Source organism: Hippocampus bargibanti, linkage group LG18 (assembly GCF_051943395.1).
Source record: "Hippocampus bargibanti isolate YZ-2025 linkage group LG18, ASM5194339v1, whole genome shotgun sequence".
Taxonomy (NCBI): domain Eukaryota; kingdom Metazoa; phylum Chordata; class Actinopteri; order Syngnathiformes; family Syngnathidae; genus Hippocampus; species Hippocampus bargibanti.
The window spans coordinates 8345129-8489307 of record NC_142751.1 but is presented as its reverse complement, the minus strand read 5'-3'; the positions used below and the strand labels follow the sequence as shown (position 1 = coordinate 8489307).

General features: G+C 41.5%; 7 protein-coding genes and 1 long non-coding RNA gene across 15 annotated transcripts; 3 read left to right on the top strand and 5 right to left on the bottom strand.

Annotated features, from left to right (window-relative positions):
* Positions 1–14980: 14980 nt before the first annotated feature.
* Positions 14981–25528, bottom strand: tmem38b (transmembrane protein 38B). 2 transcript variants are annotated; one of them, XM_089020730.1, is made up of 6 exons: positions 25107–25528; positions 20393–20549; positions 19108–19292; positions 18895–18982; positions 17413–17530; positions 14981–15677 (listed from the first exon to the last, which is right to left on the bottom strand). In XM_089020730.1, exons 1-6 carry the CDS (start codon positions 25213–25215, stop codon positions 15453–15455), a joined length of 882 nt encoding a protein of 293 aa, XP_088876856.1. In that variant the 5' UTR covers positions 25216–25528; the 3' UTR covers positions 14981–15452. The 2 variants fall into 2 exon arrangements, with proteins under 2 accessions (XP_088876856.1, XP_088876857.1); XM_089020731.1 differs by having other exon boundaries at positions 25097–25217.
* On the top strand, positions 23960–25763 carry LOC148884458 (uncharacterized). The gene is made up of 3 exons (XR_016118307.1): positions 23960–24174; positions 24343–24442; positions 25525–25763. It is a non-coding gene; the product is annotated as an uncharacterized LOC148884458 (long non-coding RNA).
* Positions 25764–50846: 25083 nt separating this feature from the next.
* prag1 (PEAK1 related, kinase-activating pseudokinase 1) lies at positions 50847–66029 on the top strand. 2 transcript variants are annotated; one of them, XM_089020631.1, is made up of 7 exons: positions 50847–51088; positions 54826–55175; positions 55257–56935; positions 61239–61369; positions 62290–63056; positions 63680–64363; positions 64624–66029. In XM_089020631.1, the coding sequence occupies exons 2-7, from the start codon at positions 54903–54905 to the stop codon at positions 65038–65040; spliced, it is 3951 nt and encodes a 1316-aa protein (XP_088876757.1). In that variant the 5' UTR covers positions 50847–51088; positions 54826–54902; the 3' UTR covers positions 65041–66029. The 2 variants fall into 2 exon arrangements, with proteins under 2 accessions (XP_088876757.1, XP_088876758.1); XM_089020632.1 differs by lacking the exon at positions 50847–51088 and having other exon boundaries at positions 55038–55175; positions 55417–56935.
* A 4739-nt stretch (positions 66030–70768) lies between these two features.
* edf1 (endothelial differentiation-related factor 1) lies at positions 70769–75238 on the bottom strand. The gene is made up of 8 exons (XM_089020862.1): positions 75083–75238; positions 73929–74084; positions 73747–73851; positions 72795–73321; positions 72001–72052; positions 71750–71910; positions 71575–71668; positions 70769–71252 (listed from the first exon to the last, which is right to left on the bottom strand). The coding sequence occupies exons 4-8, from the start codon at positions 72870–72872 to the stop codon at positions 71191–71193; spliced, it is 447 nt and encodes a 148-aa protein (XP_088876988.1). The 5' UTR covers positions 72873–73321; positions 73747–73851; positions 73929–74084; positions 75083–75238; the 3' UTR covers positions 70769–71190.
* A 521-nt stretch (positions 75239–75759) lies between these two features.
* On the bottom strand, positions 75760–95657 carry prrc2b (proline-rich coiled-coil 2B). 4 transcript variants are annotated; one of them, XM_089020301.1, is made up of 31 exons: positions 95467–95657; positions 93620–93798; positions 92783–92957; positions 92597–92699; positions 92004–92067; positions 91788–91931; positions 90647–90975; positions 90448–90572; positions 90213–90376; positions 89678–89765; positions 89408–89546; positions 88771–89110; positions 88515–88696; positions 87803–88004; positions 87519–87720; positions 85447–87414; positions 85192–85346; positions 84991–85106; positions 84773–84914; positions 83903–83979; positions 83543–83830; positions 83368–83454; positions 82600–82792; positions 82320–82417; positions 82109–82233; positions 81001–81241; positions 80745–80912; positions 80522–80601; positions 80345–80429; positions 78939–79148; positions 75760–78365 (listed from the first exon to the last, which is right to left on the bottom strand). In XM_089020301.1, exons 2-31 carry the CDS (start codon positions 93732–93734, stop codon positions 78198–78200), a joined length of 6573 nt encoding a protein of 2190 aa, XP_088876427.1. In that variant the 5' UTR covers positions 93735–93798; positions 95467–95657; the 3' UTR covers positions 75760–78197. The 4 variants fall into 4 exon arrangements, with proteins under 4 accessions (XP_088876427.1, XP_088876429.1, XP_088876430.1 ...); XM_089020303.1 differs by having other exon boundaries at positions 85192–85343; XM_089020304.1 differs by having other exon boundaries at positions 87803–87998.
* Positions 95658–96786: 1129 nt separating this feature from the next.
* On the bottom strand, positions 96787–104665 carry LOC148884454 (inactive phospholipid phosphatase 7-like). 2 transcript variants are annotated; one of them, XR_016118289.1, is made up of 3 exons: positions 103660–104665; positions 97923–98366; positions 96789–97177 (listed from the first exon to the last, which is right to left on the bottom strand). XR_016118289.1 is itself a non-coding variant. In XM_089020578.1 (2 exons), the coding sequence occupies exons 1-2, from the start codon at positions 104168–104170 to the stop codon at positions 97978–97980; spliced, it is 900 nt and encodes a 299-aa protein (XP_088876704.1). In that variant the 5' UTR covers positions 104171–104665; the 3' UTR covers positions 96787–97977. The 2 variants fall into 2 exon arrangements, 1 of the variants encoding a protein (XP_088876704.1); XM_089020578.1 differs by having other exon boundaries at positions 96787–98366.
* A 386-nt stretch (positions 104666–105051) lies between these two features.
* fam78ab (family with sequence similarity 78 member Ab) lies at positions 105052–113958 on the top strand. The gene is made up of 2 exons (XM_089020579.1): positions 105052–106062; positions 111321–113958. Exons 1-2 carry the CDS (start codon positions 105719–105721, stop codon positions 111844–111846), a joined length of 870 nt encoding a protein of 289 aa, XP_088876705.1. The 5' UTR covers positions 105052–105718; the 3' UTR covers positions 111847–113958.
* A 4647-nt stretch (positions 113959–118605) lies between these two features.
* Positions 118606–141367, bottom strand: nup214 (nucleoporin 214). 2 transcript variants are annotated; one of them, XM_089020693.1, is made up of 36 exons: positions 141184–141367; positions 140378–140573; positions 139616–139770; positions 138986–139184; positions 138834–138904; positions 138703–138766; positions 138517–138620; positions 137990–138096; positions 137851–137917; positions 137639–137762; positions 136468–136626; positions 135998–136388; positions 135497–135636; positions 135331–135419; positions 133039–133128; positions 132820–132969; positions 132589–132747; positions 132291–132394; positions 132044–132217; positions 131698–131786; positions 131539–131622; positions 131143–131460; positions 130852–131019; positions 130561–130672; positions 130385–130457; positions 130155–130227; positions 129765–129840; positions 129510–129562; positions 127873–129267; positions 126869–126933; positions 126594–126768; positions 126364–126516; positions 122275–122446; positions 119462–119610; positions 119247–119280; positions 118606–119031 (listed from the first exon to the last, which is right to left on the bottom strand). In XM_089020693.1, the coding sequence occupies exons 1-36, from the start codon at positions 141223–141225 to the stop codon at positions 118995–118997; spliced, it is 5811 nt and encodes a 1936-aa protein (XP_088876819.1). In that variant the 5' UTR covers positions 141226–141367; the 3' UTR covers positions 118606–118994. The 2 variants fall into 2 exon arrangements, with proteins under 2 accessions (XP_088876819.1, XP_088876820.1); XM_089020694.1 differs by having other exon boundaries at positions 130155–130224.
* Between the last annotated feature and the right edge of the window lie 2812 nt (positions 141368–144179).

The following is a 144179-nucleotide window of genomic DNA, read 5'->3' as shown; positions in this document are numbered from 1 at the left end:
CTCGTGGAAGGGAAAAATATTGCCAGAGGTCTGACCAGCGCTTTATTGGCACCCTCGCCGGAAAAACCAAAATCCCAACAAATACGGGAATGTTGCTCAATGTCATATTTTCAATAGCAGTTCCCGAATTTATGCGTGAATTGAAAAGCATGACGTGGAGCGCCATTCCCGAATTTGTTCGGTTTTGTATTTTCTTACGGGGGGTGCGAAACAGGCTCCAGTCAGACCTCTGGCAACGTATTTCCCTCCCACGAGGGGGCAGCATTTGCCTATTGTACAACCGCCCCATTTCAAGTTCAGATAACTCCAGACCCATGTAATTTAGCAATTCACTTTTTTTCTGATGAAAGAAGACTGTCTAATCTAAGGTTTCTTACGCTGCATTGAATGTTTATGTAATCCTAAAACTCAATCTTCTGTGGGTCCTGCAATTTGAGTGAAAATGACAAAAACCCTGGCACTACAGCGGACATATATTTGCACCTTGTCTGGCAGTGAATGAGTGAAGTTGTTTTTAAGAGTGTCTCATTGAGTTACTTCAACTTAAGAAGCCGATGCAGATATTTCACGGAAAGTTCTGTAGCAGCAAAATCTAAGATTAATAATCACCATCACATGAAGTTTTCTTTCTTCCTGCTTGCCACAACGCTGCTATGCGATCACTCCTCATCAGTGATCACACCGGACGGTAATGGTGATATGGAGGGATATAACGGCATCAAGGTAAAAAGAGCCATTATGGAGTTCCTGGTTGTTGATATTGTGCCCCTGATGGGTGATGACAAGGCTCATTAGCAAGGGAGAAGGTCAACGGTGTTAAGCTTTGTGCACTTCAACCGGGATGATGATTGATCACTGGACATAACGCAAACACCGTGTTTCCTCAAATACACTTGCCAGCTGCTTGCGGGTGACATATCAGGAGGAACCTGAAATGGACAGCAACCTTTACAGAGACACCTTATTTAACCGTGTCTAAACTTTTCAATGCACATGTCCAACTTTTCATGGATTCAGTATATTTTGCATTCATTAAAGGACAACCGACACCATTTTTTTGTTTCCTAACTGCCATCAGAAAAACGTTTTATAGCATCTAAAATACCCAAAACGCGCAGGCTGATATTTTTAGTCAAATGCAAAACACCAATAAAATTGACTTAAAGTGTCACAAAAGTATTTCAAAATGACCTCGGAAGTGGCAAGTTTCAGAAGGTCCCACCCCCTTGTTCGTGACGTCACGCCAGGACGTCTTGCCTTGCTCTAGAATCAAAACAATGGCTTCAGATTCGGAGAAGATGCTCTTACTCATCCAGTTATGAATATCATTATGTTGGAAATGGGCTGATTTGTCTGCTGTCTGCTTTGTGTCAACTAGTATCAAATAGTAGTCTTGGTGCAACACACAACAATTCACCATCGCGTTATTTATGTGTTTTCCTTCTAATTTTGCCATCAACACAGATCAACACAAAGTTTCAGACCAAACAAAGTACCCAAAATGCATTGTGTGTCGCTTTATTGGTCAGGGGCGTTCCAGACGTGATGTCACGTCAGGAATCGTCACCAACTCCAAAACAAGACTTCCTGAATATTCAGCGCCAGTCTTAACACGTAAAATAAAGCTATATGCGGTTGAATCTTTGTAAAATACTCTCAGTAGAAGTCATTTGAAGTGATTTTTACAAATTATGGTCACAACTTGTCTGGAGGCAACGGTTGTCCTTTAAGAGAGCAGCATAACACCATATCCTGTCCTCTCCGGTGGCTTCCTTTGTGTGCAATGCGTATTTCCTGCTCTGTGTACTTGGATCCTTAGTTTTCATCCATTTCCTTGCAGTCTTGCTTGCTTTCTAATGTATCTCAGCCCTCCACCTCACATTCCTTCCCCCCACCTTGGTGGCCTCCAGCCTGCCTTGCTCTTACGCTCGACAACAATGTAGAGGGAGGAGGCCACTATGCCTCATCCAAGCGCCAGTTTCTTTGGTTCTCCTCATGCTCTCTCTCTCTCTCTCTCTCTCTCTCTCTCTCTCTCTCTCTCTCTCTCTCTCTCTCTCTCTCTCTCTCTCTCTCTCTCTCTCTCTCTCTCTCTCTCTCTCTCTCTCTCTCTCTCTCTCTCTCTCTCTCTCTCTCTCTATTCCTCCCCTGCATTTTCTGTCTTTCTTTCTGCCTCCTCAGCCCTCTGGGTGAGGTCGTCCTAGCAAGCTGCCGTTGTATCTATCACTCTGACTGTCGGGAAAAGAGCACATTGAAGCAGGCCAGAACTGCAGATGGACAATATTGTTGTTCTACATTAGAAGAACAAGGAAAACATTATTATATCTTGGTCAGAGATGTAATTTGGTTCATGTAACATCTCGGTGACATTGGCCAACGAAGCTTAGCCTGATGAACGTTTGTGTCCTTGTTTTCTTTCCTTGGATGGGAAAGGGATAGCAGAAAATTAACCTTCAAGGACAACCAACATCACTTTTTTGTTTTTTAACTGACATCAGAAAAACGTTTTATAATTTTACAAATTATGGACACAACTTGTCCGGAGACGTCGGTTGTCCTTTAAGTGTCAGTCGTGGGCTCAAAGCATGACAAGGTTGTGCATCAAACCAATCCAATATGGTTCATTAGAAGATAAATGAAGCTTAAACAGGGCTTTAGTTTTGAATTATTTTCTTACAATGCCATTTTGCTGTCCAAAACATGCAATAAAAAAATGGAGTGAACTGGATTGAATTAATCATAAGCCGTTTCTGCACCCTCCTTGTTGCTCGAAGCAGTTCTAGATGAAAGAGGAGAGGATCAAAGCATCCTTTTCATCAGTGGATCAGGGACATCACTGTGAAATGTGCACGTCTCCTACAAGCTAAATATTGGAAGCAAACAAGAAGCTGTCGTATTTACTGACGAAAGACTGTCTCACATCTTCTGTCCCATCTGCTTTAATTCCAAGCCGCGACAGTTCCACATACACATCGTCGCTCTGTGCTGACGCTCTGTTTTTCTCATTGTGGGGTCCTCAAGCCATGCATCTATCCAGCCGCAGACTGTTTAACAGCACTGACCTTTCCGCTGAACAAAGCAAGGCTGTGAAAATGCTGACCGTTACAGGCGCAAAAAAAGCACAATTGCCCCAGAGCTGTCCAGCAATGACAGTCAAATGGCACCGACATTCCTCCCAAATCAAAAACAGTGCTGACATATTCGTGCTGCCGAAAAGACGCAACCGCTCAGCACAGTCTCCTCCTTGATGAATGTTGCCAAAAATGCTGAAAAACAATCCGTATCCAGTCCACACTACGCACAATAACACAAAGGGACAAAAGAAAACACAAAGACAACACAAAAACAACAACAACAAAAAAGCAAGACCCGTGAGAGCACTTGCCGATGGCTGCCGACTCGGGCGCCATCTTGGACTCCCTTCACTTATTTAGTACTGAACAATCTATCTATTTAAAAAAATCCAATGATCAGTTCGCTAAAATCAAAACAGCAGTTTTCTTATCATGACAACGAGGCACGGATAAATCAACAGTCGAAAATATTCCTTCATGTTCAATGTATGCATCCAAAACACCAAATTCAACAGCCAAGATTGTAGCCACTTTGGTTTGTCGAAACAAAACCACACACTGTAAGACATGTTTGATACAAGTAGTAGCATGATTCATGACACCGAGGTAAGGCTTTGACGGACACGTGTGTCAAATCGGCACATGGGCTTGTTTTCTTTTTTTTCCTTCCATAAAACAGGTGACCTTCAGCGATTCATCTCCGGCGACTCCGCAAACATCCTTGAACAAGCTACTGAAGCCTGCTGTAGCATCATCATCATCATCATCAGTATGTCATCACCGTGTGAGAAGAAACTGCTCGCTGTGGCAGCACCTCTCATTGAAGCATGACAGCAGAAAGCACTTTGAAGTTTAAGGCTCACCGGCATCCATTTTTGGTAGCCGGTGCTCTTAGCGCAGGGCTACGGTAGGAAGTCCATTTAATTCAAAGGTCATTCAGGAGTGAAGCTAATTCAATTGAACAAAGTTATTATGACCCGATGCTTTATACACCAGTACGCCTTATATGTGAAGCTATATTGAGCCACAACAGGTCTCACAACTACTGTTAGGAGCCACAGACTACGTTTCCCCCGTTGAAGAATAAGTACTCGGTCCATGCTGAGATACATAAACCATAACTGCAGCGCCATATAAGCCGGTGTAATATGTAGAGGAGATGAAACATTCTAATGGTTTCCCCAAATTCATAACGACCCTCGAGAGGAAACCTAACTAGCATGATTTGACACCCATGAAGTCGAGGGAAAGACCATGGCAGAAAGTTTGAAATCTATGCAAGGCAAAGAATGATAAACAAGCGCAATCACACACACACTCATGCACAAAAAAACACAAATAAAATACACACAAAAAAAACACAATATGTACGGAAATGAGACAGATGAGAGGTGCTTCTGGCAAAATCACTATGCTGGAATGCAAAGCGGGTAGAAGCCGTGGCGACAAGATCAGCCACTTCCTGCACTCCTGCGTCATGACGCTTAACACACTTAAGAGTACACTCGAGCCAAACACTCGTCATGTCAGGATATAAACTTTGCGATTGACTTCAAGCTCATTCGCCATCTGCTGTGTCAGCAGAGGAAGTCTTCATTAGGTGCTCCACCTCCATCGCTCTTATTGGACCCTGCCGACGGCCATGTTGAATGATTCATCAGGAAAAGGGCTGACTGGTGGATCCGTCACGGCCTCATATTTCCAAAACAGTGGTGCCTACAACAGATCCTGCACATTCAATAGCGCTTCATTTTCAGCAAAGGCAAAGGGGCAATCAAATGTTCACCTTTTCTATCTTTCATTCTATCTCTCCATCTTCTATCGCATTTCAGTTTCGTGGGTGAATTGGAGCTGATGCCAGCTGCCTTTAGAATTGGTCGCCAGCCAATTACAGGGAACATCTGGTCAAGCAACTATTCATTGTCATTTCCGGAGAGTCAGGGAAAGAAAGTCAATTTTTCAGAGTAAGCAGTAGAGACTACAGATGCCTTTTTCAAAGTTCATCTGGGCAACATCTCAGCTTTAGAGGCAGTCGCAGAGCCATAACATTGCTTGTGTGCAAAACCGCTTGTAACTCATTCATTCAGTGCCAGATATGTGCAAAAATGTGTCCACTCCAATGCCAGTGATTATGTCATTGTTACTTGAATTCCAAGTGTTGGAGCAATTCGCGATACGAACATCTTTAAACATCGTTTTGCATCGTTTTGTTTTTCTTGGACTTCCTGACACGTGATATCCTGCCCGCCTTTACATGATGTCACATCCTGTCCGTCTTTTATAAAGGCTCTCCCAACACGTCTATCTCTTCTCTCTCTGTCTCTCCTCAACCAACCTCACAACGTCCCTGCTGTCTACAAGATTAAAATAACTTGTTCTGTTCAACACCTGGCTTCCTGCTGATTTCACCATCCCACTTCTAACAACCTGAAGAGCGATGAACCAGGGACGAACGATCACTTTTAACCCATCACAGGTCCCACAGTATATTGAGTTTTAGGACTACATAAACATTCAATGCAGCGTCAGAAACCTTAGACTATTTTTTAATCAGAATATAATAGTTAATTCCTAAGTTATATTAGGTCTGGAGTTATCTGAGTTGCAAGTGGGGCAGCTGTGCAAAAGGCAAATGCTGCCACCGCGTGGGAGGGGAAGAACATTGGCAGAGGTCTGACCAGCGCTTTATCGACACCCCTCCATTTTAACTCCATGCCATATAATGCAATTTATTTTGAATCAAAGGTGATTATTTCATGGTACCTATTACCTTGCAGAGATAATCAGTGACAGTGAAGATTTTTAACTCATTCACTGTCAGATATGTGCAAAAATGTGTCCACTCCAGTGCCAGGGTTTTTATCATTACAGGACCGTCAGAATATTGAGTTTCAAGACTGGCTGCCGCTGCTCATGCGCAGAAAAAAAATATCCTGTGACTGTAAAGTGTCCTTGAGAGTTTTGAAAGGCGCTTATAAATGAAATGTATAATTATTACATAAACATTCAATGCGTCATAAGAAACCTTAGACTCTCTTCTTTCATCAGAAAAAAAGAGTTAATTCCTAAATTATATGGGTCTGGAGTTATATGAGCTTGAAATGAGGGTGGCTGTCCAAAATACAATGCAATACATACATATTGGTTTATTTAGCGCTTTAACAACAGCTGAAGCGCCAACAAAGCGCTAACATGGAAAAAAAGGGAAATGCTGTCCCTTTGTGGAAGGGAAAACATTGCTAGAGGTCTGGCCACCACTTTATAGGCACCCAAGCAAGAAAAAAAACAAATTCGAAAATGGCGCTCGACATTCTATTTTCAATTCCCAAATAAAATCATGAATGGCAGTGAATGAGTTAAAGTGCCTATGACAGCAATAATCTGCTTATTTTTCATTTTTGGGGCCACAAGCAACAGCATTATTTCACCTTTTTACTTTGTGACTGTTTTATATGAATGGTCCCGCACTAAACGGAGGAATCACCTGGCGATTTCCCATCTTCAGAGGTCTGACTGTGTTTTACATAGCCTATAAAAATCCTGCGTTTCCCCTTCAAGTGTGTCCACCAAAAAATACTTTGTGGCCTTCCTTTTTGATTCTTTCTCCCTTTCTTGTCTCACAATGACCCTGGTGTTGTTCTCATGGCAACACAATCTGCCACATCTGAAGGATTGGATTCTTCCAAGGCACCGGGAGCTCGGCTGCACTCCATCTTTTCGTCTCCGCCCCCCGATTCCTCCTGAGCAGCTTTTCTTGAAACGTATTTCCTTCTTTGCCTTATTTGTCATCGCCGTTGCACACATCAACAGCCTCTTCTTATTCCATCATCCAGATGGATTCCAAACACAGCTACTTTTTAAGACTTAGTCAATCAAAATGTCATTTTGTCTGCCGCATCTGACGAGTCATATTGACCTCCAGTGGACTTTCTTCCCCGTGTCAGTGGCACTGGTCACAAATTTTAACATATTGCAATAGAGTGGCCTGCTTTGTATGGATGACTGCATCGATTGTGATGAGTATCACTGTTGGAACATTTATAATTATCAATTTTGCATCTACGATAATTTTTTGGTTCGCTCCTCCATGGTGTTACAAACGATATTGTCAGCGCCTTAAAATAATGCCATGCATGGGTCATAATCAACCCCCCCCTCCTTTGAAAAACGCCTTTAACATTTCTCCAGGGTGCTAAAATGACCTCCACATAGATCATTTATTTGGATCACAGAAAATAAATCATCAAATTACATGTTTTTACTCACCCGCCCACACAGCACGCACACACACACACACACACACACACACACACACACACACACACACACGCACGCACACACACACACACACACACACACACATATATATATATATATATATATATATATATATATATATATATATATATATATATATATATATATATATATATATTCAGTGATACCTAAAAGGTAACTAAAAACGTTATTACACCGTACAGTTTATTTCTTTCATTAAAATACAATAACACATTTATTATACATAAAATAAGGTATATTTTGTGTATTTTTAAGGCTTATTTAGTAGAAAATCATGTTTTATGGGGACCTGGAAACCGATTATTCTCATTTTTAATGGTTTCCTATGGGAAATTAATGTTTGGATGACACACTTTTCGCCTTACACACAATTTTTGGGAACCAATTAACTTCGTAAGCTGAGGTTTCACTGCATATATATATTTGTGTATATATAGACACAGTATTCACTCCATTGGGTGAATGAAGCAGCAAAACATTGACATTCCACGCATGGAGACGAAAACAGCTTTTGACTGGCTGTTCATTTTAGTGACTGATGCAACCTTGACAGATTGCATGCAGGTGAAATCATCATTGAAAGTTGAATTTGACGTTTTTTCATCTCATGTAGGAAGGAAAAAAACTGCTTTGGGCTTTCTGGAACTGCGAAGACATTGATGGACAAATAAGACAGCAAGTCGGTTGCATTTTCGGTCACAGGAAGGACGCCCAGCTGTTCCTTGGCTTTACAAAGCCATCTGCCACACCAATTCCCCCAAAACCTCCAAATCAAATCCGAGCTGACTCTTTGTGTCTGCCGCTGCCATTTTTGCATCCACAAGGTGAACGAGAACGACTCCCCTCCCTCTCCCACCTCTGACGCCTTTGTAAACGGGACGAGTGCGGTTGCATCGCTGTATTACGGCGGGATAAAGTATCAGTGCTAGTAATCTTCCGTGGATTAATGGCTTCTTCTTTATCTGTGGTGGCGGCTGCTCCACTCAGATGTCTGGGTCTGGCCAGGAGCCTCCTGCTGGAATACTAATGATGGACAGCTCCTTGCACTCCTTTCACCCCCCCCCCCTCCCATCTGAATCTCCCGTTCTCTTCCTGTGTGTGCGTGTTTTATCACAAGCCCTTCCATGACCCCTGCGGCCTCCTTTGTGAGGAAGTCGCTTCTTATCCCAGCTGACACACTCTTTGCATTCAGGAGCTGGATGGGAAAGGTGGACCAGAGGAAGGGAAAGATGGAGCGGGTCTTGGAATCAAATGAAGCAGATTGATGGAAGGTAACAAAATGGGGATGGGGGTGGGGGTTCCGGTCCTCCCTGTCCACGAGGTCACGTTTACCCGCACATGTGGATCCTCTCGAATCAAAATATCTAGTTAGTGAGCTCTTTATGAAACACAAAAACACCATCTGTCTGCTTGGTAGAGGAAGAAAGCAGAAGAAAACGAGGAGGTGGGGGATGGAGAGTGAGGTGAAGGACACCATGTACCAACGACTGGCTATTCTGATGTGAACAAAAGAACACAGAGTATATCTTGTTGGGAAGGGAGAACGTTCAAGAAGCTCCACGGTTTTGAAGGATCTGCCTTATTTTTGCATAGGGTGATTGTTGGGTATGAGATCGGGGACACGCCGAACCGAATATATTCGTCCAGTTGGAAAGATTTTGTACTGGCTAGCGTTCAGCTGCAGTATCGAATTTAAAGTTGTACGACACCGAATGATCTCCCCCACAAGTCCGTCTCACCCTGCTGCAATATACTTGATCCAAATGATTAGCTCACCAGCAAGATCACTATGAGCTCAATCCTGATTATTTGAGTCCGGACTTTGACACTTGTGGTCTACACAATGTCCCTGAGGATATGAACCCTTTTATGAGCCACCCTGTAACCTGGTCACATGAGAAGCTGTCCACTATAGTAACCGCCGTCCCTGAAAGGGGGTGAAAGACATGCTCGTGGGATTATAATGGTCTTCCTAGTGTGGTCTACGGAATCATTTGGAGCTCAAGAGTTCAAAGCAAACAAACACGGTGAAGCATCATTTTGCTACACACAGAAATAAAGTTAGTGAATCCTTAAAAAACATGTGAGAATTTTATGGATACCAGGCAGACGGGGCATATTTTCCGGTGTATATGGCGCACCCAAAAACCTTGTTTTACTTCAAAGGATGACCGTGTGCCTTATATGCTGATGACCCTGTGCCTTATATGCAGTTGCACCTAATATGTGAAGTAATATTGAGCCACAACAGATCTCGCAACTCCTGTCAGCAGCCACCGACTCCATTTCCCCCTGTAGAAGAAGTAGTGCATAACCCCAGTCTCTTCTGTCGCGCATTATAATGTGGCGTGCCTTACATTTGGAAAACGTGTCGATTTCTATATTTGAAGGTACGGCTTATACTCGGTGCGACTTATATATGGAAACATTTTGAAAATACACTATTCATTGGGGGTGTGCCTTATACTCCGGTGCGCCTTATACAGTAAACCAGAAAATATGGTAGTCCAACCATTTCATTGTCATATTAGCACTTTTCATTGAAAAATGTATGTTTCTCTTTCATGTTATCGCAATCTTTATCTTCCAAAATTGTCACGACAGCTCTTAAACTGGACTTCAGCAGCATACTTCATGACGTGTCCACTTGGTGTAAATCTCCATGATAACCACATAAAATTCAACCAAACCAAATTTCAAAATTCAACCAAATCAATTTCTTCAGCCATTATGGGTTGACAAAATCGCAATTAAATCAACACTAAAATGTATTTTTTATGCAGCTAGCTACTGATACAGTGTGCTATCTCTGGCCAGTATGCGCTTATCACACGTGGCTAGTTACATTATGATTGGCTACTGACCAGCCAATCAGAGTGACTGGCCAATCAGAATTTGCCAGCGCCTTCGAGAAGGCCCTGGGTTGCCCACTCAAACTCTTGATTGGTTAAAGCAACAGTTTCATCGACATGTTTATGCTCCAGAGCCAGCAGAACTGATTGTGAAGGCATCGAGGTCGCTCTCTGACCCTGGTAACAAATGATGGCTGAAATGTGATTGGTTAAATGCTTAATTACGAAGACACATCTGGAAGCAGCACAACAGGGGAAAAGCAATGAAAGGAAACCGGAAGACAATTTGGAATTATTTAATAAGAATTCATGGACAAAATATAATTCACGTTAGTCTGTGATTCAGATATATTTAGGCCAGCAGTAAAGCCCTTGCACGCCCTGACAGCCCACCACTGGTTTTGGCTAGTAAACAGATTTCAAAGTAAATCCCTTGCAAGCATGGATATGTGAATAATTATTTAAAAAAATAAAGGTTGCAATTGTGTGTATTTGAGAGAGAGAATGAGGGACATGTCCTTTTTGCCCCTTGTGGCCACCACATTTTCCTCTCCTCCTTTGTTTTCTTATTGCCCTTTTCCTGCCTGCCAGAATGTTTTCCTGTGTGGTCCCAATCTCGCATTTTATCTCCGGCTTAATGTAATGATGACATCGATTGCATCAACACAAAAAAAAACAAAAATAAAAAAAATAATTCTCTGGATTAAGACAAGCTTTAATCGTCAGAAGTCTTGGCGTGAAAGAAAAAAACTAGCATGCCTACTCTATGGTGTGTTTGGATATGATCAGCTGATCGGCCATGTTTGTAAGACCCCACCAATGACCTGACAATTTGAATTGACCCAAAGTCTCGTCTACAAAAGAAAATAGACTTTCTGAATATTTTTGGGGTAACAATATAATAATAATACATTTAATTTCAAGCGACTTTCAAAACACCCAAAGACACTTTACAACAGAAACAATAAGACAAAGCACATAACAATAACACCATAAGTAAAATGATAAATAATAAAATAGCAGATTGAACTAGACATTGAAAGCAATTTTAAACAGATGGGTTTTGAGGTGGGACTTGAAAATAGGATGGATGTTGGGTGGAAGTGAATTCAGAGTTTGGGAGCAGAGCGGCTGAAAGCTCTGCATCCCATCGTGGTGAGACGGGCAGAGGGCTTTGAGAATTGTTTTGGAGTGTCTACTAATAATAAACCAATTAAATTTAATCTTCGCCAAACTCATGTTGGGGGCTGTACTATGAAAAAAGTACATGAAATACTGGATTGATCTTCATGAGAAATGAACAATACAGTTGCAGTAAAAAATACAGAAGTGGGATGGCAATTTGGGTATGGTTTTGGGAAAAGCTAAGAATACTAAAAACATAGAAAGGAAGCAATCATGAGGCCGTAGGTGTCAATGAGGTCGCATTGGACAACAAAAGCACACAATAGGACACAAGCGTCGTGTCCTATTCGGTGGATCTCCATTGATCCCCCGCCCTCCCGATATGGGACTGGAAAAAAAATGATTTAAACTCCTCAACACCACACCAAAATACATCCGCAGCGTTTTGAAGCCTGAATGATTGTTCCAAGTATGCTATTTGCTTGTCGCATCCAAATATTGTCACAAGACCAGAGATTTATCAATCTGTCCTCTCGAGCACAGAAAGCCAGCTTGTGTACACGAACACAAGCGCGCAGCTACCATTGGCTTGTCAACAACCCCCCCCCCCCCACTACCCCCACGCCCCATCCCAACACTCCTGGTTTGCAGCTGCTCGCCAGCCAGTCAATTCCCAAGCATCAATTGGCATCAGCGCACCAAGATGCCACCTAGTGGTCATCACCTGCACTGCATAGTGAAAAAAGTATGAACCCCCGTTTATCGCGCATTGGCGTGAAGGGTGCGTTCGTAAATGTATTTTTTTGCCCTTCTCAGTTGACATCGATTTTAAATCTTACACATGAAACAAATAAGGGTCAATTTTGCTCATTTCAATACAAAAATGCGCATCCAAAAAACATAATCTTCTCACTTTGCTGCTGTTAAAATGTAAATTTCTCCACTGTGAGACTAATAAAGGCAAATCAAATCCAATCCAATGCAAAGTCCATTCATGCTTAATGCTAACATATGTCAAATGTCAGCTAATGAAAGTAGCATAGGATGGTATGGTGTTGATAAACTTTAATAATAATAATAATAATAATAATACATTTCATTTATAAACACCTTTCAAAATTCTCAAGGACACTTTACAGTCACAGGAATACATTTAAGTGCTACTTTCACACAAGCAGAGCAACGCCATACACAGAGGATAGGGATATGACAAGATTTTTAAATAATAATTCATCACACATTTTGTAACACCACATTAAAGTGCTTTTAAATAGCTTTCAACTGATGTATATATTATTGTTCTATGACAAATAATAAGGAAATAATGGAATTTTTAATTTTCGAAATAGGAGGGGATTTTCTGCACAGTTAAAAAATGAAAATCTGTGACAGAGTTCTTTATTAGTTTAAACTATCAGAACTTTCTTAATTTTGGGTAGATCTTAATGAGTAAGGTACCATTGGAAATATGTTGAAATTCTAAAGATCAGAAAACAGCAGAAAAGATTCAAAATATTAATTAGCAAATATCAACGATCGAATGCAGGCAGATTTTCGTCAGAAATCAAAAATGGCTGTCACTGAATACCAGGGAAGAAAATTGCGAGCTCTCTCTCTCTCTCTCTCTCTCTCTCTCTCTCTCTCTCTCTCTCTCTCTCTCTCTCTCTCTCTCTCTCTCTCTCTCTCTCTCTCTCTCTCTCTCTCTCTCTCTCTCTCTCTCTCTCTCTCTCTCTCTCTATATATATATATATATATTGTATGCATGTATGCATATATGTATGCATGCTAATGCTTCTTTTTGCTTGAAACATGGCAGTTATGGAGAAACATATATATTTTACCACTTCTATGAGTTATAAAAACACAATTTATTCACCTTTATAAACTAGTGTTAGCATAAAGAGCGTAAACTTCAATGAATTTTTTCCCCCGTTTTTCGTCGTATTTGGAAATTTCAAGAACCAGCATGAAGGGAAACTGTGTAATACGTCATCATAAGCTGCATAGCTTGGAAAATCCCATGAAAAACGATGACATACTTCACAAAAATGCAATGATATACGACTGAGTACACACTGCGCTCGGTTCACTGGACAGAAAAAATCGCGGTGGAATATAAGTCAATGTAGCATACCTACAGAGGATCTACATGAGGCTGAGTTGGCAAAATGATGACTTCAAATCAAAACCCGAAACTTCCTGTGGCGAATCATCACATTTTGTCTTCATGTGCTACCAACTCACAACGACATATGTAGTTTGAAATGTACGGCAGGTGAATAATTTCAAACGTTTCATCATCTTTGCTTGTCTTCCTCTTTTTTTCATTTGGATTCAACGCAGTGATCCCACTGCGCCAGGTGCTGATGCTACACTGATGCAACGCTATATCCTATAGTGTTCACATGCGTATGCATCACGCTTGCATGTACTTCAGAAGGCCCCCGAGCCCTCCCGTGAGGCCCGTGAGTATGCATAGATACAATGTTTCAGCTAAAAGTAGACTTGCATAGCATTGACTGCAATCCCGAGATACACTAATAGGTACAAATGAACAGACCAATGAAATACATGACAAAACGTAGAAACTTTGAACAGACACAAAAATATGATTTTTACACGGCAATTGTAATCTGATGATTGTATCTTATTAGTCACACATACTAATTCTAATCGATTTATATCAGAATCACCAACACGGTGCCTGTAGGAAACTCCAGGACCGTATGAGCAGCCCGCAAGACTCTTCTAATAATATTTGGCCAATGATGTGATGTTTTAACTCATTCACTGTCGTTCACAAATGTATTTGGGAATTGAAAATATGACGTAGAGCGCCATACCCGAATTAATTTGGGTGTTGGTTTTTTTTCTTGCTTATGTGCTGATAAAACACAGGCCAGACCTCTGGCAACGTTTTTTGTCTTCCACAAAGGGGCAGCACTTCCCTTTTTCCATGTTAGAGCTTTGTTCCCGCTTCAGCTGTTGTTAAAGTGCAATATATATGTATTGCATTGCATTTTGGACAGACACATAACTCCAGACCCATATAACTTAGGAATTAACTTTTTTTTCTGATGAAAGAAGATAGCCTAAAGTTTCTAAGGCTGTATTGCATATTAATATAGTCTAAAAACTATATATTCTGTGGGTCCTGGAGACAATGACAAAAACCCTGGCACCGCAGACACATTTTTTATACATCATCTGGCAGTGAATGAGTTAAATTCCCAGCAATGTTGTTGAAGTCACAATGTGAAAATGTAGATTGGCAGAGATTTTTAGCAAATAAAGGTTTGCATATTGTACAGAGAATTCATTAAGGTAATCAGGGTCTTTGTGTATATGAATATTATTTTAACCAGTCATGTTATTTGAACTCATTTGAACCAATTTGTTATTTTATGTCAAAAAGGTTGGTGAGCCCTCAGCTCTATGGAGATAATCATTTGACCCTTTCATTATATCCATACTGCATTATTGTGGCATACACACATTGATGCATACTTGTCATGATTATATTTACATATTTTAATGCATTACAAATTCATAAGTAATAAAAGCCGACTTTTGGAAAAAACGTGGGACCCACCCGAAAAGCGTTGCGGTACAATTCACACATGTAAATCTCGATAGCAATCAGTCATTGAATTATTTTTATTGAAATGTAATTTAAGTTCAAGTGTTCATTTACAATTCATTCATCAAAAAGCTTTCCATGATTTTCATAAGTGCAATAATCATATTTTCAAATTAAGGTGATGGCAATTGAATATAATCAGCATAAAACAAAAAAGAAAAAGATCATTCCTGATTACAGTGCAGCAAAATTAACATTTGCAGGAAACGGCAGACTATTTACACAGAGGAAAAGCCATTCGGGTGCCTTGTATTGATCCCAAAACCAAAAGATAAAGCTTAATTTCCCAATATAATAAATATACTTGTATTTCAAATTAAGACATTTTCTTGCCAGTGTGCAATGGTCTGCGAACATCACAGTTCAGCTCCAAAATGAGTTGATTGTAGTTAGCTTAAGAAAGACATTTCACCAAGGCAACTGTTTTCACCAACGCGTGATGACGCCTCAATGACGGGGGCTTCATTAATTGCTCTTCTTCGTTGAGTGGTCTTTGGTTTGGAGGCGCCTGCTCACCCCATTAGGGGAAGGCTCGCTTGGCTCTGCAGTCGGCGCTGGGGCGGCGATGTTATTCGGCGACGACGCAGTAAGGGCGGCGCATGGAAAGGACCCGGTGAAGAGCGTCCTGTGGAGCACCGATTCGATAGGGGCGAATGGCGATGTTGCCGAACCCGTCAGCATCATCCTCGTCTGGACGATACATAAAACGGTAAAACGTTGAGCCAACCAAACGATGAATATAAGTGAAGAAATATTTGTTTTAATCATATGAGATTATTTGAGATGAGTGGGATAAACAACTTGGAGCTCCTCCAGATGCAATAATGAATACTAATGAGTTTTCAGTTTCTCCAAGGTCTCGAGAGAAGTTTAGTGCATACACATATTCTGTATATACGTATATTGGATTGGATTAGCCTTTATATATATATATATATATATATATATATATATATATATATATATATATATATATATATGACGGATCAGAGGTGAAAGGCGCTGTCGGGTTTGCCAGACAAAGGTCGGATGACGCAAGGCTGTGAAAATGATGCAAAAGCCGCCGCCTTGAGGGTAACGCAGAGCCAAAATCATCCGATGAAGAAAATAAGGTTCCAAATGTCATGGGGAACACAACCACTGCTATTTGGTGGTCCAATACTTTTGTCTCGAAGAAGCATGGGACAGGAACCGATGGTCCGTAGGTAGTGTCGTCGAGCATGCAAATGAGTTAGTTTTTATTTTAAACCTGTTTACAATTATACACTGCAAATTATGCAGTTTCCAACGACTAATGTATTATTTGTAAAATATGACAAATTAATGAACAGACAATTTCTTCATGAGCGATTTTGCAACTGTGAATCATGCACAATTACTGCTGCGGCATTTTGAGCATTTTGCAAGATCAAACAATGGATTGGAAAGCAACAAAAGTGCATGATCGTATGTGTCTTTTACACCAAAAAACAGTGAATAAAGCATTAAAGGACAACCGACGTCTCCGGACAAGTTGTGTCCATAATGTGTAAAATCGCTTCAAATGACTTCTACTGAGCGTAAGATTCCACCGCATCGAGCTATATTTTACGTTTTAACACTCGCGCTGAATATTCCGGAAGTCTTGTTTTTGAGTTGGTGACCAGTCCTCACCCTACGTCACTGAAGGAACGCCCCTCACCGAGAAAGGACATACCTTACATCACCTCAATGCATTTTGCAGTACTTTGTTTGGTCTGAAAACTTCGTGTTGATCCGTGTTGATGGCGAAATTAGAAGGAAAAAACATAAATAACGCAATGGTGAATCGTTGTATGTTACACCGAGACAACTCTTTGATATTCGTTGACAAAAGTTCCAAGGTGAAGAATAAAACTATTTCCAACGGAGCTCTGCCGCCATCTTCTGCATTTTCTGTGACACTACACATCAGTCTTGATCCGTCAAAATGACCCTGAAGACCTTCTTTAATCGATTGCAAATATTTATACTTTCCTCTTCAGAATTACTTGACTCATATTCATAACCAGATGTGTAACAAGAAAGCATATTCTCTGAATCTGAAGCCATTGTTTTGATTCTCTAGCAAGGCAAGACGTCTTGGGGTGACGTCACGAACATTTTTATTGGTGTTTTGCATTTGACTAAAAATATCAGCCTGCGTGTTTTAGGTATTTTAGATGCTATGAAACGTTTTTCTGATGTCAGTTAGGAAACAAAAAAGTGATGTCGGTTGTCCTTTAAGTAGAACTTTGGTAGCAAGAAAAATATTTTTCTTTCCCTTCTCATGCTGTGACATCAACCTTCCTGCAATACAGTAAGATTTCCCATGATATAAAAAAAATTACCATAATGTGAAATAAATGGGGGTGATAAACCCAACGAGTGATCTTCAAATATCATTAAATTGCTCGTTGTGACTGACCTTGTTGACCACGGTGAATGTGGTGTAGATGAGCATCAGGTGGTGGGTGTGGAGAGGCAGGTAGTGAGTCTGCTGCAGAGCAAACAGCACCGCTCCGATCAGCGTCACCTTGGTGGGGCTTTATTACGTGCACAAACAAACACAATAGATTTTTTAAGAATGTGTTTGACTGTGGATTAAGCATGATTCACAGCAACCATAACACAACAGAAGTGCGTTAGATGGCAGAGGAAATTTTGATTGACTCCCAACTCAGTTTCTTTCGAAAGAAGCTAACATAACATCAGCAATGGGTAGTTTGTGGTGATACATATGCACTGTTACTGTACACTGTTGACTCAATACCTAAGCATGGAAATAGCCGTTCATAAAATTTAAAACGTTTACCATTCTACAGAAAAATAAAAAAAAATCTCTCTCTCTCTGTCTCTCTCTCTCTCTCTCTATATATATATATATATATATATATATATATATATATATATATATATATATATATATATATATATATATACACAGTAAAGTCTCGTTATATCGATATTCAAGGGAGTCCGAAAAAATATCGATATAACCGGGACTATCGATATATCCGACCCTGTTTGCATGTCATTTTCTCCGTGCGTGCATAGAAATAGTATCGATATAACCGGGACTATCAATATATCGATATAACGAGACTTTACTGTATATATATATATATATATATGTTTGTCAATTTTTGTGTAAGGCGAAACAATTTTTTAATAATGTCAAAAACACTCACCAACAACATTCAATTATAAAGAATTAAAAGAAAGTCATTAACTTAAACATTGAATAGAAATGGCTCATTCAGATCCACATCAGTTTCAAAATAATAACATTATAATATTGAAACAGTGGTAAAACATTTTTTAAAATAGTTGGAAAAACAAAAAAAAAAAGAAAAAAAAAGAAAAACATGCATATAAAGAAATCTATCGCTCCCAAAAATACAAGGAAAAATCTCAAAAATCTTATTTTTGCAAATTTCCCAATTGAGGGACGATGAAAGGCTTTCTAATTCTGATTTAAAACTAACATCCTAAATCTTTGAAGAAAATACCTGAAATTAAAGAGACTCTTAATAAGACTTTACAAAATAAATAATAAGATTAATAATCATCCATACACATATTTATGTATTATAGTGGTGGTGAATTGCTAAAATACTGATTTTTTTTAATAAAATGTACCAAGGGAAAAATATTTCATTAATGACCAATTTGAAAAACCTCTGTTATGCCCCCCCCCCCCCCCCCCCCCCCCCCCCCCCAAAAAAAATAAATAAATAAGAATACTGACATTCAAATCTGCAAATTGAGATTAAGGGGTCCATTGTAATTGTCATTTCCCCCCCCAAGTAGTCCCCGATGGAATTTTAACCAAAAGTATGTCCTATAATGAGCCAAAACCTGTTTATTTGAATTCCACAAAAAGTGCAGAGTTTTTCAAGACACTTACTAAGACATTTTGAGAAGCTCGTTGGTCTCTGGTTTCCACACGCCGCGGACGAGCTGCTCAAAGTTACTGAGCAGACCACTTCCGGCTCCTATTAGACAAAAAAAGTCAGATGTGGTTCAATATGATTGATTATCCCTCATATTACAAAATGTTTCATGACACTTTACATTGATTAAACGTAACTGATGGTTATACAATGACTTTTTTGAATACCTTTGGCCCAGCCGATGGCAATCATGACCAGCAACCCATCCTTGTATTTGGTGCGCGCTTGCGCGACGCCACCCAGAATTTTCCACGTACGTGTCACTTCTTTCATTCCTGATAGAACTATGCGCAAAGGGGGCAGCGCCAAGCAGCTGTACACCAGGTCCAGTGGGCAGTAGAACAGCAGATACCTGATGGGACCCACAAAGCAAACTCTAGTTAGTAGTTGTGGAAGTAGATTTTTTTCCAGTACAGAACGGTGATGATTATTTTAAATAGAAATTTTTAGAATCGCACGCACATGCTCCGAATTCTATTGAAATTGGGACGTTGTCTGTACAGTAATCCCACGTTTTTCGCGGTTAATGGGGAGCAGGACCACCCGCGTTAGACGAAAATCACCAAAGTATAGTTATATGATAATAGCCCACGTGATAGGACAGAAGGGGGTGCTAGGCGGGGTTGGGTAGATGCACAACCAATCCACATGCAGACAATCGTATCCTGCAAAATGTCCTTGAGAGTTTTAAAAGGCGCTTATAAATAAAATACAGTAAAGTCTCGTTATATCGATATTCAAGGGAGTCCGAAAAAATATCGCTATAACCGGGACTATCGATATATCCGACCATGTTTGCATGTAATTTTCTCCGTGCGTGCATATAAATAGTATCGATATAACCGGGACTATCGATATATCCGATATCGATATAACGAGACTTTACTGTATATTATTATTATTATTATTATTATTATTATTATTATTAAACCATAAGAAATTGTGCTGTCATTGGGTGACGTCAGCACTGGGAACTAATCAAGCTACAGCCATGTGCAAAACCTGTGTCATTCGGCATTTTTTTTTCTGAATGTTTTTTCCCTGAAAAAAAATCCACGATGCACTGAAACCGTCATAAGTGAACTGCTAAGTAGCGAGAGATCACTGGACTTTCCAGACACATTAAGTACAATTCCAGGCTGACCCACCAGAGGGAGACATTGCTCAATGTTGAAAGACTGAATAAAAATCATTAAAAAATAATAATAATAATAATAATACATTTCATTTATAAGTGCCTTTCAAAACTCTCAACGACACTTTACAGCAACAATAATAATAATAATAATAATAATAATAATAATAAAATCTTTCTGTCGTCTCAGGCAGCGTTCACACATATGTCGTGCCTCCGGTGCCATTTGTATTTTTCCACGGGCCTCAATTTATGAGAGGTTATGTGTTTATTCTCACGCTCCGCGTATCTGTGATCCCATTGCTGTTTATGTTTACCAGAGGAGAGATGCAAGCAGGGTGCGGGTGCCGTTGGAAAGCGGCTCCACAGGCGGTTCGGCCATCATGATGCCAGAGAGCACGGCACCGCCGAAGCAGCACAGCATAGAGCTAAACCAGCAGGCCAACGGACTCACGCGGGACACCTCCAGGGCACCTGTGAGGTACAGTAGAATGGTAATTATGAACTCGTCTCAAGCGAATATACAGTGCACTATACAGAATGGATAAATGGATTAGGGGTCAAAGTCCTCTGCGACAGCGCTTCTTGCTTCTTCCGGTTTTAAACACTGGGCTGCTTGATTACAGTTAGAAACCATTTACACGCCATTAAACGTGACATCTTGTGACTGTCGAATACTGAATAACAACATTAAATGTAACAGTGGCCTACTATAATCAAAGACACAGCTACAGTTTATCCTAGAAGTTGCAGGGTAGTATTGGCAAGTCAGTGTGACAAACCAATTATATTGTGAACAAGACTTTTTTTTTCGTTTTCCTAAATTTAAGATAAAAACTAAGACAAAATGAATAAAGTCAATAAATTACTTCCCGGTCTTGGATACAAAATAAATGATAAACATGATATTTGCTTTTTCCAAATTGGAAAAAAAATAAAAAATGTAAGATTTAAATGTATTATTCTTTGTTTTATTACTAAAATTACAGTAATATATTTTACAGAAATCTAAAATAGGGATAGCCGGACTAATTTTCGTGGCGACATTTAGCATATTGAAGCTTATTGGCATTGGCCTTTTATAAGATTCAGACAGGCCGACTAGGGATCAAATTAACTCATTCACTGCCATGCCGACACTCATTCAGGAATTGAAAAGCATTACGTGGAGTGCCATTCCAGAAATTGTTTGGGTTTTGTTTTTTTCTTGCAGGGGCAGGGGGTGTTTCAAGCTTCGGTCATCTTTCGGTCCTCTGGCTATGTTTTCCCCTCCCACAAGGGGGCATCATTTACCTTTTGTACAGCCGCCCCAATTTCAAGATCAGTTATCTCCAGATCCCTATAACGTAGGAATTAACTTTTTTTTATGGTGAAAGGAGAGAATCTAAGGTTTCTTATGCTGCATTGAATGTTTATGTAGTCCTAAAACTCAATATTCTCTCAGTCCTGCAATTTGAATGAAAATGACAAAACCCCTGGCACTGGAGTGAACACATTTGCACATGGTCATGCGGTGAAAGAGTTAAAAGCCAGTCATTTTGGCAACACTTCATGAGAAGTGTGACACAAAATTGTCTAAATGCTTTGTTCTAAACTTGCCTAATAAACACCTTGCAGTTAAAACAAATATTTCCGAAACAGGGTGGAACTCAACGGCTGAACAATCTAACTGTAATTAAGACAATTTTCATGCTTGAGCTCAAATGAAAAAAAAAAAAAAACTATCCTGAGAACACGACTTGGAAGTTCTTCTTTGCAGTTGGTAATAGAGTACCTGTATATGTTGGATTACTCTAGAACATGTTGCATCTCTCCAAAGCCACTATTTTGCATGTTTTTCATTGACTAAAACAGATATCATCGTTTTAACTGATTGGTTATGACAAGTGGTTAATTTATCTAATGAAATATCATATTATCAAATAATTAAAGATGGGCTCCGAGGTCATAAATGTTAAAAACTCCCGCACTGGAAACCTTAGTGAGACCACACAGTGTCACCTCCACCTGTGTGGTGCGCTTGGCTAGAACCTTTGGATAATCTGGATTAGCTAGAGATTACACAGCAAAAGACAACTGCTGATAAATATATAAGAACTAAATCGCCAGTCCATCCCAATTAAACAGTTAAAATTGAGACGAAGCACTGTTGTCTGTGTATGTAGTATGTAAAATAAAAATTAGGAATGCAAACATTTTGATTTAAATGGTATCTCTTGTTTACGTACACAGACATTACTGTATCAACGGTGCTTTTCCTAAACTTTCTTGAAAACTTTCTCTCATCTCAGGAAAAAAAAATGCAACATTTGTTTAAAATCTACCGGAAACAAATTCCTTGTGTGTTCTACATACTTGGCAATAAAGATGATTCTGATTCTGATTCTGAAAATGTCTGTACTTCAAAAATTGAGATTATGTATGTATTTTTATTATATGACACTGTGTATTCTCCAGTAGTTGCAGTTCAAACTTCATAACAGGTTCAGTAACCCGCTTCTCTTTCTAATGAACCGTTGTTATCTGGACTTTGCAACGTCTTTACCGCACCCTTCTGTCCCACTCAACATAGAAAGAAGCCTTTTATCTGGATTTATTTTCAGCCCGAAGCCATTATTCACGATACTGTCTCTTCAACTGCACTTTCTCACTCATATGCATTTTGGTTCCTCTCAAATAAATCCAATGTCCACAAAGTCATTGCAAAATCAACTCCAGGAAAGAAGGGAGCAAGGTCAGAGGGCTTTTATTTACCCAAAAGCAAATGGGGGGAGTTCCCACTTACTATTAATTTTTATCTCATTCACGAATTTATTCGGGAATTTAAAATATGACATAGAGCGCCATTCCCGAATTTGTTAGGGTTTTGGTCTTTCATGCTTGGGTGCCGATGAAGCGATGGCCATGGCCTCTGGCAATGTTTCTTTTACACAAGGGAGCAGAATTTCCCTGTTTTCCATTTTAGCGCTTTGTTCCAGCTTCGGCTGTTGTTAAAGCGCTATATAAACCAATATGTATGTATTGTATTTTGGACAGCAGCCTTCATTTCAAGCGCATAACTCCAGACCCATACAATTTAGGAGTTAACTATTTTTCTCTGCTAAAAGACAAGAGTCTGAGGTTTTTAACGCTGTATTGAATGTTTATGTAGTCCTCAAACTCAATATTATGTGGGTCCTGGAATTTGAGTGACAATGACAAAAACCCTGGCAGTGGAGTTGACACATTTTTGCACATCTGGCAGTGAATGAGTTAACATGTATTAAATTAAAAGCAGAAAGAGAGGCAGATTCTACAATTGACCTGTGTGAAAAAGAAAAATAGGTTTGTGCTCATTGAAATTGGCCAAGTTTATTTTCTGAGTATTTTAAGATGAGCTGGTCATTTTTGTGCAGAAATGCGCCTTTAGTTAGATTATTCAAACATAAAATCTGTGGTTTGACTAATTTATAGCTAGGAAACTGCATTAAAGTGACAGCAACTATTTGAGGAAAAGTTTATCGCGAGAATTCCCCTTGGAGAATTTGGAGAGTGTGCATTGAAAACGCATCAGGATTAACCACAAGGAAAGGAAGAAGAGGGGAGGTATGGCTAATGACATTCCTTTCCTTTTTGGGAACAAAACAGTTGTCTTCTTGAATATTGACTTCCAGGTTTTATTACAGTGTGAATGTATGACATGTCGATAGTAACTTTAGCGCATCGCCACGAATGCACCCATTATGGTCATAGTGGGGTGTAAGGAACTTTTTCCTTACATTACATTTCCTTACATTTCCATTCACTATTTTGGAACTTGCCTTGAAAAACATCTGCTCGCCTATAACCTTTTTTACCCCTTGTTCCTTCTGATTCTGAAGGAACATGGGATGAAAAAGTTCATAGGCGATCAGATGTTTTGCAAGGCAAGTTCCAAAATAGAACGAGGCTAACTTGACCACAATGGACTCTTGAGTGCAGTTCAAGTCCACCTGTTCTTTGCTCCGTTATCACTTTGATATCATGTCAACGGGTAGGCACATGTTTGCATTTTGACACGGTTAGACACTCCCGATGCATCTGAGCAATTCTTCTTGCCCTTTCGTCGCTATCGATGCAAGTATGTGTTTCCAACAGATACGTTTTGTTGTTGTTTGGTTAAAATCAACTTGGAGGGTCAGACTTGTTATTGGACACTGTTTGATTTGTACCAATAATTGACCAAATTATTTTATTATAGATTTTTGCCAAATATGGACATCGACTGACAGAAGTGCTTTGTTTTCAGAACATACATGCCACTCCCGGTGATTCCTTTTAACAAACCAACCAGAAACTTGATGGCAAACCAACAATTGATTTTACTTGGAGTTAAAACCCATTTTCAGGTAAATGAATTATTTCTGCTGTTACCATAAATGATACATTGATGTATTTTTTATCCCTAAAAGCATTCACAGCAGTACAAAGTATTGTGCTGCATTAAGACATTTAATGCAATGTTTTTACTGTTAACAGCATCAGACATTTGAGCCACTTTTAATGCTGCATTCCTTTCTCATCCCACTCTAAAAAGTACCCCAAATAAGTATTTCCTCCATTTCTGATTAAAGCCAACAAAGGCCAAGTTATGCGATGGCTTTCATAGATTATCTAAAGCGCTTATTCAGTAATGTGGGGTATGTCACAAATCTGTGTGATATCATTTCTATTTCACTGCGATTTGGTGAAATATTATCAGGGAGTGTAAATGCTGTGAAATAAGTCGTTTACCAAAGCCGTGTGGTCTTTAAACGTACTAAAGAGTGCTTTGAAGATGTACTTAAATAAACATTTACATGATATAATAGTACGGCGACTTTCCAATGAACCTGAAAGAAGAAACGAGTAACACTGAAACGAACGTACTTTTTTACATTTGACAACATTTTAAAAACATGCTTTTGGGTATTTCAACAAGCGACTTCGGCAAATCAACTGCTTGAATTTTGGTTTGTTTGTAAACGTTCTGGACGCTGTTGAGAGTTGAATAGCAAGCACACCTGAACTTACCTGGCTGCTCCCTCAGAGCCATGATGGACACGACGTAGTGCGCCATGTCAAAGAAGGGAAACATTGACAAGTTGGCGAGTCCATGAGACAGCACGTCCAAAGTATCCATCACTTGCTAATAACGTTTGATAACCTATACTGTATGTATATATGCACTTTAAAGAAAAAAAGTCAAGGCGCCAGTCCAACACAAAGCATCTGATCAAGCGTCTTAGCTCGAACACAGATGCACTTCCGCCATGGCGGGAATACAAAAAAGGCAAAGTTACTCTAAAGGCAGCGATAAGTTTTAAGCCTCGAAGTCACCGTTCGTCACCAGGTTGGCTCTGACGAACCAGTTTTCATCCTCTGGCTGTCGCCGTTTAACGACAATGTCATGGTCACATAGACGGAATTCCTGCTCTGTGTTCCGCCATAGAGGCGATGCTGCGGGAGGAGATAGACCCGCGATGTGATTGGCTGGGAGGAAAACGGTCGAGCCAATCATGTGCCAGGAAGTGACAGAGGATCGTCCCACCGCCATGCAACGTGTACACTGCTGTGTTTACATGGAGGAACGACTGACATTACTTTTGACTTACAACTTCCGGGCGATTTATAGATTTAATTTTGCCTTTTTGAATGTTGTCTTTTTTTTAATAATAAGTGTCTACCCATCACGTGGTCCTCCTCATTACGGTGACAGATAGGATAAAGCCTGTAGCAACTGACAATAAAAAAAGAAAGATATCTATAAAAAAATCATCCAAACAATTAAAACATTTTACTTTTTTTTATGAATGGGGTACCATGGTTTATGGTTAGGAATTACGGTCGCTAAATTTGTCTCCCACCGTCTCTACATAGAACAATAATGGTGACAAAACAATACTCAATACTGTTTCATAACATGTCCCAATCAAATAAGCATATGCAAAGAAAGAACGAAAGAAAGAAAACATGTGCTAATAAAATTAGCCTATACAAAGAAGAAAACATGTCCCAGTCTAATTACCTATACAAAGAAAGGCAGAAAAAAAGAGAAAGAAATCAAACCTTTGTGGGCCCCGCACAACTCCTCGAATTATTTGTTTTGTATGTACGTGTGATACTATCAACACAAGCACCATTTCATTTCAAACTTTTTAGGCGGGAGGGGGGGGGGGTGTAAATAGGGAAAATAAATGACACATTCAATGCTCTTCTTATTATTCATAATTGTATCTGTGGTTTTATTTATGTCCCTGCTTTGTGATTGTAAAGTGTCACAGAGAAAGGAGAAAGTCGCTTATAAATCAAATGTATTCTTATTATTCTTATTCTTATTTTTATCATGTGAAGAGCAGAGAGCAATTCTTGGAGGTTGTCCAATGAATAGGTTGCGATTAAAAAAAAACTCACTGTGGTATATTTACACCAATGTGTACTAACGAATAGTCAACTGAATCATACAAAATATGTGGTGCGTTTATATCATTCCGAACATTAAACCCTTAAGATAGCTTTTGAAGTGGTTTAACGGAAAGGAAACAACTTCTTTTCCTTTCGGTTTTTGGCTTTTTTGCCTTCAGGGGTCACCAAAGCGAATCACCGAAGAAAATTATAACGTGGCCAAATGGCCACTAGATAGCAGCAAACAACCATCAATGGATTCAACATTATGTTTCATGACAATTGGCTTCGTGATCCGTTCATCAAAATCCAGTCTGAATCAGTCTGTTTTTCGGTGTCCATTAAGTAGTGATACATAAGTTAGTGAACATTCTCAGGAAAAAAAAAACAACAGCTGTTCAAAGATGCTGCCTAAAGCTGCTGCATCAAAAGCTGCAGTGTAAAAGTACTGACTTAAGTTTCTGACTGAACCTTTGTGGTCAGACTGTCTTGAGCATGCAGCTAATACGCCTGAGTAAAGCTGCTAAAGAGTCCTCCTAAAATGTCTAAAATATACAATTGAAGCTTCTGAGTACATGTGCTCAACTTCGCAAAAAAAAAAAAAAAAAAAAAAGAGCAAACGAACTTTCTGGATAAATATGTCAAATGAAAGCCATCATTATACCATTACATCGACTGTATTAATAAGTGTTCGTTCCTTTGAAAATTTATTGAGTGATATATTGTACAACAACTTTTTAATCTTTTTTTTTCCGTATTTGCGCTCGTTCAAGTAAATACCTTGTGGCGCTATGGGGAAAAATATTGAGTTTATAGCATTAGACGACACATAAGTTTGAACATATTTGCCAGTCAAAAATGTTACTCCACATTGGCAGTTCCATGCTTTTGCACAAAATACTGTCCCGTGATTCATCGACTTATTTTTGAAGCTTGTATTTTAGTACACACATCTTAGACTGGCCCTCCTCAAATGCACATTGAAGCTCGGTGCAATGAGTCAGCTTGCTGTTTTCGGCCTCAGGCATACGACATACAGTATATGTGGGACATGGGCCGCCGCCGGGTCTGGCCAGAATACACTGGCAGCCCCTGACTACAGAGTATACACACCCACACATAAATGTACACTCACGCTACATCCACAAACAAGCATCATCAAGCAAGTGCTGTCCTGCCACACAATGAGGCACGTCAATAAACGTTATATCCATAATTCTTTGCCTTAGTTACACCCTTAACCAAATAATAACTGAAATAATAGCAAACCACAGTTTGATATCATGCGGGCAGGGACAACCATATAATTGTACTGAGTAATTACAAAAAGGGAGGATTCTTGACTGTGTCATGAGTCATATTTCTGTACGTGGACAACAGGTGGGGCATCAACAATCTCTTAGGTGTGAGCTACAAAAAAATGACAAATGTGTGAAATGCAAAGCTTTGCAAACTTTACATGACCAAAATCAGAAAACAGGAGAACCATGATTGGTTGTTACCGAAGCCGTTATACTGTCCAAATGAATTAAAAATGTACAGGAATAAAGATAATGTAATAACATTATCTGTTTTGTTTTCATTTAATGCAATTTTTAAAAATTATTCAATTCGGTTTGTGTGTGAAACAATTATCACCTTTAAAATTTGCATTAAATCTGTTTTTTAACTAACCGTTCAAGGAATGAATTTTCCTTGAAAACTATTAACCACATAATTATTTAGTGGCAAGCAGTGGATTTCATCGCTAGGCCTTCAGTAGTGCTACGTCTGAATCAATCCAGACTGAAAAAAAGTGTGGTGTGATTAACTACAAGTCCACTAGAGGGTACCATTGGCCAGGAAATAACTGACCCACCTTTCTTAATGATGTCCATTTATTCTTGAAAAGTTTGTCTTGAAAAATGCTTTAACAGTAAATCTCCAACCAAATCCATTTCTTCTCCTCCTCCAGCCATTGTGGGTTGACAAAACTGCTATTAAATCAACACAATATATTTGTTAATGGAGCTCGCGCCTGATACAATGTGCTAGCTATGGCCAGTATGCTATTGTCACTAGCGGCTTGTGATCAGAGAAGTTTTCGCAAACTATGGTTGGCCCGTGAGAAGCATTGGTATCCCTTTTGGGTTGCCAACTCGAAATCTGATTGGTTAGAGCAACAGTTTGATTGACACATTTGATGCTCCAGGGCCCACAGAACTGATTGTAAAGTCATCCAGGTAGATTTCTGACCCTGGTAACAAATGAAGGCTGAAATAGGATTGGTTAAATACTTAAATACAAAAACACACATCTGGAAGCATCACAACAGGGGGAAAAGTAAAAAAGGAAGCTGAAAGACAATTTGGAATTCTTAAATAAGAATTCATGGACAAAATATAACGAACAGTCTGTGATTCAGATATTTTTAGGCCAGCAGAGAACGCTTTGCAGGCCTTGACGGTCCGCCAATGTTATTTTCCCAACACAGTATCTGCCATTGGACCTTGGTACACTAAATAAATAAATACATAAATACATGAACACAAAAATAAATATGCAGTCAAACCTCGGTTTTCAAACGTCTCGGTTCTCAACCAAAAATGTCATATTTTTTATTCCTTCCTTATACCTCACTTCCTTATATGTCACGCCTTCCTCATTGTGACCGACGCATTAATATTGTTGTTGTTTTATTTTTGCAAAAATGCAGACATATTTGGTTAAGATCTCCTGAATAGTATGATTTTAAAGCAAGCAAAGGATGGTTTGAAAAGTTAGTGTGCCTTGTGTTTGCCCAAAGACAGCTGGGATAGGTGCCAACACGCCCCGTGGCAGAAAGAAAATTGGTGAAATAAGTTTGTTTTTTATAGAATTTTACACATGACCTGCTCTATTATTAAGTTCTTATCCGGTTTATGCGATGACATAGTTAAAAAGTTGTTTTATAGACTTTGAACGGATTAAGATTGTTTACATTGATTTTAATAGAAAGTGCTGTTTCGGTTTTTGAACAAATCGGTTTTCGAGCAGGTTTCTGAAACAGATTATGGTCGAAAACCGAGGTATCAGAGTATAAATAAAACATCGAAGATGCTTTGCCAGTGGGGATACAGGTTTCCAAATGATTTTGCACTTGAGAGGAGGCAAATTTTGCATTCATGCTGGAGACAGACGTCACTATTAATCAAGGCTGACTTGAGCACTTGACATGCTGAGGAGGAATGCTGTTCTTGACTCTCATTGCCTTTGAGCATAATTGCTACTGATTGGCGCCCCTTTCTGTGTGTACTCACTGATGGGGAAAGACACACATGCACACACGCGCACATCAACATTGATGGTCTCCTCGTAAAAAACAAGGGTCGCTGCATTCAAAACACTCATTATTTGCTCTGGTACCTGTGGAGGAGGAGTCTTGTTTATTTGGGTTGTCTCTTTAAGAAGGACATTCCACAGTTTTTTTCCCACATTGATGGTGCGGATAAACTGGGAGGGGGTAGGAGGGAGTGCAATGACCTTCGGGATTTGGGGGGGGGGGGATAAATTGGTGTGTGGGAAAAAAAATCCCGACAGAATGCATAACAGACATTCCTCAGAGACATGTCTGTGCATGTTTGAGGAGGGTAAGCCGCACACTCCCGCGGACACGCACACAGTTAATTCGGTTACGTGGGTGTGCATGAGGGTTTTCTTTTGCAATACCTACAGTTGAAATACTGTTTACATAAAGATTCTCCCAACTGAAATTGTCTTCTTACCAGATGTCCACCAGAGGGTGCCGTTAGACAGAAAATAACTTGTGACTTAAAGAAACTTAAGAAATATTGTCATTAAACTGTCCGAATTTTTACTATGGATGTGTGGATTCATGATAACCTCATAAAATCGCAATATGATTTGCTATTTTAGCTAGCTTCAGAGCTGTCCAACCTTTCTGAATGATGTCCATCTGTTCTTGAAAAGTCTGTCTTGAAAATGGTTTTAACAGTATATCTGCAACCAAATCCATTTCTTCTCATTCAGCCATCGTGGGGTGACAAAACCGCTAATAAATTGACACAAAAATAGATTTCCTTGTGCAGCTCGTTACAGATACAGTGTGCTAGCTCTGGTCAGTATGTTCTAATCACTAGCGGCTAATGACACTATGAATGGCCAAGCATGAGACGAGCCAATCATAATTTGTGAAAACTCTGATTTTGCCAGCTCCTTTGTGTAGGCCTTGGGTGGCCAAATCTGATTGGTTAAAGCAAGAGTTTCATCAACATTGATTTTTATGCTACAGGCCTGCAGAATTGATTGTAAAGGCGTACAGGTCGATTTCTGCTATTGTGACTCTGCTATTAAAACAAAATGAATTAGTTCTTCTTTTTTTTTAAATTGCACTTGTTGCTGTTTGAAAATAGCATTCTATTACATTGTGGTTGAAATTTGATTATCTGTCCAGTAATTTGGGGCCTTTAAAGTTTATTTATAACGTGACATTTTCACATCGGGGCCAAGCATGAACGATGATAGGTTTGCCAAATATACTGGGAACCTAAAAAAAATGATGGAACATCATCCTTGTTTTCACAAGGTCGTTGTCATGTAAACAAACCCCTCAGACAACCTCTAAGCACGGATGCTACATAGATAGCAGGTATAGAAAAGAGGGCAGCAACCCATAGGGGTTTGATTTGACTATCTATAGAGATGACGTAGGAAGGCGAAAGTTGTGGGGGGCCGGATGTGTTGAAATAGATTGTATCGGTCAGCTTGCCATTGCCAAAAAAGAGGCCAAATAAAAGACAATTGACAGTGTCAATTCTGGTCTTCAAGAACTCCTTGATCAGACACCTGATCAATTCAGGAATCAATCTGATTGCTATCTGAGCTGTCTTCGGGCTGTCGGCGGGGGACACCTTGAACCGGTCGCTAGCCATTCGCTGGGTACACAGACAATTTGGAGCGTTCAGTCTGCCTGCCATGCATGTTTTTGGAATATGGAAGGAAACTGAAGGACCCGTAGAAAACCCACCCAACCACAGGAGAACATGCAAATACCACACAGGAAGAACGGACATGGAATTGAAATCATCACCTCTGCACAGGTGAGGTTGACGCGCTATCCACTGGACCACCGGGCCGCCCTAATACTTAACATATTATTTGAAATTCTTCTTACATTACCCATAAAGGACAACCGACGTCCCTGGACAAGTTGTGTCCATAATTTGTAAAATCACTTCAAATGACTTCTACTGAGCGTTATTTTAATAAGATTCCACCGCATATAGCTATATTTTACGTTTTAAGACTCGCACTGAATATTCAGGAAGTCTTGTTTTTGAGTTGGTGACGAGTCCGTACGTGACGTCACGGTAGGTATCGTCACTGACCGAGAAAGCGACACACGATGCACTTTGGGAACTTTGTTTGGTCTGAAAACTTCATGTTGATCCGTGTTGATGGCGAAATTAGAAGCAAAACACATAAATAATGCAATGGTGAATCGTTGTGTGTTGCACCAAGACTACTATTTGATACTAGTTGACACAAATTCCCAGCAGACAAATCAGTCCATTTCCAACGGAGCTTGTGCTCCATCTTCTGCATTTTCTGGGACGCTACATTGCATTCCAGACGCAAGGACTTCTTTAATCGATTGCAAACATTTATGCTTTCCTCTTCAGAACTATTTGAATCATATTCATAACTGGATGAGTAACAAGAAAGAATCTTCTCTGAATCTGAAGCCATTGTTTTGATTCTCGAGCAAGGCAAGACGTCCTGGTGTGACATCACGAACAAGGGCGCGGGACCTTCTGAAACTGAAACTTTCTGAGGTCATTTCGAAGTAGTTTTGGGACACATTAAGTCATTTTTATTGGTGTTTTTCATTTGACTAAAAATATCAGCCTGCGTGTTTTGGCTATTTTAGACGCTTTAAAACATTTTTCGATGTCAGTTAGGAAACAAAAAAAATTGTGTCTGTTGTCCTTTAACAGTAAATTGCATTCCCCAAAATGAATGATGCAGCTTCATATTGGTATTAATAGCATTTAGGTGTATGTTCAAGTTAATGCGCAAAAATGCTTTGACCCATTTCTATTTCCTGATGTTGCTGTCACACTAGAAAACAGGCGTCATTGTTCTCTAAAATGCTTCCAAAGAATGGCTGTGAATAGCTTGAATACTCACTGCCAAGAAAGATGGAAAAGAGACACAGTGATATGAGAGGTTGGGAGTGTCTGCAGGAAGAGAAGGGAGTGGGGAGAGGAGGAGGGTAGGGGGGCAGGAACGTTGAAGAGGACGGTGCAGAATGCTGAATCAGCTCCCACCGCACGAGCTATTCCAGATTGTCCCAGAGGGAATGGTTTTGCTCTCAAGGCTCTACACCCTTTATAACGCTGGTGGGGGCAGGGGGCAGCAAACGACAGGGGGACTCAAGTTACCAGGGTGGGGCTGCATGACTGTCACAAAAGAAACAGTGAAAAAAACCATCCGCTTCAAAGAAAAAAACAAAAAATAAAACCAGGCATACCCCCAATGACCGGTGTATTTTCAAACTTTTCCATTTAGAAAGCGTACCGGAGTATAAGGCACACCTTCAATGAATGACAAAAGTTTTCCAAATATAATATATGAATATATAAAAGTGTTCCAAATATAAGGCACACCACACTAAGGTGTACTTCACATATAAAGCACACCTATGTATAAGGCGTAGGGTTATCTTTGGGAGAAAATGAAGGCATTTGGGTGTGCCTTATACAGCGTAAAATACGGTTATGAGAAATGCTCTGTATCAAATATAAATATCCATCCATGAAACTGAATGTATGTATTTCCAAATCAGCAAAAGTGATCAAACTTGACGCCTCTGGCATTTCCGCCCAGTCAGCCCGTGCCAAAACAATGGAGAGCTCCGCATTGGAAGGTTGAGGCTTTCACACGTATGACAGACTGATACTGGCACGACTCAGAAAAGCCTCTCTTGTTTGCCTTCAGGAAGGAAGCACATGAATGCCAGGAAGTAAGGTTCACTCAAATAAACCAGCGGCTGAAGGGAGGCTTGAAAATCCATGTAAGGCTAATACTGTATACACACACTTGCCAAAACATGAACTCATTCACTGCCAAAAATGTGTCCACTCCAGTGCTAGAGTTTTTGTCATTTTCACTCAAATTGAAGGATCCACGGAATATTAAGTTTTAGGACTAAATAAATATTCAATTCAGCGTCAGAAACCTTAGCCTCTCTTCTTACATCAAAAAAAGAGAGTAAATTCCTAAGTTATATGGGTCTGGAGTTATCTGAGCTTCAAATGGGGGCAGCTGTACGAAATACAATACATATTGATTTATATAGCACTTTAACAACAGCTCAAGTTGTAACAAAGCGCGAACATGGACAAAAGGCAAATGCTGCCCTCTCGTAGAAGGGAAAAAACATTGCCAGAGGTCTGACCAGTGCTTGATCTGCACCCCCACAAGAAAAAACTAAACCCGAACAATTTCGGGAATGGCGCTGCACACTTTTCAATTCCCGAATAAATTCGGGAATGGCAGCGAATGAATTAAGTACACTTGTAAATTGCAGGTATTTTTTACTTGAGAATTTGCCCATGTGGGCTCCAATTTAAAGCAGGTATCCTTGCCCTAAAGCATCTACTGTCGGGTAAACAGAAGTTTTTATGAAAGATTGACATCATTTTTTTGGATTGAGTGTGGGAAATAAAAGAAGCTAGAAAGCCGTATATGTCGCTCGTTGTGACTTGATGTTTTTTTTCTTGTCAGTTCTTCCCACAGATAAAAACAGTGGGCTTCAAGGACCGCTATATTAAAAACAGACAAATTCCACTGTTAGGGAATTCTGCCTGCTTTTTTTCCCCCTTGAATGCGCCCAAGATAAGCCTCCAAAATTAGTATTCTGTCTCCCCTACGGCATGCATTCATCTACAACACAATCACTTCTAAACCTTTCGCTGGCTGAGCCTATCTCCTTTTCCATCTACTTTGTCCTTCATTGCTCTTCCGTTTGCTTCTGCATATATGTTCTGTATTCCACCTCATCTCTGCTTGAAAACAAACACAAAAAAGAAAGAAATAAAGGTTTTCTGCTTCTTTGTTGTGATGTGTTTTTCTTTGACAAAGAGAAGCTACACAACCATACAAAAAAAGACTGTATCCGAGTTGTAGATCTACTATTTCAAACTATGCATACATGTTGGTAGCCAATTGCAATGTGTATGCCAGTTATTTCCGTGCATTAGTGTTTCTGCAAAAAAAGGCAAATACTGTATTTTACGGTTTATAAGGTACATCTAACAGCCTTCATTTTCTTCAAAAGATGACCCTGCGCCTTATACACGGGTACGCCTTTTATGCGAAGTAATATTGAGTCACAACAGGTCTCGCAACTACCGTAAGCAGCCACTGACATTTCAAATCAGTAGGAGAAATTGTGCGTAACCCCAGCCTTTACTATTGTGCCTTATAACGTGGTGTGCTCTATATTTGCCCAACTTTTACATATTTATATATCTGTAAAACCTTTTTCATTCATGAAGGTGTGCCTTATATATGGAAAAAAGTGAAAATACACCATTCATTGGGAATGTGCCTTATAGTCTGGTGCAGCGTATACACCGGAAAATACGGTAAACATGCGTTAATGCCAAATTATTTTATATTTGTCGTTGTTATTTTAATTTATAACACAACTTTATATCATCACTCTCTTTCATCACTTTGCTGCTGTGAAATGTAAATTTCTCCACTGTGAGACTAATAAAGGCATATCCAATCCAATCCAATCCAATCCAATATCATTCAAGACAACAAACAAAAAGTCAGACCTTATGAATCAAATTGATGCTATCAGACAAGTGGGAGGACGCTAAAACCAGTAGGCTGCCAGTAGCTGCTCTGACGCGCTAACTCCCCAGGTGTTACTTCTCTCGGAGAGGCATGACTGGGGTTGCATTCTTGCTGCGTTAGCGTGTCTGTCTGCAGGGCAACGCAAGTTTCAAGTCAGGTTTCAATGCCAGCGTATGTGTGTGTGCTCTTATTGAGGTGGGCTCGTCATGGCAGGCCCCTGGGTGCTTGACATCAGAGGAATATGCTCTCACGTGTGAATACTTCTCATATTGAAAACGTGACATCAGTCGAGAAAATGTATCGCGTCTTTTCTCTGCCTTTTATATACGATTACATCGAGATACAGACATGATTCACTTCAGAGTATGAGCGCTAGTTTGTTAATACTGTATGCTTCAATACGCTATGGGAGGCGTGCTAAAATGACTTGTGATTTATTGTGAAAAGACAAATATATGTACCGTATTTAGCATTACGAAGATGCTAACTAAGCTACATTAGTTTTACTCTTTCTCCAGCTCAGATGAGTCACTGATACACTGACTGAATGCTAAAAGGCTAAGGTATGGAAACGTGCTACTTTGACAAAGGCAGGGGGAAGTTTGTTTTGATTTCAACGACTTCGATAGCCATACACTAATTTTCTAGAAAAAAAATGTGATGCAATAAAAGTGTAAATTGCAGGTACAGTGAGACCTCAACTTACAAACACCTTAACTTACAAACTTTTCGTCTTACAAACGTCAAATTTACGAAAATTAAACCTTATAATAAGTACTATTTTCCTAATACACACCCACCACGGCTGGCGGAGTGATCTTCGGCGGAAGCACACGACCAGACAGCACCAACAGTCCTTATGGAAGGTGAATCTCCTTCCATAAGCCATCAACGACCATCAAAAAGGTAAATACAACTTTGTTTTAAATCACAGTTTATTTCTTTAATTACAGTCCTCATGTAATGCGCCTCTCTTTCCAAACAGCAATTCCCTTTGACCTTCGACCTCCAACGCCATTCCATCAAGCCATAAATGACCATCACAAATGTAAATAAAGTGACTTTTTGATACAATTCAGTGTATTTCTTTCAATACAATACAATAGCACTTTTATTATACACAGAATAAGGTATGTTGTGTATAGTTTTAAGGCTTATTTAGTTGAAAACTATATTTTATGGAAGCCTGGGAACGGATTATTCCCATTTTAATGGTTTCCTATGGGATGTTTTTTTTTGAGATACACACTTTTCGCCTTACACACTCTGTCTGGGAACCAATTAAGTTCGTTTGACTGATCGGACTGTATATGTGGTCTATATGTCACAGGTTGTCCACCCATTGCTTCAGAACAATGAAGGGAGTGTGCTAGAGTGGCATAAAAGGTGGGTATGGCATATGGGCTTAAGACGACCTCTGAACACACCTGCTGGTATCTGGCAGACAGGAAGCAGTGGACTTATGGCTCTGGTGTCACTTCCTCTGAGAGCTAAAACACAGGAAGTGAATGCCGATAAAATCACTGATTACGATGGACTAAAATACCAAGACTGTCTACCTACAACATAGAGGCAGACTTGGATTTTTTTCCCTCCAAATGTCACAGAACAGTTTCAAAATAGGGAGAGCAATTTGTCACAATTTCCACACGTTGTATCGGGCAAAACAGATCATGTGACCTGAGCGTGGGATGATGAAGGATGTCCTGCTGACAACTGCACTTCCTGCAGGGGAATCAGAGGAAAGGTTGTCATGCCTCTGTTTTTTGGGCATTCGGGAAGTTGAATCACGTGCATTAGGTTGAGAGTCAGCAATTTATTTGGCAATTCGGACATTCTTTTACTAATTTTCTCATACCATATTTTCTGGTGCATAAGGCGCACCGGAGTATAAGGCGCACCCCCAAGGAATGGTGTATTTTCAAACTTTAATATATAATGCTTACCGGAGTATAAGGCACACCTTCAATGAATGACAAAAGGTTTTCCAAATATAATATATAAAAGTTTTCCAAATATCCAAAATAAAAGCACACCACATTATAAGACGCTTCACACAATGAAATGGTTGGATTACCAGATTTTCCGGTGTACTGTATAAGGCGCACCCCCAACGAACAGTGTATTTTCAACGTTTTTCCATACATAAGGTGCACCTTCAATGAATGAAACAAAAGTTTTACAAATATACTATATACATATCTAGAGGATTTCCAAGTATAAGGCACACCACATTATAAGGGGCGACAGTCAAGGCTGGGGTGGAGTCGATGGTTGCTGACAGTAGTTGTGAGATCTGTTTTGGCTCAATATTACTTTACATATGAGGCGCACCTTCGTATAAGCAGGGTAATCTTTTGAAGAAAATAAAGGCTTTTGGGTGCACCTTATACACCGGAAAATACGGTAATGGGGACAAAATGTAGCTTAGCTTTCTGAGAAAAAGAACACATGAACGTCTTGAAAATAATTGTACAATTATTTTTGTAAATGTGCAATTGACTGGCAACAGGTTCATGGGACAAACGTAATGTAAATTATAAAAAGGAAAAAACACTGAAGACTAAAAAGACAACAAAAACTTTTTTTGAAATAACATGATACACATTAAAAATATAGATAACTTTTCCAAAAATACATTTTATCAAAATGTTAATCTCTGTTTCAAATATTGATAAAAGCGAAGTAAAATACACAAAAAAATATTGTAACTTTTTGTTGTAAATTTAGCAGAAATCATGCTGCCATTTATCCAATTTTGCTCATTTTTTTTTTTCTCATTCACACAAACGTCCCCCTCTTTTTGACTCACCCCGCCTCCCCCCAAAGACCAGTTTGGACAGGAATGTTTGTTGGACCTTACTGGAAGTGCACAAAAGGCTTTTGTGTCGCTGACAAACTGTGCCTGAGCATATGGGAGAAGAATAACCATGCATATATGATACCAGCACAACTACTACCATCAATATTACACAATAACAAGCTACGGTGATCGTGATTTCTGGGGTTTGTTTGCAGCTGAATGGGAATTGCACCGTTAGCCTCAGATTTGTCATCGGAAATAGAGAAAATGGAAGAGGAGTGCAGAGGAAGCTTGGATGAGGAGATGGGAGGTACGTTGGATGGTGAGGGGTGGTCTACACTAAGAACCCCCCACTCTCCTTTTACTGAAACAAAGAAGAGGAAAAGAAAGAAAAGTGTGAAAAGTGAGCATGTCTGATGTGGACAGACAAAAGCTCTATTTTGCCGCCATGCTGAAGGAACGCTTTATAACTGTGTAGCGGCAACTTATGTTCCTCTTGTCGCTACTTCAGCAAGGCATGAAGATTTATGAGGCGTTCCTTTGTTTTATCATGAATGACAACAAAAAGACAAGGCTGTCATCGTTGACCCAAAAAATGTTCGCTTTATTTTCTTGAACAAAAATCAAGGCTCATTAAAACGTGTACACCTGTACGGTGTACCATAGAGAGTAAAATTTAAAAAGTGAGAGTAAAAATAACTTAACACTGGCCTTTTATACTAACACAAAACACAATCTTAACAGGCTCTTCTCTTAACACGTTCCAATCACGGTCTGATCACGTGACTTCAGACGTGACTGATCACATGACTTCAGATGATCTGTCAGTCTGATCAGGTGACTTTAGACGATCCTATCAGGTGACTGCAGATGGCCTGATCCGGTGAATTCAGATGATCCGATTAGGTGAATTCAGACGATCCGATGAGGTGAATTCAGAGGATCAGAAAAGGCGTTGCTCCATGCTTTACTGTCTTCCGAATGTTGCTTACGTTACATGTCATAGTTTTTAACCAGTTAAAGACAGGATGACTAATGGAGTCCAGATAACTCAATATTGCTAATAAATTTCCCTTAAAGGACAACCGACGTCACTTTTTTATTCCCAAACTGACATCAGAACAACTTTTTATAGCATCTAAAATACCCACACTTGATTTTGTGATTTTATTTTACTTTATATTTCAAACCCTATGCGATTAAACCACACACTAATATTTGACATTTTTATATTTGCACATTTAATGCAATGTACTTATAATTCGACTTCAACGTGATGGCGTGACAACAAAGTAGATAGTTGTCTTTTTTGTTCTTCTCCCCAATTCAATGTGTCTCATTAAAGTGTCTTTATATTGCGGTTGTATCAGCAAATAACAGCGTGCCCTCCCACAAGAGAAGAAAGTGCAGACGTGTGCTTGCAGGCACGCAAACAAAAACAGATGCTAGCATTCATGCCAGACGTTGTTTGATGATCATGCACCCCATCTGTAGTGTGAAAATGCATAATTTAACGGCAGGGAGACACAAATCCCACAAGGACGTGTAACATATAAATAAATATATACACACACAATATATATTTTACCTGCATGCAGACACACAAATTACACAAGCCCCAAACCAGGTGTATAATCTCTCTGCCACAGTGCAAACGGCAAATCACAAATCGAAAAGCAATGCAGGACATGCGAGATTACACAATGGGCAGAGAAAGCTACATCACCGCATGTATGAAAATGCATGTTAAGGGTTATGAAAACACACAGCAAGAAACAGGTTCCTTTCCCTCCCGATGTGATTTATTTCTCATTTATGGGGGCATTCCAGACATTTTTTTTCTTCTCATGCTTTTTCGGGGGGGGGGGGGGGGGGGGGGGGGGGGGGGAAATGGGTTGTAAAATAGATGATGGGATGTTTCGTCATAATGTTTATGGTCCCAATCGGAAGGTTTGTTGTGAGTATTTTACCAGCGTGCAATTTTCCGAATTAAAGATCCATGTTCTAAAATTCTTGACATAAAAATACAGAGACGAAAAAGTATATTTATTGGCCATCCAATGAGAAATGAGATTGTTTTTCACACATAACTCATAATACATTTCAGGTTTTATATCACCATTGCTCATGAAAAAAGGCCCCTCGAGCAAGGTTCAAATGAAAGGCCTATGAGCACCAATTGGAAAACCCTATGAAAGGATACAGGACTAACGTTCAAGAGAAAGGCCAATGACTCTTTCTGCTGGGGGGAGAAAAGGCACATAAACAAGACTAGTGGTCCAGAATTTGGTGGAAGGCATATAAAACAGGCCCATGAGCCACATTCATGAGAAAAGACCATTAATATTGCCCACAAAAGTCCCTCTGGAGCCAAGTCCAAGAGAAAAGCCCATATTTGCACACAGTTCATATAGCATATTAACGGATGGCTATTACCGTCAAAAACCATTACATTTTCCCAATGAAGTCTGTCACCAATTCCAGTAACGAAGAATGCATACAGTCATGGTTGACCAGGGCTACTAATTCGTGAAGAGGGGCTCCCATCCGAGCCCGCCCATTCTCTTTTTGAGTGTGAGGACAAAGGTTCCAGTGTCAAAAACATTTGAATGAATGAAACACCAAATTGACCATTTTCTGACCAGCGCGCTCGAGTGAGGAAAAAAAAAAGCTGCACCTGTGACTTTTCTGTCAACATACAACAAACCACACTAAGAACCAGACTGACATTTCTGGTTAAAACCCCTTGACAATAACCCCCACCCCCACCTAAACAGGTGCTTGTTAGGACAACAAACTTCTTGGTCAAGTGAGCGCAAAACCAGAAAAACACAGATGAAGATCTCATCTCGACCACATCTTTTCTTTCTTTTACACAAGCAACCGCCCCGTTCTGTTTGAGATAAAGATAAATAAAGAACACATCAAACTGACATTTTGACAAAGATGATAGTACTAAAAAAGAGGTTGTAGTTATTTCCAAAACTCTGTCTTTTAAATATATTTCAATGTGGTTGAAGGTTAAATGCTGCTTTGGGCTAGCATGTAGGCTAACATCATTACCCACTACCATGAACTCACTCAAGAAGTCATATTTTCATGTCTTTTCACACTATACACATTCAATTCCCGGTACAACACACACACGCGCACACACACACGCACACACACACATACACAAACGCGTGCGTTTATACATGTAGTTGTGTTTACCGAAAATTTAGCAAGGTACTTGTTGAAAAAAAGTTTTTCAGACACTGTTTTTACTATAATTTGGGCAAGTTCGGCGGGCCGGATTAAAAAGCATAACGGGCCGTATGCGGCCCGCGGGCCGTAGTTTGCCCATGCTTGGGCTAGCATGTAGGCTAACATCATTACCCACTACCATGAACTCACTCAAGAAGTCATATTTTCATGTCTTTTCACACTATACACATTCAATTCCCGGTACAACACACACACACGCACACACACACGCGCACACACACACACACACACACATACACAAACGCGTGCGTTTATACATGTAGTTGTGTTACTTGTTGAATTTTTTTTTAAAATAATTCATAATTAATTTAGCAAAAAATTGATACCAAGTGAGTATCCTCATTTTTATTCTATAGTTTAGACACATGTGAGTCAATGTAGGAGAAAGAATGACATGCCATTTTGTAATCCGTAAATATCTGACTTTGTTAGCAACTATAAAGTAAGCTATAAACTAATTAGATGATAGCATGTTGAAAAATGTCAGCTATGGATATTTTGTTTTTGTGTTATTTAGGTGAGTTGTATAAAAAAAGGAATAGGTAATGAAGTTGACACTACTTTTTAACCTCATCATGGTCATAAAATCTGCCACAAGGGGATATAATTCTCGAACATCACACATGGCACACTTTAGCGAGCACTAAGACAACCTGTTGTTCGCATAAAGATGGGCAGCCATTTCATTACAACAATGTTGATAAATTGTCATCATTAGCAGCCACCGATTATTGCCATCATAAGTATTGAAGTTAAATTTCATCGCTCATCTCCACTCTCAACATACAGAATAGTTTATAACGCTATTTTAATTTTGCATTATAACACTTGGCGTCCATTTTGTGCCTAGTAATAAATTAATTTACTCTGTAGTGTAATCTCCTGGGCGGACGGACAAGTGAGTTAATATTTCTCACACAATCCCATGAGGCAAACTCTCTCTCGTATGACTGATCACAGTGAACAGTGCATCTTTCTTTCCAACGACTTCACTCGCCATTTATTTAACAAAACAGACACACACACACACACACACACACACACACACACACACACACACACACACACACACACACACACACACACACACTATAAAGTGTGTGTGTGTCATAATGCCTCCAAGTGCCAGATGTGTCTCTTTTACATTATAAATGACATCAAATTTGACATCCTAGTGGCTCAGTGTTCATTGACACAGAAAGCATGAAACAAAGACTTGAAAGTAGCTACAAAAATAAAGAAAGTTCCAGTCATGCAGGGTCATATCATTACATGAACGAACTCCCAGTAGACTGAGGTTTAACAAATTCATGCATCAGAGAAAAAAAAGCCACAAAGTCACGCAATGTCATATCATGAAGCGCATGATGTCCCATGTGTAAGTGTGACATGAAGCAATAACTAAGCCGTCCTTACACAAGACAAAATGAAACCTAATGACAAATGAGCCATAAAGTCAGGAGAGTTGCAGTAATGCAGTGTTGAATCATAAGGTGCATGACTTCCCAACAGCCTGCCAGAGGTATGACAACAACTACCGTGTCATTGTGTCAGAGAAGGATAAGGGGAGCAAAATAACTTAAAATAAGCCCCACGGTCAGAAAATCTTCTGTAAAGCTGTGTGATCATGAAATGCATGAAGTCCCAGCAGACCGTCTGAGATTTTTATTATTAGCCAACCCTCATAAAAATATTTAAGTAGCTAGCACCCTTCCAGGACTCACAGCACAATTCTCTGTGTGTCTGTGGACGGGCATGTTAATTATGGATGGAAGCACGATTGGGAGTACAAAGTGGTGTTCAGTTACTCATGTCACGTACATGGCTGACTCAATCATCCACAAGAGGATATCTTGCAGTTTACTGGTATGAATCCTGGCCTGGACTGTGAATTGGCTGTTTCCATTCCACAATGGTGTAAAGCAGTGTCGGGACATGCATGTCACTCCTAGGCCTTCAGTAGAGCTATGCCTGAATCACTCCATAGCTGCGAGTGTGGTATGATTTAATACACGTCCATTAAAGGATGTCGTTGGCCAGGAAATACATTGTGACATGAAGAAACTTAAGAACGGAATTTTTACAATGAACGTGTGGATTCATGATAACCTCATAAAATTGCAATATTATTTGCTATTATTGCTAGCTTCGGAGATGTCAAACCTTTCTTAATGTCCATCTATTTTTGAAGCGTTCGTCTTGAAAATGGCTTTAACAGTATATCTGCAACAAAATCCATGACTAGCCAATCATGTGACTAGCCAATCATAATTTGCGAAAACTCTGATGTTGACAGCACTTTTGGGCAGGCCTTGCGTTGGATGTACCTCTATTTGTCTCACAGTGGAGAAATTTACATTTCACAGCAGCAGAGTTATGAAAGGAAGAGGAAAAGAAAGAAAGAGAAAAAAATACAGGAGCTGCTGGAAAGGCAGCCACTCTCGCGGTGCCATCTTGAAGTCAAAAAACAAAAAAATAAACAAATAATATGACAACACAAAAACACAGTCATTCATTCACATGCTGTGCCCTCTTTGTGACATGAAGCAGTTCTCTGAAAGAGGAGAGGTTCAAAGTGTCCTTTTCAGCAGTGGACCAGGGACGTCATGGTGGAATGTGCACGTCTACTGCAAGCTAAATGTGGAATGTTGCCAACTCAAACTCTGATTGGTTAAACCGACACTTTCCTCGTCATTGATATTTATGCTCTAGAGCCTGCAGAACTGATTGTGAAGGCGTACAGGTCGATTTCTGACCCTGGTAACAAATTATGCCTGAAATGTTATTGGTTAAATGCTTAAATATGAAAACACACATCGGGAAGCAGCAATGAAAGGAAGCTGAAAGACAATTTTGAATTCATGAACAAAATATAATTCACATTACTCTGTGATTCATATAGTTTTAGGCCAGCAGAAAAAGCCTTGCAGACGCTGACGGCCCACTACTGGTGCAAACATCCCCTTATGCCAAACTCTATCTATGCAAAGCCTAAGAAAATACTGTACCAAAACAAATAAAACTCAACCCATACGCACAGATTGACTCCGGTTTTCCGCTTGGCATGAAAATATGTCTCAATGACTTGAAGTAACAAAGTCAGACAAATTGAAGAAAGGCAGTAAATTGTATCATAAACTGACTCAGCAGTATGCAAGATGTTGGATGACAAATATTAACCGGTGCACGACCCCTATTTCTTGCAATCAAAAAGTAATTACAACCATAAAGTACACAGTCAATACATTGTCCACGTCAATAACGCTTTTCTGTCATAAATCTTTTAAATAAATACCTGTATTGCATACAGGCTGTGGATAATGTATAATGATTGCAATGCCAAAAGTGAGGGTCCTTAAAGCAGTGGCGATGTATGAATGTGGGATGAGGCTGATTTGAATACAGATGAGGTACATGTAGAGCAGGTCCAGGCACAGCGCTGGCGAGGAATACAAGACGGGAAAGACAAAAAAGCCTCATTAAGATTCTGCTCGGGTGCACGCCTGCAACATGTTTTGTGTTGGCGTTGACGCTGCCTCTGAAATCCAATTGAAAAAAACAACAACACAACACAACATATCCAGCACCCTACTTTTCTTTTGGATTTTGTAGGCTCTTTGCTACCTTTGTGTACTCAACACTTTAGTTCACTCGCTTGGAGGCATACAACGTTCAAGACCCGGTGTGGAATTTCAAGGTTTGGTGGTCAACTAGCAGATATGTAGCCAACATGGCAAATGTTTGGATATAGAGAGACCAGATTTCTAGAATCTGAAAACATCATTTGAGTTGCAATAGAAATGTCTGATTTGCTTGTTCAGGGTGAAGCAACCTTTCTGTTAATTATTAATCAAAGGCTTTTTGAGAATGAAGTGGAATCAGAATGCAAAACTGGGCCGCCTGGATTACAATTGCATCGGAATAAACTATGTCTGCAATGCGACAAAATAGATTTTTTGTTGTTGTTGTTTTAATGTGGGAAAAATGTCAATGGTGAAACCACTACTGGAAACTGTTGAATTTGAATGTGAAATGTTAACTTTTGCTTCATAATTGTCATTTCACACTTTTTCAGAATACACTTGGTTGACATGCCGGCATTTCAATGGAAAACATTAAACATAAAATTATTTATTTCCTTTTTTTTAAAGATTGATATGAAAATGTTTTAATTGCATTTAAAAAATAACAAATTTTGAAACTACAAATGAAAAAAATGTTAAGCATACTTATTTACGTTCTCAGACTGTAGAATTATGTAGTTGGGTTTATCTAATTTTATTTTAACTCATTCACTGCCAGACGAGGTGAAAAAAATGTGCCCACTCCAGTGCCAAAGTTTATGTGATTTTCACACAAATTCCAGGACCCATAGAATATCGAGTTTTCGGACTAGATAAACATTCAATGCAGTGAAAGAACGTAAGAAACATTTGACACTCTTCTTACATAAGAAAAACAGAGCTAATTCTTAAGTTACAGTAAAGTCTCGTTATATCGATATTCAAGGGAGTCCGAAAAAATATCGATATAACCGGGACTATCGATATATCCGACCCTGTTTGCATGTAATTTTCTCCGTGCGTGCATAGAAATAGTATCGATATAACCGGGACTATCGATATATCCGATATCGATATAACGAGACTTTACTGTATATGGGTCTGGAAAAATATGAAGTGGAAGTGGGGGCGGCTGTACAAAAGGCAAATGCTGGCCCCTTGTGGGAGGGAAAAACAACATTGGCAGAGGTCTGACCAGCACTTTATCAGCACCCCCTGTCAAGAAAAAACAAAACCCAAACAAATTCTGGAAGGGCGCTCCATGTCATATTTTCAATTCCAGAATACATTCGGGAATGGCAGTGAATGAGTTAAAATGCTCTAATGAACAAAAATTTAAAAATGGCCATTTAGACTCCAATTCACCATTGTTTTGTTTCTCGAAGGCAAGAAATACCCTGTCTGTGGGAGCCAGTACCATCAAGTCCATTAACATATCTTTGCACTCCGTTACGGCTCCAAACAGTCAAGGTGAAGTGTTTATGAAGTTTACTTTAGCGTAGGTTGACCCGTGTGAGGTCATCTGGGGGCTCTGGAAGAGGTGAAAACAAGTCGGGTCGGGTAATGAACAGTGTCTGGGAAACAAGTGTGATTCACACACTGCTCCTTCTTATGCGTTCTATACAGCCTCGGGTGACACATGTGAGGGGGGCTTTGTCTGGAATCCTCTGATACCCCTCCTCCCTGCCTCCATCCTTCATCATTGAACAACTTAGTGTATCCGCTTGCAGGACTAATTAAGGCAGCTATCGTTCATTTTGGCTTCACACGACGATCGCTTGGTTTCATCGACTAAAAGTCCACACAGGTGGACGCGTGCATACTCTGCACTCCTCTTCACGCTGTTTACCCTCTGCCCAAGAGCCTTTGAACCTTTGGCTTTAATGGAATAAAAAGCACATGTAACGATTGTTAAACAACTGTCATACGCAAAATATTTATAGTGTTCATTATCACAAATTAATGAAGTGCAGTGCCTCTAGTGGCGAAGGTAGTTAAAAATGTCAGTGGGGTAGCCATTTTGAATTCAGACACAATCCTTTTACACGTCGGCCCTAACCTTGGTCTCTGGTCTGATTCGAGCCCAGAATGCTGAGAATTGTCCCCATGACATGTTTGCGCCATTCAGTGTCATTGATGGTAAAGATAGAACAGTATTCAAGTGCAGTGAAATGGCCCTAGTGGCGAAAGTGGTTTAAAAAAAGTCAATGGGGTAGCCATTTTGAATTCAGGCACTATCTCTTTACTCAACTCCACTGAATTTAACTCATTCGCTGTCATTCCCTAATTTATTTCGGGAATTGAAAATTGTGACGTGGAGCGCCATTCCCGAATGTGTTCGGGTTTTGGTTTTTCTTGCGGGGGGGTGCCGATAAAGTGATGGTCAGACCTATGGCAATGTTTTTCCCTTCCATGAGTGGGCAGCATTTGCCTTTTGTCAATGTAAGTGCTTTGTTACAGCTTCAGCTGTTGTTAAAGCGCTATATAAATCAATATGTGTGTATTGTATTTTGTACAGCCGCCTCCATTTCAAGCTCAGATAACTCCAGACCCATATAATTTAGGAATTCATTTTTTTCTGATGAAAGAAGAGAGTCTAAGGTTTCTTACACTGAATTGAATGTTTCTGTAGTCCTCTTCTTCTTCTTCTTCTTCTTCTTTTTCTTTTCCTTTCGGCTTTTCCCTTCAAGGGGTCGGCACAGCACATCAGTGTCCTCCATCTTTAGAGGTTTGATCCGCATGTTTGTTTTGGCCAAGCTTTACGTCGGATGCCCTTCCTGACACAACCCTCTGGATTTATCCGGGCTTGGGACCAGAAGACTTATGCCCCTTTGTGGGTACAGAACAAGTACCCACAGTAAAAGGCTCCCAAACACAAATGTAGTCCTAAAACTCTATATTCTGTGGGTAATGCAATTTGAGTAAAAATGTCCCTCCATTCTGATATGAAAGTGTTACACTAAGACAATTTGTTCTTAAAGGAAACCTAAAGTGGCCAAAAATTGATAAGACTTATGGATTGTGTACATATTGTTGAAACGCATTCCGTGGTGTGTCTTTCATCATCTGAGCTTGTCTGGGCAGCGACGGGAATGCGACAATAGAGGGCGAGAGAAATATCATCATCCGATACTCGGTGGGGTGATTGGAAAGAAAAAAATAAAAATACATAAGTAATTGGGTGGGTTTGTGTGCGTATTGTTTGTGCACTGCGAGGTGCAGCCATGGTAACCTCGGAATGACAGGAAGGGATTTGTGAAGGTGGATTTAAGGTGGGTCAGCCGAGTTGCTGTCTGGCTCTCAGAGGACTACGGTTACATGAGGGACGATGGGGGGGGGGGTTGCTTTAAGGGGGAATAGGGGTTTCACCTTCATATGCTTTGTGAGAGGCAACCTGTGGAGAAGAAAGTCCCCAAGGAGGCGGGGCTGGCAGTAAATTCCCGAAAAGCACACGTTTGTCTGCGCTTTCATTTGAAAGCAAGCAAGAAAAACACACAGTCTTCACGTTATCTACAATACATCGTGATTTATACAGCACTTTCACAAAAGCTGAAGCTGTACCAAAGCGCTTAACAAAACAGTTCACATGAAGTAAAATAATAAACACAACACATAACATAACATGGACAGACGTGCAATCTGAACCACATTTCTCTTCTACGGTTTGTTGTTTAAAGCAGTTTGAGATGAAAGTGATGAGAATGTGTGTTTTCACCAGAGGACCACACACATCATGCTTATTGTGTTATGAGAATAAAATGATATTGATATAGAACATTTGTAATAATAAAAATAATAATAATAAATACATTAAAAATATATAACAATGAGTACGAATATGTCAGAATTTATCCAAAAGAAGTCAGCATGACAAAAGATTTTTCATGAAATGTGTTTTTTTTACTAAATTTCTCCACTGCGAGACTAATAAAGGTAAATCCAAACCAATAAAAAAAGTCATGACAAATACGTATGGATGACACTAAAAAAAGGCTTATCTAATTCCTTTGGGAATAACTGACGACAATATCAAGCAGACAGTGGTTAAAGTGAGTACAAAGCTGGAGCTACAATGACTATAACGGGATGCTGTTCCATAGGGTTGTGCAAAATTGCAAAGTGGCACTATACACTTATATTTGCCAAAAAGTGGCATTTTTCCCCTAATTATGTCATTACTATCTGGCTATCTATTACCTATTTATTTGCTATACATTAGCTAGCTAGATTTCTATCTATTTGAGTTACTTCGGGGTTGGTGCATGTGGCTTCCGCTGCTCACCCACAGAAAAACTTTATCCTGTGACTGTAAAGTGACCTTGAAAGTTTTGAAAGGTGCTTATAAATGAAAAGTATTATTATATTGGAGTTACTGTTTAGAGAGTTAATGGCTTGGGGGAAGAAGCTGTTTAAATCTGATGGATTTGGTGCACATGGATCGGTAGTGCCTGCCTGAGGGTAGTAGCTGGAAAAGGTGGTGGGCAAGGTGCGGAGGGTCCAGTAGGATTTTCCATGCCCTTGTCTGATCATGAGACAACCGTGAAAAAGACACAATCACAATACACATGTATACATCCTTTAAAATGTCTACAATTCCATCTGCGCCTAAAGTGCGCTCGCGGCAAAACACAAAATCCTCCACTGCCAAAATGCAAATAAGGGCTGCCCGGGAGAATCGAGACATTCAAGGTTGCAACGCCTTGGACAAAAAGGATTACCAGGAACACTGAGATGGAGGACGCAGCATTTGACTGCAGTCTCTATTGCCGAGATAAACACACATGAACTGTCGAGGACATACGCACATGAGCTAATCTCCCGGCTGCGAGCTATAAATACAATTATAATCGTCTTGATTAAGTTGCTCCAGGGGGAATTCTCTGGGCTTGTCCACTAGAGTGGAGATAGGGCACGGGTCTATGTGATCTCCATAATGGCTGCCTTCATTACAAGTCAATTAGTTGCCGCTTGCATTTAAAACCTTCCACCTACTCCTTGCCAGATTCAATTTGAGATGAATGTCCATTTAATAATTCTATTTAAAAAAAGCTACAAGTGCAGTTATATGCACATATAAAAAAATGCTTGTAAAAAGCTATCTGTCCACATGACGCAACACCGTTCCGAGCTGATGTATCGCTGTGTTTTTATTCAATTGTTATGCAGAGCAGCAGGCTAGGAGATGAGAGACAAAAAAAAAATCTTCACACTTCAGAGATATTTCATGATCCTGGCTTGCCTCCAGCATGCCGTGTTCACTTCATTCTCGTAAGTGTTGTAAAAGATGAGCGGCTACTCGTGATTTATTGAAAGGCTGCGTGCCATGTGACAGCTGCAAAGACTGTTCGCTCTATTTTCAAGTACAGGTACTTTTGTAGACTATGTAATCGAGCTCAGGATATTCAAAGCAAGACAGTCCAAGGGAGGCCCAAGACTGATAAGATATATATATATATATATATATATATATAATACCTGTCCATGTTAAGCGCTTTGTTGCAGCTTCATCTGTTTTTAAAGTGCTATATAAATCATGTATTGTATGTATTGTATTGTATACATCCAGCTAATTGCCACATCAAAACACATACGTTTCTTTTTTTAACTGCTTGTTATATTTGTTATATTGTTCATTTAAAGGCATCCACATGGGAACTATTACAGCCTTAGCAAGGAAACAACGGGAGCACATGCAAGTGCTTGTGTCACCAAATAAACACGGATAAAAGTGTAGATGAAAAGAAAAACGTCCTCCTTGGCGGAGGTAATAAAAAAGCCACTCGTGGTCAGACAGGACGGCTGCTGTGGGCTCCTCCCACCTCGCCCCCCCTCCCCCCCTTGTCACCCTCCCCTTCAAGCTTCGTGCAGCACCTCTGCACAGCGCACACTCACATTCATTCACAGTCATTGAACCAAACAGCGGCAACGTGCACGTCTGAAACCACACGAACAAGCAAAACAGCCCAGCGCCTTAAGAACCTGTCGCCTTCGGGATCAGTCAAAGACAGAAGACGGATAACGTAGTGTTGCAGGACCGGGACTCCGGGATAGACGACTTTTATTTCCTGGTCGAGTTTTATTTTGGGGTTGATTTCTTGTTGCTAGGCAAAAACAGAAAGTCCGAGCAGGTAGGCTTCCGGTCATCTCTTTTTAATATAGCTAATAATTTGTAAATAAACACTAAATGTACCTTGTTTATATTCACTCTAAGTGGATTAATCGTAAACGTGTAAACATGTTCAAAGCCCCACACGTGTGGTGTTGTTTTGTTGTTTGTTTAATGGTTGAAGTTGTACTCGCGTCGTTAAAACTTGTTTATGACGTAACAAAGGTATTTTGCTCACTTTTTGAAAAAAAAGAAAACGTTCATTCGACTTAAGGACGAGCTCCATTCAAACGGAATTGTGTTGCACTTTAAAGCAGGGGTGGGCTCATCCGTCAAAAATGCCTGAATAGGGTTTGTTCTAGTGTAAGACAGGTATGGTGAACACATTAGGCATTAATAACACACTCAATTGATTAAAAAAAATTACAATAAGCATTTTCTCAACTAACCATTTTAATAAGCACTCAAAACAATACAAATTGATGTGTTTTCAGTTTAAACCCATTGTTTAACATGAAGCTGAAATACATAATGCTATTGAGCGATTTTATCTTTACTAATAATTGTACTGTTATATTTCTTTTAAATTGTGAAAAACAATTACATGCAGATGACATGAACAAACCTGTCCGCTCAGACTTGCAAAATGACTGGAAAAGCTGAAATTACCCTGCCAGGCCACAAGTTAGCGATGTCACATTGTCAAGTATCTATTGTTTGTGGTATTTGTTTTGCCACAGAGGCATAAGAATCACTACAACATTGCTTTGTTGTGGCAAACGTTTTGGGTCTTGATAGCTATATTTGTTTAAATATGGTCATGAATGAGACGGCTATGGTATACGTAAATTTCACATTTCAAATACCGCACATTGGTCCCTCTACGTCATGTCATGCTATTTTAGGATTGATAATATATGTTGTGAAGTATCAACTGTTATAGTAATGTTTGTTTATTTTTTTGCCATTTTGGCTTTGATGCCATATCAACTTTCTGGCAGGCAAACTTGCCAGTTGCTGACGTCGTAACACATTTTTGGGGGTGACGTTGCTGTGCGACTGAACTTGTACTTTTTTTTTCATAAGAGGAAGTGAGAAATATTGGACCTTGAGCTTGAGAAGGTGTGGGGAATGTCGACAGTGGGCTCTGAATGTCGTCAAACAAACTTCCCTGAACATGTCAGCCCACGTTGGAATGACCCAAATAAGGATGTGGCAGGAGTTTTGGTTTGGAGAGAAAAGGGCAGATGTGGCAAAAATGTGTTCTCAGACATTTGTCTTTGATTGCCTGCTGAGAGAGTAAACAGACTGACCTATGAGCCTAATGCACCACAACAGTGCCGCAAAACTCATCCAGAATGGTACTCAGAAAAGGTTGAAAAGGGTCACCAAGGTTCAACAATTGTAATTTGCGTTAGCAACAAATTGTGCACTTTTAGTTATTCAGAAAATTTGGAGAATGTCAAAAAAAGGAATACAGGTGAACAAAAATGTACAGGTGTATATCTACACACATCAAAAGTGTTTCTTTTCCCTCTGAGCCCTCCACATAATTTTATTAATAAACCTAATAACAACTGACTAACAAAACCTTTCACAGAACATTTGACATAAATGAATAACAATACGTCAGAACACATAAAATGAAACAATGACAGTACCAAAAGTATACATCCACTTTCCCGTGAATCCAAATTGTATTATTTAGTTGTTGTTGTATTATTACTGTTGTCGTAATTTTGGTGACGCTATCATCGTTAGGTGGTCACTTAAAGATAAAGGCAAAATATGTTCTTGTCATGTTTGACATTGTTGTCATGTAAACTTATCGCTAAACCAAACTAAACGTTTACAGCGGAAAAGCAAAAGACAGTGAAACCACATCAAAACCACAACCAAAGAAATGCCAAAACCAAATGTGAAGGCCAAGCCTTCGGTTTGGACCGGACACGAAGCCTTCGGTTTGGACCGGATTGGACTAGGTTAATAGGCGAGGCTGTCGTTCGTCATAAACACCAAACTAAACAAACATCGAGCGAACTTCAAGTGAATCAGGTGGAGGAAAGGTCTAATATAGACATGAATTCCATATATATTGGATATATTGGATAGGCATATCCAATCCAATCCAATTCATTATTTTGTACAAAACCAGCGGGAAGTCTCCTACTTCCCAATCCAAGAAATTGTGCTTCTTTCTCTGGAGACTTCAGAGATCCTTCTTGCATTCTAGAACAGGTTTACGAGTGTTTTTGAGAGCTGTTCTAATAAGGCTTGTGTGCCATTGCAGCGCCTTGTTGAGAGGTAATTAGAGCAGGGTGAAGAAAAATAAAGAGATGCCAGGCAACAAATGATCCTTGTGAAGTAGTGTTGATCCTGTCGCTGTCGCTCCTGTTCAACTGAAGGAAGGGGGGGTGGCAGCCTTTGTTTGTGCAGGGACGCTCACACATGTGCTCTGACTCTTGAGTGTGTTTAGAAGAGGAGGAGGATTTTTTTTTTCCAGGGTGTGAGATTCACCCTGGTGAGACTCGCGCCTTTTTGACATTCCTTACATTCCGACCTCCGGGATGTTTGAGGCTTGTCCGTCTTCTTGCAGCATGTCGGGAGCTGCCAATGACCCGGGACGGCTTTTATGTCACCAGGATTCAAAACAAGCGTCTCTATTTCGCTTGCTCCAATAATTTCTATTTATTGAGTTATTTTTGTTGCAACAGACAGCCTGTGGCCTCTAATTTTGAACACCATGGGAACAAGAAATGCCCGCACTTCTTATATTACATCCGCAGATGACATTTATATCCTAATGGATGCCTGCGATCAGGCCCCCATGTTGCTGTTTTTACATTGGAAGTTCGACCGTAGCCAAGGGAAGCCGAGATGATGGATCATTTTAATCTCCAATAGCAGATTCCAGCTACAGTAGCACTGGGCACCAAATTGTACACTGCTCATAAATAATCTCCTCCTGCATTTGCAGATGTTTTATTATTATTTTTTTTTATGAGAACGAATTGGCTTGAGTTGTCTTGCATCCGCACCAAATTGAATGATTTCCCTTTTCCCGTTGTCCCAGCTCGCCACTTGTAGCAAAACATTGGTAACCAAGACAACCAAACAGGAAACACACGATATGATTTCTGATTTATTGTACATTTACATTTTTTACTTTTTTTAGCCAAAAGGGGACATACGCCAGTGTCTTCTTGTGCCGGTCCCAAGCCCGGATAAATGCAGAGGGTTGTGTCAGGAAGGGCATCCAACGTAAAAGCTTGGCCAAAACAAACATGCGAATCAAACATCTGAAGACGGAGGACACTGATTCGCTGTGGCGATCCCTTGAAGGGAAAAGCCAAAAGGAAAAGAAGACGACTTTAATACATCATCATTTAACCCCAAACCATTGCTGAATTATATTATTGTCATTAGATTCGTTGGTTGATAACAAATATAAATGCTATACTGGAATATTTCAAATTTAATGTATTTAATTTGCTACAACAAAAAATCAGTTAAAAGCACACAAATCTACTCATACATTTGAAAAGATTACACTTCAATACATTTCTAAGACTGAAAAACTGACGATGATGTGACATCATACTTATATGTGACCATCGTAAAGCAAAATTAGCACCTTGTTGCTTCGCTGCAAAAATAGCTGTTGCTCTAAGATGTAGGACACATGTTGAGCAAACTATACCAGCTTATTTCAAACTAATGCCTTTTCCCCATCCTCCTGATCCACCACAACCTTGGCAGCCATGAGAGCACATCCCATCCGTGCCGCAAGGCCCAGCCGCCACTTCTGACCTTCCGCTGATCAAGCAAAGCCGAAGATGTCAGTGTGCAGCGAGTTTGCAGAACACGTGTGGAAACCCGGCTCCTGCAAGAACTGCTTCCACCAGCTCAGCGCGCACAAGACCGCAGGCCGTCCGGCAGGCGCCGCGCTCGCCGCTGCCTCTCCTTGTGTGAAGGGCGGAGGCGATGACGACGACGAAGCAGTGACGGCACCTTCACCCTACAGCAAACCCACCATTGCCGTCAAGCCCACCATGATGAGCTTGGACACAGGCGACTCTGTGGCTGATGTCAACATGAACATAGAGCAGGTGACTTTCTTGAATTGGTTGTCTGTCAAACTGAATGTTTGTGTTCTTGACCATTTTTGTGTGTGTCTGTGTGTGTGACAGAAGAATACAAAGAGCCCAGTGAAGGGTTTTGGCCTGAAAAAGATTCTGGATCTATCTTCCCTTTATATTGATAGTAATAACAGTAATAAAAGCCTTCAAGATTCAACTCTTAAAAGTCCGGAGACCAATACAGACTTTTCCTTTTCTTCCATGTCCAAAGACTCCATGATCATTAGCAACATGTTGGTCACACAAGATGAAGGTAAACGTCCCTACAATGTCAATGAAGACACCTGTTGGCAGCAGAAAAGTAGTGCCTCTCCCACTTTAAACCCTTGTAAGCCCAGTAGTGTGATGAAGAGAGCAACTTTTTTTCATCAGAATTCAGTGGAGAAACCTTTTTCTGTGGATGTTGGCCCGGCCAGTCCTGCCAAATCACATAGTAATGGCGTCAGCTATAGCAGCACTCCTGTGGTAACCGCTAAGCCATCCAGCACTTCTGGTAGATCCTTGACCTCAGCTTTATCTCTGGACACTCTAAATCCCAGTCAGCCATCCCTTCGCTCTTCGCCTGTCCTGTCCAAACAAAACAGCCCATTAGACTCCTCCTCTTCCTCCATCGGTAGCAGCACAGATTCACTGCCAGCAACTGAGGGTTCAGTTGGGAGTCCTCAAAGCCCACAAGTGACTGGTAACTCGTTGCTTAGTTCCCCCAATGGTCCAGGGTCAGAGCCCATCTATGCAGAGAGCACAAAGAAAAAGCGCAGGCCGCAGGTTGTCGGGGTGCAAAGCCATTTGGCTTCCCCAGACGAGACCAAGAACTCTGAACTCTCAGGAGAAGGCCAGCAGACAACCATCACTGTGATGGCGGCTCACACTGAGGACAACAACAGGATGTTTTTCCTGAGCAGCCCCGATTCAGCTATCAGCACACAGTGCCACTTTAGCCCCACGGCACACAAGAACCCCAGCAGCACCGCCTTCCGTTGGCCCAGCCCCAGCCGCAGTGCCCCCTCCTTGGTTGCAGAGCCAAGCCTCATTCCCTTGCTTCACCCCAGACCACAATCTAGCCCTCCGATTCCACCAAAAAGGACCACCCGGTCCCCCAAACTGGGTACCTCCAGCCTCTCACCATCCATCTCTTCGCCCGTTCCCCTTCCAGACCTTTCCAGACTGAGCACATCGAGCCTCTCTCCAGCCTTATCATCTCCCGTTCCCCTCCCAGAGCTCTCCACGCTTTTCCTAGTCTCTGCCAAAGAGGGGCACTTCAAGAGCCAGCCGGAAAACCACAGCCCGGCAGCATCCGAGCGCTGGCAGAAGCACCACCACCAAAGCTCCACCTGGAACTGTCGTATTGACGAGGAAGTGGAGGAGGAGGAGGGAGAGCGGAAAGAGACTGAAAAGAAGACGCTGACGACTAATCCCCAGACAACATCTCGTGTGACAAGCCCGGTCAATGGTGCTGCTGTTAGGAAGGAGTCCAGAGTCTGCAACAAGGCCTTGAGCAGCCCCCCTCCGATGACAGAGCCAGGCACGGTTCCCCCTCCCCTGCCCAACAATGGTGTCTGTCAGGGGGACAGTGAGGGTGCTGTCACAGTGGAGAAGGCCAAGCAGAGCAGGATCATGCCGGCAAAGCAGCACGAGAGCTCAACGGAGGTTCTGGCAGCAAGGAGGCAAGGATCACCCAGCCATGAGGCCAATAAAGCACCGCCACCGCCACCACCCAAGAAGCAGCACAGGTAAGAATGAACACTGTTGGTCAACGCGATCTGTTTGATTGCACAAATGATACATAAGGAGTGTGCTTGCTTTCAAAAATATGGATGAGGGTTCTCGGTTTCACAATCACAAATGATACATGAGGAGTGTGCTTGCTTTCAAAAATATGGATGAGGGTTCTCGGTTTCTTTTGTTGTTTCTTTTGTTGACTTGACTGGTTAAATGCTGCAGTTCAGAGTCGACTGAAATCAGGGAATCAATCTTCCTGCATTGACCCACAGAAGGTAGCTAATTCTATGCGTGTTATTCCACGATTCAAGGTCTCTCATCTAGATCTTGATGTTGCCGAGTTTCCAGGAACAGACAAAATTGGGTGACCAAGTCCAGTCATTGGGAGAGAATCAATCTTGGTTCGAAATTGGATATCCCTTCAATGAATGACATCCTACTCTCCTTGAAACTTGCAGTGAGACAAATGGAGTCCAACGTAAACCATCCTATTCGTCACGCAAATTGACATTCCTGGCATTCGCTGTTTCCACCTTTGACGGTCCATGCGCATTAACGGCCAAGTACACACGGTTATCGCTCTGTTTTCTTTGCACGCTTACATCATTTCGCATTTGTGGCTGGCACTGTAAATAAATTTTGCTCACTTATAGAATGTGCGAAAGTGTTGGTGCCACACTCAGTGCAGCGTCATTTCGTCTTCATTCAGGGAGTTAGAGCACCCCTCCCCAATACACCCTTTGTTTCATTCATGCTTGTCATGTGACTTTTTTAAGTTTGTAATGGAAGACACTTTTAAATGCTGACCTTTGTTAGGACTGCAGGTCGATAGAAAGAGGAGGCAATGCTAAACAGCTGTATGAAGCTTTAGCAATGGACGAGAGTAGCAGTTCAAATTTGTATCGCTTTCACTCGCAACCAACATGGTTCCAAATGACCTTGAATTACATTGCTATGGCCTCTTCACTAAAGCAAGGAAAAGGTGAGTTTTTGGCACATCACATTATGAACGGAACACATGTATTTTGTTTTTCTACTTCTTTCATTTCTTTCATAATTTTGTTGCTCTGAATTGTAAATTTCTCCACTGCGAGACTAATAAAGGTAAATTCAATCCAATCCAAAAACAAAACAGCAATATCGTTTCTACCCATGAATATTATACTGCATCGTTTCTGTGACAAGCGTTTCTTTTAACTGTAAAACAACACATAAAATGACAAAGGGTGTTCCAAACCAGGGACGCTGGCCATGTCATCAACCCTCTGTTGGTTATTCTGTGGGGAATTTTGGGGTCGTTACCCAACCAGTTTGATGAGTTTGTATGTGCCCTGTGACGCATGAGGATGCGTTGAATCATTTAAGAGCCACAGATGGTTCAATACGTGAGGCTTTGATAAGATTAGGCTATAAAAGAAAATGCACTTTTCCTATTTGTCATTTCTAGCTTGGCTTTTGTCGTTGTTTTGTGCTGAAAGTCGTCTGTGGTGAGAGAGTTCGGGGGGGGGGGGGGGTATTTGCGCTGTGTCTGAGGGGGTCTTTCAGATCTGAGGGGATCTTTCAGATCAGAAAGGGCTTCTCGCGCAAGTCAGCTGGAGATAGCCAAAAGGAGGGGCCTCTGCTGAACAGATTGTTGCCCGGGGCAACGCCCAAACTGTCCCGCTCCGGTAGTGACAGTGTCCCATCAATAGAAGTAGAATTAATAGATCAGGCATTTGTCACTCGCCATGTGAGTGCTCACTATACAGGAGCGCTTAATTTGGGAGCTTCAAATCCAGCTCTGACCCGGGCGGTGTCGGGCTTAGGTTACATCTTAGGCGGGGTCTTTAGAAAACTATCCGGGTGATCCTGAGAACCTTGTTGTTTATTTTGAGTGGGCGGAGCCTGCAGGCTTGGACTTTTCAGAATGAGGTAGGAAGCTTTGCTTGAATTGCGGTTGAAGGCTTCACCAGTTCGGGCGTGAGCAACGTCTGCATGCTTCACCGAAATCCAGCATAAGAGATGGAAAAAACATGGTCGGGGACATTTTTATAAATCTGTTGATCGGACTTCCCAAAAGCTTATCCAATTAAGAATATGGATAGATGACAGCAAAACGGCAGCTCCATTTGAACATGGAAATTTTCACCACACCACGGTTGAGCCACTAACTTAAATTTAAGATCCCTTGACTTATTGTTTGGCTTTTTTGAAAGCTACTCTAAAAGCAAAAACAGTGGAACCTCAACAGTCGAAGCCTCCTAAATTTGGATTATCATTCGTAACCAACCTTTCTGTTGTGTTGCAACATGGACTGATTATCTTTTATCAAAGCCTCCTACATGTGTATCAAGCTGTTGCGTCACAGTCTGAGTCAGCCTGAAAATTATCCCAAGCCTCACCTTGCTCCCAATCCCATAAAATGTGTCATATTAAATATCAGGCCCTAGCAACGTCTCTCTCTCTCACACACACACACACACACACACACACACACACACACACACACACACACACACACACACACACACACACACACACACACACACACACACACACACACACACACACACGCACACGCACACGCACACGCACACAAACACAAACACATACCCACCTCTTTCTTTAGAAATACTTTAGTGTTGTAGCCCAGTCTCAAGTAGTAACTGTCTTCCCGCAGTTCATATCTTGACACTGTTCCACAGTGCAATTTAGCAATATGTCATTTACCGCTGGACGCAAGTGCGCACTGTCGAAGCGGGTCAGTGCGGTCACACATTTGCAAATGACGAGCTTGTGTGGCGTCTGTTTATGGCAAAGGAAACGTTGGGATGTGTGAAAAGGAAATGTGCAATTAGGATGGTGATCCAAATGCCGTTTGGGCTAAAAGGGGGCATCCCAAAAATAAGTGGGACAAACATCCTGCCTAATTGTGCGATTTGGTGTGGTGACAACGGCATGCTTTTTTTGATTGTCAGATTTTGAAATGTTATCTTTTGGGTTTCTTTTAATGTTTTTATCAACATTAGCTTGTGACCTTTCTCAAATCTCTGTATGCTTCCTTGAAATTTGAATTGATGTGTTGTTTTGCGTTACACAGAGTATATTTGTCATGACAAAAAATAACAAAACACAATGGTTCCTCGCGGATGTATTGTGGTTGCCAAAATCAAAACTTCTGTATCATATATCTGCATATCTTTAAACATTTCTTTCTCTTATCGATATTTGTAAGTAGAGAAAAATGTGTCAAATTATTTGACTTAAAATCATTCACATTGGTCCAGATTGACTTGAAATTATTTATTTGACTTAAAATCATTCACATTGGTCCAGACTTGACTTGAAATTTGGGGTCAATGGGAACAGACTTGTAAAGTTAATATTGGCCTTAATGATCATTTTCACTTTATTAATGATAAATGGGCTGGATTGTGGAGCAGAAGTTAGATATTGATAGTAGCCCCCAATTTTACAGGCAACGGGGCATTTAGAGGCATTTTGGAGTCCCAATACATTAAACTACATTTAATGAAATGAAACATAAAGATGGATCATTAGTCATACCAGAATAAAGACTCAAAATAGGGAATTGAATAACATTTCCTAATATCAAAATATTTTGACCTGACCGAACATGCAGTACTGAGCAGTTAAACAACCCCTCTGATTGCACACTCAAACAAATGTTAATGTTTAATGTTTTATTGAGTGACATTTTGTAGCATTTTGAAGTGAAAACAAAACTACGTTGGAGACATGTGCGGACATGTTTGCCCTCCCACGGGTACCAGGAGGTGTTTGACATTCTTTTCGCAAAGAAAATGTCATGTTTTGGAGACACATTTGTCCGTAGATGTGCACAGGCACGTTTCTGCTCGTCCGTTTGCCGATTTATGGCAAGATTCAAATCTTAGGCCATGAGATGAACGGGAGGCAAGTGAGGAGCAAGTGAGATAGAAGGCAGTGGGCTTTAGCCATTAGTGCCACTGATGAGACAAGTGGGTGGCCGTCACTCACTAATTGGGTGCCTTGATTGGAAAGTCGGCAGGTGCGATGTTTTCAGAAACCGCAGTGAGAAGTCGGACGGTGCCGTTCTCACACGCACATCCATTTTTGTCATTCAGGTGTCTGCGTTTCGGACAGCCCTTTAACTTATTCGTGCATCCTGTAACCTGATAACACGAAAGCTGTTCACTTTCGTAACCACTTACCTTTGATAGGGTTCATAAAGAAAATAATGACCAAAAACCAGACATATGTCTTTTTCACAAAGCAGCGACGATATGCAATGATGAAATGTTTGACCGCTTTCCTTATTTGTCTCTACCACAGAGTGTCCGGCCACTTGAGCGGCAGCAACATGGAACTGAACCGCTCACTGGAGAGTCCCGCCATGTCCTCTCGAGACCTCTGTAGCGCCAGCTTCCCGTCTGCCTCCACTGACAGCTTGACATCTGATGCGGGTGAGTAGCTTTGATCGAATGACGTTTTTGGTTTTTTTTTGCACTCAGAAGGACCAATTACAAGTAGAAGAAGCAGGTACTGGCTGCTCGGTCAGCCGCCCTTTGAAAGTTCCTCTTTGTTGATGACGTCTTTGAAAAGTAGGACACTTGCGGCTCTGCCAAATGGCCGCCATGGCCGAATGCCCGTGGCAGATCGTCTGTTAACCACAAGCCTCTAAGGCCAGTGACCGGTTGAGGGATGTTAGATTCTAGCAACTCTTAGACCTGTAATTATATCGCAGCGAAAAGTAGCTTGCTAGGTTTAGCTGTTTGGCTATACTGTACTGATGCACTTTGTCCGGAGTAAACCTGCAAGCAGACAAGTAGAAGAACTCCCAAGGTTTTATTGCGGCTGTCTGTCATCTTATCACTTCCTCTTTCACTCAATGTTGTGACTGAGACCCGCCACAAGAAACCATGTTTATTACCTCGCCAAAGACCTGAAACCAGGAACAATCAGCATGTCGGTTATGTTTTTGTGGATGGAAAAAGTTTCTTGTGATTGCTGTGACTTCCTGGCTTTCAGTGTTGTTTGAAGAGATAATTATGGAGTCTGATAACGGAGGGAGGGGGCAAAGGGATTGGCTACATCCTCCTCGTAGTTACTGTAGCTGCACCACACAATTATCTCAGTATCTGATCCCTCTGGCTCTAAAAGTCACCACGTAGTCTTGATTCGCCAATGTCTCAAGCATGGATGGAAGACGGAGTTTGGAATTTCAGTATGAGTCCCGCTCTGTGGAAGTTTCCAGTTTTGTTACAGGCAAGAGGTAAGGAAATCGGAACGGAGATTTGGCGGAAGAAAAGCAAAATTTGTTGAAAGTGCACGTCCCAATCTTACAGACATTCGTCTGAAAGCGTAATTTCTCATCTCTCCTCAGGCCCTCGAGATGGATCGCGGTTATCCTGCTCCTCTCCGTTCCTGAGAAGTCCGGCGGCAGCGGCGCCCGGTTCTCCACGCCTGCCCACTTTTAGCATCACAGCCAGCCAGCCGCCTCCACTGCCTGAGAAGAAGACGGTCAACCGCACCGTGTCAGCCCCCGACAGCGCCACTTCCAAAGCCTTTATGCGGGCCTATCCACGCCTGCCGTTCACCGGGTCGGAAAATAACGTGTGCAGACCCAATGACTCGAGCTGCCGGGCCAGTTTACCGTCCAGTCCAGTTGACCCGAGACCTATTTTCTCCTCCAATGAGTCTCTGGAGCGCTGTCACGTGCCACTTGGCCGACCCTCCAGATCACGGACTTTGGACGAGCCTTTTAAGTGTCAAGGTCGTTTAGGTGTCCACTGTCGCAGTAGCATCACCTGCTCCTCCTCCCCCCAGCTCAGCGCCCCCTTTTCAGGTTCCGAAGCAGGTCTGACATCCAACCTTGGCTCCAGTTTACAGCTGCAGACCCTGCTGAGCAACATGGACAGCCGGGAGGGTGTCTACTCCAAGCTTGGCGGCTTGTACGCTGAATCCCTGCGTCGGTTGGCTCTCAAATGCGAGGAGCGCTTCATGGGGTCTCAGAGAAACCGGTTGAGGTTTGAGGAGAGCAACTGGTCATTGTTCAGACTTACGTCCAACAAGCCCAGCTGCAACGCGGGTGACGCCGTCTACTATTCCGCCGCCTGCGCTTCCGATCCCAACAACTCCTACGCCGTGAAGGTGATGCACAAGTACACTGTTTTTTTTTTTGCCTGCAGATTAAAATCGGACATGGGTTTTCTTTGTTTTGGGACTTCAGATGGGTTGGTCCCACAACACGTGTTCAATGTAAACACAACTGGAAAATGGGCGTATATTCGGTCTTTAGTGGCCCTTTGTACAGTATTTGAAGCTATGGGCCGAATGCCTGTAGGCTCTGTCATTCATCTTCCGGGGGAATTTACCATCAGATAATTCTGAAAGACCTCAAATAATAGTCCAAACCCTCTCATGTCTTATTACAGCTTGCTCAGAAGATGTTTTCAGAGTTATGCCAGTCTTTTTAGGCTTTGGCTCGACCAAACACATTGGACCACTCAAAAAAAACACCAATGTATTAATTGGGGAAGGGAGAGGGCGCTTCTTACCATGTCCCACACAAAAAAATCATTCAGGATAATCTTTTAGAGACATCTGTTATTCGGTCCTTGGTCTAAGTTTGAATAAACTCATGGGGCATTGACCCTGAACCCTTGCTAAAAATGCCTTTGTTGTGTGTCGTCTTGGGTTACCTCCCTCAAGGAAAACTCCTCCTATCCACTGCTCCTTTTCCTCACTGCCAACTCATCTTCCTGCCTCACCAGATCTGCAAAAGTCCATCGGCGGAGGCCAAGCAGGGCCACCTGTACGGGCTGTCGGTGCAGCAGAGTATGCCCCCGCATTTCAACCTCCAGCAGGACTGCGGACACTTCCTAGCATGTGTTCCTCAGAGCATGCTGCCCTGTGACGGGGTGTCGCTCGCATCCTCGCCCAAGCCTCCCGGCCAGCAGGCGGAGCGCGAACAGGTGGTGGTCATCGCACCCGAGATCCCCCGGCAGACGGCGGCCGATTTTGCTCACGAGTTTGAGGCGTTCCACAAAAGCCAGCCAGAGGTTTATGAGCGGCGAGTCTGCTTCCTGCTGCTGCAACTGTGCCACGGCCTGGAGCACTTGAAGGAACACGGCGTGACGCACCGCCACTTGTGCCTGGAGAATCTCCTCCTGGTGCCTAACTCTCCAACGCCATCCCCATCACAGGCCCCTCAGCAGAACGAAAAAAGCGGCGCTTTTAGTCAGCGTCATCTCCCTCGCCTGCTAATCAGCAACTTCGCCAAGGCCAAGCGGCGCTCCGCCGAAGACGGCGCATCCACAAGTGCCGATCCTCGCGCCAAGCGGGACCACGCCCGACTGGCGCCAGAGATCGTGTCCGCCGCCCAGTACCGCAAATTTGACGAGTTCCAGACAGGCATCCTGATCTACGAGCTCCTCCATCAACCTAACCCCTTTGAGGTGAGATCTTACTGAACATAACTACATTTTTATTTCGGAATTTGTCTACATTATCCTTATTACATTTTATGCCCCAAATATTGAGGAATCATGGCTAGAACAACATTGTTCTAGCCATGATTTCAACTGTGAAACATTAAAAGACCCAGGGGTCAAAAAACTTTAAAAAAAATGTCTTATTGTTGAGAAAAATAAGGTGTGCAATTCTGATTTGAATCTCAGAATGTAAATAGACTGTATCGATTTTTTCCCTTTTGGAGGTGAGTCCGGCTTTGAAGGAGCAGGACTACGGCTGCGAGGACTTGCCGGCCATCCCGGCTGTGTCCCTATATTCCGCCGGCCTCCAGAGGCTGGCTCGCCTCCTACTCCAACCTGACCCCATCAAGCGAATCCACATCCAGGATGCCAAGCGGGTCCTGCAGAGCCTCCTGTGGGGCCCCCGGAAGGACCTGATGGATCAGCAGTGGGAAAGGCGCGAGCCGGATGGTGCCCGGCACGAGGGCCTCCTCAACTGGCTGGACGTGAAACGGGCGCTGCTCATGATGAAGTTTGCAGAGCGGTCGTTGGAACCTGAGAGCAACGCCGAATTGGAGGACTGGCTGTGCTGCCAGTACTTCTCCTCGGCGCATGCGCTGGCACTTTGTCACACCGCCGAGCTGCTTTACTCGCTCAAGTGATAACTCGATGGTGCTGTGTGGAACTTGACTGATGATGTGACATACTGGCCGAAAGTGGAGTCTATCCTCGGTCCTCGCTTGTGTTGATTAGATTTGTCTTGAAGTGTGGCAAATATCCAGATTGTGTAGTGCTTTTCTACTTCTTCAAAAGGAGACACTCTGAACGCAACTCTCTCGTTAGTGTTACTGACCGTCCATTTGGGAACCTTCATGCTGCCGCTCTTTTTCCAAATTGGAATGACGGGAACTACTGAGGAGTACTATGGCCAAACTAAAAAGAAAAGAAAATGACAATTCCATTCTGAAGTTGAAATCTTATGAGACTGATCTTGGAATTTACGGTGGATGAGTAGGGAGTCCTGCTTCCAGAAGCAAAAATATGAGAGTAATTCACGCCCCTCCCACCCCTACAACAATATTTAACTGCCAACGTATACCACAAAATGGTGACAAAGCACTGCTTTTCTTTAGACGGGGCTATGTCCTGACTAAATGTAGCTTAATTTATATCTTCTTTCCCCCTTAGTATAATGTTTTATTTGTGTAAAATTTTAGAAAATAATGATTTGTGACCTTTTCCTCAAGTACATTTGAAAATTGTTCAATACATTTCTTTACTTGAAAATAGTGTAGTTCCTCAACTGTATCAAGTATAAAAAAATATAACTTTAGGAAACTTGCATAAGACATTGAAAATAAGATAGGTAGTGACCCCCAAAAATCAGAGTTTCTGACCCCACATGGCCACAATCAAAAATTGCATTTTTATATGCATATTTCTTAAACATCATTCACTGCCAGACCCAGTGCAAACATGTGTCCACTCCAGTGCCAGGGTTTCTGTCATTTTCACTCTAATTGCGTTTGAGTTGAATTGAGTTTGAGGACTGCATAAACATTCAATGCATAGTAAAAAAAACCTTATCCTCTCTTCCTTCAGCAGAAAAAGTTAATTCCTAAGTTATATGGGTCTGGAGTTATCAGAGCTTGAAATGAGGGCGGCTGTACAAAATACAATACATATACAGTATATTGATTTATATAACATCAGCTAAAGCTGTAACAAAGCGCTAACATGGTGAACCCTCTCGTGGTAGGGGAAAAACATTGCCAGAGTTCTGACTAGTGCTTTATCGGCACCCCACACAAGAAAAACTGAACAAATTCCAGAATGACGCTCTACGTCACACTTTTCCATTCCCGAATTAATTCAGGAATGGCAGTGAATGACTTAAATAACATTTTTTTAAAATACCAATTTGTCTCTAAATGTACTTTTTTTCTTAAATTCACTGTCTCAAAAATGGTTACTTCTCTAACAATGTTATGTAAAACGCGTTATCGTTCTTCCTCAAATATTGGCCTTTATTGTCTCCTCTTGTCTTAATTTTTTAAAATCAATTTAAGAATTATTTTTACCCTGACAATATACTATTTTTGGGATGACTTTACGACTGTTTTTGTCGTATATTGGTATTCTTCAAATTATGAAACTTTTTAAGCCAGCAAAAATAAAATTACATTTGATTCATAAAAACTTTCAAATTTCTTTTTAGTGTGGCTCTTAAGACTTCCTGAAAATGAAACAATCGTACTAATCACGTTTGTTACGATTCGTCATGGTTGAAGCTGTGTATTCATACTGTATTTCAAGTATTAACGTGGCACGTTGTTTGAGGATTGCTGTGTCATCGAGAAAATTCAATCTTATGTTAGAATGAAAAACAAAGCATTCTTATCATGTTTTGTTGAAACAATCTGCTGTACTGTCCCAAAAACATCAAGTTGACTGATTACTCGTTCTTAATTGTATTGACGCTGTGCCTTCTGTTCCTTGTGTGCATTATTTTCTTTTTGTGGAACTGGATTTTCACAATAACACCCATTTAGTTTTGTACAGGAAATTGTGAAAGAATGCAAGCAGGTCTTAAAAAAAGCCATGAGAATGAGCAGCAGTTCAAAGTCGTATTTATGGTAGTTGTATCTGTTGTCATCTCACTGGAAGTTTTTATTCGTGGCAACCATGTTTTCTTTTCAGGAAGAAAACTTGAGTCCTAATAAAAGTGATTGGTGAGCGAGAGGTTAACAAGGCTGATGTGACGTTTGTCTTTTCAAATATCTTTTGAGTTTGTGTGTCTGCCAAAAACTACATTTATTTTCCCAGTTCAAACGTTTTCATTGTTGCTGAATAAAAAGTGGTTGGCAGCAAAAAAGGTACCCCATATTGTACACAACCCGTCCCCCCAAAAAAATATATATATTTACTTTTATGCATACAGACACACACATACGGTATATATTCCTCATTCATTTCACAGAAAGACCTTATGAAACGTTAATAGAGCAAAGTTAAAAGAAGAGCCTGAGCAATTCAAAAGCATAAAACTGCACATACCAGCCAAAGAGTCACAAGTGTCAATTCAATGGAAAATTGACTACGTACCAGAAATAATAAGGAAGCAATAATTACGTTGAACACAGGTAAAATAAAGTAGTAACGTAAAATTTAAAACCCACTGCAAATACTGTAACCTGACCATATGTTTACATAACCGTTTGAACCCGTGAATATTTTTGGATTGTTTGTCCAGGCTGTCTTCTAAAGTTTCACTCATGCCTCGTTGAAAAAAAGAAATGAAGTTTAAAAAAGGTATAAAGAAAACCACAACTGTGTTCCTTCGATGCTCTTGAATAAGTACAATTATTTTAAGTATTATCGTATGTATCCCATTATAATGGATTCCATTTTGTTGGCCACTGTCTCAAAATATGAGATTATTTTTTTTTTTAGAATATAACTATCGTTTGTATAAATTACTTTATGTGGGGCTAAAGCTACTGTTAAAGCTTAAAATTGATACATTTTAGAAACGTATTTTTGTCAAAAATGAGTATGGTCATTTTAGGCCGCCCAAACTTATTTGACATAAAACGTGCATGAAACATTAAAATTAATTAGATATAAACGTTTGTGAATTTATGAAAAGGAATTCATTGCTTACCTCTCTGGGAGATTTGACACACGGTGGCAGCTTTCTTAGCCTGTGTAGTCCAAAAAACATCACGATCGTGCTTCACGTGGACCGTTTTCAAATGCTTCGCACTCCAAGTGTTTGACAATGATATCCGTGAATGAAATATCTAACTTTGAATGAGAATTAACATGCAAAAAAAAACCACACATCTTAATTGCTCTGATCGCTAACTGGGATCGTACGCTGCTGGCCGTTAACAACTTCCTGTGATAAAGGTTATGAGCCGCTCGAGGTTAACGGTGACATACTTTTTTGATTTTATTTTTTGTCACTTCACTTTTATTTCAAGTTAAACTGAAATGGTGCTCGGGGTGAAATATACACAAACAAAAAATATATTCGATTAATAACACGTACACAGACACTCTCTCTTCTTACCTGTGGTCGATTTGGAAGTACAGTACAGTACTCGAATTTTGACCATAATCTGTTCCAGAAACCTATTCAAAAACCGATTTGGTCAAAAACGTAAACACTTTGCATTATGATCAATGTATGTTTTTTCAAAAATGTCTGCTCACAATGGAACGCTACACGAGGCCTTCTCTGCTGGCTTAAAAATATCTGAATCAAGGACAAATTAATTATATTTTGTTCAGAAATTCTTTTTAAATAATTCCCAATTGGCTTTCAGCTTACTACTTTTATTACTTTTCCCCTCTTGCGCTGCTTCTAGGCGTATGTTTTCGCATTTAACCAATCACATTTCAGCCATCGTTTATTACCAGGGTCAGAAATCGACTTGTATGCCTTCACAATCAGTTCTGCAGGCTCTGGATTCTGAGCATGAAAATCAATGGCAATGAAACAGTTGCTTTAACCAATCAGAGTTTGAATTGGCAACCCCAAACCTGTTCGAAGGGGCTGGAAACGTCACAGTGTGCCCTAATTATGATTGGTTAGTCACATGATTGGCTCGTCACTAGCCAATCATAGTATCACTAGCCGCGAATGATTAGCGCATACTGGCCAGAGTTAGCACACTGTATCCGTAGCGAGCTGCACAATTAAATATATTTTGTGTCGATTTAAAATGGTTTTGTCAAACCACAATGGGTTAAGGGGAGAAGAAATGGTTTTGTTGGGGATTTACTGTTAAAGCCATTTTCAAAATGGACTTTTCAAGGGAAGAAAATGGACATTATTAAGAAAGGCCGGTCAGTTATTTCCTGGTTAATAGTACCCTCTAATGGAGTTGTAGTGAATAACACCACACCTTTTTCAGTCTGGATCGATTGAGATTTTGAGACGGAGCACGACTGATGGCCCACCACTGCAATATATCTTTTTATATATTCAGGCTATGAAGTAACAATATTTATGAAGAGTTCTAGTGTTGTTTTTACAATGTGAGGCCAATAAAGAATAACAGGTGTGCGTTTCAGTTGTTTAGGCCCTGAGGCCAAAGCAAGCAAACAAAACAGTACACTACTGTGTCGGGGCCACCCGGTCTCCCCAAACAGCCAACTGTGTAATTTGCCACGGAGATACACGACCACCGGGAGCGCAGCGTCCCTCTTCAAATAACCTGCTGAAAAACACCTGCTTTGCTCTTTTTTAAAACCAGACACAGTGTTCTTCTTTCGCTTTTGACACATTTGTCGAGAGAATACGATTTTGTGTACGTTTCAGTTTAACGAAAGTGCGTGAAGAAATTTTGTTTCAGAATTTGACGAAAGTGTGACTGCAAGTAGTACTTCATATGCAGTTAGGTATGATGTTTAGTTGTGTACTGCCATCTTGTGGCGAAACTCCGACACTACATATATTGTTTTGTAATACAGCGTACGTACAAATATAATATTATATACGTATATAATAATAATAATAATAATAATAATAATAATAATACATTTCATTTATAAGCGCCTTTCAAAATCCCCAAGGACACTTTACACACGTATTTTTTCATGCAGGTGAGCAGTGGCAGCCATTCACGCCAGCGTTCACTTTACCCGGATACATTTCTTTCTTCAAAAAAAAAACAAAACATTTTTTTCTTCACGTATGAAAAGGGGCGATCTTGATTTTTTTTTTCCTGTGATGCCCCCGAATTATATGTAAAGAAACAAATACACATTTAGAAAGGCAACATTGAGTTTTTCAAATGTGTAAAATTATATTTAATATAATTTCAAAAACCGATTTGGTCAAACACTGAAACATTTTGCATTATAATCAACGTAATCAATGTATGTTTTTTCAAACACATCTGCTCACAATGGAACGCTACACGAGGCCTTCCCTGCTGGCTTAAAAATATCTGAATCGGGGACAAATTAATTATATTTTATTCAGAAATTATTTTTTAAATAATTCCAAATTGTCTTTCAGCTTCCTTTCATTATTTCGCATTTAACCAATCACATTTCAGCCATCATTTATTACCAGGCTCAGAAATTGACCTGATATTTTAAATATCATTGAGTATCTGGGAAGCATATTAAATCCACAGAAGGCATATAATAGCAAATTATTCTGCTAAATATATTTTCATTCTTAAAAAAATGGAATGGAAAAATAATAACTTCACTGAATTGGTCTTGATTGAAAAAAAAACAGTGAGAAAAAAAAGACCAAAATTATCAAAATGTTATTTTATCGGACAGCCTGGCTTTGAAAGTAAAATTCTGCTAAAATCATAAAGGCATATTTATTGTTGTATCCATTGAGCAAAAACAGTACATACCCCGCAAAGTGTACATTGTCAATGTTTATTTGCAATGAAAACGAAGCAGAGCATCATCATAAAGGCTTTTTTTTTTTTTACTGTTAGTGACATCCATGTCAACTGTCGCTAAGTGAGATTAAAAAGATGCCATAGTCAAGCACGTTTGCCCGTTAGCATGCTGGCGACTGCTTGACCTCAGCGCATTTCATCCCCATCACCGTCATCGGCACGCCAGGTAAGTGGAAGCAAAAGAACCGAAAAGCAGAAGCTTTAGGGACAAGTTGTCTTGTGTTGTTTTGTCACATCCGTGCGGAGCCCGCAATGTGACGTGCCAGTCAGTTCCTCAGCGGGAACGCTGGACCGATCAGCCCGGGGGAAGGAATGGGGGAAGTGGGTGAAAGGGGATGAGGGTCCTGGGGATGGGCTGATTTCGAGGCTTTGCTTTCATTTCGCCTTGGATTTGGGCTCCAGAGGTAGACCAATGTCCTTCCCGCGCAGCTTTAAGCCTGTTGCATAAATACCACATCGGGGAATCTCACATGACACATCCCAAGAAATAAAAATCCTGAACAAAAAAAAACATACAGTAAAGTCTCGTTATATCGATATCGGATATATCGATAGTCCCGGTTATATCGATACTATTTCTATGCACGCACGGAGAAAATTACATGCAAACATTCGGATATATCGATAGTCCCGGTTATATCGATATTTTTTCGGACTCCCTTGAATATCGATATAACGAGACTTTACTGTATTTCAAAAGCACCCCCCTCCCCTGCTCAAAAGTACACTCAAACTAGTGATCAAGCCCTTCGAAATTACCGATGGCTCTCTCGATCTTCCCCATGACCTGGTTGCTGGGGATGGCTTTACCGCTCTCGTAATCGGCGATCACTTGTGGCTTCTCGTTGATTTTCTGCACACAAACAGACACAAGAATGGATTATCGTAAGCAACTGAAGCAAATGTTGTCGTGCATTTTACGTGGCGCCCTCACAGTGGCGAGGTCCTTCTGGGTCAATCCTTTGTCCTGGCGACCCTTCTGGATCACCTTGCCCACTTCTAAGGAAACCCTGTCGTGGTGCAGCTCTTCCGTCTCACGATCCAGTTTGGCTGTGTTCTTGCTGACCAGATGTTGTTTGTTCTGTCCCGCGGCCCCTGGAAGTCAAAGCGGAAGCAAACCATGACGATGGTTACCGGGTGAACACCTTTATGGCTCGCTGCGTTTTAATCGGCGAGGTTAGTTACATTTCTTTGTGGTCTCCACATCTTCGCCACGTCTCTGAGCAGAAGTGATCGCCTTCAGAAGAGGAATTTCAAAAATACATTCTTAAAAGATATCCGTTTTTATTGCATCCTATTTTTTCTTGAGGACGTGTCCATTGAGTCACAATATGCCATTTGAACTCAATACACATTTTAAGAGGGAATCATTGCTCAAGTAGGACACATATATACAAACAAGTACAAATGTTTTTTAATGCTATAGACAATAAACGACAATGGCAGGAATATATTTAGAGGAGACTGTGTTGGCTAACGCTAACAACTTAGTCACCAACTCATGAATGATTATTTGACGGCTTCACCATTCAAAAACAACAAGCTTGTTTTCGCCATTTGCCCTTTTTTTTTTGCTTGCTTCAGCATATAATTGTAAGAAAAAACGGAATGTAAAATGGCATGGTGTCAGCGTAGATTGGTATGGTTGGTTGTTGGTCTTGTTTTGTTGGCATATGTATCCATGCTTCAAAAGCGGCGTAACTAGTTGGACTCGCCAACCTTGAAGTCAAACTAGTACACTCCTCAAGTGCAAAGCTCACGTTTAGAAGAGTTGATATCATTCTAAACATTCACAAGACCATTGTTTTTAGTATTTGTTGTGATCGTCACATCCCCGAAGCACTGCCTGCTCGGCGGCTGACGAGATCGCTATTGATGACGTTTGTCGATACTCTGGACTTTTGTTTACTTTGTATTTTAAGATGTGACTGTGTTATAATTAACCCAACCATAAAAGACTAGAAATGTCGTGGTGATACCTGCTTGGACTTGGCCTGGGATCCGCTCGGCCCCTTCTTCCTCAGCACAGTCACGGTGTCCCAGTCGCTTTCCGCCATTTTCTTCGCTATGTGAAGTATTAAGGCTCAAAATATAAAAAATAACGTGGGGGAAAGTGGACTTTTTACAGGTATTTGTGGTTACCACAAGCACGCGTCGTGTTGTCCTGAAACTATTAAGCACCACGCATGCTTCACAAAGCTTTATTGACACAACGAGAGTTGGACAAGAGCAACGTCAAGCAGAGGCTGGGTATCGGTAAACACGTCAGAGCAGCTACCATATTGGATGTGGCAGATCCACGCAAAAAAAGTACAAGTCTCTGGGACTTTCTTGTCAAATGTCACCAGTTACAAGACATCTCAGAAGCGGCATCGCTGTTCCTTCGAGTGCGTATGGGTGACCAACATTTCTCGGACTGCGCGTCATCGACCAGGAGAATACGCCCTTGCCGGTAGCTGTGTTTGGAGTTGTGCCTCCCTGCCCACACTCGAGGCTTTGGATTCATCTGACAAAGAAACCGTCATTAGTTAGTTATGCCACAACTACATCAAACACATTATGTCACTTAGAGGTTTAGTTCCACATCTCTCTGTGAGTTAGGCAAACGTTGGTCGGTTATTCAGATGCAGTCCCATCCAAATGGTGTCGTGTAGCTACTCAGCACTTTCATAAGCCAGTTTTGTCATTGTATAATAGGAGTTACACCGCCCTCTGTGAGCAGTGACATCAGGAAAAGTTTTCACGTACAGCCAGCTGGGCAATCACAAAGCAAAGGCACCTGCATTTGGTACTGTTAATGTCAAACTCTGGTCGACAGGTTTGTCAGCCAGTCAGCCAAAATAGATATCGCGCATAAACAGGAATAATTTCAGGAAGATTAAATATGAGCATGTAAATGGACTGGTCTATAAACGTTTGTCGTGATCTCACCTGTACAAAAACAGACGTGTTCATGTTAAGGCTCTCCACACGCTCTGTCAAGTGATTCAACCACTCCACATGATCACTCAGAGATTGAGAAAAATCATTGTTTCCCTGCACACAAAATCATATGGCATTTTTCATACAACATTTACCCAAAGTACCAGTCCTGTGGATTCGTTTTTCCTCACTGCAGACAAGTTGTCCTTGAGCTCAATGGCAGCTAGGCGGATGTGCTCCAGTTTGTCAATCTGCTCTTTGAGCCGGTCGTCCAATTCCTGCATCCTCATCAGGCCTTCGTCAGCTCTCAAGGCCACTTTCGCCATCCCACCGGACACCCAAATGCCCTGTTATTGTTTGGTATGAAGAAAGATTTTTAAAGAGTGATACGTCCAGTCAAGTAAACATATGTAAAGTGACTGTAAAGTGTCATTGAGAGCTTTGAAAGGCGCTTAAAATAAAATTCATTATTATTATTATTATTATTATTATTATTATTATTATTATTATTATTATTATTATTATATGAGGTACTATTCTGTTTTCTTTTCCTAATAAGTACCGTATAACTGTATTTACTCTATGAGAAATCGGTTGTTTAGGTACAATCGTTTTATTTATCGATTTGCAATACAATTTACGGAATTGACGTCACTGAATCGTGAAAAGAAGTACAATCGACCCCGAATACTCGCGGCTCGGTACTCGCTGAGTTTCATATTCTTTTCCTTTTTGTCGTTAAAGCGCTATATAAATGAATATGTATGGTATAGTATTTTTTGGATGTACCACTGATTTTAAGCACGTGTGTATGCACAATGTACACGTACATTCACATTTAGACAACCTACAGTTAAAAATGTATAAAATGCAACGGGTTAACTGTTAGCTACTCCTCATATTGAGTCGATACGTGTGTCAAAATGAAGAAAACTCGTAGAAATGCAAAATTTTCGCTTGGGTAATCGTATCCAAGATGTCGCTACTTTATTTAAAAAGCTGTTGGAAAATCAAGTTTATTTTACCGTAACTTTGTTGTCTGTTGACAAGATTTAGCTCTGTCGTTACGAATGTCTGGCAAGTTAGTTTGCATTGGTACAAAATCCGTAGACATATCTAATTGGGGATTTAAATTACATAATGTTGTAAAGCATGTAATGAAAAAAGGACATTTTCTCGGAAGAACAAGCGGAACGGAATATATGCAAATTCTTGAGTACATCGCGTCTGAAACGCAAATAGGTCACTTCAGAGCGGTTTAAGACTTTTTGGAAGAGGTTTATATCTGTTTGAAAACGGTGTGCTCAAGTCGAAAAAGAAACAAAACAAAACTACTCAGACTTACCGTGTTTTATCGGATCTGCAATAAATCTACGACTCTACGACGTTCACTTCCAGTCATGAGGTCGTCGTCCAGACAAGTCTTTTGTGGGGAAAAATGTGAAGAACGGCTTATTTGACGTCACACAAAATTGGGGGTATTTTCTCGTATGATGGTAACGACAAAAAATACTTTGTACCAAATAAAGACCTTAAATTGACCATAAGATCAAATTTGCCTTGAATATATATTTTTTTGAAATTTACAATATTTGACCGATGGAAAAGGTTTCTTCAGCCGTCATCTGTACTTCTTTGAATGTGACAGATGACGGCTGAAGAAATCTTTTCATCGATGGACCACTCCTGTACGACTGAGAGCTTACACAGACGTACAATATTTGACGTTTCAATGCCCATCGAGCACACAAGGTTGACCCTGACACTGTAACAACTCAAATACTGTAATACTGAACAAGAGTACATGCTAGGAATGTTAGGAAATCACAACTGCTTTATTTCTTTTTCTTACTAGATGCTTCTTTTTTCTTAAACAATGGCGCATAATGAACCACTATCTGAAAAGGAAAAGGGATATCGGCGGATAGGATAAATAGAATACTGGGATCACCTGTGTAGAAAGCACTGGTCCTTTTAACAAGAAAACAATTAAATATGCATCATTAAAAATACAACCCAAAAAAATTGGAGCAACATTTTTGTGAGTGAATACAAACACTAAGCTGGAATTTTAAAAAATCCCAATAGTTGGACAACTGTTAGGTAATGTAAAGTCTGTGATGTGAATCTAAAGCATGAGTGGGGAACTTTTACTTTTTTCAAATTCTGAGTCATGAAAAATACGTTTTGAGGTTTATATATGTATGTATACTGTATATATTTTTTCAGGATTGCATGGATGGCCCGGCAGTAGGTTCCCCACCCTTGCTTGGAAATTCCTGTTCACAAATGAAATATGGATTGTGTTGCACGCACACAAGCACACCAAGATAAAGGGGTTTCTAGTGTCATGTAAGGGTACAGTACAGTTAAAGCAGACTCACTGAATTAACCAGCTATGACTTTGCGAGAGGCCATTAAAAAAATTGAAAGATAAACAAAGATTCAAATATTCTGTCTACAGAAGAGTAAAAACAAGAAACAAAATCTGTCGTACAATGTGCAAGCAATTCCCACCTTTTCTCAACGGTTGTCATGGAAATATTAAGTTACAAGTTACAATTGGACCATGATTGCTGTATTTACTGCCTGTCACACAGATAAGATGGCTGAACTTCTTGGGTGACTGAAAAGTCTGCTGCTGATGTTCTGGTCAATGTACTCAAAGAGTCATGGGAGGCTCTTTTAAGGCTCTTCCAAGGCCCATTTAAGTCTATACACTGGAAGTGCCCGCCAGTGGAAACTGATGACTTTAAATGACACGAGGAACTATAAATGGTGCTCTTGGGGTGCATTAAAGGACAACCGACACCATTTTTTTGTTTCCTGACATCAGAAAAACATTTTATAGCATCTAAAATACCCAAAACACTCAGGCTGATATTTTAAGTCAAATGGAAAAACAATAAAAATGACTTAAAGTGTCCCAAAACTACTTCAAAATGACCTCAGAAAGTTTCAGTTTCAGAAGGTCCCGCCCCCTTGTTCGTGATGTCACGCCAGGACGTCTTGCCTTGCTCGAGAATGAAAACCACACCTTCAGATTCGGAGAAGATGCTTTCTTGTTACTTATCCAGTTATGAATATGATTCCAATAGTTCTGAAGAGGAAAGCATAAATGTTTGCAATCGATTAAAGAAGTCCTTCCGTGTCATTTTGAGGCGTCTGGACTGCAATGTAGCGTCCCAGATTATGTACAAAATGGCGGCCAAGCTCCGTTGGAAATGGGCTGATTTGTCTGCTGGGAATTTGTGTCAACTATTATCAAATAGTAGTCTGGGTGCAACACACAACGATTCACCATCACGTTATTTATGTTTGTTCCTTCTAATTTCGCCATCAACACAAAGTTTTCAGATGCAACAAAGTACCCAAAATGCATTGTGTGTCGCATTCTCGGTCAGGGGCGTTCCAGACGTGACACTCACGTCAGGCATCATCATCAACTCGAAAACAAGACTTCATGGATATTCAGCGCGAGTCTTAAAAGGTAAAATATAGCTACATGCTGTGGAATCTTTGTAAAATACGCTCAGTAGAAGTCATTTCAAGTGATTTTACAACTTATGGACACAACTTGTCGGGAGGCGTCGGTTGTCCTTTAAAGGGTCTTTTTAATCATGATTCAGTATTTGTAATATTTCTTCTAAAATGCCACCAGGGAGCTGTTTATGGACCAACATGCCATAGTTTGCCCACTACTGATATAAATAAATTGTCATATGTAACACCAGAGATAATTGGCGTAGAAAAGTTTGGATGTAACATGAATTTTGGGAAAGGAGGGAAAACAAAACAAAAACAACATGTAACCATTTTGTACAGCAGAGACACAAGTGTCAAAGGAAACTTTTTTTTCTCTTTTTTTTTAAGAAATAATGTTTATAAATCTACACGTGTAGTAACGGCTTCATGGCAATTCGATGTCCACATGCAATGTTGCTTTTTTTTCCTAGTTCCTGTAATTAGAAAACCAACCCCCATTGCAGATGACAAGAGCTTGGAACTTAACAAAGAAAAGTGCTCCAACTGTATTGGAATTGGTTCTAAAAATGTCCAAGTGACTGCCCGTTACCAGGCAGTTCATACCGTTTGGCAAAAAAAAAAAACAACGCACACAAATGAAGCAGGCATTTACAGGGGGGGGGGAGGAAAAAAATAAATAAAGAGGACCGTGTGAAGATCTGCGATCTGCTTTTAAAAGGCTGTGTCTATGTATATACTTATATGTACAGGGTGTCGAGATTTTATATATATTCATATATATAATCTTGACGTCTTACATTGTGATGTGATTGGATAAGCGTCTGGGTCAATAGGAGGAGTAGTTGACGGTGCTTGTTTTGGAAGGCTCAGACATTGTGCAAGAAGCTTATGTGTTCGTAGGCTTGGGTGGTGATGACTATTTGTTTTCTTCATTTTCTTTTTAATCTATATCGTTTTAGGTCCACAATTGAAGACTATGCTTTGCCCTCTTCCAGTTTCACCGCCTGGGGTTTGATGGCACCCGTGCGCGGCAGCATGGTGTGCCCAGCGGAGGTGAGGGTCTCCTGGAGCTTGTTGGTCATCCCCCCTGTTGGCGCCTGGCCCTCACCCACAGCTATGCGCACCTCTCGCACGGGTTTACACTGTGCCAAGAAGAAGGCAAAGTGAGTTGAAAAGTCACTATGTGCGTCATTGTTTATTTGCATGAACGTCATTGTAAGTTGGTCGCAAAAAAAAAAAAAAAAAAAAAAAAAAAAAAACAACAGTCAGAATGTGGTAAATTGAATTCAATGTAAAAAGTCAAGGAAAAAAATAGTGAAACATTCAAAACAAGTGCAATCGCACAACATACAGCATTGTACAACATTTTATTTACATATTGCTTTTCGCTAGTGTTATCAGTGATGACAATAATCATAATACATTTCATTTATAAGCAATGATGACAAAAACTAGCTTCCCGCTAGAAACCGGTTCAACATTTACAGCCCATCTTCAAACAATTGTTGGCGCATAGGACTCATCTCGTTGTGGATATTCAGTATGAAGTTTTACAGTTCTCAAAATACATACTACCAACATATTTGAATCAATTAATCATCAATAATGTGACAAATGGCATTTATGAGAGCGTTAACAACAAACACAATCAATGTGTATCTTGAGTAGTGAAAATAAAAAAATCAAATTACCTATCTTTATAGTGGGTGGCTCACCTTCATGCCATCCTCGGGCCCCTTGATGTGGGGGTCGGGGGCCGAGGGAGGGGCGGAGTGGGAGAGATCTCGGCCGGGATTGAGGTATGGGGGGGAGCGGATGATGACTGGTTTGTTGACCTGCATGACTGGTCTCTGGATGGGGCTGGGGAAAGGGCCGCTGGTGGGGGGACGCATGTGCATCACCAAGCCGCCCTGAGCAGGTGAGACCTGATGGCCACCGGACGGTGATTGGCGGTGAAATCAGGCATTGAAAAGGGCCAAAATAAACAAGAGTTAATCATCCATCTTGATGTGAAAACAGTAACAGAGTGATGCATTTGCATGCATTTCAATGGGAAATGTTGCCTAGATTTATGAACAATTAGAGTTATAAATGGGGAATTAACTCGCGGTACCGCCGGATTATTCATTTTTGTTCAATTCCACTAAGTCCCATATCTTCCAGTATATAAGGCGCACTCTCAATGAATGGTGTATTTTCAAACTTTTTCCAGCTATAACGCACAACGAACTATAAGGCGCATCTTTTTTGATGACAGTACTTGGAAGACCTGTTGTGGCTCAATATTAGCTTGTAGCAGACGTGCAAATTCCACCATGACGTCTCTGATCCTCTATTGCAAAGGAGGCTTTCATCCTCTCCTCTTTCATCTACAACTGCTTCATGTAATTTGGATTTGCCTTTATTAGTCTCGCAGTGGAGAAATTTACATTACACAGCAGCAAAGTGATGAAAGGAATGAAAGTAGAAAAACAAAATACATGAGCTGCTGGAAAGGCAGCCACTCGCGCGGCACCGTCGTAATAATAAGAAGAAGAATACATTTCATTTATAAGCGCCTTTCAAAACTCTCAAGGTCACTTTACAGTCACAGGATTATTTTTTTCTGTGGGTGAGCAGTGGAAGGCACATGCGCAGGTATCAAGTGTTTGTCTTGTACTCAAACATCATAGAGTACATGGGGCAAGTCATTACGATTGGAGATTGCCCATGTCTTTATGTTCCTGTTGTGTTTATTATTTTGCTATGTGTTGACTATTATGTGAAGTGCTTCACTACAGCTGCAGCTGTTGTGAAAGCTCCCCCCATCATGGCGCCCCTGTGCGGCTCCCTCTACAGGAGCTCCTAACCCTTTTTAAATCCCTTTCAGTTCTACTATTTTGTTTGTTTACTTTGTTTCTATTAAACTTTGTTTTTATTATTTCATCCCTAATTTCAATTTTGGTGATGTAGATAGCAAATTTCCCCATTGTGGGACTATTAAAGGCTTACTGATTCTGATTACTTCACATTTTAGGCCCGCCTGTATATAAGGTGCAGGTTCATCTTTTGAAGAAAATTAAGGCTTTTGGGTGAGCCGTATACACCGGAAAATATGGTAATTATAAATTAAAAGTTGTACCTGTTGTGTATAGTGATGGGTGGGCAATGGTCCAACTGGGCCTCCGGGGCCAGAAAGTTTTCCACTTGGGCTAGCGGAACCAGGCCTTTTGAGGAGCAAGAGGGAAGGAACTAAGTTGGACCACATAAGTTTTCTCAACTATCACCATTGTTATTGACGCAGTCCACCTGCACTCACCTGTAGGAGCCGCCAGGCATGCCTGGGGAATGACTCGGCTTCTCTGAAAACTGGAAACCTTTCATTTCCATCTGGGAGCCCTAAAATTTGACCAAACGATAAGGACAAAACATGACTCGAAGAAATGGAAAGACTGACTAATGTGTGAGCATGTTGCGGCGTATTCTGTCAAGTAGGTTTTGGTGCATGTTAGTTAAGTACAAAAAAAGACACACACACACACCTCTCTGCTACCCGGCATGACAGGTGGTTGCGAGCCAGGTGGCATCATTCGACGTGGCCCTCCCACTGAGAGATTTTGGCCTTGCTGTAGCTGGATGGACTGAGGGAGGATGAGGTGTTGCTGGGCGGAGCCGTAGCGCACTTGTGATCCAGGCAAGGGCATGGTCACCTGGTGAAAAGAGGAGGAAACCTTGATATAAATGCTCGCTGAATTGCGATGAACGATTTCTGTCGTTAAAAAAAAGAAATAAAAAGACCTGGATGAGTTGAGAGTCCATCAGTTGTGACGATCCCATGCTGGGTCCCTGGTTCAGCTGGCTGTCATACACTAGCTGCTGACTGCCGGTCATGGGTTGATAGTGCGAGCCCGACGAGGACTTGACAATGTCTGATGGCTGCATGGCGGGGAACGGCGAGTAGGGCCCCTTGAGCGGAGCTCCACCTGACAGCACCAGGGGGCTGGGCTGCGACAGGTTGGGGTGCATGTATACCTGCGACCTACACAAAGCAAAGCGGCATTATCATACCTGCCAACTTTTGAAAGCAGAAAGGGCTTCAAAAGGCCTCGCCCAGTCGGTCCAGGACAATGTCCTGGTCAGGGGGTCAGAGCCCCCCTGAAGCCAAATGATTTTTAACATTACAGCTACCTAAAATGAGGCTAAAAGCACCATGCAAGTGTTGATCAATGTCAAACATATATACTGTACCTACCTATATTTCAACTAGTCAACCATGAAAATATCATGTTTGCTACTATTTTAAGAAAACAAAACAGAAATATTTTACAATCAACCAAACATTTAATAATCAATCTTGATTGAAAAGTAAGATGACTTGTAAGACACCTTCAAATATGCGCATCCAACCTACATTCCTTTGGGTTGACAAAAATAGCGATCAACAAACTCCTGACCTGTCAACATATACGGTTTCTCCATATTGTATATGTTTTTTATCATTTCAATTAATGTACTACAACTTTTGTACGGGAATTCTTTTTTTTTTATTGTGAACCAATCTTCCAAAGACCATTTTGGCTGAAGGAAGCTAACAGCTGGCACTGTGCCGATCACCTGTTCTAAATTTAGATACAATACTTAGTGATCTCGTGTTTTTAATGAACGTTGAGGATTTACTATTTTGACGCTTTTTGACTTATTGTTTTTATTGGAAACCGTAATCTTCATTAATAAACCATAACCCAGAATGGAATAATAAAAACCGGACTAATTACGGCAAAACCAGAGTAGTTGGCAGGTATGCATTATGTATGAGATGACACACACACATGCATGTGCACCCATAACTCCGGTCGCCAGAGAAACAAACAACAAAAAAAAAAACAGATAAGGCTCCACTGGATACCTGAAAGGGGGAATAGAGTTGAACATCTCCTGGGATTGAGAGACAGGCAGACCTCCTCTAAGACCCAACTGAGCTTGAGCCTGAAGAGATGTGTGCAGCGAGATAGGGATCTGCTGGGCTGCCGCCTAAACGTATGCGCATGCCAAATATTCAGAGCATTTCAGAAACACCACACACGCACACACGTCTGTGATTATGAGCGTGTACATACTTGTTGATAGGTTTGCTGCTGAGTCATCGCAGGTGGAACCAAGCGAGGTTGACTGGAGAAGACGTGACCATCCAAATACAATGGCGGAATATGACTACCTAAAATAAAATGAAAAGAGGTTTGTTATTTTTCAAGAGTTTTTTTTTTTGCAATTTTAGTGACGTGGAACATCAAGATACGAATGTGAATATGTTAGGAATATGGGCTCCAAATATCAGCCTCCTCAATGACTAATAATCAGTAACATCTCTGAAAAAAAAATGTCAAACTTCAGCTGTACCTTGTAAGGACATGGAAGGTGCTACAGAGGCCACAGGCATAGGGGGCATGGAGACCCCACCAAAAGAGCTGTAACTGACGCCGCTGGACGAGCCCACACTGCACGGTGGTGGCACTCCTGAAGCTCCTCCACTGGGAGAACCTTGCTCGGGAAGGGACTGCGAGTTCTCCCACGCCTTACGGGCCGACTCCATCTGAAGGGAAAAGCGGGAGCGTTCTGATAAAGATGACGCTGCAGACGACTGTGGTAGGGCCGAAATGGCATCGCTTGCAGTCAACATTTCAAAAATGAGTTGAACGGAATCATTCAACACTATTTCCTAGTTTCAGGCTCCAATAAACAATCAATCATCCATATATATTAACTCATTCACTGCCAGACATGTGCAAAAATGTGTCCACTCTAGTGCCAGTGTTTTTGTCATTGTCAATCGAATTCCAGGGTCTCAGAATATTGAGTTTCAGGACCACATAAACATTCACTGCAGCCAAAGAAACATTACACTCTTCTTTCATCAGAAAAAAAGTTATTTCCTAAATTATATGGGTCTGGAGTTGTGAAACATGTGAAAAAAGGGAAATGCTGTCCCTTTGTGGGAGGGAAAAACATTGCCAGAGGTCTGGCCAACGCTTTATCAGCACTCTAGCATGAAAAAAAAAACCTAACAAATTCGGGAATGGCGCTCTACATCATATTTTCAGTTCCCGAATACATTCGTGAATGGCAGTGAATGAGTTAATACCAAAGGGCAAATGAGTGTCTTCATACCTTGAGGGTGAGGTCGGTACTTGGAAAGGAAAGCGGGTTGAGGTTTATACCGGGTTGCAGGTGGTTGGTGCGGAGCATGGGGATAGTCTGAAAGAAGAGGATGCGCGCCAATCAGCTTAGACAGTCACCCAAGAGGCATTTTAGTTTCAACAGTGAGTTCAAGCTCATCACTCACGTTGGCGTTGAGGGGATCTTGAAGCTTATTGACGGGGTTTGACACAGGCACTGGGCTGGGACCTGGCGGCAGGCTGAAGTCAGAGTCTTTGGCGCTAACACCAAATTCGATCGGGGGGACGGGAAGGACGCTGTCCACATGGAGGTCCACGCCGTTGACCGGGGTGATGGGGCCACCTTCCAGGCGATCCACTGCCTCGGAACCCTTGCGGTGCTTTAGGGATCGCTCGTTTCCGATGGGTCCCGGTTTGTGCTGCTCTTTGCTCTGTTCTGGGCCTGCATCGGAGTCCTTGGACCCCCCCCAAAAAAGTTTTGCATTTCTCTCATAAATTTGATTCATTACAAAGCCATTGTGTGGTACCTCAGAGTTGGGCTCGCTGCCAGTGTAAGAAACCTGTTTTGTCCATGAGTCTCCCCCGGAGGACTGTACTGAAAGAGCTTGGAAATAAACAAATATAAGATTACATAAAGGTAATAATTTCATATAAGGCTACGACAAACATATTTTTACAATCTATTATCCAATTGATTATTCCATCGATCACTCTAGGGAACGAATCTCTTTGAAGCATCAATATTTAATTCAGTGGAAGGCACTTGGCATCTGCGAAATGGTGATGAGATGTAAACATTGTTTGTCGAGTGGTAATTCACTTTAAAAAAAGCCAGTTAAAAACTGCGGAGCTATGCCTACTAGTAGCAATACCGAGCAGCCGCCACGTTGCCATGAGGTGCGTCATATTGTCTCCCAGTTCCACCCTAATGACAAACTCTAGGGCAGAGGTAAACCCACGGACCACGGACCGGTACCGGTCCGTGCGTCATTTGGTACCGGGCCGCGCAGAAAAAATAAATAATTTACATAAAATGAAAAATTACCAGATTACATCCGTCTATGACTTACTCTTGACGCATGTCTAAATGCTTGTTTAGGTCACGTGATACATACCGCTAAAATTAGCCCACCGTAAGACAGCAAAATGAGTAAAAAACAAACATCTTTGGAAAGTTTCTTTATCCGCCGGTCCGTGAAAATATTGTCTGACATTAAACCGGTCCGTGGCGCAAAAAAGGTTGGGGACCACTGCTCTAGGGGGTCTTCATCTTCATGAGTATATTTTGCCAGAAGACACCATATGCATTTTTATTGGAGACAAAACCAAGTTGTTTGACGATTTCCCCCCCAGCCTTCAAACACTATCCTAGAGTGATGCTAAGGGCATTAACTTACCAGAGCTGTTGGTCTCCCAGATTTCAGTACCCAAATTACTTGAGGAAAGAGTCTCTTCTGGTTGTTCAATGCTCAAGGCTCCCTGCTTCTTGGCAAAACGCGGTGGGATCTTGGATGCGACTGATCTGTTCTTCACTGGCACCTAATGGAGGAATTTAGCAAGAAAGGTTTCAAAACGCTTTTTGTATAATTTTCACAAAATGATGGTTGGAACTTACCGTAACTGCTTGATCCTTTCTCCGCCTATCGTCAACTTGTGGACGTCTTTGTTTTTTGGACAACGCGTCATGGTAAGTGTCTGGATTCGAAACCGATCCCCCGGTGTCTTCCTCAACTAAAATACAGGAACATATGAACTCGGAATAAATTTCAAGAGGGCAGGCGTTTTAATGTCATTCATTTTTGGGTTTAACACTCACTTGGGTAGGCACTGAGCTCATATTGCGACAGTGGCTCCACGATATCGGGTTTAATAGGACCTGACTTGTCAAAGTTCTTTCCTGAGGACTCATTCAGCCCCCGCCCATCTGACTGATCAGTCCCATAGGCAGGGCCGGACTCATCTGGGTTTCTACTAGGGTAAAAAAAAAACCCGAAGGGGGTTACATGACACAAATTCGGTTAACGTCAGGGAAAAAAAACGTGTTGGTTGACACATGCTTCTGGTTTCTCACCTCTTAGAAGAGGTCCCTCCATTCTGCCAGGTGTCATTCCTGTTTAAGGGAGCGGACTGCTTATCAGGTACACGTGTCATCTTACTGGGCTCCAGTACTGAGGGCTCTCCTTTCCTGTTCTGGCGTTCAATCAGCGGCCTCTGGCTGGAGAAGCTTCGTTTGGACAGCTCCCTCTTCTCAATCGCTTCACCATGGCACGCATCTGAGAGAACGTCGCTGTGCCCCTGCGTCGGTGTCCCGTCGCTGGAAACACGCTTCCCCCTCCAATCGCTGAAGTCGCTGTTGTCCGATCCTGTGTCCCATTCTTCTGTCGGAGCGTGCTGACCACTGCGTCCGTCAGGGTAGGGGCTGTTGGGCCACTTGTATTCCACACTGCCTTTGGGGCGACCAGGCCAAGGGCTTGTTAAGTCGCCATTGATGTATTCGTCACTGGTCCACTGGTTGGAACCGGGCTCACGCTCTTGCTGCAGGCGACGGAAGCGCGGGGGCTTGTCTTGACGCGGGGGGCGTCGCCTCCTCAGAACCTGCCTGTCAGGGTTATCGGGGTCAAAGTAGTATTCGCCCTCACGGTCCTCTGAACCGTTTTCTAGGAAAGAGGCGGTACATTTTGTGGAGTACTTCCAAGGCTCGCGCTCAGCAGGGGGTTTCCGGGAGAAAGCAGTGTCAGCACTGGGACCATAACCGTTTTCATGCATGGAACCGCCACCACTACCAAATTGAGGACCTCGACCCCGCCATGTGGACATATCTCTGGAGCCTCCGTAACCTTTGGTATAGTTTCCAGTATTCAGTCTGGGAGGAAGCATGCGAGCTCCAAAGCCTCTGCTCGCCTTGGCTTTTTCTTTGCAATCTGCAGCGACTTGGTCTTCAGCATACACCTTGTTGGAACGCCAAGACTCGCGATCGGCTTTGCGAGATTCTCCAGACTCGGCGTAGACGTCTCCATTTTCAGAGCCTTTCTGTCGTCGTCTCTTAGGCATCTCTTCATACTCGGAGGTTTCACTGAGTGTCTCGCTCACGTTGCGTCTTCGCGGCTTGCCTCTTTGGAATTCTTCCAGATTCAGCTCTCTTGGTTGGGCTCGACCTCTCCCTGCACGCAGAGCTTGACCGACGCCATTGTTGTAGGTGCTTCTGACATTATCTCCACCTCTGAGGCTGCGACCTCCACCCCGAGAATTGAAATCCCTAAAACCTCGACTGCGGCCTCTTCCGGATCCCCTGACCGCACCAAAAGCCTGTTCTTCATCGATGAAGATCCAGTTGTTACGACGTGGTGCCTGAGGCTCTGCGTTTTCGAAAATATCTCGTGGCGGCTGGAATTTGTTAGTGTCCCAGACACTCTCCCTTGAGGAATCATCACTATGACTAATTACAGGGAGCCGCTCCACTTTAGCAGGACCCGGGGACTGACGCTGCTTTTCTTCAGGTGGTTTCTCCACCACGGGTGACCCAGAGGATCGATTGCTGACCGACAGGTTGTCCTTCTTTAAGTCATAGACATTGGTCAGGACTTCCTTCTCCAGACGATAGGGGACAGACTTTTCTTCTGGCTCAGGTTTGGGCTTCTCGTTCTCCTTGTCTTCAACTTTTAGAGCCTTGAGAATTGGTTTCTTAATCGGCCCAGTTCTGCGTATCAAAGTACGGCCAGTTGTCTCTAATGGCTGGCTGGCAGCGGTACTGTCATCGGACACTCCATCTCGTTTCCAGTAGTCCTTAGAACCATCAAAGCTCTCATCGTGAGAATCACTATCCTTCAGGTGGTGGCCTTTGGAGTTTTGTTTTGGGCATTTGTTATCTGCATGATGCTGGGTGTGAATCTGAGCAGCGGTCAATAGCCCCTGGTTGTGGTGGTCTCGGTCCAAAGCTCGACTCGGGAAGGCGTGATGTTGCGGGACATCCTGTGGGTGTGTCACGACCTCGCTAGACCTCTCCTCATAAGTGTTCTGCTGTGAGGAGGTCCTGTCACTTCTGTCGAAAAACGATACAACAGGATAATAGTATTGTGGCAATTATTATTATTAGTCCATTTATAGAACTGAAAAAAATCAGAGAAACAGCGAAGAGGAGCTGACCGAATATCAAGTAGACTGCTGTCCTGATTTTCATGCTGCCTTTGGTAAGGTGGCGTGAAGCTGCGGATGGGGTAGCCATCTTGGCTCCAAACTGGATATGACTCTGTGGAAGGGGTCCTTCGGTCATGGTGCGGGTTGGAATGACCTTCGTCAGAACTAGGACTGGTCAGGTGGTCTTGTTGTATCAGCGGTTTCATCATTCCTGATTGGGAGAGATATCTTATTTGAGAACCGCAGAGATAAACCACGGAATGACATCATATTGAGGAGTCAGTAGTACTCACCAGAGGAGTGGATCGTACTGGAATAGTAGTCGATAGGAGACCTTCTTTGGCTGACACGGGGGTCCATGAAAGGTGGCATCATCATCCAGCGGGGATCAAAGCCAAGGACATGCGGGGGATAGTAGCCCCGTTGTGTGTGGCTCGAGACAGATGATGCTTGATGGCCCGATTGCTGCCAGTGCTGTATTTTGTAGACCTGTTCCTGCAGAATGAACATGATCAATAAACCCCGGGTATTTACATCACTAAATATATATAAACAAAAATAATTATAATGATATTAATTTTAAATTGGAACATTTGCCAGTGCACATTTTAAACCGGTATTTCAATAAATCACAGCTATTGCATTTCCATGATGGCCATCTCTCTAATAGATGCCATGCCCTACCCTGATTAGTCCTCAGGAGAGCAATGCTCCTTTTCTGTGGAAAACCAAAACAGTCGCACTCAGTAATATTCTCACATTTTCACAGCATGAATGCTGAGATCAATCGTTTATTAGTTCTGGGATAATCTCAATGGGGCAAAAGGGTCTTCTTTTGAGGCATTGAATATATTTGCCAGGAAAATACTTGTGCCCCAAAAAAGTTCCTGGAAAATCAAATGACAGCTTCACAGGTGAATTCAAGTGGGGAGTCTTATCTAACGCTGTAAACAAATTTCCAATTCTGTTTTTAACGCAAGTTATGGGTATCAGGTTTGAATTCACCTGTTGCTGGTGCTGTAGGGGTGGTTTCTGAAAGCGAGGCGGAACAGGCTTGGAGGCATGGCGTCCTGTGTAATCTCCAGGAGAAGTTGGATCCTGGACGTCATCCTCACAGCTGCGATAAGCGGGGAATATGAGCTCCTCACGGAAGCTCGGGCTCGGGGAGTTGTCAGAGGAGCACTCATCTGGAGAACAATAACCTCACAATTAAAATATTTGCAATATTGGATCTAAAGTTGACCTCTTTTTCATTTTCTACCTTTTGCATTGTATATGCAGTTGTCATGGTGGGCTTTATTAGGATCCCTGATGGGACACAAGGAGATTTCTTTGCCCTCTCCATCTTTGTGGGCATCCTCCGTCTTTGAGGCTTGTCTTTCAGTCTTGCCAAATTTCTCATCCAGCTTTTTGAGTTTCTCCGCACAGGCTGCTAAGCGTTCTTCACGGGCGCGTCGTTCTTCCTCCTCGCGACGCCTGCGGGCTCTCTCCACAGCCTCTGACAACTCAGGTGACACAAACTTTGCCCTCGCCGGGGCCTGTGATTGCAGCTGGTAGTCCTCTGGGTCAACTGCCCCCTCGCTGTGGTTCTTCTGTTGGGACTGAAGGCAGAACTAGTTATTTATGAGCAAAGCATTACAGCCATCCCTCAATTATATAATGTGATGTGTGTGATAATTAATGACATTGTCAGCATATAAGACATGACATTGACAAGGTGGGAGGAGTGAGCGTCGGAAATTAAACCCTTGTCCCAATATTGTAATGTTTAATCTAAACCCAAAAGTAATAAAATAAATGAAATAAAGCAATAAATGACTAAAGGAGTCAAAATCATGAGTTCCTCTCAGCAAAGAAACCCCAAGAGACAGAGTGTAAAAATGGCATGTGTGGTTAACCTGGGTGTCCACAGAGAGATATTTGCTGTTAGTCTTCCTCGCAAGCTCCTGGTGTTGGGAAGAATAATTCTCTTCAGGTCCATCACTCGAACTGAGTGGTGATGGGCAATCGTGTCGATTCTCCCTCTCCCACTCAGCCCTTGAAAATTTCAAAGACATTGTGTCAGTTATAATAGGATGTAAGAAGGGGGAAATACAGGTACAGTCATTCTGAGCTGGAAAATTATTACATTACTGGGGAAATGAGGTTCACGCAGAGGAGCTACGCACCACAACTTGTTTTTATCACTGGATGAATGTTCATCTTCATCATCACTGAACTTGAGCTTCTCACTGTAATCAACTTCTTCATGAAGACCTGCAATTATGACAAACAGCACTGGTAATCAAAAACATAGTATGTAGGATACCGGGGATAAGATGGAATGGCACACTGAAATATTGACACAATGAATGGCAGGAGAATCACATCAGCCTCTTCTACCAGATAGCAGCCGTTTTTTCTTCTGTGTCTTTGTGTTGTCATATTATTTGTTATCTGTTTTTTTTTACTTCAAGATGGCACCGCGAGAGTGGCTGCCTTTCCAGCAGCTCCTATATTTTGTTTTTCTACTTCTTTTGTTCCTTTCCTCTTCCTTTCATAACTTTGCTGCTGTGAAATCTAAATTTCTACACTGAGACGAACAAAGGTACATCCAATCCAATCCAATTAAATTATGGTGCCAAACAAAGATAAATTCCCGACAGACACCAACACGAATGCAGATTTCAGGGAGGACATAAGAGAGATTAACATTGTATTTACCAGCCCATCCATCTTCACAATCATTATCGAGGTCATCCAGATCCTTCAGGTCTTCGGGGTTAATGATGGTGGGTCTTTGTGGTCGGTCGCCGGGTCGACGGATAGGTTGGGAGGAGAGTCGGTTCGGCCCGCGGACAAATCGGTTCTCTCTTCGAATGTCACCACTAGTGGGTAAGGAGACACTTAGCCTTGGGGAAACAGACATGGTAGCTTGTCGCACAGCTGATGTACTTACTTGAGAAGATCAGGTTTAGCATAAGTCTGTCGAAAAGTGGATTTGCTGTCGAATCGGGCTGGTGCTGCTACAGTAGCAGAGACGTGGTCTGTGCCTGAATTCTCACGCGTCTCTTTGGAGCACATCTGTCAACACCGGTATGATGCGGGATCAAAGCACAAACCGTCACCTTTTTATAATAATTGTTTTGTGTACTTACAAAAGCCGGCAACATGTCATGGTAGACGGCATTGGAAGTGTGGTGGAGCTGATGCTGCAGGGCTGACGGCACCACTGTTCTGCGCAGAGGCTGAGCGGGGCGCAGGGAGGGTTCCTTGGCGTCCATGCTCGGCGGCTGCACTGCAGCCGCCGCTGCCACGGCGACGTTAGATGAGGCGGCGCTGGTGGCAGAAGAGGGGTGGGACGTGGCAGGAGGGGTTCCCGTCTCTCCCGGGGCGGTATTTTTGCCCTCAGGTTCCACCGGCGAGCCGAGGGTCAAGGATGAGGGCTGAAGGTTCCTGCCGCCTCCTTCCCTCCAGCTGGTCACATCTTGACACGGACAAAGTGCAATTCAATAACATCAATTGACAAACATGTTCGTAGGTCCACATATGTAAATGTACCAGCATTAATGGTTTAGGACTGATATTTTTTTTTCACTGTATTCCGTTATGGTGACAGGGAAGATCAACAAAATACCTGCCCAATCAGATTACAAATAAATGTATTAAAAATGTCCTATTTCGCAAGATTACATGTTTTTAATGGAGAGAGACAAGATAGTTGAGTCGGCCATCAACTCCTCTTAAAAACTGTCAGGTCTTGGAAGTGAAGGACATTTACTACGTTGGACGAAAGATGTGAGACAATCTCTTTCCGTCAATAGATAATACAGCTTCGTGTTTGCTTTCAACATTTAGCTTGTAGCACATTTCACCATGATGTCCTTAAACCCCTGGTGAAAAAGGACGCTCTGATCTGACGCGTGTGGCTGTCGCTGCTCACACGCAGAAAAAATATCCTGTGACTGTAAAGTGTCCTTGAGAGTTTTGAAAGGCACTTATAAATGAAAGGTATTATTATTATTATTATTATTATTATTCTCTTTCATCTAGAAACAATATTGTCTGTCATTGGAAATTTTAAAAAAGGTCTTGTATCATGCAAATTACGAATGTGTATGGATGCATGCATACTCTGCGTGAATGTATGAGATAGCGAACTGAAGCTCACTTGTTTTAACGTTCACTCAAAACAAGCAAGCACTGGTCATGTGGAAATATTCAATATATTCCAAACATTCATTCAAGACCTGAGATACAAATTCATTCCTGAACCGATATGGCGAGGGTGAGACATACTCTGTGGGCGGAGGCTTGGTCCGGGCCCATACGACGGATCGTAGCCGCTTCTTTCCTTGCCAACCCTGTCCTGTTCTCCAGCGGCCTTCAGTGTGGGAAATTCCTCGTGAGAGAAGGGCTGAAGTCGGTTTAAGGCCCTTGAACCTGTCGGGTTGCCACATGGAGAGAGTTCAGTATACCAGAGTGTATTTCCAGCCCAAGTGTGAGCTGACTCACCATCTTGCTCTACTGCCTTTCCATTCAGCTGGGCCCATTGCTTTGGTCCACCTGTGTTTGTGTTCTGTGGAATGGAAAAAAAGGAACACCCCCAGCAGGGATATTTGAGACTGACCACTGACACAATTTTTCCACAGCGCAGTACAGATTTTCAAGTGTGTCCTTGGTCAACAATAATTTGGGTCCGATGACAGCAACGTAGCCTTAATTTTTCAGAATCACGTCTACGCTCTGATGAATTTTAATGATTAAACCATGATTCCAGTAAAAGTGAATAAAAAAAAAACAACCAAAGAGTGATAATTACAACAAGCAAATAAAAATGAACAAGTGCTGTTGTGACAGAGCGTCGTGTCATTCTAATGCTACTGACCAACTAGTTCATCGTGCATCGTTTTTAACTTCACTTGACGACGGTCATAAAGAGATGCTTATCTAAAAAAAAATCAGGCCCTACAATAAGAGCTGGCAGTACTTGAAAATCAAGAGACGCAGGTCTCAGGAAAAAAATGATAATGTTTTTTTACGGTTAAATACAATTAAATTGGGAACCACATTGACAATCTTTGTGCCGGGTCAACAAATATAAGCACCTCCGGGTTGGCTACTGGGGGTGGCTTCTGAAGATTGGAGACAGATTTCTGTGAAGCCGGCTGCAGCTGCGACTCCGGCAGCTGAGGTATTGATGCAACAGAACTGAAAATATAAGAAAAAGGACAGGCCTGTCAACGACTGTGAGAGAAGACACCAGGGGACTTTACCAACAATATCCTCTTTACTTCTTTTGATCGGGTTGTTCCGGTTTGTTTGCCCATCCTGTACCGTCTTTCGGAACAATAATCACGTTGGGATCGTTTCCTTTGTTTTCAGACTTCAGGCTCGGTAGGTGAGCGGGCGGGGGCATGCGCCGGGCTGCGGCCACTTTGCCAAGACTCTGCAATCCATGTCGTGGAACTGATAGAGAGTGATGTGGTAAATGTGCAAATGGAGGACATGTAGCTAGCTCAAGGCTGTGTTCACTTTTTAAAAACAATGTTAGTGTTATAACATATTTGCATATGTGACACAGACAACAGCATTTTTTTTTGTTTGATTGCAATATTTAAAAGTATGAACCAATCGGGTTATTGATTGTTTTTTAAACTGATGTGTTTTCAGGGCATGGAAACATTGCATGGATTAATTGCATGGGTGTGTTGCCATGCCATGCACAAAAAGCGGTCACAACTGCTATTTTTCACCACTCAAAATGAAGTCGCACACACACAAGGACAGCAAAAATGTCAGTCATCTATTTCGTCCCTGCAATATTGTGAATAAATTATAGGGTTTTAAAGAGGGTCAGAATTGGACAATAAGGCTTGCATATACTTTTTTTGAGAATTACCAATCTGCAAAAAAATGTGTTAAGAAAAAGAGACTGTTTTTTTTTCTTTACTGAAAAAAAATAATGAAAATATTTGGCCACACTTACTTTTTGTGACGGGAAACACTGCTATGCATATTAGTGAAATTTCATCCATGTTAAAATGTTTATGTGAATACAAACAACTGTAATAAATGTGAACATAACCTAAAATGTAAAGGAGCAATAACAAAAGAAAATAAAAAAGTACCTGAGTTTTTCTGACTTTCTATTGATTTTCCCTTGTACTTGTCAAACAGGCTGAGTGAGGAGTACTTGCTTTTCCCATCCCTGGACTTGGTTATTTGCCCCAAACGATCGGACATTGCGATGAAATGTCATCGAGTATGGAAATTTGTCTTTGCGCCTCTTCCCAGTGCTTTTCTTATTCTACATAGAAGAAACAAGAGTGGAAATGTACTTAAAAAACAGCATCATTTAAGACAGAATGCCCAAAATCAAGATAAAACTCGCTCTAGAAACTTGATACCAATTAAGAAACATATTTTTTGCAATATCCACACATTCATCCATTTCCAGATCCGCTTATTATCACAAGGGTTTGGCTTTGAATGGGTGACTTTAAGCAACAACTGAGCACCCTATGTGCAAAAAACGGGGTGCAATTAATTCACAATAAAAAATACTGCATATGAATACTGTATATGAGGAACTATCGCGGCTTGGAATTGAAGTGGATGTACGTGGGACAGGAGATGTGAAACCATCTGTTTTCGTCAATGGTTGCTACAGCTTCGTGTTTGTTGAAAGCAAACAAACTTAGCTTGCAGCATACGTGCACATTTCAGCATGATGTCCCTGATCCACTATTCAAAAGTACACTTTGATAGTCTCCAACTGCTTTGTACAACAACAAGGTGCAGAAAGTGCTCAAGATTGAATGCCTGTCTCCGTCTTTTATGTTGTCACATTGTATTGTTTTTTTTTGGTTGTTATTTTGACTTAAAGATGGTGCCGCAAGAGCGGCTGCCTTTACAGCAGCTCCTGCATTTTGTTTTTATCCTTCTTCCTTTCAAAACTTTGCTGCTGTGAAATATAAATTTCTTCACTTCGAGACTAATAAAGGGTAATCCAATCCAGTCCAGTCGAGTGTACAATCTCAGAAAACGTCGTACACTTCGAGCCAAACGAACCTCCCCGTCCATTTAAACATCTTTGCAGCGACATTTGGTGGAGCATTATGACGTCACATCACAAAGCTAACTCGTTGACAGCTACCTAGTGTCATATGTTTGACGTTAAACTTTCATTTTCAACATAGAATCGGCCGGGCTGAGTTAGCGTGCCGAAACGGAGGAGTCCGTATTTCAAAAGCAGTTAAAAGAGCAGGCCGCAGAATTACCATGTTTCTCCAACTGCCGGGCTACCGCAATAGAAACGGTGCGGGACAAGTTAGCGCACAAGAAATGCAATTCTTTATTTTTTTCTGGATTAATGCGTGACGATCTCCCAGCCCGAGTACAATACAACTGTCCACTTGCGTTTTTATGTGCGTTTGTGAGTGACAAAACTGACACTGAGTGGGCGTCCGGCTATGACCCGAACTGCCGATGCTAGCTTGGCAGCTAATAGAAATGGCTATGTAAACATCCAAGCACTTGTAATGTTTTAGGCGGCCGAAATAAAAACCCAGGCCGAGATAAAACGGAGTACGTAATCCTACAATCAGTGGTTATTCTATGGGAATTTTGGGAGGAAAGTGTCCATGGGGAAAACCACTATCACTTTGGGTTTTGAGTGCTTCAAATACGAGCCTGAAACACAGGCCGTGGGCATTCAGTACTGTATTCGGTTGACCGTAAAAAGACGACGATATTCCCGGGAAGCTGCGCGTTTGGAAGCCCGGAGCGAATCACTCCCAAGCGGGGGCCATTTCCCGAGGGTGGGGGCGAAAGGCACTAAGGCCAACCTTTCGGACAAGACGATTAAAAATGGCTGCTGCCCAAAAAGAACAAAGCGACAATAAAACTGAAGCGGAGGGAAAGACGAGCAGTCTTAACGTCATTCGTACGGCGGCGCCGAGGACTCATAAGTTACCGTTTCGACGTCTGTGTATGCCTTGTGTCCAGCGGTAGGAGTCTGTTATCCGCAAAATGTCGTCTACTGGCAGGATGGATGGGGATTGTGAAGCGGAAACACAATGTTTCCAAGGATTCACTAATATGGGAGGTTCGTTGCTGGGATCGCACCCGGCCTGCGAATGAAGGTTGGGGCCAGTCGAGAGGAAGGAAGCCAGCACAGCCGACGCTCTGTGCGTCTGACGTCATCAGACGACGTCAAACTCCACTCATTACGAGTTCATGAAAAACATTTAATCAGGGACAAAGTCAGTACCATCAAACTACAGTATATGTAAATTATAATGAAAATACTTATGTAGCCACAAGGGGACAATTATTTCATTACACAGTCCAACAGCAAACTTGAATTAGAGATAGATTTATTTGCTCCTAAAGAAATCTATCTCTAATTTAAGTTTGCTGTTGACTATATTATGAAATAATTGAATGTGAAATTACTACTAAGTATTAGCATCAGAACGTCTCCACGTTATCTCCGCGAGAGGGAGACATTGCACCATCTGTTCTGAGTTTGGATTGGATTGGATTGGATTTGCCTTTATTAGTCTCACAGTGGAGAAATTTACATTTCACAGCAGCAAAGTGATGAAAGATGATTTTGTGTTATACAAAAGCACACCTGCTTATTTTAGAACAGTTTTAAGTATTGGACTGTACTTACTGGGAATCCTTTCTTGATCTTTTAGAAAGTCTACCATAGATAAAACACGGTATTTATGAAATTATGTGATGCAAAGTGACCCAACGTTACTGTTGTAATGTTAGAAAATTTCATCCATTCGTTTTAACGCCATAATCAAACCTCTGAAGAGGGAGGGTACTGATTCGCTGTGGCAACCCCTTGAAGGGAAAAGCCGAAAAGAAAATATTTTTAACGTCATAATTTAAAGATTCAATATTCCCTCCCTATAGATATGGGACTTTAATTTTGCAACAAAAACAATCTATGTGTTGTAAATATACACAACTATACACTTTTTTTACTGTAATTTTCCAATGTAACGAACGTGTTACAAGCTTTTCATATGCTCAAGACACAACAGTCGATGAGTGTAGCGTCTGCCAGGAGAAAAAAAAAACACAAAGTTATTCGAAACACAAGCTCTACATGAGACCTTGATATGGGGGCATCAAAAACAACTACAACAGCACCATACTATTATGTGAAGAGATGTTTGTTGAGTTTTCAGTTACCTCACCATCATTTCCTGGCAGGGTTTCTGAATGTCACCACACAGGAAGCACCGTTGCTGCTTGCAGCATCAGAAACCACAACAAAGACACATTTCACTGACTTCCATCTATGTTTATTAACTAGATGGGTCTGAGAAAAACAGTAAAACACATCATACCTGGACAGAACACCTTTCAGCAATGTTTTGGGTCAGTTTGCTAGTTTGTACAATACAAAAACAGCAGGTTGGGCTTTATCAGAGACATGAACAAAAACAATGTTTCCAAAGAATATTTTATGCTAACATGCATAACTGCTGGGACAGTAGTTGGGAGCTTTAGTCCATGTACACAGCTGCCAGATAACACTAAAAGGAAGTTAATGGGTTAAAAGTGATCGTTCGTTCCTGGTTCATGGCTTCTCAGGGTGTTGATAGCAGAGGATGGTTAAATCAGCAGGAAGCCAGGTGTTGAACAGAATAAGTTAGTTTAATCTTGTAGACAGCAGGGGCATCGTGGGGTGTCGGCCGAGGAGGGGCAGAAAGAAAAAAGAGAGCAAGATCAACGCGCTGGGAGAACATTTATAAGTCGGACAGGGTGCGACGCAATAGGATGTGACGTAATGGGATGTGACATCATGTAAAGGCAGGCAGGATGACGTATCAGGAAGTCAAAATAAAAAGAAACGATGCAAAAAGATGTTTAAAGATGTTCGTATAGCGAATTATCCCAACAGAAGTAACATGAATAAAAGTAAAGAAAACAATATGAATGATAGAAGGAATAGATTTGTAATAGATTCAGATTGTGTGTTTTATAAATAATGCAGGAATACTGGAGGCAGAGTGAATAAAAGGAAAACTGAAGCTCATTTCGAAGAGGAAAATAAGGTCATGATTTCATCACAATAAATTGGCAACTTTTCTTACAAAAAGTCTTCACATAATTGAGAGGGGAAATTACTTCATCAACACTACTAATTACTGTATTACATATGACGCTGTATTGTTATTACAGTATTATGGATACCTGGTGTTCCATAGAAAAGAAACTCGGACTGATGTGGAATCAGCACAAAAACAATCAGGTAGATACATTTAATTGTAGCTTGGATTAAAAAAAATGGAGTAAAAATTTGTTAAACAGGTTGAAAATACTGCTTTAGAGGGTTAAGAAAAAAAATCCAGTGAGAAATGACAGCAACAATATATACATCTGTTTAAGGCCTTTCATGCTAACCTGCATTGAGGATGTGATAATTGCGAGCGGTGAAGTCCTATGGCCAGCAGCGAAGTCAGGAAAAGGAGCTCCAGCTGAGCGTCCCGATGGAGATGAGAGTCTGGCAAGTGTTGGACGACAGCCACACCGTCTCCATCAGACCAAAGTGGAAGAGGCCCAGGGCGAAGCCACACAGCACGTCCGTCAGATGATGCTTGCCCAGCAGCACGCGCGATACCCCCACCAGGACGGCCCACAGCACCAGCAGGATGCGCAAGGGCACGGCCAGCACCAAGTGAGACAGCAGGAACTTGGACACCATGGCGGCGCGGCTGGCGTGTGCCGCCGGGAAGGCGTATGCATCCATGGCCACGCGGTCCAGGAAGCCTGGCGACATCTCCCACGGTCCTTTACGCTTCACCAGGCGCTGCACGCCCGCCACCGTCAGCACGTCCACGATCAGCGCTACCGCACAAAACAAAAGACATGGCTACTAAACTACCGATTTGATATGATCTCATTGGACTTTGATTTGACAATATGTTAGGGTGCCTTAACCTGTCAGTATATGACCATATTCAAAACTTTTAACATTAGAAATGAGACGGACACATACATTCCCACCTCACCCAAAACATTTTTTTCACAAATTTTAAATAAAAAAAAGCACACAAAAAAAACAAAACAAAAACAAAAACGGAAATGGAATAAAATATATTTTTCTGTATATGACGTATTCAAAGTTTTAAAAATTAGAAATGAGATGGACATACATTTCTACCTCCCCCAAAAAATGTTTTCAAAAAAGTAAAATGTCACCCTGAAAAAAAGTAACATAAATGGCTGCCGCTGCTCACCTGCACAAAAATAATCCCTTGACTGTAAAGTGTCCTTGAGAGTTTTGAATGGTGCTTAGAAATTAAATGTATTATCATCACAAACGGAATAAAATATATTTTCCCTAACTATTTTGTGCATTTGTTCAATTAGGCTCTTTTTCTATATAAATATATACAATTGTTCAAAAATGTATATACAAATTTATAAAGATTTTATGCATTTGTTCAATTAGGCTCTTTTTGTATATAAATATATACATTTGTTCAAAAATGTATATACAAATTTATAAAGATTTTATGCATTTGGTAAATTAGGCTCTTTTTGTATATAAATATATACAGTATAAAAATTACAGTACACACACAATATATATATAATTAATGGGACAAGAAGTGGTAACATATTTACTATTATACATTGCAAATAGATAAAGAGGATGTTCAACTTCAAAAAAGGTGCACACATTTTATTTTGGGATAGATGTTTCTTTTTTTTCTCTCTGCGATTGCTGATAGTAACATTTGGCAGTGTACATTTTATAACCAATTAATATTATTGTATGCCATAAAAATTTACAGATTTTATTTTTGTCCCATAAAGCTTGCAATCATTTAAATGCAGGCAGAACATGAGTTTACATGAGTTTTACAATCCTTAGATTTTCAATATTTGTTTGTCGCTGTCGATGTAAATACTTGAAAGCAAATGTATTTAGCGCCCATCTTCGTGCCCTGATAAAATATAGGCAAAGCCATGAGTGTACTTAACATGACAAGTGAGACAAAGGGAAGTGAAGTAGCACATGTAGCTTAGCAACATTAGCCCTGAGTGCACATAGCAGATGTTTCCTTTTTTAGCCACACCAAAATATCGCATTCAGTAAGCCTTTCGTGGCCTTGTCGAAAGTAGCCTGTCAGCTGCCTAACAGGTTAGCGTCTAGTCAACGACACACATTCAGAGAGTGTGTGCACTCCGAGAGGCGCTCACTGGAGACAATATTAAGGATACCTGACCTGACTATCTCATCACAGCTGTTAGCATACACATTTTATCTTGCTTACCTTTTCAAGAGGGGATAAATATGAAGGCCCCTGTCACACCGGTTCTAAAAATGGGAAAAGGACATCTTTGGCTCGCAGTGTAAAGGGGGCTGTAAATACTTCCCCACTGCTTGTCCCGTTAATTTATTAGAATTCATGTATTTCCTAGTACAGTATTGAATTAGGGAACTAAGGTAAAACCTGGATGCATGGCAGTGAAAAAGTTGTAAAAAACAAAACAGTAATTTCCATGGTGGGAATAATTGCTCACACCAGTATATTCATTTATTTTCCGGTAAGGCGCACCTTCAATGAATGAAAATATTTTTCAAATATAATATATAAATACTATATAAACATTGTCCAAATATAAGGCATACCACATTATAAGGCGCTACAGTAGAGGCTAGTATTACGCACTGCAGTGAGACCTTAACTTACAAACTTAGTTTGCGAAACGTGTGTATCTCAAAAAATATTTTCCCATAGGAAACCATTAAAATGGGAATAATCCGTGCCCATGTTTCCATAAAATATACTTTTCAACTAAATAAGCCTTAAAACTACACACAACATACCTTATTCTATGTATAATAAACGTGCTATTGTATTGCAATGAAAGAAATACACTGCATTGTATCATAAGGTCACTTTATATACATTTGTGATGGTCATTGATGGCTTGATGGAATGGCGTTGGAGGTAGAAGGTCAAAGGGAATTGCTGTTTGGAAAGAGAGGCGCATTACATGAGGACTGTAATTAAAGAAATAAACTGTGCTGTAAAATAAAGTTTTATTTACCTTTTTGATGGTCGTTGATGGCTTATGGAAGGAGAGTCACGCCGAAGATCACTCCCCCAGCCGTGGTGGGTGTGTATTATGAAAATAGTGCTTATTATAAGGTTTAATTTTCAGAAATTTGACGTTTGTAAGACGTAAAGTTTGTAAGATAAGGTGTTTGTAAGTTGAGGTCTCACTGTACTTCATACATGCCACTGATGTACATCTCACTGTCAATGTGTTTTTTCTTCGATGAAAGAGCACGGAGATGTTTGTGAGATATCTTCTTAAAAAGTGGCAGTGTTTGCACAAAGTCCCACTTGTTGTTCCACTTTGCTGAGCATGTCATGCACACACTCATGGCAGACTCGAGGCGCTCTGAAGCAGACCGCCATAGCAAATACATTGTCCACATACCGGCTGTTGAGTAGGACAACACATTATTTAGTGCTATTCCACCTCCCAAAAAAGGTCTTTGCATGTTAGAAACAAATATCCAAATTGACTTTACAGGGTCATACTCGACTTGTATGACAATTGATGACCTATAACACTTATGTGACTGTTATTCATGTTTAAAGGACAACCGACGCCTCCGGTCAAGTTGTGTCCATAATTTGTAAAATCACTTGAAATTACTTCTACTGAGCGTATTTTACAAAGATTCTACAGCATATAGCTATATTTTACCTTTTAAGACTCACATTGAATATTCAAGTCTTGTTTTCGAGTTGGTGACGAGAGTCCGTACGTGACGTCACTGAAGGAACGCCTCTGACCGAGAAAGCGACACACAATGCATTTTGGGTACTTTCTTTGGTCTGAAAACTTCGTGTTGATCCGTGTTGATGGCGAAATTAGAAGGAAAACACATAATGTGATGGTGAATCGTTGTGTGTTGCACCATACTTGTTGATACTTGTTGACACAAATTTCCAGCAGACAAATCAGCCCATTTCCAACGGAGCTTGGGTGCCATCTTGTGCATAATCTGGGACGCTACATTGGAGTCCTGACGGCTCGAATTGATACGGAAGGACTTCTTTAATCGATTGCAAACATTGATGCTTTCCTCTTCAGAACTATTTGAATCAGATTCATAACTGGATGAGTAACAAGAAAGCATCTTCTCCGAATCTGAAGCCATTGTTTTGATTTTAGAGCAAGGCAAGACGTCCTGGCGTGACGTCACGAACAAGGGGGCGGGACCTTCTGAAACTCGCCATCTCTGAGGTCATTTTGAAGTAGTTTTGGGACATTTTTATTGGTGTTTTGCATTTGAATAAAAATATCATGCTGCATGTTTTGGGTATTTTAGATGCTATAAAACATTTTTCCGATGTCAGTTAGGAAACAAAAAATGGTGTCGGTTGTCCTTTAAATTGCCTGTCCAGTTAAATATTTTCAAATTATGACAGTTTGGCCCTGTAGAAATTAATTCTTTTTCCATTACAGTGTTCCCTATGGGTGGAAAAAAAAAAGTTTTTAATCTGTCTACCAGCCGCTTTGGTGCCAGGCTACTTGTGTTCAGTGGATTTGGGCAAGCTCCCTACTGTGTACTTTTGCAATACAAATTGCAACAAAGAGAACCGACGCAGGTCTTAAGTTCTCTTTATGTACAAATAATGGCGCCTGACTCGGTCGTTTTGTTTAGTTTGGTTTGAAACAAAAGCAGAGGTGGTGATAAGGATGGGAACGTGCATATCAAGGTCTTCTCTCACAGTCGTATCGTGGAATTGTTGTTATTAAGGTGAATAATAGGGAGTGTGTTGTCTCTTGAGGAACATAATCATTTTAAGATCTTTGTTTTACTTTGATATTGGGAAAGCAAAGTAACAATACAAGTGTTGGCGCAAAGGCCCAGACTGGCCTCCAATCAGAGCGCCCTGTTGCTCCATTCGGCAGATTTGTTAACCTTTCGGTTCAGTAATCTGGTTTTGTCTCAACACTACAAAGGAGTGCTATGGCCCCATTGAGAGAATAAATGATGATTACATTATGAGAGTGAGGAGAAAGTTTTACAGCACCGTATTTTCCGTTGTATAAAGCGCACCCAAAAGCCTTCATTTTCTTGAAATACGTCAGTGTTTCTTATATGTGAAATAATATTGAGACAAAACAGGTCTCGCAACTACTGTCAGCAGCCATTTTCCCAGTACAATAAATAGTGCGTAACCCTTGCCTCTACTGTAGCGCCTTATAATCTGGTGTGATTTATATTTGAAAAACTTTTCTATATTTACAGTACATATGATATTTGGAACCCCTTTTTCATTTATTGAAGATGCGCCTTATAGTCCGGTGCACCTTGTATGTGGAAAAATTTGAAAATACACCATTCATTGGGGGTGCGGCTTACACTCTGGTGGTCCTTATATATATGAAAATACGGGACATGAAAAAATAAAATAAAAACAAAGGCAATTTATTCCACTTGTATGTCAAGCAATCACTTGTATATTAACAATTATTGTTTTGAGGGAACCATAACTCATTCACTGTCATTCTCAATTTTATTCGGGAATTGAAAATATGATGGAGAGCGCCATTCCCAAATTTGTTCAGGTTTTGTTTTTTCTTGTTTGGGTGCCGATAAAGTGCTGGCTATGGTCTCCGGAAATGGTTTTTCCCTTCCACAAGTGGGAAGCTTCCCTTTTTTCCATGTTAGCACTTTGTTCCAGCTTCAACTATTGTTAAAGCGCTATATAAACCGATACATTTCGCATGTATGCATTGCATTTTATTTTGGACAGTCACCCTCATTTCAAGCTCATATAACTCCCTTATAATTTATGGATTAACTCTTTTTTTTCTGATGAAAGAAAAGAGTCGAAGGTTTTTTTTACACTGCACTGAATGTTTATGTAGTCCTAAAACTCAATCTTCTGTGGGTCCTGGAATTCAAGTGACAATGACAAAAGCCCTGGCACCGGAGTGGGCAAATTTTTGCACATCGTCTGGCAGTGAATGAGTTAACGATTACTGTTTCGCGGCAACCTTCAAATCCAGTAAATTCCCATGGAGCGTTTCCAACTTTTCAGCGATTAATGCGATTTTACAGTGCCCAATGAGCGCAGATGTCGTTGTCGTCACTCACCGAGCAGTAGGTTGACGAGTACCTCCTGACCCGCAAGGGTGTTGCTGCGCGTGAGGCACACCACGGTGCCGATGATCCAGGTAAGGCCGTGTCCGGTGAGCGCCAGCAGGTTGAACATGGAGCGGCAGCCGCCCCACGACGACCACGTGTAGGCACACACGCTCATTCGCTTGGAGAGGCTGATGTCGATGGCGAGCAGAGAGCTCTTGGCGATGCCCTTGAACGACGGGTTGAGCTGCATGCAGTCCTCCTCCGGCAGCCGCTGCTGGGCCGGCTCGCCGCGTTTGCTGCTCTCCGCTTTCGGCGCGCCGTCGCCGGCTTCCTCGCTCACCTGGCTTCGGACAGAACCGGAGCGCCTTGGCCCTCCTCCACCGGTGCCCCCTCCTGCTGGGCCGCCTCGGCTTTCCGGGGGCCCCCCGCCTCTCAGCGGCTGATTGAGCGACATGAACTCGGGTCTGTTCAGGACGCTGTTCCGTTCCCGAGCTCTGGGTCTTGCGCTTGCTCCGGGCATGTTGATGTTTGAACCTCTTCTCCGACCGACATGCAACGGCGAAAATGGCTAAAAATAACCACTACCCCACTTCCTCCAGTACTCTTGGCAGATATATTTAGAGTGGTCGGAATGTGCAGTAGTCATGCGCTTCCATCGTGGATGTAATCCGGTTTGAGGAAGACACTTGTCACTAGCACGCGAACCGCAGTGTCCATCGCATCACTATTTACTTCCGGGTCTGCGCCACAAGAATGCGTAATTAAAAAAACAACTATCGCACCCAAACAGAATGAACGGACTATCACAGTGAACGGTACGCAAATGAGGTCGTAGTTTGACGCAAAAAAAACCTGATTCTGGGTCAGTTGCGTACTGGAAAGGCGCAGAGAAGCGGAAGGAGTTCTCCAAGGTGCTTATCAAGGAACGTGGAAGGTTTATTTCCACGAAGGAAAGCGTAACAAAGAGAGCCGAACATTTTACTTTAATCTTTTAAGACATACAATACATCCCGGTCCCAGAATATAGTTTACAATTCTGATACTAATCCATAAATAATTCAATGCATTAGGAGTTCATTGTGTTGTTTTATTTTGCTCTCCATTTGTTTTACAGATAATAACGCTGCTTTAAATGCATGGGGGGAAACGATATTAATCAAATGTCGAATTACTATATAATTATTTTATATCGTCAGTCCCAATGTTTTAAAACTGGCAATTATGAAGCAACGGAGAAAATAGTTGACGGTAAGCGAACAATGTACGTATCGCAAACACACAAAAATGTAGGACCAGTGAGCTAAAGCATTTAAGCCGGGACTACTTTTCCCAGCATGCTTTGCGCGCATATAGGAAGTGACGCGTTAAAATGCATTAATAAAGCCGCTTCCGAGCGCCTATCGGAGCTGAGTGGTCAAGAGACCAACGAACGGGTGAACCTTCTCATGGCACCCGACGCGCGGCGACGACAACTCTAACTCATCCACCACCTTCGTCTTTTTTTTTCATTACGGGGACAGTTCACACATTTTCATCCGCCTATGTCAACATTTTATTGGTAATTGAGGGAAGCCGAAGAAATAGGTGGCAAGGTGGAGCTGTGCGGAAGATGCGAGCGTTGGTTGCGGACGCGCAGCTTGGTGCTGCCTCTTTCTACGTGGGAACTGTTTGGCATGAATGAATCGATATTTATTTTTTTTATATTTAACACGGTAAATGTTATGCTTCCATTTTTATGGGTGTGTATTTTGACCCCCCGGAGTATTCATGACTTGACTGAAGCAAGAGGGGATTAAAAGGACAGCACCGCCAACGACAGATTTGGATTTTTTTCCCGGCTAGAAATTGACACCAAAATTGATTATTATTGTGATTTGGAATGGTTCTCGCTTCCATTTAACCGTCACGCAACTTGAGCGCAAGCGTTCGAAAAGTTTCTGGTTACGTTTACGCACGGTAACGCACGCCAGCGAGTTTCTGGTTTCTTCAGTCGCAAGTTGTCCTCCCTTTTGGGTTCGACGGAGGTTTTTTTCGGACCCGGCGGCCTGTGACTTTTGCCGCCGTCCCGATGCGTCTCCCCCCAACGCAGGCGCTCCCGTGGATAGTGTTGTTGTGGACCGTCGTCGAGTGGCTCCCCGATGCAAGCGCCATGGGCTGCCTCCAGAGCATCGCGTGCAAGCCCAAAACCTTCCGAGACGGGGTCGCGGTGCTGCAGGTGAACGCGTCCATCGACTCCAACCCCACCAGCATCGACGAGTCGTCGGGTGTCATTCTTCGCTACCGCACGCCGTACTTCAGGGCTCAGGCCTTGGTGCTGGTGCCGCCGGTGGCCGCCAACGAGACGTGGACCGTCGGATGGATACAAGCCTGCAACCACATGGAATTCTACAACACATATGGCAGCAAGGGAATGTGAGTATCCAAAAAACGTAATATACTCAACGACAGAGAGCACCAGGCTGGCAAGGATTTGTGCAATAAACGCGACATTTTCAGTTTACCAAGTGGGATCCGGTTGAGCTCACTTAGGTGGTATTAATCGTAGCCACCAGTTTTAATGTATTTCATTTTTTTCAGTCATTTTACTACATGATGAAGTTTTAAAGGAAAGATAGTCAAAACATGTATTGACAGTATGTATGTTGCACTCCCGCCAGTCTCAGCGCAGTATTCTCATTGATCATATCATATCATATCATATCATATGACAGAGCACCATTCCCAAATTTGTTTGGGTTTTTGTTTTCTTGTTTGGGTGCCAATAAAGTGCTGGTCAGACTTCTGGCAATGTTTTTCCCTTCCAAGAGGGGGCAGCATTTGCCTTTTTTTCAATGGTAGTGTTTTGTTCAAGTGCAATATAAACCAAAATGTATGTATTGCATTGTATTTTGGACAGCCACCCTTATTTGAAGCTCATATAACTCCAGACCCATATACTTTCGGAAATAGAGTAACTATTTCTGATGAAAGGAGAGAGTTTAAGGTGTCTTTCACTCCATTGAATGTATATGTCATCCTAAAACTCAACATTCTGTGAGTCCTGGAATTCGAGTGACAATGACAAAAACCCTGGCACTGAAGTTTTTGAGCAGTGAATGAGTTAATATTGTATATGTGAAATATAAATTAGGTCAAATATATTTTTAATCCATATCATGGGGGGCAATTTTGCCAACTGCTAGCGACTGAAGAATGTGTCACAAATGCCCCAGGGCTCAGGTACAAACCAATCACGGTTCAAACTCAAAGTAGGTGAACTGTGATTGGTCGATAACTGAGCCATCATATTTGTGTTTTGAATTTTGTAACAACTATGACTAATATTATATTCATGAACCCTTAGACCTACTACACTACTGTATCTCAATGCTGGTCAATATGGTGTAACTTTGAATATACAGTACAGTATATATATATATATATATATAAAAAGTGAAAATATTGTTTTGTTATAGTATAAAACAAAAATTTAGCATTCGTAAACTAAGCTAGCATAAACTCCCAAAAATGTCACAACTAATCAGTTATGCTCAAAGTTGAGATATCAAGTATTGCACAAAAGTACGTTTTAACGTAAAAAACGCAGCATTTACGCAGAGGCGTGCAGTTTCACATCCTTATATGTGGAATTGCTTCCCTAAAACAGAAAAAAATGATGCTGATTGACTTTACTATTGGGGTCTGATCAATGTAAAAACAACTTTTTGGGTCCAATTGTGACATTAAACAGCAACATTTTGAAATGTCATGACTTCTCTAAAAGTCACCAAAAATACACCCCCCCAAAAAAACCAACAAACAAGAAAAAAAGGCATTTTTTTGTTTCCCCTTGATGTAAAATTTTTTTAGTCGCTTGAATTTCAAAATAAAATAGTGAATGAAAGATGAACTGAATGGAATATTTCCACCTATGTGCTTGCAGTTTCTCGCGAGGGTCGTCCCAATGACAGGAAGTGCTCTCAATGGTGTCGCCGACGCCATCTCACCCTTTTCAAAGTGAGGAACCAATAGGAGTTGTGACATCCGGAAAGGGGTGACCACAAGTTGGCCTTTATCATTACGCTATGCGTCAGGCCTAGCTAAACGCTGCACGTCCAAGATTAGAATTGACTTTTTTTATGACATTGTGCACACTAATATACAGTATATATTTTTATCTGTGGCTCGCGTCGCCCAAATTTGCGCCAAGTCTGATGATGAATTTGCTCACAGTTCGCAGACCCACTCCCAAAAAGGCCAAGGCCCAGCACCGGTCCTCGAGCCCCCATTGTGACAGTCTGCATTGAATATGGCCTCTTTTTTTTCTTGTAATATTACCCCCTTCATGCCTCCCAAAAAGATTACCTCAGTCCCGCTTGCATTTGGAATCAAGTGATAAAATTATAACCAAACTAGCTGCATAAAGTCATTGATACTAAGTCAGGTATGAGTATGTACAGTTGTAACATACACATGGATGCTGTTTGCGATGTATGTGGCATCTTTCCCACTTTGCAGTGTTTGCAAAGTCAACTCCCTTTGAGTGAATTGTTTGTGAAGGCACCGGGGATGGGTCGAGGTTAGGAAGGCAGAATGGGGGTTCGTTTATACAAATTTACTGTAACATGGTAGCTCAAAGGAACAAAACAGATCATCAGGACACAAAAGGCTCAGGATGCCAATAAAAGCTGATATGATGTACACTCAAAGAAAAGTACCGTATTTTCCAGTGTATAAGACGCACCCCCACTGAATGGTGTGTTTTCCTACTTTTTCCATATACAGTCAAACCTCGGTTTTCGAACGTCCCAGTTCTCATCCAATACAATACGTCTACAACCGAAATTCGGTTCTCAACCAAACTGAGCGCACCGCAATGCCCACTTGATTACCCTCCGCTTCCATATACCTGACATCCTCGTGTCGTACCTTCCTCATTGTAACCGGCACATTAGTATTGTTGAATAAAGTTTTTTTTTTTTTAACGAAAAAGCAGACGTGTTTGGTTGAGATCTCCGCAAATCGGACGTTATTTTCGTGTAGCTTTCCATTGTGAGTCAACGTTGTTTATATTGTTCAATCACGATTCATAACAAGCAGACGTGTCTGGTTGAGATCCATGCAAATCGGACTGTTAGCCTCATGTAGCATTAAATTCTGAGCAGACGTTTTAGTATTGTTGAATAAAGATAAACAAAGCAGTCGTGTTTGGTGAGGAGCTTCCTCATGTAGCGTCCATTGTTAGCGGACAGATTAGTATTGTTCAATAAAGATTAAAAAAAGCAGTCGTTGTCTGGACTTAGAACAGATTTTTTTTTTTTACACTGATTATAATGGAAAGTCTCGTTTCGGATTTTGAACAAATCGGTTTTCAAACAGGTTTCTGGAACGAATTATGGTCGAAAACCAAGGTATCACCGTATAAGGCGCACCGGACTACAAAGTACACCTTCTATGAATGATAGAAGTTTTCCAAATATAACATATAAATATAAAGGTTTTACAAATATAAGACACACCACATTATAAGGCGCTACAGTAGAGGCTGGGGTCACGCACTACTTCGATGGGGGAAAATGGAGTCGTGGCTGCGGACAGTAGTTGCGAGGCCAGTTGTGACTTAAATATAAGGTGCACCTCTGTATTAGGCGCATGGTCATCTTTTGAAAAAGAATCAAGGCTTTTGGGTGTGTCTTATACACCGGAAAATATGGTATATCATTTTATTTCATTAAGGGTTGCAGATTTTTAAAGAAATCATCTCGATCCAGAAATAATAATAAAAAAAAGTATATTCAATCCTAATTTGTTTTTCAGTGTACATTAACCACCGTCATTACTAAAATAATCGTCCTAACTCTTAGATCAAGTGAGTTGCAGTCAAAACGGGAAGCTAGCGGAATGCGCTCAACTTTACCGTTGTGCATCCGGCTTTTTGACAAAAGCAGACTTGCGTAGAAAGGGAACTACTTTGACAACAAACGTGTTCGTGGCTTGCAAAGGGACTTGGAATGGGGAGTCTCTTCACTGATAGCTTTCTCTTATGATGTGGAACTCAAAAGCCAGAGAGACAGGAAAACCATTTTGGGTAATTTATCACCAGTTAAAAAAACAACCAAAAACAAAAGAAGAAACTTGTCAAATTGGTTCCAATCATGAAATACACACAAATTCATATTTTTTTCAAGAAACTGGGTCAAACGGTATTGTTGTTCAAGCGGCCATCTTTTAATACGTCACAAAACCTCAATGGTTGGTATAAAATTTCCCCCCTTAATCTGGTGGTCTTAACGGCAATTATAAAAATATACGTTCATAAATTATTCCTGCAAATCCGCGTTTACAACGATCGTGCTCCGTTTGCGCTGTCGCCAAATGAATTTAATGCGGTGACTCCGATTTTAACTCATTCACTGCCAGATGTGCAAAAATGGGTCTACTCCAGTGCCAGGGTTTTTGTCATTGTCACTCAAATTTCAGGACCCACAGAATATTGAGTTTTAGGACTACATCAACATTCAACACAGCGTTAGAAACCTTAGCCTCTCTTCTTTCATCAGAAAAAAAGAGTTAATTCCTAAATTATATGGGTCTGGAGTTGTATGAGCTTGAAATGAGGACGACTGTCCAAAATACAATGCATTACATACAGATTGGTTTATATAGCGCTTTAACAACAGATGAACCTGGAATAAAGCGCTAACATGGGAAAAAAAGGAAACGCGACCCCCTTGTGGAAAAAAACATTTCCAGAGGCCATTGCCAGCACTTTATCAGCACCCAAGCATGAAAAAACAAAACCCTACCAAATTTGGGAATGGCGTTCTACCTCATATTTTCAATTATTGAATAAATTTGTGAATGGCGGTGAATGAGTTAAAGGGAGAATGAATACAAAACGGGAGGGAAATTGGGGCTTCTATTTGTTTTGGAGGCATGTGTTGGCGAGGTTGGCATTAGCGTCACACACACACACACACACACACACACACACACACACACACACACACACACACACACACACACACACACACACACACACACACACACACACACACACACACACACACACACACACACGCGCGCGCACACACACACACACACACACACACACACACACACACACACGCGCGCGCGCGCGCACACACACACACACACACACACACACACACACACACACACACACACACACACACACACACACACACACACACACACACACACACACACACACACACACACACACACACACACACACACACACACACACACGCACGAGCAATTGTCATGCTTGATATGATAATCTGGTCCGGCGGCAAGAAAAACGTGAATGTGAGGCAAGCAGGCAAAAAGTCATGTGGCTGCTGCTCACACATTTCATACCACACGCGCAGGCGGGAGCTGCTGATTCCCAATTATACTGGGGGGCAGGGAGTGGGGGTCCTTTTTTGTTAATGGTCCGCAGGCAAGGATTTGTCTGAAAAGGATGGCAACAAATGTGTGGACTGTTTCAATATGAGGAACGGCCACTATATGATGATATAAGGATGAACAGCAAGGGCCAGGATCAAGCAAATGTTTGCTCGCGCACGATAAGAAACAAACAGATTTCTACTGGGCGAGTATCGGGTCTTCGTCAATCCGACCACAAACAAGCAAAGTGATACGACCCGTTTCTGTGCATCTTCCAGGTCGAGTTGGGAGCTCCCCGATCTTCGCAATGGTAACATACAAGTCATCAGCGACTCAGACGGCGTCAACTACCCCTGGTACGGAAACACCACGGAAACGTACACCATTGTGGGCCCTACGCGGCGAGACAGCAAATTCACAGTGAGCATGAACGACAACTTCAAACCGAGCATCACCTGGGCCGTACCGGTCAGCGACAGCAACGTGGCCGAGCTCACCGCCATCCGACGCGACCAGAGCTTCACCACCTGGCTGGTGGCCATCAACGGGGCCACGGATGAGACCCTGGTCCTGCAGACCGTCCGCTGGAGGATGCGTTTACTCATCCGCGTGGACCCGGAAAAGCCCCTGGGTCAGCGGGCCGTCCTTCTGGAGCCCGTGGCCCAGGAGCAGCCGCAGATCCTGGGCGAGAATGAGAGCATCCCGCCCAATGCTATGGTCAAGCCCAACGCCAATGATGCCCAGACGCTGATGTGGCGTCCTCAGGAGGGAGACCCTGTCGTGGTCATTCCACCAAGATACTGATCACACACACACACAATTCGTACCGACATAGTATCCACTTGAGCCCCCTTTCACACAGCCTAAACGCCAGCATTTATATGCCTTTTTTTAATTTTCCTGCCGTGTCCCTGCCCGAGTGAGTGGTAGTGTCACAGAGGGTCAAAAATAGCCCAACTGAGGGCGACCCTATTTGGGTAAAATTAACTTACCCACAAAATAACTCAATTTGATTTATGAACCCCCCAAAAATTGGGTCGGAGTCGTACCGGAAACAAGATGACACCTGTGCGTACACTGACCCCAAAAGTCTGCAGTCTTCCGTCTGCGGTGGGTTTTTTTGTATAAATCATGACATTGGGGGAATGGGACGAGATGCCAATTTTCTGCTTTCTGAGTGACAATCAGAGCCTTGACTGCCTGCACGTTAAGCCCTTTTTTACGCCACATGTACCAGATGGCGTTTTATTTATTTCCATGTTAAGCAAAATGAAAGTGGCACAACTGGGCGTGCTATTTATCAATGTCAGGACGTGTACGAGGACTTGAAACATCACACATCTAATGATGTGATTGCAGGATGTGCGTTATACTGTGAAAGTACAATCGCTGCATTCATCTTTTTTTCAAAGTTCTGTGACATCTTTAATGTTGGTGAATATGTGTGAAAGAGTGTTCATTGTTTGTCGTAATATACATCAACTGTGAAGAAATCGTTTTTTTTTATTTTTAGGGGCGAGCCATTTAAAGACTGGACTGAACCAACCGCAACCTTTCTACCTTCAAGCCGGCTTTACTGTGCGACAGGAAGTCACAGATTTCAATTGAGTTATTTTGTGTGGATTTTAAGGATTTGCTATCATTTTATCAAATTTTTTGTGCATGTGTGTTTTTATTTATATCGGCTGGGAAGAGAGTGCATTTTTGTCGTTGTCGTGTGATGCAATCCATGCTGCCTTATGTGTATGCCACTTTCCTGCTCCGTCCAAATCCTGTTAAGCCTTAAAACAAAGTGTTACGCAGCATTTTGTCCTGGGTTTTCCTTTCATGGGTCAAAGTTTAGGCTTGGACCCCCCCCCCCAAAAAAAAACAAAAAACAAAACAACAAATATACAGTAAAGTCTCGTTATATCGATATTCAAGGGAGTCCGAAAAAATATCGATATAACCGGGACTATCGATATATCCGACCCTGTTTGCATGTAATTTTCTCCGTGCGTGCATAGAAATAGTATCGATATAACCGGGACTATCGATATATCCGATATCGATATAACGAGACTTTACTGTATATATATACATACATGCGCACACGCACACGCACACACACACACACACACACACACACACACACACACACACACACACACACACACACACACACACACACACACACACACACACACACACACACACACACACACACACACACACACACACACACACACACACACATATCCTCCCTCCATTAACTAACATGTGGTTGGGACTGAATTTGTGATGAGATGTCAAGTCCTTAAAAAAAACAAACAAACAAACAAACAAAAACCCACATGAACTCAGCACGTTTATGTTTCGAGGCTATGAGCCGATTTAGCATAATTGCATAACAAGCTCACGCATGACTGGGTGTGAGATTCACACTGACTCAAAGGCCATCCTGGTGAAAAGGGGTTAAGAAGAGAAGGGTGACGGGGGGGAGATGCCCTGCAAAATGACATGATATGGACATCACGCACGTAGGTGACAGATTTTTTTTCTAAGTGCGAGCTGGGCTGGAGGGGTCATGAGGGTGCGCCTGGTTGCAAAGGTTAACCGAGGTTGCGAGGCCTCGCGGAGTTATGAAGGTTAAGGCGCACCACAATAGTCGGAATTCAGTTAGCCAAGCTTAGAATAGACCAAATTCAACATGCCTCGATGTTAAGGGACGCAGACCATGTGACCAATCACCCGACGATGCTACTGCAGGCCTTCGATTTCTCAGTATAGTCGTCAACTGAAGTACATGTAACTTAGACCTGAATGTGCGTGTATGCATGTGAGTTAATACCCCCGTTGGAGGGATTTCGGCCAGGGTGAGTTTGACTGCTCTTGTGGAATCATCACACTTTCACTCCCTTACACAAAGCTTGTTCTGACAATTTTTCTGCTTTCATTCCTTTCATCACTTTGCTGCTGTGAAATGTAAATTTCTCCACTGTGAGACTAATAAAGGCATATCCAATCCAATCCAATCCAATCCAATACAATAGTGATACATTAGCTCACGAACTTAATTGGTTCCCAGAAAGTGTGTGTAAGGCGAAAGGTTTGTCTTCCGAACATTTACTTCCCATAAGAAACCATTAAGATGAGAATAATCAGTTCCTAGGTCCTCATGAAACATAATTTTCGACTAAATAAGCCTTAAAACTACACAAAATACCCCTTATTTTATGTATAAATGTGCTATTGTATTGTAATGAAAGAAATAAACTGTACTTTATAATAAAGTCATTTTATTAACCTTTGTGAAGGTTGATGTAGTTGCCTCTTGATGATATCCGAGTGACGTTGCCGTGCTAGCTCGGCGATAATACCCTCACTCACACTGTCCCCTGCTAGCTGCTTTTCGTTAATCCAAATCAACAGACGTTTTTCAACCTCTTCTATTGCCTGAGCCCGTTGCTTAGACAACACAGAAACACCCTTAGCCACACACGCACCGTTAATAGCTTCCTTGTTCTTACAGATGGTAGCAATGGTCGACTTAGCGTATTGGTACTGGGAAAATAAGTCACACGCACACCTTGTTCGTGGTTTTCGATGATCTCCTTCATTTGCTCAACTGTAATTTTCTTTTGTGTCTTCTTCGGCTTAACACTAGCCTGTGGTGGGGTCTTTTTCGGTCCTATAATAGCAAAAGTACTACATTCGATAACAAACCACGCAGCCAAAGAAAGGGGATGACGAAAACTAGTCCGCCAGCCACCGTTGCGCCGTGTGGTTTGGTTCGTCCGCTGAAAACTAGTTCGTCAGCCGAGACTATAGACGATATGCTCGCGAATGTAATGTTTGTGAGCCGAAAAGTTCGTGAGCTGAAGCGTTCGTATGCGTACATATCACTGTACATCCTAATTTATATAGCGCTTTCACAACAGCTGCCACAAAGCGCTTCACCTAATAGTCAACACAAAGCAAAATAATAAACCCAAAAGGAACATAAAAACATGGACAGTTGTGCTATTTTAGCAACTTTCCCCATGCACTCTATGATGTTGGAGCACAAGAAAAACACTTGCATGTGCACGCACAAAAATGGGCAGGCGCAGACGCACTCACCCAAAGGGTGAGTACAGTATCTTACTGTCAATGTGCCAAATGCGGGCCTCGTTTATCACACAGGTCCACACATGGTCCAGAAACACACACATACTCCCCTCTAACCTTCATTACCACTCACTGCGGCATCCGACAACAGACAAAAAGTCGCTCTATGTTGTCTCGGCATTGTGTTGGCCTCCCTCAAGGCTACACTGCAGGTGGATGTGCTATTGAAAGCATCAATGTCTTATTCCAGAAAGCTTTGTGGCATCACATCGTAGCCTTTCAAGATCTGCACTGAAAAAAAAGAAGCTTGCACGCATTCTGTGCACATCATGCCCGAGGCCACCTTTCGCTACTACAACTATGAGATCGGGCGCGAGTGATTTAGGGCACGGTACGTCTCTTACAGACAACACCGGCGGCTCTATTTATAACTCGTTTTGTGCCTGAAAGATGGCTGAAGAAAAAGAAGAATTTGTGGAAGACAAATAGAGGGGAAAAACTGTAAAAATATCTATAAAAAAATACTTGGAATTATCTCATGAGACCTGACACAAGAACTCTTCATATTGTCAGATATGAAATGCCAGTCGAATTGTGTAAACAACAGATATTTGACTATAGACAGACGACATAATAGTGTTATGGTCTTTATCATATATGAAAGAATGACAATTTTGATCAGTTCATCGAATCTGTTTATCCTTCCGTTAGCATTATAGCAGAAGCTAACGTGGAGTTTTTTGTTTTAATTGTGATTTCTTTCACACATTCACAAATTTTTTCGTGAATTGAAAATATGATGTAGAGCACCATTCCCGAATTCGTTCGGGTTTTGTTTTTTTTCTTGTTTGGGTGCCGATAAAGTGTTGTCCATGGCCTCTGGCAATGTTTTTTCCTTCCACAAGGAGGCAACATTTCCCCTTTGTGCATGTTAGCGCTTTGTTCCAGGTTCAGCTGTTGTTAAAGCGCTATCTAAACCAATATTTATGTATTGTATTGTGTTTTGGACAGCCACCCTCATTTCAAGCTCATCCAACTCCAGACAAATATTGTTTAGGAATTACAGTAAAGTCTCGTTATATCGATATTCTCGGGAGTCGGAAAAAATATCGATATAACCGGACTATCGATATATCCGATCCGATCCTGCGGGCATGTAATTTTCTCCTTGAGTTCATAGAAATAGTATCGTAATAAGCAGTACTATCAATATAACCAATATCGATATAACGAGACTTTACTGTAACTCTTTTTTCTGATCAATGAAGAGAGTCCCGGGTTTGTTACGCTGCATTTTTAGGACGACACAAACATTCAGAATCGGAGGATTAAAGGTTTTCTGATTCTGAATGTTTGTGTAGTCCTTAAACTCAATATTCAGTGGGTCCTGGAATTTGAGTGACAATGGCAAAAACCCTGGCACTGGAATGGACACATTTTTGCATGTATGGCAGTGAATGAGTTAAAATCGGAGTCACCGCATTAAATTCATTTGGTGACAGCGCAAACGGAGCACGATAGTTATAAACGCGGATTTGCGGGACTAATTTATGAACATGTATATTTAGAATTAAATCACCAGATTGTACTACTACTACTACCCCAACAACAAAAGACACCTACAAATTTGTTTTTTTTTCTTCTGGGAGGGGGTGCTGGAGACTGTGCACCCTGGACTCGAGGATGTCCTGGTGACATTCTCAAGCGTCACATTGTAACTTTTATTAGCACAGCTCACACTTGGCCACCTGTCACTGATATTAATGCAAAAATAATCACAGCTTCACTCTCTTTGGCACCGGATGCTACTATTAATATGGTGCCAATGTCACCTTGTCTCTGGAATGAGTCCACTTGTCATCTAAGGACTGTTCTTGATGAGCTTTGTAATTTGTGTTGGTTGGAAAATGTTTAGCTGTGTGAAATGAAATTAATTCTGGGTCAGATTTAAAAATTACAACAAAGTGGGCGGTCAATTTTTTGCCAATGCTGTGGTGCTTAGTGAGTAGGATTTTCACAGAATGTATAAAAAAAAACTCTGAATGTGCATGTAAGTGATAACATTTTCCAAAAAAGCAAGGCAGTTGGACCTCAATGGAAATAAATGACAGCATTTTTTGGGGGATCTTAAGAAAAATATTGTGCCGCTAATGCGTACAAGCTGGCAGAAGCTGAGGAAATCAAGTAGTGGAGTGTAAGTGGGTGGCCTGGGGGAGCTATTTTTACCAGAATTCCATAATGACAGCTGTCATCCTTGCAAGTGTCTGTGAGGCTTTCCTGCATTTTCCATCACAATGCTGACAGGGACAGGATTAGATATTGCGTCTGCAAATTATTTTGCTGATGTTTTGGAGGAATTATGCAAATAACACATTTCACGGCGTCACAAAATGACGGGTGCGGAGAGAAAGATCAAAGACTTGAGCTGAATTCCTACCTGTGCAATGCTTCTTGATCAAAACATTTAGACAATTCTAATTCAAGTCCAGCATTTTAAAATATCATTATCACCGAACAAAATCAAAAAGTGGAAGAGCCCATCCAGTAATATGTCTTCATTTTCCCCCCAGGCCATGTAAAGTTATGAGCACAACTGCACAACATGGCTGCAGTTGAAACCGGGTGGGAATGTGGATGTCGATATTTTGGCAGGTGGCGATCCAAGGTCATGTTAATGAACCCCGACATTCCCCAAACGCCTAACATGACTTCCGATTTGCCTTTTGGGTGGGGTAGGAAGGTATACTGCCATGACACTTTTACACTGTTTGGTTAACTTCATTTTCAGGGGTGGGAGTGGAGAGGAGCAGCATTTTTACAATGCCCGTTCTAATTTGGGAGACATGGAATGGGGATATATCGCTCACCTGGCAATTTTTCTGCCGATTGATGTATTATAAGTAACACAGGTCAGATGGCACCAGAGGGTGTCTTGCATTTTCTCCACAATATACCGTATTTTCCAGTGTATAAGGTGCACCAGAGTATAAAGCGCCCCCCCCCCCCCCCCCCCCCAATGAAGGGTGCATTTTCAAACTTGTTCCATATATAAGGCGCACAGGACTATAAGGCGCACCCTTCAATGAATGAAACGAGTATTCCAAATATAATATATAAAAATGTCCCAATAATCAAGCACACAACATTATAAGGCGCAACAGTATAGGCTGGGGTTACACAGGGCTTCTACAGGGGGAAATGGAGTCAGTAGCTGCTGACAGTAGTTTTCGAGACCTGTCGTGGCTCAATATTACTTCAATATTACTGCACACCTGCGTATAAGGCGCTGGGTCATCTGTTGAAGAAAATTAAGGCTTTTGGGTGCGACTTATACACCGGAAAATACGGTATATTAAAACGGTGGGACAAATTGACCGGGCACATTTTAGCTTCAGGGATAGCCCTAAAAGATAGATATAAAAGTAAGACTTAAACCATTACTATAAAACTCACTATTATAACTACAAGAGAGCATATTTACCACTGATCAGATTTATTTGCATGGAAAAATATACAACACAGCCATTATGAAGATAATAAAAGTTCCATTTTGTTCCCTCAAAATTTCTATGTGAACATTTTTGACATGTATGTTCAAAAAACTGACTGACAAAAAATCTGGACTATTTTTTTCCCTCCACAGCATTATAATATAAAATGATCATCAAATCTGCCACTTTGAGAATTTTTTTGTCCACGTGAAATTATGAGGAAGAGGTTATTTACCTTCAATGATGACTCACAGCTTTCCACATCTGAAAATATACAACTAAAAAAAAACATTTTTTTTTGGGTCACATTGACGCTTTTTTTTTTCAATCAAGAAATCTATTTAAAACGTAAATTTCGTAGCATCTGGAAAGCTAGCTTCGCCAACCAGCAAAGGTTTGAGAATTTGACCTGAAACAGGCAAAGAAGACAGAGGACATTTTTGACATTTCAATGTATCAGTAATACTTCTTATATTGAACACTGCCATTAATATGAATGTTTGGATAAACTGCAAAAGTGATCCTTTTTCTTTTTTCTTCAATAAAAAAAAACCCGCTGCAGGTGATTTCAGAAGAAAAATGTTAAACAGTAATCTGTGATATTGAGTGTTCATGAAGCCTTACTGGTTTGTGGGGCCAAAGGTATTTCCAGAGAAGCCTGCAAACACAAAGAATTTTTATTCAGCACACACACACACACACACACACACACACACACACACACACACACACACACACACACACACACACACACACATAAATGTCCGATATAATTGACGATGCACATTAACATGTTTTTTTGACAAGATGATGGAAAGAAAAGGGAAAAAAATGGTCACCTCCAGGTTGCGGCTGCTGTCCAAAACCTGCAAAGACGGCTGGCTGAGCCCCAAAGCCCGGTCCTTGCTGAGCCAGACCCCCGAAAGACGGTGGTGCGCTCTGATTGGCTAGCGCCCCAAAGGACGACGCGCTGGATGGCGAAGCAAAACTGTGGCATTGCGGGGAAAGTAAGAACGAGTTAAGGCTTGTAAAAATTTGGAGCCATGTCAATGGTTTTTCATATAACCATTTGTCGCCGACCATATCGACCAATAATGGACTTTGATTCGTGCATTTGAGTCCCAGCTGTGTGTGCCGTTTAACAAAAGCAGGGAGAATATGTACTTGCTAACCTGCTTGACAACTATCATCTTGAATTGACATCTACAATTTTGATGAAAAAAAGGGGTTTTATTTGGATCTTCTGGGCGCCTGGCTACTCATTCTGACAAATGAAGACTGCTGTGTTAGCACATACCTGCCAACTTCTGAAACCAGAATAGCCTAATAATACGCCAGGATCCAGGGGGCATAGGACCAAACGGTTTTTAACAGTACAGCTACTCAAAATGAGGCTAAAACACCATATAAATGTCAAAGATATACCCATACTTAAAGGACAACCGACATCACTTTTTTGTTTCCTAACTGACATCAGAAAAACGTTTTATAGCATCTAAAATACCCAAAACATGCAGTATGATATTTTTATTCAAATGCAAAACACCAATAAAAATGACTCCCAAAAAATTGAGCATTTTCAGAAAGTCCTGCCCCCAGTTCGTGACGTCACGCCAAGACGTCTTGCATTCCTGGAGAATCAAAACAATGGCTTCAGATTCGGAGAATATGCTTTCTTGTTACACCTCCAGTTATGAATATGATTCAAATAGTTCTGAAGAGGAGAGCATACATGTTTGCAATTGATTAAAGAATTTATTCTGTGCCATTTTGAGGCAACATTGGGGGGAAATGTATCACTCAAAAAGAGGCAAAAAATGGCGTCCAAGCTCCTGTTAGGAATTAATCAGCCCGTTTACACAGGCTGATAAATTCCTACCATTGAGCTTGGTCGCCCTCTTCTGGCAGCTTTTTGGTGCAACACGAGATTTTCAGACCAAACATGTAGAGCAAATTACATTGACGTGATGGAAGGACTGCTACAATGTGTCTTTTTTTCGGTCAGGGGCATTCCTTCAGTGACGTCACGAACGGACTCGTCATCAACTCAAAAACAAGACTTCCTGAATATTCAGCGTGAGTCTTAAAACGTAAAATATAGCTATATGGGGTGGAATCTTTTTAAAATACGCTCAGTAGAAGTCATTTGAAGCCATTTTACAAATTATGGACAAAACTTGTCCGGAAATGTCGGTTGTCCTTTAAACTTGTCAATGATGTAAATATCACATTTGCTACTGTTTTAAGAAAACAAAACAAAAATATTTTAGAATCAACCAAACATTGAATAATCAATCTTGTTTGAAAAGTACAACGAATTGTAAGACATTGTTAGTCACTTCCTATGGGTTGACAAAAATAGCTGTCAACAAAGTCAAATTTGAAAGACATTCAGATTCACAATATCCACAATCACGTTTTCTTGACTGAAGTATAACTCCTAGAAATTCTTCGGAGTATTCCTCACAAAATGACTATAGTTTTCTTTTCAATGTCACACATTGTGTTGCTTTTTCTCCGGCATATGCCATTACATGACAATGATAAAAACGATGCTAACTCTTGACTCTCAATTCCAGGAACGACCCGTAGCACGCCCATGCGCAATTCATCTAAACCCTAAAGGATGATAAGAGCTGGCACTGTGCCGATCGCCTGTTCTAAATTTACATATGATCCTTCGCGATCTCGTGTTTTGAATAAATGTTGGCGATTTACTATTTTGACGATTTTTGACTTATTGTTTTTATTGGAAACCGTAATTTTCATTAATGAACTGTAACCCAGAAAGGGATCATGAAGCTGTACTCATTACGGTAAAATCGGAGTAGTTGGCAGGTATGTTAGCCTCCAAATGGCTCTCTGACAGAGCTGTTCTGAATCGCCAAGCTTTGGTGTGTCGCATGAGTCTTCCTGCATGCGCTGTTTAACAATGAGTTTGAAGTGTAGATGTAGACCGCTGTTTACATCTCGCTATAGTTAACTATCTAGCTGCCAAATGTCTGTGTATTTTGCAACAAATAGTACAATTTGGCGGGTTTATGAGGGGGCCGAAGAAACAAATCATTCAAATCTGGATTAAATCCAACACAAATGAACCGACATCAAAATACTTGTATTTTGCAAACAATGCGCGCAAAGGCAGAGGGTGTCAGATGGTGCGTGTTAGGGTACCATGATGGAGGATGGGAATGGGTGGAGGAATGGAGTGAGAAATCAAGGTTTAAAAAAAATAATCCCTTCCGCAGGATTGGCGCTCAAGCGACTCATCAGCAAGCGGATCCACGAGTATGCAAAAACCAGAGAGTGGGAAGGGAAGTGAGACGATTTAATCCCCCCCCCCCCCCCCCCCCCCCCGAGTGAGATTATGGGAAGGGAATAATCTAGTTCGGCACAAATTTGGGTTTGTGGTCTTGGAAACGAATACAGGAGCACATTGGTGATATTGATGGGGTGGTTGGGCCCATGTTGGAACACATGGATGGCATGTGATATCCCCGTTTTGCCCTTTTTCGACACCATTAAGGAATCAATTGCATGGAAATGCAAAAGGCAATACTGTCACTCCAAATTCGCAGTTGTACACAATGAAACACAATGTTATGCTAAACATGAAGAATTTCTGTCCTAAACAAACTAATTTAATTCTTACCCAAATCCGCCCATGCTGGAAGCGGCCGTTCCCTCTCCAAATACCTTTGCAGCGGACGAGCCCATCGTGTTACTGAACGAGGGACTGGTACCAAATGCCGCACTGGCCCCGAATGACGGCGAGGTGCCAAAGGCGGGTGGGCTCCCGAACACTGGTGCGCTGCCAAATCCGCCTGAATTAGGAAGCATAAATGATGGCATGTTACATTTTATTAATCGTAAAAAAATCTGCCGTTGTCTATCCCGCTTGTCCTTAGAGTCACAGATGAGCTGAAAGTGAGAGGAAGTGCATACCCGGCCGGCCGGGACTGGTCACCAGCCACTCGCGCGCAAGAGGCAGAAAAACAACCATTAGCAATATTACAACGCTGTCCTCATAAAAGTAGACATTTTCCCACTTCCTCCTAATATGCCTTTAATCTTAACATTAAAAATATAGTCTTGTAAAAAGATAGTTTGAGAATATTTGGCGGCAACATTGCGAGAAAAAAAAATATGATAGTGGCTTGCAAAGCTTTCTCTGCTGGCCTAAAAATATCTGAATCACAGACTAATTTTAATTATATGTTGACCATGAATTCTTACTATATAATTTCAAATTGTCTGTCAGCTTCCTTTTGTTACTTTTCCCCTGTTGTGCTGCTTCCAGACATGTGTTTTCATATGTAAGCATTTAACCAATCATATTTCAGCCATCATTTGTTACCTGGATGCCTTCTCAATCAGTTGTGAGGGCTCTGTCACATCAAATATGTCAACCAAACTGTTGCTTTAACCCAGGGGTCGGGAACCCATGGCTTGCGAGCCATATATGGCTCTTTTCATGATTGCATCTGGCTCACAGTTCAAACTAAATACATATTCTCACTTTTTCGCTGTTCATTTCCTGTTTAGGCTGCAGTTGGCAGAAAGTGCAATTTGATTGGATGTTACTGACTTATCGGCTAGCGAGCAGTAACTTCACGTATGGAGCCAGCAAGTTGACTTTCATTCCGAGCTGCATAAGAAAATATGTTGAGTTGATTTAATAGCGGTTTTGTTAACCCACAATGGCTGAAGGAAGAGAAGAAATGGATTTGGATGCAGATTTACTGTTAAAGCCATTTTCAAGAAGACTTCAAGAAATGTTGCACATCATTAACTCATTTACTGCCATTCACGAATGTATTCGGGAATTGAAAATTAGACGTAGAGCAGCATTCCGAATTTGTTCGGGTTTTGTTTTTACTTGCTGTGGTGCAGATAAAACGGTGGCCATGGCCTCTGGCAATGTTTTTTACCTTCTACAAGGGGGCCACATTTCCCTTTTGTCCATGTTAGCGCTTTGTTCGAGCTTCAACTGTTGTTGAAGCGCTATATAAACCAATATATGTGTATTGCATTGTATTTTACAGCCGCCCTTATTTCAAGCTCATATAACTCCAGACATATAATTTAGGAATTAACGTTATTTTTCCTGATGAAAGAAGAGAGTCTAAGGTTTCTTACGCTGCATTGAATGTTTATGTGGGCCTAAAACTCAATATTTTATGGGTCCAGGAATTTGAGTGGCAATGACAAAAACCCTGGCACTGGAGTGGACACATTTTTGCACGTCTGGCAGTCAATGAAGTTAAGAAAGGTTGGACTAGCAAAAATAGCAAATAATATTGCAATTTCATTCGGTTATTATTGATGCTTAGCTATCCTTCGCCAATCATCTTCTTTTTGGTGTGAAAGTGTGACTTCTGATCCCATATCATGAATCCACACGATGGTAAAAACTCGAACAGTTTCATTATTCCTTTCAGTTCCTGGCTAACTGTATCCTTCAGTACAGTACGTATAGTAAATCAAACCACACTTTTTACAGTGGTAGCTCTGGATTGATTCAGATGTAGCACTACTAAAGACCCAGGAGTGACATGCATGGCCTTCCACGGATAAAAGATATTACACTAATACTAAGCTATGTGTTTTGGGATGTCAAGCGGCTCATGGTGTGCAACGTGTGTGTTACGGCGGGCGGAACAGCGGGTGTGCTGAAATTACAGCGCTTCGACCAGCACGCCCCAGTAAATAATTGATTGCGCTAATGTAACAAGATTATATTGGCTGCGTGTAGCAGAACGATCGGGCATTGTGGTGCAGTGGGTGGAGGGGCGGGGTTGCTAATATCACACTGAAAACGGAGGAGGGAAGGAGCGGAAGCCCGGAGCGTTGAGACCAACAATGCTGCTTTCAAAAATAACATTAAATGATCAAGTTGCATTTTTTTGTAATTTGGTCATTTGGCGGCTTCCCTGTCCCTATTTGTTTGCTTGAAGCGATGAGGCGAATATGAAATCATTCAAACCGCAGATTCAACGCCATTTGTGTGAATATTAGGAGAGAGCAGCACAAGTGATATTGAATGTGTTGTTTTGAAATCATCCTAATTGGCATAGGCCATGCTCGATTGACTTCAACTCGGTTTGTGCATTACGTGCGACGGGTGAGCGCTTTATCAGTTCGAAAATACTGGAAGCGCCGTTGCGGAAAGAGAAGCAATGATGCAGCAATGCTGCTATGACTGCAGATTTGTTGTTCCATACCAAAAGACACGATGATTTGGTGTTTATGGCGTAGAGTTTAATGAATTGTTTGGCGTCTGTGTCGTGACAAATGATGTGTGTTCAATTCCAGTTGTGCGTAAATGCAAAAACATCTCAAGATGTGACCAAGCTGAAGGTTAATTTGCATAAAATAATTTTATCATCGTAAAAATAAGTTGTTGTCATGTTTAACTCATTCGCTGCCATTCCCAAATTTATTCGGGAATTGAACAGTGTGACAAAGAGTGCCATTCCCAATTTGTTTTCAAGTTTTGGTTTTTCTTGCGGTGGTGCCGATAAAACGCTGGTCAGACCTCTGGCAATGTTTTTCCCTTCTACGATGGGTTCATCATTTGCCTTTTGTCCATGTTAGCGCTTTGTTACAGCTTCAGCTGTTGTTAAAGCGCTACGGTATATAAATCAATATGTATGTATTGTATTTTGAAACAGCTGCCTCAATTTCAAGCTCAGATAACTCCAGACGCATATAACTGAGGAACTTTTTTTCTGATGTAAGAAGAGTCTAAGGTTTATTACGCTGAATTGAATACTGATGTAGTCCTAAAACGCAAGATTCTGTGGGTCCTGCAATTTGAGTGAAAATGACACAAACCCTAGCACCGGAGTGGACATGTTTTTGCACATAGTCTGGCAGTTGAATGAGTTAAAAGGGAATTGGAAGAAGTTTTCAATCGTTAGTTATTCATATAGTGTATCCAAGCAAAGGGGGAAAAAACTGATACCCATTCACATGGAATGTGTTTTTTGTGATTTTGTACATAGTAGATGCATCTGCAATTACAAACGCATGGCAAGTTTGCATTTGCCATGCGTTGCATCTTCAGCAGGTTACGAAAAGAGACTGGATGTGTCACTGAAAGGTATCCAGCTGTAATGATGTTTGCGGATGCTAGAACGTAATTCACATGTGAAATGGTGAACCACCCCACACTCACTGTCATATCTAAGGGCATCCTGGCAGAGCATTAAGACTCGCCCTCCATATGCATGGCTGGGATAAGCAGATAAGGACACTTCCTGAAGCTTGTATGATAAAATGGGAGGAAATGTCATGACGTGGTGCGATGGCCAGTGAACAGGTTTATCATAGTAACAGGACTAGTACTGAACGTTCAACAATTACACAAGGTCCACTACACAAGAAAACTAAACTATAAGTACAATGTATAGATTTTTAATGGGCAAAAAGTTTAGAAAAAAAATCAGTGAAGAGGTCTTCAATTCAGCGGTGTCAAAGTTGAACCAAATGGACTCAAATGCAAGTTTTCAATTTGAAATTATAAATCATCACATGATGTTAACAAATCTCATGAGACTATCTTTACCTGAAGATGACACGTAACGTTACATTGCGGCGTGATTACATGACTACAGGCCCTTACTTTCAAGGGGTAAGTGGACTTTGTTTCAGTTTGGAGTACCCACCGTTTACTGCCGTCACGGCAAGAAAGAAGCGAACAGGGAGCACAAATCTACAAATTATTTTTAGACAGTACCTTGTTTTGCTGGGCTGGCAAAAGATCCAAAGCCCTGGGATGCGACACTCCCCGCACCGGAACTGAATGTTCCGCTCGGTTTCTGCTCTCCAAAGGAGGCCTGTCCAAATCCAATGGGTTTGGTGACAGTACTGCCAAACAGACTGGGTGTACCTGTAGAAACCGCAGTAAGAAAAATAAAAGTTTCAACATAGCCTAAGACATCCTTTCATGAAGCAATTGCCTCATACCAGTCTGAGCAGGTTGCCCAAATCCTACGGCAGAAGCAGTCGGACCAAATGGATTCTTGTTGACGGCATCTTCACTCGGTTTGCCTCCTAGGCCACTGAACAGGCTGCTGCCTGGTGAACCTGCTGCATTGGCTGCGCTGGAACCAAACAGGCCTCCACCAGAAGGCTGCTGCGGCTGAGAGAAGAGTCCGTACTCAGCGTGTAGTTCTAAATATGTGATTTTAAAATTTATATATTATTATTATTTTTTTTTTGAAGAAAGGAAATTAGAAAACCTGTCCAAATACACTCCCCGTACTGGCTTGCTGGCCAAACCCAGATGAAGCAGACGATCCAAATCCTATAGTACAGAAACTCAAGTTTATCAAAAATAGATATTTACCAACAAACACAAAATGAAATTCATTCACTGCCATTCCATTGCCATTATGAAAATATGACTCCAGCAACCCCCGCGACCCTAATGAGGAATAAGCGGTACAGAAAATGGAATGGAATGGAAAATGTGACATGGAACGCCATTCCAGAAATTGTTGCGCCAATCACGAATTTGTTCGGGTCTTGGTTTTTCTTGCTGGGACTGCCGATAAAGCGCTGGTAGGACCTCTGGCAATGTTTTTCCCTCGCACGAGGGAGCAGCATTTGCCTTTTGTACAGCCGCCCCAACTTGCACCACACATTACTCCAGACCTATAGAACTTAGGAATTCACTATTTTTTCTGATAAAAGAAAAGAGTCTAAGGTTTCTTAAGTGGCATTGAATGTTTATGTCGTCCTAAAACTCAGTATTCTGTGGGTCCTGGAATTTGAGTGAAAGTGACAAAAACCCTGGCACTGAAGTAGACACATTTTTGCACGTACGCCAGTGAATGAGTTAATTACAACAGAGAGCATGGATAAATGGGGATGTATCTTATCGTGGCAAACACTGCCAAATGATTAGGTTTTTTACACCATGGCAGCCACACTGCATGACATATGTATAAAAGCTTCGAGCTCATCTCCCAAATCAACCTGCTTCGTAGTAGGCTTGTTTTTGGTCAAATTTGAGCCCACAAATAAATATTCAGAAACAAATTGGCTCCCTGTTTAAATTTCATGGTTCTTGTGATCTTGCCTTGTTGACTTCTGTGTCTGTGACATTTTTTTTAAAACACTTTAAAAATTCTTATCATGATTGTTGAATTTTGCTGCCGTGCTGTGCCAACATTAAATGGCATTAGCGAGCTATTTGTTTGAAATACACACTAATAAAAGCACATATAGTGATTAAACCTACCTGACGGCTGACCAAAGCTGAATCCTGCAGATGAAGATGTGGTGGGGTTACTCCCAAATAGAGACGCTTGTCCAAAAGTGGAGATCTGCCCAAACGCCGAAGTGGTGCTCTGTCCAAACAGTCCAGTGCCGCTGGACGTGCTGGCATTTGTGCTCGTGCCAAAAGAAAAGGAACTGGCGTTGCTTGGAGTCGGTGTGCCGAAAAGACCACCTCCTCCAACAGTGGAGACAGTGCTGGCACTTGTTCCAAATGCCGACTGTCCAAAAGAGAAGCCACTAGGTGTTGTGGTGTTGCTCGCGGGTTGGCCGAAGCCGCTCGGTTGTCCAAAAAGCGACTTGCCCAAACCACTTCCGGTTGATGTGCCGAAGGCGGATGAGCCAAACACCGAGGGGGCTGTGGAGACTGAAGGGGCTGCGGCAGGTTGCCCAAACACTGTGGTGGTCGTGACTGAAAAAGCAGGGACGGTATCCACACCGGTGTTCGCCGCGACAGCTTCGGGGGCAGCTGTCGCATTGACGGCGGGCGTCAAGATGGTAGAGCTGCTTTCCGTTGTCGAGGGCTGAGTGAAAATGGACCCAGGTTTCTCGGAAGTGGGCACCTGGAACGCCGGTGAGGCTACTTGGGATACGGGAACCACAGAGGCGCTCGATGTGAGGTCTTGGGTAGTACCTGTCACGGTGGTGGGAGCCAGGGTGGTTGCCTCCGTTGTTGGTACTGAAACGGGAGCGTGAGGAACAGGATCGGGGTCTTTGACGACGGCCGCATCTGGTGATGGCTTGGGGGTTTCTAAGGGTGTGATTCCCTCAACAGAAGGCTCTGGAGAAGGGTCTTTTTTATGTGATGGCAGCTCTGAAGGTTGCGGGGTCGGTTTTGGGTCTTCCTTTACTTCTGCAGGGGCTGCGAGCAGGCTGCTAAAAGACGTGTGCAGCCCTGAGGCAGGCGTGTTGGATGTGGTGAGGCAAAAGGTCAGCTTGGGGGGCGTCTCAGGAGGTTTGAACAAACTACCAGACTTGGACAAGTCGGCTCCCAGAGAGTCTCCCGCAGACTTTTGATCATTCCCAAAGTTGAATTGTGCCGTTCCTTTGGCAATTGCAGCCCCTCCAAAGGTGAACGTGGTGTTCGCCGGGGTAGATTTGATGAAGGAATCTTTAGCTTCTTCTCCTTGTCCGACACGTAGCCCGGAGAAACTGCCCAAAGTTTCTCCGGCAGTAGTTTTAGGGAGTTGAGGTTGCGTTGAAATTGAAGAAACAGGTACTGGCACTTCCAAAGATGGTGGTTGTGTGGCTGACGCGGGAACAGTTAGTGATGGAGAGGGGGACTTCGACTGCCCCTCGACAGCCTGACCGAATATCATCTTGCCATTTCCAACAAAGGAGAATTCATTCACATCTTTCACTGAAGAGACATAAAGAATATTAAAAGTAATGTGAAGTGCTTATTTCTGAAAAGAGTGAACAGTTTGGCGTTTTGAACAACTGTGAGTCAGGAAATTTACATACAAGATAAAATGGTAAAAGAGCTGAGCGAGCAAAAAAATCAATACCCTAATAGTTGAGGGGGAAAGGTGACACCTAGCAAATGATAAAAAATTTGAGAAAAAAAAATATACGGTATGTTTTTAACACATTAATTAATACCTGTAGGTATTCCAGATGCCGGTGTGACCGATGAAAAACTGAAGCTTGAGGGGCTGCAAAAGAACAAACCATCAAAACACTAAACGAGAGAGAGAAAGAGGGAGGGCCACAGAGAGAGAGAGACATAGAAAATGCATAGAATGTAAAGAAACGATTTCACAATTAGTCTTTCTTTTGACAACATTTAACTGCCTGTTCATAAAAATAAATGTACTGTATTAAGATTGTCATATTATCCTTCGCAAGTGGACTTACGTAGAAGTGAAGGCAAAGCCTTTGATAACACTCGATTCAGCAGAGCTTGCAGGTGCAATAGATGAGTCCAACTGACCTAAATGACATATCCACATATCCAAGAGGGGTTTATTATTTTAGATAGAGAGAAAGTGAAATAGAGAGAAACAGAGATAGAGCAGGAGAAAGAGAGATAGAGATAAAGAGAGACAGCGAGCTAGATAGCTAGAGATAGAGAGAGATAGCTAGATAGATAGCTAGCTAGATAGTGATAGATATAGATCGATAGATACATAAACCCAAAATAGTGGCATGACAACATAAAGTCAGAATTTGGTGGATACATTAAATTATTCACCCCAAAAAAACAAGCACATAATCAGACTGCACAAACATACAGTATGCACTCACCAAACATGAAGCTCGCTTGTGGTGCGCTTGTGCTTTCATTCGGTGGCTTTTGAACTACTTGTCCGGGGTTCTGCTGAGCAAAGTTTTAAAAATTACATTATAAACCAAAATGACTTGGATTGTATTCAAATTGACAGGTTTTCACACTATTCTGTATATGAAGGGTTTTCCCATCCGCAGTTGAGTAAATAAACACCCCGGGATCATATTTGAATCTTTTGTTTTCTTACTCGCTTGGGCAGAATGGATGCACTAGAAGCAGGAACGTGCAATGGCACAACGGCAGAGTCAGCTGGTGATGAGCTGCAAAATAGAAGATCAAAGAAGTACGTTTTAGAGCTTAGAGTTGTTTTCAGTGAGAACAATTAAGCTACAGGTCTCACTGCGTTATGTGAAAGAAAGATACCCGTTAATTGCCGGGGTTGACACAAGAGGCCCTTTGTCCTTCAGTTCCTGGACGTTGACAACCTGAGGCACGGTTTTTAGGGTAGATTCCGTCAAGGAGGTGCTGACGACAGCTGCAACATCGACAAATATTTTATATTGATTTATTTATTTTTAAATAACTCAATTGCACGAGTTTGCTGTTGCTACATATTGAAAGCAAAGTGCAGCGGAACAAGTCAAAGACGTGATGAAAAAAGAAACGGGAACAGGTTGAAATTGAGACAAAAAGTGTTTTGGATGTTCGCTTTACCCGTCTTCTGATTGGCCATCATCCTGCGAAGAGCCGCGCTGGCAGCAGCCTGTTGAGCTGGGATGGTGACAGGCACGGTCCTCTCAGCAGGCGGCGCTCCATGCTTCACCGTTTTGGTGGCGAGGGCGGTGCTCTCAGCGCCGCTCAGGTTAATCTTATTTGTGGGAACTGAAATGACAGTTAGATGACCAGCATTTTTTGGAGAATTGAGGTATAATGTTACACCCAAAAAAGATAAAAAATATTGACTTGTATAAGAATAAAATGCTAATATGACAATATTTGACTTACTTGGGCTGGCAATAGGGCTCAGTCTGAAGCCCATGCCAGGTACTGACTGCATTTTGCTTAGTGGTGTCGACTGGATAGCCCCGAAACCAGGCTGGATGGAGGGTGTCCTAACCACTGCGGGGTGTCTGGGATATGAAGGAGTGGCAGCAGCTACGGGAAGGCGCTCTGGCTGCAGCTCCTCTTCCTCCTCCTCCTCTACCTCCACTTCTAAGTGAGGCAACCGGGACTCCATAGACTGCGAAAGGGACGAAGAGGAGCTCACGTCGTCCAGGTCTTCGTAGTATTTCGGCGACAGGAAGGCCGAACGGGACAGGTTGGCTTGGGAAAAAGGAAAGGATATTGCGATGATTTATCAATACAGTTTCTTTGTCCATTTTTTTCATCCTGACGGAGTACCTGGCGCAGTTGAGCGAACAGGAGGCATGTGCCCCTTTGACAGGAAGTGACGCAGCTGGGACTGTTTAACTGGCGATATCTTGACTGGAAGGGAAACAGAGTCCATATTTTGAGCTCTCCCATTTGTAATAGCCACATATGCAATGCAATCATTTTTACCTGGTGATGGGGTTTTGGCTTTCGGTGAGGCCGTGTCCAGGCGAGCTTTCAACAGAGCATCCCTTAAACTGTCGAGTTCACTTTCCATACTGTCGAAAGACAACAAAATATTATATTATAGCCTCAACTTTGAAAAGGGGACTTGAGCACATTGGTCTGAAGGGGACATACTAGTGAAAATAATTGGTGAGGGTGTGTATGCCTCAGATATTACAATGGCCCAAAGGATTGGCAGTGGTTTACGATAATCTAGAATTTTCTTTTTAATGTTATTTATAATGATGTTAGATGTCATGTCGGTGTTCTTGGGTATGGTAAATATTTTTTTTTCTTGTATTTGACCCACGTTCCGGAGGTGGCTGCGTTGAGGGTGGCCGTAGACGTGCCCGTCTTGTCGTAGAGATGCAGCGAGGTGAGGTCGTTGACCAGTTCGTCGAGCCTTTTCTTCTGCTGGTTGATGATGTACAAGTTGTTTGCCAGCGTGGTGAACAGACCCTCACGCCCAGGCACCAGCATGTGCCTGCCAACATGACATGTAATCAACAACAGGCTAATGCTAAGTCAGTAACTGATTCAAGGAGTTTTCTGTATACTTCTTTTTCTTCTTCTTCTCCAAGTGTTTCTCCCATTCCACATCCAGAACACCGTTTACATCTTCTACAGCGAACATGACGTACTGGTAGAGCCGGCGAATCTCCTACATGGTAAGCAATGGACAGCAGATTTTAAGGTGGGTCTTATGTGACCATTTTGCACACATCTCTTTGTGATATTTGATAAGAAGCACAAAATATACGTAGACTGCCGTTACGGTCAACACGTCAGCTGCCCTATGCTCAACAGTTGTTTATTCCGAAAGGACTGACATCTAATAGGCTCCAGTGTTTTCACCTTGAGCTGTTCCTCACTGCGTGGGTCCAGGGGTCTTTTGTACAACAGCTGCCTATAATTTCGGTCACTACTGAGCTCACTTTGGGACTTTGCTTCCTCCACCCCGGCGAAACCTTCCAGTAACGTGGTCTTCAGTGTGCCGATGTCACTGTGCAGAGACTGGATAAGATACATTTTTAGGGATCCAACCAGTCACTAAAATGTCTTTTAGCGCTTTCCTGAAAAACGTACTTCGGTGGTTTCCTTAATCTCCAAAGTGAAAATGTTCAGGTCCTCCGACTCTTTCCTAAGTTCTTTCATCTCCTCGTTGGTTCCAACCTTAAAGTCTGCCATTGAACTCCTCGCCTTAAAATCCTCCAGTTCCTTTTGGAAGTGTGAAATCTGAGGAGAGTCCCAAAGGGAATACAATTAAAAACCATACATGGGTTCCCTGGGAAGAGTCAACCTCACCTCCTCCAGTATTCCAGTCATGATAGGATCAGATTCCTTCTTTGGCTGAGGTTGTTGCTTCTCCACCGGCTTTACTCCGACTGTGGCTGCCTGCAACAGGAGGCCAGAAGATCATATATCATTGACAATTTAAAGTCAATGATTAAGCCAGTATAGTAACTTTGAATGAGTGGGAGAACTCCACATTTGAATTTCCCTCCTATGTAATTTAATTAAAGTATCATGATTATGCAGGAATACGATCTTTAGAAATTACACGTCGGGGTCAAGAGCTCAGAACGACGTCATTGTTGTACGTCTTCTACATAATCACATAGTAGTGTCCCATTAGGGGCTTTAATCTTGGATATTGATGAGAAAAGGCTCTGTCAGACGGCATTGAGCTGCAGAAGTACAAGGTACCGACCAAGTCTTCTTGTATGCTTTGTTTTTTAGTTATTAAAAATGACCCACAGTATTGTTTGCAGGATATGCCACGGCTTTCATCTTGCATCATAAAGACTGAAGCTACAATGGAGGATCAACAAAATGGAAGCAAAAAATTACAGTTGTAATGCAATCCCAAAAATCTGAATCTAAGGGAGACACAGCTAAAGAGAAATGTAATTAATCTATGTTGGAAAGTCAAAACAACTAAATGAGATGAGAACCGAAATGCTCATATGGATGGATGCAGATTCTAACATAGACCTTGTCGAAGATAAGCTGCTTTAATTTAGGGAGATTTTGAAGCGTTCTTCACTGAAAGGGCCTGTTAAAGAGCTGTGACAACAAATTATGTGAAAAACATTGATCAACAGTTATGGTTGAACACAAATGCTAATAATATGCTCCGTAACCATATTTTACCATTTAGTCATTGCACAACACATGAACAAAAACCTGAGGAAGAAGCAAATAAAGTCAATATAACCGCCTTTCCTTTTGACAGCGGATCAGAGACATTGTCTAGAAGGTATAAATGATCAACAGCATAAAGTTCTTCCTGTAGGAGTTTGAAAATGATTAATTTGTGACAAATAAGCTAAATCAGCAACATTGGAAGCTTAAAGCTGCAACAGTGGAAGTTTATGCAGCAATGATGGAACGGGAAGCTCCGATCTCAGCCAAGATTAAAGAATGAGAAGACAGGCTTCAAACACCTACAGAAACAGGTTTAGAAGCGTGGGCTACAACAGAAGCAAGCTGGATAAAGGTAAGCACTAAGTTGAGACACTTGACAAGGTTTTGCTCAATCCAAGAGAAGGCCATTGTAGCAGCAATAGAATGCATAAAACGAGATGAATAGCTTTTGAAGCAGCAAATATTGGAACAGAAACCCAGGCTGATAGATTTCAAAGGAAAGGAAGCTAATGCAGTCACAGCAACAACATAAACTCAGGTTTACGGATGAAGCAGGTTGATCAACAGCACTGGAAAAAATATGAAGCTAAGAACAGAGCCAGAGGCGTTGCATCATATGAAAGACAGAAGTGTCAAAGATGAGCTAAACTAAATTATGCAACACAAAACAAGAACATGCCCACTCAAGAGCAATGCACATGTAGAGCAGCCAAAATATGTATACACACTGGACGCAAGACACCACAATCGCACACTAATCTTGAGTGCAATCCTCTCAAAATGGTAAGACATAGTTCTTGATTAAGCGATGGGGTCATTCCACTTTGCCACGACAAAACATGACAGGAGCTCCAAGGTTTAGTTGCAAGCGTGTGGTGCATTACAGACTGAACCAGAAAATTCACAATCTACATTATTTTCCGGTGTATAAGGCACACCCAAAATCCTTCATTTTCTTCAAAAGATGACCCTGCCCCTTATACGCACATGCACCTTATATGTGAAGTAATTTTGAGCCACAGCAAGTCTCGCAATTGCTGTCAGCATCTACCGACTCCATTTCCCCATGTAGAGGAAGTAGTACATAACCTCAGCCTCTATTGTAGCGCCTTATAATCTGGTGTGCCTTATTTATGCAAAAAGTTTGAAAATACACCACTCATTGGGATTACAGTACTTTTTTGTTGGTGGTTTGTAATTGTCACTTAATTTATTCTGTAAAATAAAGTGGATTTGGAAATTGCACACGATCAGACTGTCAGAGAGCAGCAACATGCTTGTACATGCTCCTACGCTTAATATGTTTGTCCTCATTACATGCATACAAAATAAACCATGACTTGCTAAAATAACAATGATGATAATTATAATAATAATTACAAAGGAAATAGCTGAAAGGAAAAGAAGATCATCATTATTATGATTATTATTATTATGATTATTATATACCTGTGGGGTTTGGATGCGACCCTGGAGGGCTGGCGATGGTTTTTGGAGTCCCGCAGGTGGTGTGCTGGTTTGAACTGGACGTACTGGAGCTGAAGTGAAAACAAACAACCCAATTTATGAAAAGGAGTAGGCACAGAAAACATTGACATTTAATACTGGTGCTTACTTGACACTGTGGCTGGCTTGGTGGTGGCGGTGACACCAGCGAGAGCAGGTACATTGCCGTTTGAGACGACACCTTTGGTCATCGGTGTCACAAAGGAGAAAGATGGTGGCGGGGCTGCCGGAGTTTCTACTGCTGAAAACCTTGGGAATGATGGACACCATTCATAGTAAGAATATAAAACTGACAGCTGTTGATTGTTATCCACAGCTTCCACTTGTAGTTTAATCTTATGGCATACACTGAACATCGAGAAGGTCAAAACTGTCATACAGCTGTAAATGTCACTGCAATATTTGTCCTATAAATGTAGTTTGTTTTAATTGGTTTTATAACCCTAAAATGTATCATTAGTTTTGTTTTTACTTAATTTCATTCATGTTTTTTTTATTTGAGCTTTGTTTTTTTTTTGTTCATTAACTATAAAAACATTGCGGTGATGCTACCATTTTACAGGATCACCCTACGGAAAATGCAGCTGACATCTTGGAAATAAGGTCCTACCTGTCATTCAAATTGAGTTTGAACGCATGTGCGGAAGTGGTGAGGTTCTGGGGCATCGAGGCTGTGACTTTATTAGAGGGGGTGCTGAAAGAGAATGCAGAGGGAGCCGAGGGGGCTTCGGACGGAGGCTTGGCACTGGCAAACACGAAGCCCGAGGCCCCAGAGCCAAAAGCTGCGGACGAACCCAAGGAGAAGGCGGGAGGGGCCGAGTTCCCACTGACAGACGGTAAGGAGAAAGCAAAGGCCGATGATGATGAGGAGGAGGAGGAGGTAGCAGCAACAAGGCTAAAGGGCGGAACAGATGAGGAGCCGTTCGCTGCAGTCACTGCGATTTTGGGGATGGCAGACGGGAGAAGTGCGGCAGATTTGGAAGACTGCATTGCAAGACAACCTGAAAAAGACAAATAATCCTTTTTATAAACTTTTGTTTTACTTTTCACATATGTTGTGTGTATCTGTAATTTTCCCACCTGGCTTGGGGGGTCTCTCGCCCTCTGTTGTGAGGGCAGCACAGGTTGCGATCAGCTGCTTGACACCGGCGTTGAGGTTCAGCAGTGCAAAAGGGCAAAGCAATCCCTCAGTGGACAGCATGAGCAAAGTGGGAGCCGGTGGCAAGGTCTTTTCATCGCCTTGAGAGAGTTGGGGAATTTAAAAGGAAGAAACCAAACATGCTTCACGAGGTGGATACAATCTTACTGAGAATTAACTAATCAAAGTCAGGCATGTTTTGCAAGCACTACTCTTGTACCAAATGTTATCGTGTGTCTTCTCCTAGACTGTTTTCATCTTCTTTCACAGTTGTCTAGTAGTATATACTGGATACATTCATCTATTGTAAGACTATTCGGCGAATAATAATATAAGTAAAATGCACAAGCCACGGATGTGTTGTAGCTTATTATCTAAAAGAGTGCCTGCTATGCTTAGCTAACAGATCCTCATTGCAATTTCAAGAATAATCAGACCAAACCGTTATCAAGCCTTCCTGATGGGAAAAAAAATGCATCAAATGACAATCCAAGATTGCCAAGGAATGGGTTAAATTGCTCCATGTCATTTAACTCATTTACTGCCATTCCCGAATTTATTCAGGAATTGAAAAGCTTGACGTGGAGCGCCATCCCTGAATTTGTTCGGGTTTTGTTTTTTCTTGCGGGGGGTTGACGATAAAGGGCTGGTCAGATCTCTGGCACTGTTTTACCTTCCACGAGGGGATAGTGTTTGCTTTTTGTCCATGTTAGTGCTTTATTAATGTTTCAGCTGTTGATAAAGTGCGATATAAAACAATATGTATAGCATTGTATTTTGTACAGCAGCCCAAATTTCAAGCTCAGAAAACTCCAGACCCATATAACTTTGGAGTTATTTTTTTCTGATGAAAGAAGAGAGTCTAAGGTTTCTTCTGCTGAATTGAATGTTTATGTCGTCCTAATACTCAATATTCTGCGGGTCCTGCAATTTGAGTGCAGATGACAAAACCCCTGTCACTGGAGATCCCCCATCATTGCAATTTCAAGAATAATCAGATCAAATCCATATTCTAATAAAAAAACCATAAAAGGAAATAAACCAAGCTTGCTATGAAATGGGTTAAATTTATTCCATTCATTTAATGAGCTAGCTATAGCAGTAGGGACTCACTGATACGGATCTCCTGCTGGCTGGTGTAGTCAATGGCTAAGCCGAGAGGCAGTGTGTCGTCACTCATCTCAGAGACAGGCAGCTCAGCCCTGCTAGCGTCCTCCAGCATCCACAGCTCCCAGATCTTTCAAAAAATGAAATAAAATTCCAGAAGTTCACAACCAGAGTATCAGACATTTCCCACCATTTGATCCATGGAAACTTTGAAGCACCTTGTCATCTTGTCTGGCGATGACGCTGACTTCGATGGAGGCTGCAGACGCGGCCAAAAGAAGGTTCCTGAGTAAAAGTAAAGCGTGTTTCAAAATGGCTGCAGGATGTGTTCTCCGTCATATTTTGAGTCATTCTCACCAGTCTTCGATGTGACTGAGGAAGTAGTGGTGTTGTCGCTCTGTACAGCAGCCATATACTGTGTCACTGAAGTTCAGGTACTTTGTGTCCACCTTTTCGTCCTTTTTCTTTTAGAATAATATAATAGGTCATACTTTGTTCCTTTTCGGGTTAGCCAGAATTTATTGATCATGGCACCAAACGTTTTTAGAGCTGCCACAGACTGGCCAATGCGACTGAATTTGATTGATACAGAGCGTGCAGGGTTGGAAAACTACATTTCTTAAGTCGATGTGCGTCGGTCACTAGTTTTTCAGGTGATACAAAATTTGAATCGAAGGTGTACTATATGGCTATGTCATAAATTACAACAAAGCCTGTGAGTGTTTAATCACGGCCCACCTGATTTCTGAAAATGAGCTATGATTGGTCGTAACCAGAAACTGTACTTGAGGGAAATTCACCGACTGAAGGAGTTTGGGAGGAGGGGTTGTTTGAAACTTTTCACCCCCAAAAAATAAAGGAATATTGTTTAAGAATCCACTCACAGGTATGGTAATCAACACAAGCTCGGGTGGAGTCTCTGTGGAGCCATCAGCTGCAGCGTAGACGACAGCAAAGGAAAATGTCCTCAACCACAACACGTCAAGAACTGTGACAAAAAACAAAGAGGATCATGATTACTTTTTAAAACGACATACATTGAACATACGTGTACAGAAAAATAAAGTTACCTTTGACTGGGTCATCAGAGGTGTAAAAGTGGGGACACGGAATCACTTTCTTTTCCTCAAGGGCCTTTTATTCAACCAAAACGAATGCCAGTTAGCATTGATCTTATTTTATTCATACCATGTGGACTTACTGGAGTATACTGGCTGACGGTGCCATTCATTTTCCCCACGGCGACTTGTTTTCCTTTGGGGCTCCAGCAAACTGGGGAATGACACCACAAAGAAGCCAACGTTAAGCAGCAGATATATTGTGGTTAAATGTGGTGTGAGGTGCCTTGCTTACGGCACGTAACGCCGCTAGAGGCGGGGAGAGCGGCTTGAACTCGGACGTCGTCTGCGATGTCCATGACGGACATGCTGCCGTCAGATAGACACACTGCCAACATGGACGCCTGAGCGGGATTCCACTTGAGGTCCAGCACCAGAGTCTCTGGCGGCACTGTTGGCTGCCACGAGGCAAAAGGTAACTTTTGCGCTTGTGCCTGGAAAAGAGCGCAAAATGGTGTGTATCAAAGTAAAATAGAGCCTTGAATAGTTAAAATTCATAAATTAACAGTGCCCCACCTTTGGTGTTTGACACGAGATGTTAACATTAAACTAGCGGGTGCTAATTACAGGGTTTTGATACATTCCGGGGTTTAAATACACATCATTTAATGTTCTATTTGTTTGAGGCTTGAACTGGGTGTGTCACAAACAAATTGATCTTTGCCTCTTATTCTGAGACCTACCAAAAGGAGTCTTGTTTTTGTATTTTTGGCCAATGTTCAATTCTTCACGTAACTAAAAAAAGCTTTGCACATTAAAACGAACGATTTGTGAGGGCTGGCAATATTTATAGTTGCTGTCCCAAAAAAAGCATGAGACCCAAAATTGTTTTATCTTAATTCAGCCTCCCAATGCACGAGTTTACCTGGTTAACGAAGGTGCGGACGTCGTAGAAGCTGATGAATAGTGTGGCCTCCCCAGAGACGGTGCATACAGATAAAGTAAGCTCATCACTGTTGAGAGCCAAATTATGCAGCGTTGAATCCACCTTCACTTCCACGAGTGCTGATATTCCTTCGACTACAAAAAAATAAAAATATTTAAATGAAGACAAATGCAGTGGCATCTTAAATGAAGGATTCCCGATCATCAGAGGTTTTAATGTGGAGTTGCAATCCATCACATGATCGCTTTTGTGCTTGACATTGTGGCCAAAATATAAAATTTTGAGGTGTTATGTATATTTTTTTCTGTAGCAGACAGCAAACAGTTCTTTGGAGGAAAATAAAGTCTTGTCAAGCCAATTTGATATAACGTTGGGTCATAAAGTCTCAAAAAATATACAATCACTAAGATCCATGGTTAGCTCAGCAAGTCTCACGACTTATAAAAACAAGGCAATATAAAGTAAATATGATAGAGCATTATAGGTAATGTACATTCAAGACTTCAAACAGATACAAAGTATGAAAAATGTGGATTGAAGCGGCCTGAATGTCACACATTGACAATGTTCAAGAATAAGATGTTAAATGTGCAGGAATTAATCATCGTGGGCCTATGATAATGTTAAGTAATTGAGTTTTCGTTTTTAAATAAAATGCTTTGAAATCAATTAATATTTAGTCATGGGGTGAATTAAATTCAGTGAAGTTGCCGGTATTACTGAATTTAAGACTATTTGTACCTATTGCGTTGGAGTTTCCGTCCTGTTTGTCAGCAGCGAGGATGTCTTGCGTACGGTAGACCTTGAAAATTGCACCCGAGCCGGCGAACGTCAGGCCAAACTTGTTGGAGACGGCGAGCAAGCTGGAACGCTCTCTTGGCATTTCACCTGAAGGCTCAAAGACTTTGGCTTTCTTCATTTGACGGAACTGGAAGTCCTGGAAGCAAGAATCAGATGTTTTCAGAAAACAATCAATTTTCTCTGACGCTTGTCCTCATTATGGGTGAGGGCTAGCTGGAGACGATCTGAAACGATTTTGTGCAAGAAATGTGTTACACTGGATAGAAATATGTCTTCCGAGGGGTACATAATATACAAAGCTATCTACTGGACTTACAAACATTTAAGAAATAACAGTCTGGGTAGTGAACGGTAAATTTGTCGCACCTGCAAAAAAATTGTCAAAATAATTTCCTTTTTCTTTCTCTTTAGTCAACGTCAAACTTCTGGGGTTGCAATTACATCCATTTTGTCATGTTAATGCTGTCAGAAATGCCCCCAAAACTCAATTTTGACCCCCCAAAAAGTATGCAATGGTAGGTTGTTTTCCCTAGTGAGCTTCAGTGCTTGCTAGCAAGCACCGCGTTTAAAGTTACGTTAAACACTAGAAGCCGGCTTCGTTTATAATAAGCGCACAACTCCGGAAAAGCGGTTCGATAAAACAAAGTCAAGTGTGGGTCAATTTAAGCGAGTGTTTGATTGCTAGTACCAACAAGCTAGCTCATGCTAACGAGTCCATGCAACACTGAAAGATAACCTGAGCTTACCTTCATCTCCCTCTCGGGAGGTGAATCTGTGTCGTCGCTCATTTTCAAGCGTGCTGGTAAAATTACTGTTCTGGAATAAGCTCTTCTATTCCAAAATTCATTTACTCGGGTGAAAATGTTGAAGCGTGCTTCATTTGTTGAAGTGATGTGTCGTTCGAGACAAGAGGAAGCCGCTTGAGGAGCCTACTTCTCCCCCCGCCCCCTTCGGTGAAGCCGCACGTGATTGGTCAAAATCTTTGGTAAAAGACGGGACACACACACACACACACTGGGGAATATTCAGTACAATATACTGTACTGTATTGAGATGGGTATTTGTTTTTGTACTTTATTTGATTTTTTTGTTGTACTCCACGTTTTATGTTCATAAGAATATAAATAAAGCCATATACATTTATAAAATGGTATATTGTATGTTTTTTCAGCCTTTCGTTTTACAAATAATTTGGCACTATTTTTGGAAGTCAATTAATTTAAGCAACAAAAAAACTGAGGATCAATTTGGGAGCCTAGAGAGCTGGCTCTTTTTGGTGAGCCGATGCAAAAGAACCGGCTCTCTAAAAAAAGAGCTCATTAATTCCCATCACTCATTGGTTGAGTCGTATGACAGATGCAAAGCAAGTGGTCAATCGTGCCATTTCAGAGGAGCGACGTCGACGTCACAGCGACGGTCGGACAAACAACCGATACCAGAGCTGTTTTTTTTCTCCCTGTCGACACAGGCTTGCAAATATTAAAAAAATATTTAACATGATTATTAAACGTTATTCCGAAATGTATGAACAGGTGCTTCTCTCTGTCAAACAGTCGAGACGTGTCCAATCAGCGTGTTTCCATGTGTGAGCCGGTGTGTGTGTGTTCGTGCGCGTGTGTGTAGTAGTGGTTGCTTCTCACATGTACAGTATATATACAGTAGTCTCGTTATATCAATATTATCGGGAGTTGGAAAAAATATCGATATAACCGGACTATCGATATATCCGATCCTGCGTCGTACTGCATTAAAAGGGGGCAATAAATGGGGGATCTTTGATATGGCATGTAATTTTCTCCTTGAGTTCATGGATTGTGTATCTACCATGCTTTTGTACTGTAGTGAAGTGAAAAATAAACTTATACATGAAATAAAAACGTCATTTATTATTTTCATCACGCACTCTTGCAATCGTGACTCTGAGTAGCACTCTACATTGTTCTATACACACGAGAGAAACCACGAACGCCAGCATGTACATAATGTATGAAAAACAGTGATGATTGCAAGCGATAAAGATATCTGGATACAACAAAATTAAATAAATGTATGGAAAACAAACACTGCAACGTTTACATTACTGACGATAAAGTATTCTGCGGCACGTCAAACTCTTTCGCGATGGAGGATTTGCTCCTTGTTGGATTCTCCTCAACAGCCACTATTGCCGTCCGAGGTCACAATTCTTATGTTTCCCCATGGTTGAAATTGGTGTTGAACAGTTGTATACTGTATAAGAAGACTACAGTATGTTTCGGATGCTATTGCAGCTCTGCTACACTGTGCAAGACATGAAAGCTGGTCAAGTGACCAACGGTGTGACCGATACAGATCTAACCAATGGTGGCACTGTATAGAAACCCTCAAGCAAATAATCGATTCAGCTTAAACTGCTTTTTTATCGTTATAAGCATAGAAAAATGGCTGGTGGGAGATGAAAAGGGCGCCATAGTAACCGGATTATCGTAATAACCCGGTATCGTACTAAACGGAACTAATTATACTTAGAAGACTAGAAATTTATCGGGAAATGAAAATCATAATATGCAGTACTATCAATATAACCGATATCGATATAACGAGACTTTACTGTACCTGCAATGTCCATACACATTGGATTGGATTGGATTGGATATGCCTTTATTAGTCTCACAGTGGAGAAATTTACATTTCACAGCAGCAAAGTGATGAAAGGAATGGAAGTAGAAAAACGAAATACATGAGCTGCTGGAAAGGCAGCCACTCTCGCGGCGCCGTCTTGAAGTCAAAAGAACAAAAAAAAAAACAAACAAAAAAAAAAAAAAACTCACACACACACACACACACACACACACACACACATTACGTATCACATTACGTATATATACACACAAACACACGCACATTTTATATATATACATACGGGACACATGCATACATTAGAGAGAGGGAGAGAGATACACATTGACAAAGAAATTCAGATTGTGTCAATTAAAGACGTTTTATTCGAAAGCAGATTTTTCTGTATTGCATTGAAATAAATGAGTAATCTTGGACTACACAATTGGTGATAGGACACACCATGATGGGAATGAACTGTCCATTTTTCAAATGTTTTTGAAAATGCAGCATCAATGGCAACGTGCATATATATATATATATATATATATATATATATATATATATATATATATATATATATATATATATATATATATATATATATATATATATATATATATAATATATATATATATATATATATATATATATATTGATGCTGCTGTAGTCAGAAGGCGCAAAGACATTTTCATTATTTTCAAAGTGTAAAAGCAACATTGAACATGTCCCATTCGAGATAAGGTCCGAGCTGGCTGATCAAGAAAGTCCATGATTAAAATGTGGAGTTGCATGATAAATGTCTTTTTTTTTTCTCTCTCGCTCTTTGTGTTGAGGTCAGCCAAGTTGAACTTTCATAAGTCCTGGTCCAAAGTACCAAGTAATCAGTTCCAAGAATCGGTCCTTTTAATAATTTTCGCATCCATCCCAAATGTTACATCAGCAAAATAGGATGAAGACTAGGCAAAAAAGCGAGAGCACAGCAGTTCACGTCGCGGCCTCTCAGAATGCATCCACGCACCATGATTGTCAGCGCTCGGAACACATGGCTTTAAAAAAGGTGCAATGTTCTCATTTTTCCATCACACTTTCATGTTTTTTTTAATTTTTTTCACTCAAAGCAGGATTTCCCAGACAGACTTGG

Coding starts and splice junctions, on each gene's coding strand:
- tmem38b (XM_089020730.1), bottom strand. CDS start 25,215: ATGGATACTTTGGACGTGCTGTCTCATGGACTCGCCAACTTGTCAATG. Junction 20,550..25,106: donor GGCTCTGAGGGAGCAGCCAG/GTAAGTTCAGGT, acceptor TGTACCTCACAG/GTGCCCTGGAGGTGTCCCGC. Junction 18,983..19,107: donor TGCCATCGGCTGGGCCAAAG/GTATTCAAAAAA, acceptor TTTGTCTAATAG/GAGCCGGAAGTGGTCTGCTC.
- prag1 (XM_089020631.1), top strand. CDS start 54,903: ATGTCAGTGTGCAGCGAGTTTGCAGAACACGTGTGGAAACCCGGCTCC. Junction 55,176..55,256: donor TCAACATGAACATAGAGCAG/GTGACTTTCTTG, acceptor TGTGTGTGACAG/AAGAATACAAAGAGCCCAGT. Junction 63,057..63,679: donor ACAACTCCTACGCCGTGAAG/GTGATGCACAAG, acceptor CTGCCTCACCAG/ATCTGCAAAAGTCCATCGGC.
- edf1 (XM_089020862.1), bottom strand. CDS start 72,872: ATGGCGGAAAGCGACTGGGACACCGTGACTGTGCTGAGGAAGAAGGGG. Junction 72,053..72,794: donor CCCAGGCCAAGTCCAAGCAG/GTATCACCACGA, acceptor CCTCTTCTGAAG/GCGATCACTTCTGCTCAGAG. Junction 71,669..71,749: donor CCCAGAAGGACCTCGCCACT/GTGAGGGCGCCA, acceptor GTTTGTGTGCAG/AAAATCAACGAGAAGCCACA.
- prrc2b (XM_089020301.1), bottom strand. CDS start 93,734: ATGTCCGATCGTTTGGGGCAAATAACCAAGTCCAGGGATGGGAAAAGC. Junction 90,976..91,787: donor ACCAAGCCTCCGCCCACAGA/GTATGTCTCACC, acceptor GTCCGTGTCAAG/ATGTGACCAGCTGGAGGGAA. Junction 83,980..84,772: donor CTGGGAGACCAACAGCTCTG/GTAAGTTAATGC, acceptor TTTATTTCCAAG/CTCTTTCAGTACAGTCCTCC.
- LOC148884454 (XM_089020578.1), bottom strand. CDS start 104,170: ATGCCCGGAGCAAGCGCAAGACCCAGAGCTCGGGAACGGAACAGCGTC. Junction 98,367..103,659: donor ACTCGTCAACCTACTGCTCG/GTGAGTGACGAC, acceptor TTTGTGCGGTAG/CGCTGATCGTGGACGTGCTG.
- fam78ab (XM_089020579.1), top strand. CDS start 105,719: ATGCGTCTCCCCCCAACGCAGGCGCTCCCGTGGATAGTGTTGTTGTGG. Junction 106,063..111,320: donor ACATATGGCAGCAAGGGAAT/GTGAGTATCCAA, acceptor TGCATCTTCCAG/GTCGAGTTGGGAGCTCCCCG.
- nup214 (XM_089020693.1), bottom strand. CDS start 141,225: ATGAGCGACGACACAGATTCACCTCCCGAGAGGGAGATGAAG. Junction 138,097..138,516: donor TTGTGTTGATTACCATACCT/GTGAGTGGATTC, acceptor TTATTCTAAAAG/AAAAAGGACGAAAAGGTGGA. Junction 129,841..130,154: donor ACAAGCGAGCTTCATGTTTG/GTGAGTGCATAC, acceptor TATGTCATTTAG/GTCAGTTGGACTCATCTATT.